At 40.9% G+C, this 144,179-nt stretch overlaps 1 protein-coding gene across 7 annotated transcripts; it reads left to right on the top strand.

Moving 5' to 3' along the window:
- Window positions 1–24,761: 24,761 nt before the first annotated feature.
- ELAVL4 (ELAV like RNA binding protein 4) lies at window positions 24,762–101,654 on the top strand. Of its 7 annotated transcripts, XM_065408948.1 has the most exons (8): window positions 49,268–49,502; window positions 82,488–82,591; window positions 94,397–94,550; window positions 95,090–95,315; window positions 96,774–96,812; window positions 99,084–99,092; window positions 100,068–100,094; window positions 101,306–101,654. In XM_065408948.1, the coding sequence occupies exons 1-8, from the start codon at window positions 49,274–49,276 to the stop codon at window positions 101,652–101,654; spliced, it is 1,137 nt and encodes a 378-aa protein (XP_065265020.1). In that variant the 5' UTR covers window positions 49,268–49,273. The 7 variants fall into 7 exon arrangements, with proteins under 7 accessions (XP_065265019.1, XP_065265024.1, XP_065265021.1 ...); XM_065408947.1 differs by lacking the exons at window positions 99,084–99,092; window positions 100,068–100,094 and adding an exon at window positions 24,762–24,878 and having other exon boundaries at window positions 49,262–49,502; window positions 101,327–101,654; XM_065408951.1 differs by lacking the exons at window positions 99,084–99,092; window positions 100,068–100,094 and adding an exon at window positions 98,623–98,625 and having other exon boundaries at window positions 101,327–101,654.
- The last annotated feature ends 42,525 nt before the right edge of the window (window positions 101,655–144,179 follow it).

A 144,179-nucleotide genomic window follows, 5' to 3' on the forward strand; every position in this document is an offset into this window, starting at 1 on the left:
AAATAATTTGTGACACTTAAAAAAAAAATCCGTTATATTGTGAAGCTTATTTGCTGTGCAGAGGAAAAGCCCTTTGCACAGAAACAAGCATTTACTCCATGTGCTGTGCAGAAAAAGATTGCCTAAATGCAAAATGAATATCTGGCTTTGGTAGTGGGGAGATCTTTCCATTCATGAGGGGGGTATGAATGCTCCTCTTGATGGTGGTGGTGTGGGTGTTTTACATTAGTCACCAGCCCCAGATTTGGTGTTGGTAGCAAGGGACTGAGCTTACGTACATACATTTTTATTTACATTTCAAGGGTTCTTTGGGGTTCAGTTAACATTTTTTTTAACCAAATGCTAAAAAGTAATAAACATACAACATTTCCTAAGTGCTGGAAGAGCAATATCTCAGATTTAGAAGCTAGAACCCAAGTAAGTAGAATTTCAAGTAAAACCTATGGCTACACGGCTGGTTTAAACAGTGTGAGCTTCATGGGAGCCTGGGTGGGGAGGAAGAAGGTAAGGTATGTCTGTTCCAAACAATCTGCCTAACTGGTTTGTAAACCTGGTGGGCGGAGGGGTGTCACCAATTTGATGTCTTTGCAAAGGAACCAAAAATGATGCTACTGGCCCTGGGACCTTTTTTTCTTTGGGGCGGGGGGGAAGTATACAGAGAACAACCATTGTTTGGGGCTGATAAGGAATTCAAGCTTGGAGATGGAAAAGCTATGGCTGATTGTCTCCCGGCTGTTCTGGGAGACCTGAGCAGACGGAGTTGATAGCACTCTTGATCTGTGTGTGTCATTTTTGTTTTGGGGGAGATAACTCACTTGTGTATCCCTCATGAGAAATAAATGCAAAAGGACTGTGGAGGTGAAATAATTCCAAAACAACAAAATGGCAGCTCCACTCCTATTTTGTATGACCTTTGTGAAGGGTAACCGGCTTCAAAGCCTGATTCTCCCACTCTTCGCAGGAAGAGCCTGAGCGTGAACTCTGCAGCCTCGTGAAACCTGTGACATAGTCACTGTTGCTCTTGCTAGCTCAGGGGTCAGGTTGTGCTGGTATGTGGCAGCATACTGAACCAAAACTTTTCTGGGGAATCCATCAGCGTCTACTAATTTACTATTGTAGTTTTTAAAGTTAAGTGTCTGGCCCTTGTGGTTGCAGAGATGACTTTCCAAATGAAGACTAGTACTAAATCTTCATCTAGATAGAAACAATAGATGTGAGAGACATATCAGCTTTCCTCATTTTGCTCAATGGGGTGCTGATGCTGAAATCTGAAGATAAAATGTTGACATTTAAGTTAACTATTTCATTGCTGATCATTTTGGCAGTAGCATCCAGATATTGTGTGTGGAGCTTTCCCTTCTCTCCCACTCTGACTTCTGGGGCTATTACATCTGGCAGTCAAAGGAGGAGAAAATAGCTCTTCATGTCCCCCACATAGAATAAAGTCCATAGTGTATTTTTCTAAATAATTTTAGATTGTTTCTGCTGTTTATTTTTTTCTGTTTGTGTTTCCATCAGTATTAATTGTTATACTGTACAAACAATTGGCATGACCACAGTTTTGAAGAGCAGCAAAGATATTTCGAATGTGAATGTATCCATGTGGAAATGTGGGTGGAGAAGTAAAAGAAGTAAAACTCTAATGTTCACAGTTGAAGTCCTGTTAGTTGTGCCTGCCTTTCAATCTTAGGGGAAGTACATTCCCAACAGTAAACCCATGTGAAACTTTGTCTGTTTTCTAAGCTGTCCTAGCTACCTGGATAATGGTAAAACACATTGCAGAATTCAGTATCACTGATGAGATGTAAAGATATCAGCATCTATCAGTAGTAAATATGGACCCATTCAGTATGTGTTAAGGGTATAATTATATACATCATAATAGAGTAATCCTGTTCAGCACAGAAGGATGGCTGTATAAAAGGAGAACTAGTCACAAGAAGGCATAATTTGTCATGTTATCACATAAAGTTAAACTTACATGCAATTCTCTTTGGTTCTGCCATATCTTTAAATGATTTTGCAATGGAAGAAACCGTGTTTAACACAAAACAAACAAACCTGAGGATTTAACCAGCAAGCTAGAAAATGATGATTAAAAACTAATAGTGACCAAAGAACTTCCTGATTGTTTACAATTAGCCGGTGTGCTTTATAGAACTGATCAAGAATTATTTTTCTTAGAAAGTACTGTATGTACGCTAATGGGTTTTTAAAAATAGCTCTAGCTGATTTCTCTTACATCTCAACTTTTAATTAGAGAATGTATTTGATAATTATGGTCTACCTGTTTAGGCTTTGCTCTGTTTATAAATGCTGCCTTAATACAACACTGATCTTTCTCCGAGGTCTTGCATGGTAGTTTTCCTTTGGGTTTAAAGGAAATGATCAGCCTTATGCTTGTTCTGTTTCCAGGTGCCAGTAAAAGAGACTCTTTGGAAATGATAGCTCAACAAACAGACGTTTAATGTTCTACAGTGACCTACTACAGTTAGTCATAGATTGACTTTAAAATGTTGAGTGCTTAAAACCAGACCAAAATGCTAGTGAGTTTCTCGGGTTTCCTCAGTGGTTTGGTTTTGGGTGTTATTTTTCTTTGATGGGGAAAGAGGGCTACAGTGGAGGATCTAAACAGATATATTTGTTGTTTGTAACCTATTTTTTGTCTGTTTATATTTTCCCCAATACCTGTTTGTTGCTGATGTAACATGAAATCAAATAGAACATTTTTTAATCTCTTGAAAGAAGGAATATCGTGCTGAAAGTCAGTGTATATTATGTAGTATAAAGAGCATGACTTTGAGTCAGGTTTGCTGCCCCATTATCAAAAAGTGACAGTTACAAAGTATTACAATTGCTTATTCACATAATTGATGCAGATTTGTGAAATTCCAAAACTGTGCAAAAGCATCTGTAGTTTTGTTGAAAGAATAAATTTATTTTTAAAAGAACACATAAGTACTTCTTTAGAATTAGAAAAAATAATGATGTGAGCAATTCAGTACCCTGATGTGATTTTAAATTTGGTATAAGCTGGTGATTTGGGGGTTGTGAAAGTTCATTTTCAGATGTGTTTTGTTTTAGTACACTACTTTGACACGGGGGGGAAAAAGGCAAAATAAACAAAAACTATATTTTGCACTCTTGTTTTCTCTCTGCTGATTATGCGCAACAGTAGTTAATTAACAGTATTATTCTCAGAGCTGTGCTGACATTATTGCCAGTATACTAGAAAGGAGCAAAAAAGCCATATAAATTGTGGGTTCAGTTAAAAGGGTGAAAAAAATTGATATTTGCCAAGTTAAAAGGGAGAAAATAGAGATTAGACCATAGGACTAACGGGATTCTTGGGTTCTATTCCTGGCTTTTTCCCAGACTCCCTTTGGGAGCTTGAACAAGACACTTAAGCCTGTTCTACACTTAAGTTTTACCGGCATCACTATGTAAATTAGGGGAATGATATTTTTTTTTCTTTTTTTAACCAACATAGCTATGCTGATGGAAGCCCATGTGTAGACTTAGGGTATGCCTACACTGGAAACGTCAAAGCGCTGCCGCAGGAACGCTCCCGCAGCAGCACTTTGAAGTGCGAGTGTGGTCATGCGCGAGCACTGGGAGAGAGCTCTCCCAGCGCTCCTGGTAATCCACCTCCACGAGGGGATTAGCTCCGAGTGCTGGGAGCACAGCTGTCAGTGCTCGGAGCCTGTCCACACTAGCGCTTTAAAGCGCTCAGACTTGCTGCGCTCAGGGGGGTGATTTTTCACCCCCCGAGCCAGCAAATTAGAGCGCTATAAAATAGAAGTGTAGACAAGCTTGCAGTTATACTGGCATAAACTCTATTGGCATGAGTGCTTTTAACTGCATCCACACAAGGGGTTTGTTGTTATAGCTAAACTGATGACTAAACCAGGAAAACTCTCGTGCTGATAAAGCCTTAAAGGGGCCTGATGTTTGTAAAGCCTGATTCAATTGATGGGATTTTAGGGTGGGATTTTCAAAGGAGCCTAAGGGGATTAGACCACCAATTCCCATTAACCCTCTTATGCCCCACTGAACATCTCTTAGTACTTATGTATCTGATTTGATGGTTCCATCAGGTACTTAGGGCTTGTCTACACTGGCGATTTACAGCGCGGCAACTTTCCCACTCAGGGGTGTGAAAACACACACACACACACACCGAGTGCAGCAAGTTGCCGCGCTGTGAAGCGCCAGTGTAAACAGTGCCCCAGCTCTGGGAGCTACGCCTCTCATGGAGGTGGGGTTTTTTTAGAGCGCTCTCCCAGCGCTGCGCTGCGACCACACAAGCCACGTTAAAGCGCTGCCATGGCAGTGTTTTAGCGTTGCCAGAGTAGACTAGCCCTTAGGCTTGTGTGATTTTCTGACCTTCTGCGTCCCAGTTGAGTTGTTTATAAGATGTAGAACTCTTGTTTGTGGAATGTTTGAGAACATTGGATGAAAGGCCCTAGGTAACAGAAAAGTGATATTATTATGACATGCTCCAAGACCCCTCTTCATTTCTTCCATAATACAGTTATCCTAATGGTAGCAAAAAGCACCCTCTGGATATACATAGACAGAAATAAATTCAAGTTTGTGGCCCTTCACAGGTTCTCAAAGACCTTGTTGAGAGTAAGTGTACTTTGCTGGTTGGTCAGGAGAGGCCTAAATCTTGGTACAAGGAGAGTCAATGCCATACTTTTCCAATTTGCTCTGGAGTGAGGAAGCTCAAGGCTAGTGAATTTGGAAGAGAGAGTGCCAAAACCTTTGGAGTAATTTGATTGGTGGTGCCTCTTTATTCATATGAGATCAGCTTCAGAGATTTAAAAAAAAAAAAAAGTATTTTTCAAGTTAGTAATGTTCTGAATGCTCCTCTTACACAGGTCATCTGGGTTTGGAGCATTATTCTAAAGCTGCTGGATTTTGCAATATTATATGCAGGTAACCTTTAAAACATGGGTTTATGTAGAGGTAAAATAGTATTTCTGTCAGTGTCTTGTATAACACTGCCAAAGGGTGAGTGAGAAGTTCAGCAGCAATAAATCCTGCCAATGTAGAGTGAGACTTCATGCCGTGCTAGGGAGCTCCAGTCCATCAGATAATTTCCATTGCCTGTGAAGTCTGCTTTTAGTCTTTTAAATGACTCGACATCTCTTCTCTCTCCGATCTGTCCTATTTTCCCACCATCGTATGCTGACTCAACAGTAAGGCTATGTGTCGTTACACGCCACAGTGAAACGCCCACTGTGTCTACATTGTGGTGTGTAGCTGTGTGTGTCAGTGAAAGGCTCTGGCAGAGGGGAGACAGCAGGGAAAGGCTTCAGCCTCTCACCAGTTGGAGCCTTTCCATTCTGCCAGAGTTTCTCTGCAGCAGAGAGAGAGCTCCAGCAGCAGGGAGCTGGCAGAGCCTTTCCCCACTGCCTCCCACCTGCCAGCGCCTTTCTCTGCTGCTGGAGTCTTCCTGCGATGGAGAAAGGCTCCTGTAGCAGGACACTACGCTGCTAAAATAGCAGTGTTGATTGAGAGGCACAGCTTGGGCAAAAAGAGAGCTGTGTAGCCCACAACCTTTACACTCCTAAGCTGTGCCTCACTGTCTGCATTGCTGGTGGGCTACACAAGTATGTACGCTACATACTGCCGAAAGACGCATACGGTGTAGATGCATCTTAACTTTCAGGCCAGCCAGGTTTCCCACTTCATCAGCAGGACCTTAAAGGGCGAGAACTTGCTATCTGTCCACATTTCCCACAGCTGGCAGGGTGACTGTAGGAGTGAGAAACTCACTGCCTGGCCCAGATATCTTTCTCTGGTAGCAGAAGGGGAGGAAGCTAATAGCCAGGCTTCTCCCCTCTAGCCTCCCCCGCCCCCCCCCCCCCCCCATGCTCTGACCCTGTATGCTGTGACAGCATAGAACACACTCCTCCACTCCCCTTATACAGATGGTCTAGTTAATGAGTAAATTTCTGAAGGAAGTAGAGATGTGAATCAGGGTGATTAACATAACATCCACAGCTATATTTTAAAAATCAGATCAAAAAGTAAATGCAGGAGCTGGATGTAGGATGATTTACGGGTCTTTAAAAAAAAAAAAAAAATGTTTTCTATCGAGACTTTTATATGGTCCCCCCCCAAGTGTTGGGGCTGGGGCTTGTTTCAAGATAGGATAGATTAAAAAAATAAATTTTAATCATCCACTAAGTGCTTTCAGAGATTAAGGGTGTACAGATTATTGTCGTCCTACCATCCATGTTCTCTAAAATCAAGTTTCTTCACCTCCTGTCCACGGTGAAAGGCTCTTTTTCCTGTCTGCACAGTTATGCCTTTCACTTATTAAGCTTCTCTTGATGGTTTTATTTGATTCCCTCTTCCCTATCCATTCTGTTGATATATTCTTATTTACAATCCCATCATCCAGCAAGATGAAGGGAAGTTTGAAACCCTTTCCTGTAAAGCTTTTCACAGGGACAGAGTAATCCTGCCTGCATACTCTGGTTTCTTTCCTGTTGAAATTTCAGATGCTCATTTAAGAGAGGAAATGGTTTTTCCTCAATGTGTGTTAGAACCTGTTCTTCTGATGAGGATAAATTGAGGTACAAGCTAGATGTTAGGAAGGAACTTGAAATATTGGGCCCAATCCTCAGTCAGAATTTCACAGTGAAAGTCCAGGTGATGTGCAAAGGTGGCTTTCACACTAATTTACACTCCCCTGATTCTCATGCTGCTCTGTGCAGGCTGTTTCTTCTGCAGCCTCTTCCCACTGAAGCCTGCTCTCTCTTATGCTGGGTTGAAATGGACAGAGAGCCAAAAATGCAGTTTAGGATGAGTGTGCCATTTGGGATGTCATAGAAGATTAGGGTTAGAAGAGACCTCAGGAGATCATCTAGTCAAACCCCCTGCTCAAACCAGGACCAACACCAACTAAATCATCCCAGCCAGGGCTTTGTCAAGCTGGGCCTTAAAAACCTCTAAGGATGGAGATTCCACCACCTCCCTAGGTAACCCATATTCCAGTGCTTCACCACCCTCCTAGTGAAATAGTGTTTCCTAATATCCAACCTAGACCTCCCCCACTGCAACTTGAGACCATTGCTTCTTGTTCTGTCATCTGCTACTACTGAGAACAGCCGAGCTCCATCCTCTTTGGAACCCCCCTTCAGGTAGTTGAAGGCTACTATCAAATCCCCCCTCACTCTTCTCTTCTGCATACTAAACAAGTCCAGTTCTTTCAGCCTCTCCTCGTAAGTCATGTGCCCCAACCCCCGATCATTTTCGTTGACCTTCGCTGGACTCTCTCCAATTTGTCTACATCCTTTCTGTAGTGGGGGGCCCAAAACTGGACCCAATACTCCAGATGTGGCCTCTCCAGTGCCTAATAGAGGGGAATAATCACATCCGCCAAGCAGAGGAGACATCCTCTTACTCATTCAGGAGTAAGGGGCCTTTTCTCCAGAGAGAAAAAGGCCTCTCTTTCTGAAGCTGTCCTAGATCTGGTGGAGCACTTACAGTATTTGATGGAATGTAAACATATCTTGAGGTAACAAAATCTGAAGAGTTTAGGATGGAATTTGCCTGGTGACCTACCAAGGAAAGCATGCACTAGGAGCTCTTGCTCAAGAATATTCTAGGCTTCTCTGGTTCTCAAATGGGACTGAGGCCCTGGTATTTACCACGTGAAGTGTGTGATCTAGGTCACATTGAGGGGCATCTCCTTGAAGAAAGCAAAACTTTAAATGAAGTTCGGAGCCAAAAATCTCCAGACCAGGGAGGCGAGCAGCAGGAAATGGCAAGCCTTGCCTGTCTTAATGATTTTCTATACATCAAACAGCCTCCATAACAGCAACAAAAAGGAAGTGGATTACCAAGAGAACAAGGTCTAATATTTTCCTCATCTCTCTCAGCTGTTAGTTTACTTTCCTTTCAAGATCTTGGATCCATAGAAGTGACACCTAGTAGAAGGAAGAAATAATTGAAGGCAAAGCTAAGGCCCTTCAGTGCGGCCTTGTATTGCATCCTCAAAGTAAAATCTAAGTAGTTTAGGTTGATCTCGATGGAGCAGCTCTAGTAATAGCTTGGTTAGTCCTGAAGGATGCAAGCTGCTTTCCCACCTTTTCAAAGACTAGGCTGTGTGGCTTGTTAGCAAAGCTTCCTTCACAATCATGATGGTTAGAAACATAATTTTGTTTTAAAATGAGCAGCTTGGATTCTGGGACACAATTCTCAGCAAATTCTACCGCTGCAAAACAGCAGGAGCCCCAAATATAAATGAGTTCCACTGTAACTTATGACTGTCCAAAGCAACAATCATATCAAAATAGCTACGCTGAAAAACTGGAAGGCAGTGGCTTGTGGCTGGATAGGTTAAACATATCTCGTTCCATTCCTGGAATGCATTTATATTCTTTCTGGCAGTTTTCCTGAAGTTTTATAGGGATTCCCCAATGCAACAACAAGCATGCTTTCTTTTAATAGTATCACTGGATGCGTTGTAACTTGTGCCTAGACATACTCTGATCTGTTCAGATAAAACTTAATTGTACTTCTGACATTGCTCAATAAGGGATCTTTAAAACTCACCTAACAAACTAGAAGGGGTCTATTTTTAACATTGTTCCAAAGATGTGCAATGGAACCTAAAAATATTACAGTGCATCAGTGAAAATACACTTTTTAAAATGTGTTTCATGGGAGAGCCAATAACAGCTGTTGGCCTACCAAGTAAAGAAAATTTATATTTTAAAAAACCTTAATATTAAGAGGAGATGTTAGTCTGTTTTTAAAATTTCCATAAGCATAGGGCTGGCTTAACGAGAGAAATCTGTAATTATCCTACAGCACTTTTCACAGAGAAAAACTTTCAATGTTGGTGCCCCAGCAAAATTCCAATGAACATACTTATTCTCTTGCCCCTCGGTTCTTCCCTGAAATTGAAACTGCATAGGTTATCTTTTACCTTCTGTCCTATAGTGTCAAGCAGTATGATTGTGCACTATTCAACAGTGTGCTTTAGTAGCTAACATGGAAATTTCAGTTTGTGAAGTGGTTTGGGACCTTTTGGATTAAAGGCATCATATAAATGTAAAATGCAATGAAAATATTAACCAATAATTTCCACTGACATTGCTGGTGACTTCTGACGATTCAACACTTTGAAAATCAGGCCACTTATTTAGGATCCTAAATTCAAGCTTTTTTTTTAAATATGGACCTATGTACTGAAAGTGCAAGTGTGAAAGTTTCCAAAGTGGGTGCCTCTTCCTTCTGCCCGAGAAGCTCACATTACCCTGACAGAATAATCTTTAAAAACACCATCAGCCCTTAATATATTTAGCTATTAAAGCCCTTGACAAAACCTCAGAACCCCTTTGCATCCTCAAATACAACGAAAGAAGAGATTGCTTTTATGGAAAGGTTGGGACTGTTCAAGATAAGAAGCCTCCTTCCCGAGCATATCTACTTTGCCCACTAATCTGCCCACAAAAACCAGCCCAGCATAAGGGTCATCCTCCAGTGCTGCAGAGCTCATGTGGGGGCTCATGCCTCACATGATCCCTGTTGCAGATTTAATAGATGAAGAGGGGTGCCAGTAAGGAGAATGGGAAGTTGATGTGATTGCAGAGCCATTGGCCGTTATCTTTGAAAACTTGTGGCGATCGGGGGAATCCCGGACGATTGGAAAAAGGCAAATATAGTGCCCATCTTTAAAAAAGGGAAGAAGGAGAACCTGGGGAACTACAGACCGGTCAGCCTCACCCCTGGAAAAATCATGGAGCAGGTCCTCAAGGAAACCATTTTGATGCACTTGGAGGAGAGGAAGGTGATCAGGAACAGTCAACTTGGATTCACCAAGGGCAAGTCATGCCTGATCAACCTGATTGCCTTCTATGATGAGATAACTGGCTCTGGATATGGGGAAAGCAGTGGACGTGATATATCTTGACTTTAGCAAAGCTTTTGATATGGTATCCCACAGTATTCTTGCCAGCAAGTTAAAAAAGTATAGATTAGATGAATGGACTATAAGGTGGATAGAAAGCTGGCTAGATTGTCGGTCTCAATGGGTAGTGATCAATGGCTCGATGTCTAGTTGGCAGCTGGTATCAAGCGGAGTGCCCCAGGGGGTCGGTCCTGGGGCCAGTTTTGTTCAACATCTTTACTAATGATCTGGATGATGGGATGGACTGCACCCTCAGCAAGTTCACAGATGACACTAAGATGTGGGGAGAGATATATACGCTGGAGGGCAGGGATAGGATCTAGACAAATTGGAGGATTGGGCCAAAAGAAACCTGATGAGGTTCAACAAGGACAAGTGCAGAGTCCTGCACTTAGGACGGAAGAATCCCATGCACCGCTACAGGCTAGGGACTGACTGGCTAAGCACCAGTTCTGCAGAAAAAGACCTAGGGATTACAGTGAATGAGAAGCTGGATATGAGTCAGCAATGTGCCTTTGTTGACAAGAAGGCTAACGGCATATTGGGCTGCATTAGTAGGAGTATTGCCAGCAGGTCGAGTGAAGTGATTATTCCCCTCTATTCGGCACTGATGAGGCCACATCTGGAGTATTGGGTCCAGTTTTGGGGCCCCCACTACAGAAAGGATGTGGACAAATTGGAAAGAGTCCAGCGGAGGTCAACGAAAATGATCAGGGGGCTGGGGCACATGATTTATGCGGAGAGGCTGAGGGAACTGGACTTGTTTAGTCTGCAGAAGAGGGGTGAGGGGGGGTTGATAGCAGCCTTCAACTACCTGAAGGGGTGGTTCCAAAGAGGATGGAGCTCAGCTGTTCTCAGTGGTGGCAGATGACAGAACAAGGAGCAATGGTCTCAAGTTGCAGTGGGGAAGGTCTAGGTTGGATATTAGGCAACACTATTTTACTAGAGGGTGGTGAAGCACTGGAATGGATTACCTAGGGAGGTGGTGGAATCTCCATCCTTAGAGGTTTTTAAGGCCCGGCTTGACAAAACTCTGGCTGGGATGATTTAGTTGGTGTTGGTCCTGGTTTGAGCAGGGGGTTGCACTAGATGACCTCCTGAGGTCTCTTCCAACAATAATCTTCTATGATGCTGTCTATCATAAACCAAGACTACTGTACATAATCTGGTCCTTCCTGTCCTCTGAAAAGGCAATACCTTCTCTCAATTTGGAGCACTTGCTTACCCACTTAAGGCGGAAAGAGGAATTTACCATCTCTGTTTCAAGGTTTCCAAAAAGATCACAAAAGTGGGGGGAAAGCACAATAATCAGGGCTTAACTTCAAGTGCTTAAATCAGCTCATCCAATTCAAGAAATTCAAGATGGAGGCCCTCCAATCAACCTGAGTAGTCATAGAACTGGTGGAATATCTTACGTTGGTAGACCTGGAAGACTCATACCCTTCACGTATGGATCGTGAAAGTTCAGAAGTACCTGGGATTTGCCATAGTTTTCCATCTCTGTTTTGTTTCCTGTGAAAATCTCAATCATGTTGCCTCATTTCTCATAATCTGATCTGTGAAAAACTGAGGGGTGGGGGGGGGGGCATGGTTAGTTCACAAGAGTGGGAGTATTGGACTCCTGAGTTCTAATCTAGCCCGTGACACTGATCTTCTGCACCCTGGGACAACTCTCTTAATCTCTACCATTATTTGCCCATCTGTAAATTGTACATAATAAAGGGTGTTGGGCGGATTATTTAATTGATGCTTGAAGAGTGCTTTGCCAATAAGATTGGTGCACATTGAGACATAGTGTAAAGCTTGCTTGTTCAATTAGCCAATTAAAAACTTTATTTTTTCACTACTGTAAAATGACTTGCATTAGTTTTTAGGGTACACAGTGATTTTTATTGGGTCGATGAGGTTGACCCAGATGTGATTCTGAGCTGTTTTTTAATATACAATTGTAGGATTTCATGACAGTAGATACAATATATATGAATATAAATAAAACATGCTATATAAGTACTAAGTATTATTAATTTTCCAGGATACTCATAGGTACATAGTTCCCGAGGCATATTATCATCCTTATTATTCTGTTCTGTATCTTTTCTAGTATCCTTCCTGTACTGAAGATGTGGCCTTGCTAGCCATTTGCACACTGCATGACAATCTCTTCTGATTTCTGTTGTGTCCCTCTTTTCTGATGTATTCTGGTATCCTGCTGCTGGACATCCTGTTTCTTTCCCTCCAGTATTTTCCATTGGAATCTTTTCTTTATCACTGTGTTACATCTTGTAAACAACAGGACATTAGTCCCCATTTTCAGTCTTCAGCTCTGTCCTCATTACTAAGATTTCTTGGTTTAGGTATTATATAGTTCTAATTTATCACTTTAGGTCAGCTGACATTTCCATTCTTGTTCTGAGCCCAAAGATGAATTTTTGGGGAAAGTGTAGGCCAAATCTCTTAAGCTGTTCTTGAGTTTGGTAAGTTTGGGGCGGAGGGACTTTTCACACTTCAAGAAAATGATTTTTGCTCAGACATGAACAGATTAAAAATGACTGAACTTTGCATGTGAATCTTTCTGGTAGTCTAGATTTCTTTGATAACTAGTTCATTTAGTTATTTACAAGCAGATACATTAAAACAATTCAGTGATAAACCTGTGAACACTTTTTCATTTTGTGCACTGTAGGTACTTTGCCAACAGTAGAAGCAGCAGTGCTTGCTACAGTATATTAACATCTATATAGAAAGTTTTTGGCTTTCTCTACTGGCAGAGTTCATTCTGCTTATAAATCCTGGAAGGGCAAACTGTGGCATTTACAATGTCTGCTGGTGAATCCAAGCTTCAATAGCTCTAGATCTAATAAAACAAAAAAAACAAAAACAAAAAACACCATGCAAATGAAAGTATAAAAATGTATATTACTTGTAATACTAAGGTTAAAAGGTTAGGAAGTGGAAGAATTTATAGGTCTCATTGCAATATTAAACTTGGCTAGTTATATCAGTTACATCTTGTTTTCCTGTGTTTCCTTTTGAATGCATGCTTTAATAAAACGTATTAAATGCATATCAGACATATAGGAAAAGCAATATGACTGAGGCCTGGTCTACACGACACAGGTTGACGCAAGGTGGGTCAGGTAGGCAGAAAGCTGCCGCTCTGCTTTAAAGCCCTGCCAATTTTTGAAATTCCTTTTCCTGGTTGCCTGGCTTGACGAGCGCATATGATAGTTCTCCATTGTTAAGTGTAGCTTCCCAGCTGACCATGCCAGCTATGCACTCCAGACACGCTCCTGCCTGGAGTAGACAGGAGATATTGGCTCTCCTGGGTTTGTGGGGAAAAGAGGCTGTGAGGTACATCTCTGATCCCACATTTCTATGGCCGGACATCTATGAGCAGATTGCTCAGGGGATACAGGAGAAGGGCTACAGCAGGGACTAGCCGCAGTGCCGCGTGAAAGCCAAGGAACTGCGTCAGGCATACTAGAAGGCCAGGGAGGCCAACAATTGATATGATGCAGAGCCGCAGGCCTGCCACTTTTACAAAGAGCTACGTGCCATCTTGGGCGGAGACCTCACCCTCTCTTCTGAGAGAGCACTGTGGATACTTCTGAGGAGCCTGAGTCACAGGCCTCTGCCATGAACAATGGGGAGGAAGAGGTAGATGAGGAGGAGGAGTATGGGGGACAGGCAACTGGGGGATCCAGCTGTGCAGCAAGCCAGGACCTGTTTTTGACTCCGCTGCAGTTCAGCCAGTCCCGACAATTGATCACGGGTGAGCCATATGCATGGAAAAGGAACTTCTGGTAAGTGTGTTGTTTACTTTGAAATTACAGGGAATGCACACCCAAAGTAGCAGGACACATCTTTTGATTTGCTCATTTTTAATTGTGCTAGAAGAGATAGTGAAACAAATGAGAGGTAGAGTTGCTATCTGCTTTTCATTCCCCCCCTAGTGTTAGGTAGTGGGGTCTACATGGAGCAGTTTATATGCACCAAGATGTCCCATGAATCTTCCATAGAGATCTTGATGAAACTTCCATGGAGGTAGCCTGCAATCCTCTGCCGAAGGTTTCTGGGAAGGGCTGCCTTATTTCTTCTGCCACAGTAGGACCCTTTCCCATGCCACTTAGCGATTACTTCAGCAGGCACCACTGCAGCACACTGGCTAGCAGCATACGGCTCCGGGCGACATCGGGATGCCAGCAGCAGCTGTGTGTTCTCTGCCACTGTTACCCTCAGGAGTGAGATCAGCTAAAATCACTACTGCCTGTGTGGAAAATGGTGTCCTAATCTGTTCCATTGGCATATACACCTACAATCAAGCCAGTGAGCTGTTCTCTCATTTCCCCAACCCGCCCTACCACCCTGCCCCCGAGGGCTATACTCACCATGGCTGGTGCTATGACCAGCACTGTGCATTATCAGTCCCAAGCAGAAGAGAGACTGTAGTGCTTACAACTTCTGGAGAGCACGGGGAGTGAGTTCAGTCTCTTCAGTTTTGATTTCCATCGTGAATACACTGGCAGTGGTAGCTCTGTGTGCTGTAGCTGCAGCTGCTGCATTGCAGCCTTCGGAATCTTCCCCCTCCACACCCATGGAATGCCTGAGCCAGATAAGGAGAAGAAAGAAGGCAGCTCGGGATGACATGTTCCAGGAGATCCTGCAAGCCATTGGAGCTTGGAGAATCACTCTAGCAGACAACATGGACAAGGTTAGAGTAGAGAGGAGAAAAGAAAAGGAGAGGGGCGTGCATCAGGAGATGCTTGTGCTTCTCAGACAGCAAACAGATGCTGCAGACTCTGGTGGACCTGTAGGTTCAACACTCCTGTGCTCGCCTCCCTCTGCAGAATATAGAAAGCTCGATATCAGGATCTCCCTATACCTCCCCCCCCCCCCCCCGACCCCCCCGACAACATTCAACATGGCATCAGGGTCAGTGCACTACCCGTATCACTCCTCCGAGGGGACATTACTGAAAATAACAGCTTCACATACTCTGATCTGTGAAAGACACGGTTGGTGTATGTGTACCTGAAATGGAAATGACTGTTCTTTCCCCTTCATAAGTTCTGTTCAGTTAATTTATTAAGTTTTATCAAGTTCTAAATTTTTTTATTTGCCTGGTTCATGTTATGGAATAAAATTCTATTTTTTTGGAACATAATTTATCTTTATTAGTTCACAACGTATGCTGGTTGGTGATGAACTGGTCTGACAGCAATCAATTTCCTGTTACTGCACTGTGTCACAGAACCCATAACACCATTCGCAAACAATATTAATAGGTGCATTGATGATGTTGGATTCCTACATACACAGCAATCACTACAAGATTCATTCCAGGCCACAAAAGAGAGAGGCCATGTAGAGGCTATTACAGCAACACACACTGCTCTGGCTCACTATTAAAATGGTCTTTCAAAGCCTCCCTGAGCCATATAGCTCTATGTTGAGCTCTTCTAATAGCCCTTCTATCTGGATGTTCAAATTCAGCAGACAGTTGCTCTACCTCCGCAGCTGCGGGAAACTTTCCCCCCTTTGCTTCACAGATACCATGCAGGACCGTTGAACCAGGTTGCCTCAGTCAGCCGGATCCAGCCTTCGCATGCAATGGGTAGACAGGCCCTAACTCACCGAGAGTCTCATACTCATCGGCTACCCTCACCTGGTTTAGCCCGCCAGTCGAGATGGTCTCGGGTGTGGCCGCTGTCGCATGCTGACAGCTACGTGGAGCCACAGGTGAGAGCTGGGTGTCAAGTGGGGACCAAAGTGGATGAGCTACTCCTAGGAGTACGACTGCTCCCCCATCAGAGGTACTACCCCTCCCTGACAACCCCATACACCCCAGGCGGTGACAGCAAGCGTGGAACGCTTAAGAGCACGACAAGACACGTAGGCATCCTGGTCATCCACTGCGCCCTGCCCTATCTCCAGCTGTCTCGACTTCTGTCCTGCCACTGGATACAGATAGGAACTGGGAAGAGAGAGTGGGGCTGACGTCGCACAACTCTCCCTCACTTTAATCCAATTCATGCGCAAGTCTCGACATCATATATCATATCACATCATATCAAGTCCTGTGGCGATGGGCGAGCGACGAAGCAGCAGGTGTGGATACACTGGGAGCTGTAGCCGCGGACCTGCACATAGGCGGCTCAGGCATAATGGTCGTTCCTCACTGACCGAAGCAGCAGTGGAGCTCGGCATCTTCTTGAGCGACTGAGCAGCCCTATTCAGGATTGCACTGCTCACCTCCGTAGAACGAGGAGGGGGCTAGAAAAGGTGCCCTAAACATTGCCTGCTTCACCTTACCCTGGCCAGCACACCGCGGCTGGCGGGGATCCCACAAAAGCGGTCGAACAAAAACAAAACTTAGAGTGACACCGATCACTATTGGCCCATGGAATGTGCGCACGTTACTGGACAACATCACGGCAGACAGACCAGAGAGAAGAACAGCACTTGTCGCTCGAGAGCTCGCACGCTACAACATTGACATTGGAGCCCTTAGCGAAACTCGCCTTGCTAATGAAGGACAGCTGTCCGAGTCAGGCGGTGGCTATACATTCTTCTGGAGTGGCCGCAGCAGTGATGAGTGTCGCGAATCTGGAGTTGGCTTCGCCATCAAGAATCATCTTGTTCGGAAACTTGCCAGTTCCCCCAAGGGTATGAATGACCGGCTCATGACAATGCAGCTTCCGCTTCAAAAAGGAAAACAAGCTACTTTGATCAGCGCATATGCTCCTACAATGACCAACCCAGAGGATGTGAAGGATAAATTCTATGAAGAACTAGATACTCTGCTATCATCAGTGCACCGCACAGACAAGCTGATTCTGCTTAGCGATATTAAGGCAAGAGTCGGATGCGATGCCGCAGCCTGGGAAGGAGTCATCGGGGAAAAATGGAGTGGGAAAGTGTAACAGCAATGGCCTGTTACTGCTGAAAACTTGTGCAGCACATGACCTTCTGATCAGCAATACGGTCTTCCGCCTTCCTACCCGTAACAGGACTTTGTGGATGCATCCCCATTCCAAGCACTGGCATTTGATAGATTATGTCATCATCAGGAGAAGGGACAGACAAGATGTCAGGGTTACAAAAGCTACGTGTGGCGCTGACTGTTGGACGGATCATAGGCTCATAGTATCCAAAATGAAGCTCCGTATCATGCCGAAGAGACGACCACAAGGCTGTAAGGCTCTCAAAAGGATCAGCGTGTCGAAGCTGAAGAACAGCCGCATCACTGAACATCTAGCGGAAGACCTAGAGAATGAGCTTGCTGATCTTCGTATTGAGGATGACGCTGAGAAAGACTGGGAGCGATTCTGCAACACTGTCCATACAGCTGCATCGAAGGTATTGGGGCCCTCCACATGCAGGCAGCAAGACTGTTTTGACGAAAATGATGCAGAAATCCAGGCCTTACTTGCTGAGAAGCACCGCCTGCATCGTGCATATCAAAATGATCCATCCTCAGCGGCAAAGAAGACCGCCTTTATCAACGCTCGCAGAACAGTACAGAACCGACTGCGCAAAATGCGGGACTTGTGGCTGAGCGCCAAAGCAGATGAAATACAGGCATATGCGGATAGGAACGACTATAAGCAGTTTTATGAAGCCCTCAACACACTCTATGGTCCACAGTCTTCTGGGAGCTTTCCCCCCCTGAACTCTGATGGTACTGTGCTCCTTACAGAGAAGACGCAGATTCTCCAGAGATAGGCTGAACACTTTGAAGCAATTCTCAATTGCCCCTCAGTCATCAATGATGAGGCCATTGACAAGATGCCCCAGGTTGCAGTCAATGACTCCATGGATGTTTCACCAGAAGAGGACGAAGTGAAGAAAGCTATCAACCAGCTGTCAAGTGGCAAAGCCCCAGGGTCAGATGCCATATCAGCAGAGGTGTACAAAGTCGGTGGACCCGTACTGCTACGGAAACTCACTGAACTGTTTCAGTCCTTCTGGAAGCAGGGAACTATTCCACAAGAATTTAGAGACGCGTCCATCTTGCACCTCTATAAGAGGAAGGGCAATCGCCAGGTATGCGACAATCACCGTGGAATCTCGCTGCTTTCTACAGCGGGGAAAGTTCTTGCACGGGTTCTGTTGAACCGATTGATCACTCACCTGGAGAAGGGCTTACTGCCAGAATCACAGTGTGGCTTCCGCAAGGGACGTGGGACTATTGACATGATCTTCGCTGTGCGTCAGCTACAGGAGAAATGTCAAGAGCAGAATCGTGAACTCTACACAACTTTTGTGGACCTCACGAAAGCATTTGACTCTGTCAGTCGCCACGGCCTTTGGAGGATCATGTCGAAATTTGGCTGTCCAGACAGATTTATATGAATGGTACGTCAATTTCATCACGGTATGATGGCTCGTGTCCTGGATAACGGTGAAACATCTGAGGCCTTCCCAGTCACCAACAGCGTCAAGCAAAGGTGTGTTTTAGCACCCACTTTGTTCAGCATGATATTCTCTGCCACTCTGACTGATGCCTTTCAACACTGCACTGAAGGAGTAGGCCTGAAGTATAGAACTGACGGGAAACTATTCAATCTGAGGCGACTGCGTGCCATCACCAAGGTGAAGGAAACTGTACTTCGAGACTTTCTCTTTGCCGATGATTGTGCTCTGAATGCTAGTACAGAGCCAGAAATGCAAGCCAGTATGGACAAGTTTTCAACTGCATGCAACAACTTCGGTCTCACCATTAACATCAAGAAGACTGAGGTCATGCACCAGCCAGCTCCCCACGCTCCGTACTCAGAACCGTCCATCACTGTAAATGGACAGAGACTTCAGACAGTGGACCACTTCACGTACCTGGGCAGTACCCTTTCCCGAGCAGTGTCAATCGATGATGAAGTAAACTGCAGAATTGCTAAAGCCAGCTCTGCATTTGGCCGATTGCACTCCAACGTTTGGGAACGTCGAGGGATCAGCCTACCAACGAAGCTGAAGGTCTACCGAGCAGTAGTGCTTCCAACTCTGCTGTACGCCTGCGAGATGTGGACTGTCTATCGGAGTCATGCACGAAGGCTCAATCACTTCCACATTTCCTGTCTGCGAAAGCTTCTAAAAATCAGATGGCAGGACAAAGTGCCCGATACTGATGTCCTTACTAGAGCCAATCTGCCGTCAGTTCACACATTGCTGATGAGAGCCCAGACCAGGTGGGCCGGACATGTCGTGAGAATGTCAGACGAACGCATTCCTAAACAGCTCTTCTATGGAGAACTCACTCGGGGAAAGCGCTCCCATGGAGGACAAAAGAAGCGGTTCAAGGACACGCTGAAGAACTCTTTGAAGTCCTTTGAGATCAACACCGCCACATGGGAAACCTTCGCACTGAACCGTCCAGCATGGCGCAGCCTCATTCACACAGGCAGTAATACCTCTGAGGCGAGGCGTATTGCTGAGGCTGAAAAAAAGCGTGAGCTGCGCAAGTCCAGAGCTGCTCGTACATCATCGACAGTGCCATTACATGTCTGCCCGACGTGTGACAGGACGTTCCACGCCCGAATCGGACTGATCAGTCATCTTCGGACGCACAGAGCCCGGTCATCGAAAGAATGAGTTGTTGAGGTCTTCATCGATAACGATGGACGAACATCACCACCACCACCATGCAGGACATAGCAGGCAGCTATAACCATTGAGCTATTTTGCTCACTGAGATCCAATCTTGTAAATAAACAATGCCAGTGTTATTTACTCCTCCTCATAACACAAGATCCAGGGGTCACCAAATGAAATTAATGGCAGATTTAAAACAAACACAAAGTTGTTGTTTTTTTTTTTCACACAACACACACTCAACCTGTGGAATTCTTTGCCAGAGGATGTTGTGAAGGCCAAGACTATTACAGGGTTCAAGAAAGAAATAGATAAGTTCATGGAGGATAGGTCCATCAATGGCTATTACCAAGGATGCGCAAGGATGGTGTCCCTAGCCTCTGTTTGCCAGAAGCTGGGAATGGGCGATGAGATGGATCACTTGATGATTCCCTGTTCTGTTCATTCCCTCTGGGGCACCTGGCATTGGCCACTGTCAGAAGACAGGTTACTGGGCAAGATGGATCTTGGTCTGACCCAGTATGGCCATTCTTATGTTCAGTGACCAAATGACCAAAGGCACATTCTGCACCTGCTGAGTCTATAGTTGAAGTGCTCCTTTGTGCTGTCAAGTTGACTGGTGTACGGCTTCATGAGCCATGGGAGGGGGTAGGCTGAGTTTTCTAGGATCACTGTTGGCAGTTCAATATTCCCAATGGTAATCTGCTGGTCAGGAAAGAAAATCCTTCCTTGCATGTTTTTGAGCAATCTTATGTTCTTAAAGATGCATGTGTCATGCACCTTCCCTGACCAGCCCACACTGATGTTGGTAAAGCATCCCTGGTGATCCACCAGCGCTTGTAAACAGCGTCCCTTGAGGTGGATTTCCTGACTCCATAATGATTCCTGACAGATCAGTAGCAATCTGGCAGTGCAAGTTTCCACCGTGTAATCACCATTCGCTTCTCAGCTGTCAGTGAAGCTCTCAATTTGGTGTCCCTATGTTGACAGGGACTGTGGTGAGCCTTGTGCATCAGTAAGTTCTGCAGTCACTGCTAGTAATCCCAAACCTACATTGCAATGCACTCCTACAAGTCAGTGCTTGTTTCCAGGATCAGGCCCTTGAACACTTTTCTTCAAGTTAAATTCTTGGAGTGGGGTTGGTGGGGAAGTAGTGCTGACACGTGAGATCTTTCCCATAGATACTGCATTTCCACACAGATTCTCCAATGACAGCATAGGGCAAATCTTAGTGCTTGCTTTGTGTATCTCCTTTTCCAAGTCCATTGTTTGGTGTTGAATCACACTGTAGTTCAACCTTCTCTCTCTACTCCACCCCAAGAAACAAATTAATATCCTTAGATCCCAAATAAATCTTTGATTTTATATGGTTATAATAGAAATATCCTAGAAAACAATTCATATACTTCTAAGCTTGCCTACCTAGTCCTCTATAGAAGAGTGGAAAAGGAAGAGTCCATTGAAAATGCCAGGTTGTAGTTCACAGATAGCAGTATTTAAGTGGCTTGCTATAATCATATTAGGATAGAATTCACCGAATTCTTTATTTTTACACTGCACTAGAATAGACTGTTACTGTTTTTTCCCCCCTCCCTCTTGCTTTGATGATTAGCTTCAAAACTCACCCAGCATAAATGCTAGAGTTCTGCAGCAATGTACTCAGAAACTGGTGTGAAAAGAGTCTGGGTTGGACTTTTGTGTCCTTGCACATGAAAGCTCTGGTGCTTTCCTAATAGAGTGAAAATGAGACTACTGCTGCTCTATAAGAGGTCTGTTCTAGCCACATTTCTCTGCAGCTTGGCAGATGGTGGCATGTCAATGGTTTCTTATTGATTGGTTGAAATTGCCTCAGGGTAGTAGGAGGAAAGGTCCTTAAAAATGTGCTTCAGGTCCCTTTTTTTGTTTGTTTGTTTTTTCTTTTCTTTTCTTTTTAAATACATTTATAAAATATTTCTGTTTAAATCAGAGGAATGGCTGGTAATCAAAATACTGAAGTTATCTGCAAGTAAAAAATAACAGTCCTGAAACCCTTAAATATATTTATTATCTCCAAGATCAGCAAGCCAAGAATATTTTATTTACTAAATGATTACGTTTCAGTGTTAGAAAAGAAGTGACATTTTAATTAATATTCAAGACATACGGTGAGTGAGAAAATAAGCTCATTTCATACATCCAGAAATGGATGGAAATAACCTTTCTTCCCCATATAGAAAGTGGGGTGGAAAATTAATATATTCAAGAAGGTTAAATCATAACTGCATCACTTAATATTATTTAACACACAAAATCGTGTGTGTGTGTGTATATATATATATATATATATATATATATATATATATATATATATATATATATATATATATATATATATATATAATATAGAGTTTAACCCAGTGCAAAGTATTCATAGACACATCCGTGTATGAAAGAATATAGTAGTGTAGGTAATACTATGTATTTGACAAGTCAAAATCACATGTTCATATGGTTTGTCACATTTTAATAAAATAGAACGTTTGGAAAATAACATGACCTTTACTTTCAGTAAATAACCTTATTAGGTCCTGCTCCCACTGAAGCCAGTTGCAATGGGATTTCAGTGGGATTCAGTTCTGGCCCATAATAAATAACACTCTTGTGTGATTTCTTTTTGTTTTTCATTCTTCCCCCACACCACCAATTTGTGCTTTAAACTTTAAAATGTGAATTGTAAGCTCTTCAGGACAAGGGCTGTCTTTGCTACGATAAGGTAGGTTCATAACTGGTTGGAAAACCATTCCCAGAGAGTAGTTATTAGTGGTTCACGGTCAAGCTGGAAGGGCATATCGAGTGGGGTCCCTCAGGGATCAGTTCTAGGCCCAGTTCTCTTCAATATCTTCATCAATGATTTAGATAATGGCATACAAAGTACACTTAAAGTTTGCGGACAATACAAAGCTGGGAGGGGTTGCAAGTGCTTTGGAGGATAGGATTAAAATTCAAAATGATCTGGTCAAACTAGAGAAATGGTCTGAAGTAAATAGGATGACATTCAGTAAGGACAACTGTGAAGTACTCCACTTAGGAAGGAACAGTCAGTTGTACACATTCAAAATGGGAAATGACTGCGTAGGAAGGAGTACTGCAGAAAGGGATCTGGGGGTCATAGTGGATCACAAGCTAAATATGAGTTAACAGTGTGACACTGTTTCAAAAAAGCGAACCTCATTCTGGGATGTATTATCAGGAGTATTTTAAGCAAGACACACGAAGTAATTCTTCCACTGTACTAAGCACCAATTAGGCCTCAACTGGAGTATTGTGTCCATTTCTAGGTGCCACGTTTTGGGGAAGATGTGGACAATTTGTAGAAAGTCCAGAGAAGATCAACAAAAATGATTGAAGGTCTAGAAAACATGACCTATGAGGGAAGATCGAAAAATTGGATTTGTTTAGTCTGGAGAAGAGAAGACAAGACGGGGGGAGACGGGACATAACAGTTTTCAAGTACATAACAGTTTGTTACAAGGGGGAGGAAGGTAAATTATTCTTGTTAACCTCTCAGGCTAGGAGAAGCAATGGGCTTTAGTAGCAGCAAGGGCGGTTTAGGTTGGACATTTAGGAAAAACTTCCTAAATGTCAGTGTTGTTAAAGCACTGGAATAAATTACCTAGGGGCGTTGTGGAATCTCCGTCATTGGAGATTTTTAAGAGCAGGTTAGACGAACGCCTGTCAGGGATGGTCTGGATATACTTAGTTCTCCCTTCAATACAGGGGACTGGACTAGAAGACCTCTTTTGAATTCCCTTCCAGTCCAATGATTCTATTACGTGTTTATACAGTATCTAACACAGTGGGCCCCACATCTGATTGAGGTCTTTGGGCACTGCTGTAGAGTATTGAGTGAATTCATAACTTTGTATGATAGTAGAAACATTCCTTGTTGTAACAGATCTAAAGTAAAACAAAAGAAAATTCTTACGTTTATAGAAATATAGCAATGAGGAAAATTTAGTAAGCATATCTAAGTCTTCTTAAATTGCTGTTGAAAACGATGATCAGTCTAGTATTTTTGTCTGGACTTGTGCTCTGATAGTTTATCATGCGCTTTCCGACTTTTGGTTTAGTTTTGTTTACCATCACAATATTATGTTAAGTAATCTGGTATTTTACCTGGGGAAGTTGTAGTCTGTCTATTCTCCAACTTCCCTCATGCCCCATGTTTACTATAAATGAATGTTGTGTTCATGTTTACTTGAACCAGTTTGTCATCCTATGCTCAATGTTTTTGCTGTCTTCTGTCAAGAGACCATTTCCACTGGTGGTGTTCCCCTGTAAAGTACATTTCATCCTGTCTGCTGATTGGGTTTTTTCATTAAGTTCATTTTTGCCAAATGAAAGGTTTGTGTGTAATTGTGTTTAGGTTCCTTTTTAAGATTTTTTTTTAAATGATTTGCTAATGAAAGTTCATTGACTTGTTCTTTGTCTTATGGGGAGCAGATGATTGACAAAAGAATGCAAAATATGGGCACTTTTTGGGTTCTATACCACAGCTAAAGACTGTTCCAACAAAAATCTTTAAGATGGTTATTTGAATCTGTGCACACTGCCCACCTGGTGGTTGTAGAGTGAACTGTTACTTCACAGAATAGTTTAAACAACAGCCATGTTTGGGGCAGGCTAATCTTGCAAAGAGAGCAGTGCATATAACAGGAGTGTACTGTGTGTGAGATAAGGGGAAAATTCAGCTCACTGACTAGATGTTTTAATGTGCGAACTCTAGGGAAATAACATATTGACTATACTGTTGTGCGCAAGAAAATTGAAGAACCCTTTGCAGACAGAGGGCTTGCAAAGGATTCTTTCTGTTTCTCTTAAACCAAAATCTGTGGCAAGATGTTTGAAATCAGCAGGACGCTTAATGCTGCTTTGTTAAATAATGAGGTAATATTTTGTCACTTTTCTGGGCAGCATCTGTTTTTTTCCCCACCTTTTTGAATATGTTTATGAAGGATTCCGTTTATTCTTATGAAAGTAAGAGATAAAAAAATCATTCTTCACTTATTTTTTTTTTTCCTTTCGATGCTTTTGGACAATTGGGTTGTCTTTATTTGCGGTTTCAGTCGGCTGCTGTTGCCTAGGACATTATGCCACGTAAGGCTTCTAAACTGCACAGAGTAGGTAGTTATTAACGCTGAATTGGCTTCTGGTATAGTCCATCTGGGCTCTGTATGAGAGAGCTTGCTGGCGGCTACTGATGCTAAGATACCCGCAACCTTTGGGATGTATGCATGGTGTAGAGGGGCTCAGTGATATGAGATCACTTCTTTTAAGGGAAACTGTCATTAATGAGTCAAGAAACTGCTCATTTATGGTAAGGAGAGAGGGGGGGGGAGACAAACAGCCCTGTGATTTCATTTTGATATTGGATTAGGTGTTTAAGACAAGTTTCTTTTTGTGGGGATGGAGGCTTGCATAAAAATAAGGCTTTTCTCAGAGGTTTACTGGCTGATTCTGAGAGACTATATTGAGAATTTGATGCTTTACAAATGTGTCACAACTCTGATGCAGTGGTCAGCCACTTACCCTGAAAGATGAATGGTACTATTGGAAACACGATAATAAGGTTGACTTTTTCAACAATAGGATTCTGCCTTTGTCTTTAGAGAGAGGCCTCTGAGGACATTTGTGCATTTGTTTTAGTATTCCTCTGAAAGATTTGGTGTGTGGGTTTGTTTTGGTTTTTTGTTTTTGTTTTTTTGAAAAGTGATCAGTGTACAAAGTACATGAAATTTTAGTTTTGCAAAACAGCTGATTGTTTAGGACTGCAATGTGAGATTGTTGTTTCAGAAAAATGGCTGAATCTTTTGATATGCATAACATTAATTTATAGCTAACAAAGTGTGCTGAGGTTGAAAAGGCTGAAAAAAAGATTTCTCCATCCCTTGTTCAATTTTGCTAACCCCTGAAGAGACCTTAAGTAAAAATCTTCATTACAAATGAAACTTTCATATTCAGTGTATTTTGGGACCAGAACATATGATGATGTACTAGTTATACAGTATTTTGATGCTAGTGAATTCACTCTAGTATTTTAGTTTGAGTTGCATAGATTGATTTAGGAAACCTATCCTACAACCCAGTGTAATCTTTGCTAGTTTTTGCTAAGCTACAAATGTTTTTAAAACTATTGTGTGAGAAGAGAAATCCTCTGCAGCCATTTAAACTATCCATAATAGATGTTAATTGAATTCGGTGTTCACTCCGTGGTTGGAAGGGTTCATTTATTTTAAATGTTTTTTCTAATGTGTGTTTTCTGCTTCTATGATCCATTTGTATCTACATTATTTAAAAGTTTAATATATTTCCTACATTATACTATTTGTTTAGGCTGTGACTGGGTTTTTTTGTGCATGTGGATGTTTTAAAGAAATTTTAAAACGTACTGAGTACCCTTTACGAGATTAACAGTTCTGAGTTAATATTTGTACTTTAAAAAAACTTTCCCCAAAATGTTAATTATATATTGGCGTGGGGTAGGTTTGTGGTGTTTCATAAAACCATTTCTTATTTTCTGCAGTGAAGAGCTAAATGAGCATATATCATGGCCCATACTAGCGTTCTCCGCAGCTTTTACCTTTCTATCTGTTCCAAAATAGAAATATTAATTATTATATTGGACATTTTAAAAAAATGTTTTCTTTTTACTGTACACATCAAAGATAAAACTAACTGATTTAAATATCAATATTACATAGGTTAAAAATTGGTAGTTTTAGATTAGATAAACGTTAATCTCAGGTTAGATGTAAAAACAGGATGCCATGCTTTGTTATCTTGGCTACCATGTATAAAATCAACAAACCCCTAAAATATTTCCCTTTTGAAGAAGAGGGGGAATATAAATGTTTCCTAATTAAGAGAATTTTCAAAAAAGTTGCCGTAGTGCAAAGTTTGTGAAATATTGCTGTTTATAATTGGTGGTTTGGTGCTTTGTCTGTGGAAGCAAGCAAAGGATAAGTGAGTGTGTTTCTTACAAAGTTAAAGCATGTTGCTTATTACAGTTGAAAAATAATTTCATTTCAATGCCCAGGTTTATTTAGCACTTCCTTGTAAAGCAAGCAAGTAATGAAGTGAGATACCTGGATAATTATAAAATACTACTTTTATTCTGGTAAAATGTGCTGGTAAGTTGATATTATATTTTAGACATATAATCAAGTGCAAGTAATATCAAACCTGCCTTTAAAACTATATATACATTTGAAAGTCTCTTACTGCAAAAGGAAAAAAAATTGCTTGATTATTAAAATCAATAGTACCTGAGAATAAATGCAGTTAAAATGCACATTAAAGTGCTTTTGTCATATCTTTAAGCCTAGAGGCAGATCATTAAATATGCATTTTTCCGGAAAGCAACTGTCGAGAAAGATAAGGTGGTTAAAATACTCCAGAACTCAAAGCCACGCATGCAAGAGGTAAGAGGTTGCAGTCATTGAAGCATGGCTGAGGTATGGCACCTCCATGATGGAGGTATATAAACTGTAGATATTGCCTGTAACTGTTACTGTACTTCTGGGGTAGGGAAGAGATAAAATACACATATATGTGTTGTTTTTTCAACTGGGCCTTAATTACTAGACACAAGCAGCAGTTCAGAAATCTGGTCTCTGTTGTTGTAGAGGTCACCAAATCATTAACATTGTCAATCTGGCAGTAGCTAATTTCAATAGCACCTGATGTTGCAACGCCTCCTTTAGTTTCCCTAGCCAATCCGATCCTGGCTTCAGCTGACTGATGGTCCCATAAATGGATGTAAAAAGGAGAAGCTGCAAGCCAATTTCAGTAAGGCTCTGTTCAGTTGTTCTTATCTACATCCTAGAATCGGGGGCTTCAACACACTGTGCTTTTTTTTATTATTATTCTTTTGCTGCACAAAACGTCTGCACTGTGCTTTGTGGATTTTTTTTTTTTTTTTTAAACAAAAAAAAATTAAATCCCTGAAACCATAGCAAATCTTTAGAAGAGTTGAAGCTTTTCAAGACCCAATATTTGCCATTAAGAATGGTTATGGTAGGTATTAGTAGATTTAAAATCTGTTTATAGTAGTTATATATAAATAGATAGATATATAACATAGATTTCCCCAAATCTGCATCTTTATCAGTCTGTTTTCACATGAGTTTAGTTGCTGTGACTGGTTTGTTTCTACATTATGTATCTCCGTCTCTCTCTCCCCTTTTCTTTCTCTCTCTCCTATTTAATGCCTGCATATCCTTTAATAAAGGATGTACTTTGTCATTTTTAAGGTCATTGTGATTTCTCTCAGAATAAAGAAAGAGCTGATTTCTAACGTGAGGCTGTGTGGGGCTAACTGAAATGCTGAAAAAGAGGGGGTTGTTTTGGGTGGGGAGGTAATTAATCTCCACATTCACATGTTGGAAATACAAATGCAGAGCAGAATCCTTGGAAAAAAGCCTCAAGACTGGTAATTTTGTTTTGGTGGACTGCGCAGCAGGTATGGTAATTTTTGAGAGTGATTTATATGAGCTTCTGTAAATGCTGCATATTGTATTTCAAAGAGTTTCCTGTCATGACCTCATAAAAAGAGGAGGAGGCTTGTATGTGTTGCAGCGCCTAGTATATGTCGATTTTGTTGCATCGTTGGGCAGCAGTACTGTAAGAAGGAATGTCAGCTTTTACATAACGTTCTTTTTGCTTTTGACACTGTGAGGGGCTGCAAGGGTCCATCTTTGTGATCACAGATGGAGTGGAATGGCTTGAAAATGGTAAGTGAATGCTGAGAGACTGTTTATAGGTTTCATACTGCTTATATGTGCCTCATGAATTTCTTTTGTTCAGGATAGCAGATTGTGAGTCATAAATAAAATTACAGGTCGTTGTTTATTTTTTAGGATCTATCTATCTATCTTTAATGTATCGAAATGTGATGGCACTGCACGCTGATTCCATTGAACATTACATTTCAGTCAAGCAAGGATGGTCTCGGCTGACAGTCACGGTGTCATTGTACTGTATGACCATCAGATCAGGCTCATGCCTTTTCATCGTCATTTGTGTTACATGAGTGTTAAATTAAATCCAGATCTAATAACTGCATGTAAAAATTAGGTATTTTGTTTGTTACGAGCTAATACTATCGTGAAACAGAATGGTGTTTTGGAGGGTTTTTTTTTTTTAAATATTGAAGGAAGTCAAAGCAATCCATTTATGTAAAAATAGTATTTCTATTTTTAGAGTATTCTTTTGGCAGGAATCAGAAATAGTCGACTCAGTCCTCCTTTATGTTTTCCTTACAGATTGTGCAAAATGGCATGATCAAATACAACTATTACAGACTTTGAATTTTACAGAGCACTGCTGCTATTCAGTGGGAGAAAAATCTTCAAAATTCAAATCATTCTTGCTAGTTTTGTTTCAATTAAACATTCTGCAGACTTTCACTTTGGATATTTATTATAACTGGGATACAAAGCTACGGTCTTTTCACATTCTTATAGGATTGTCTTTTGTCTAGCTGCTTGTTTTGATGGGTGTAAAACAAATAAGATTAGACTGAGCAGCCGAACTGAAAGCGATAGCTGGGAGGAAAAGCCAATGAAAGGTTGCCGGGGAAACGAGCATAGGGGAAGCTGAGTGGGGGAGCAGGTGGCAATCATGTGGGAATACTGCAAACAGTGTTTTTTAAAAAAAAAAAGGCAGGGGCTACCTCGATTATCTTTGCTGTTCTTTGTGGCAGTCACAACTTTAATTATTCTTTATAAATAGGCGTTAATTACATTTCTGGCTCCGGCTTACAGTGATTTCTATAAATCTATTTTTAAGCATCTGTTCTTTCTTCTTTCTAAAAGAGGGTTATCTTTTTTTTTTCTTCCTGCTGTGAAATTGTACGTGCAAAAAATAGTGAGGAATCCTGTGAGGCAGTATTTTAGAAAAATGTAAATTATATTGAATGAAGTTGACAGAGGTATAATAGTGAACTCCCACAGCTGATTGCTTCTGCAAATCATTTCTTAGAATTTTCCAGCAAATGTCCCTATGAGAACAGTAGGTAGAATGAATTTACCTTAAGCAGTGATTTTGTGTTAAGTGATATTGGTATTTTTGCGTAGTCAGATGGTACTATGGCAGAATAATCAGTTCAAGGGAGTTCATCATATCCTGCAGTTTATGCGCTAAGCAGAAATTTCCTGAAATAATGAAGCTGTACTCCTCTTCTTGACTAGCCTCACCTCTACCTGCTATAACAATATCCACTTTCAATTTCAAGCTGTGTGTGTTGGCTTTAGGTTTTAAAGAAAACCTATATATTTTGCTAGTTATGATCTCTCGTGATATAGGGCACACAGTAATGTGGAATAGCAGAAGTACATCTTTAAACAAGGTTGTGGGTGCCGGAAGTGTTTAAAAAGCATAGTAGACTTCTAGGTGATAGAAGGTAGCGTAAAAGGTATAAAAAAATGTGGTTGCCCAGAAAGCGTTCGTCTGTCACACATCAGGAGGCACAAGAGATGCGTACCACGGGCAAAGAACACACCCTTCTGTCTTTAAAAATTTCAGATTTTTAGTTTAGTCCTTTCTTCCATGCGTGATTACTTAGAACATTTGATTCAAATGAGAATATTCATATTAGGAAGTTTAAAAAGAATATATGAGAAATTAAATCACCCTTTTAATTTGCTCTCTTCAGTAATGCTTCTGCTGCAGTCTGTTCTGTAGAGAAGTAATTGAATGACCCTCTGAAAACTGCACAGCTTTTCACTGTAGGGGAAGAAAAATCATAAGTGTGTGTAACATATATAAAGTGTGTGTGTGTGTGTGTGTGTGTGTGTGTGTGTGTGTGTGAGTGCATGCATATAAATATAGTATATACAAGAATATATGTATGAGAGAGATTAAAATTTTAATTCTGTACCCAAAACATTGATGATACATTCTAAAGCTGCTGAATTTGGTTATGAGAATAAATTAGAATGGCTTTGATCATACATAGCTGCATTTTTTTGAGTGTCGGCAATAGTTAATACAGTTACATTTTTGTTCAATTTGGTATTTTTATGTACGTTTCCTGGCACGTGTTTCTGCCACCGTTCTTTCTCTTTTCTTTGTCTTAAGATTATATTGATGAACGCAGCCTGCATGTAGATAGTGTCAGTCTTCTCTTCTTTCACATGAAAGATCACATAGTAGACCCTGAATTAGGAAAATAGCTATTAAATAGTGAAATTTCATGTAAGATTGCCAGATATATAATAGTAAAACCATAGAACATAAAACCTTTTATTTTTAAACAAAAATTGGAGAATATGTAGCTATCTTTTAAACATGGTCATTTTTGTGAAATTGTAGTCTTGCTAAAAAAAGGGGATTTTACATTCAGATGTTGATGGAAGAGAAACACCAGCTACCAGTTTACAATTCTTTCTATTACTATGCACCTTACTAATCAGGTTTCCATGTTAGATACAGATATGCTCCTCCACAGTTGACTGGCTTGATAACCTCCTTTGCTTTCCTTATCTTTATTAATTTTACCATTCTGAGCTTTCTCAGATGAAGAAAACCCCAGTTGTTATTGACAAAGGAAGGTTAAAAATGAACTGCAAAGTGTTCGTTTAAAAATCCCATTTGAATGGGTGTGAAATAGTCTTGACCATCTAGACTTGGTCCTGTTAAATATTTGATTCCTATTGGAGAAAATCTAGTTGTTGCAGAAATCTTGCATATTTTTAGTCTTTACTTAGGAATTTTTTTAAGGAATGTCCTCTAGGTTACATTACATTCTCAAGTCTTCCCTAGTTAGTACGCTGCTGAGAATGTTAATTAAATGAACGTTATTTTCTGCACATAATAGTCCTACCACTTGAACATTACCTTGTGGTGGACAGTAGTTCCAGATTGTGTATGAAATAAGTTATTAGTACTTCCCATATTCTGATAGGGGGGTTTGTCGTGTTCCTTGTTAAATTGCACTTTCAGAAAATTTCAGCAAACACCCCAGGCAAGAAATGGGCAGTGATAGAGAATATTATATATATGTATGTGGAGGTGCACAGATCTTGACAAATCCACTTGTCTGTTTCAGCAATCTGTGGCCACCAGACAACTAATTTACATGCCTGGACGTGTTAAAATGTACATTTGTTTGTCTGTGGGACAGCTGACTGGATACACTCCGATGCACTAGCAAATACTGCAATGCAGTATTTTTTTCAATGTCATTGGGGTTTTTGGGGAGAAGGGGCGCAAGCAATCTTACTGTAAGCAGGTCAACGTTAAAAAGCCTGGCACCTTTGATGATGATAGGCCATACTTCATGAAATTTGCTAATCCATGTAAGAAAGGAAAGTCACCCCTCCCCTATTACTCACTCTCTTTCCAAAATAGATGGAAAGAGAGATGAGTGTGCATGTATTTATCATGCGTGTTTGTGTGTGTATATTGTCACACCTCGTTTTTACAACATAGTGTAAAAAAATACCAGGGTTTTTATGAGAACAGAAAGGGTATTCTCCAAATGTCGTACATTTCGTTCATATGGTGCAAAGGTCCATAGTTAACATAAACCTCTGACTTCTAAACTACCTGAAAGGCTTTACTGAGGTGCATATTTTATCTTGCTAAAATATTAACCCAAAATCAGAACATTGTTTCTATTCAACAAGTACAGTATGTCTAGTCCTAGTACAATTAGTATTTACTGTGTATGTGTACCCAGCCTTTGTATCTGAGTGTTTTTAACCGTTTAAATGATGCAAAGGGAAGGTGATGGGGAAAGGGGGTATTCAAATACTTCTTGCTTTCTTTTGTTCCCTTCTTTCAAATGATCCATCTTTACTTTCTAAAATTCTGGAGTATTTTAGGTGCACGGGGCTTTTATAGGTCACTAGCTTTACAACTAGAAGAAGGAGGGGAAAAAGGGGGGGGAGGAAGAGTCTGTGTGTCACAGACAGTAATTGTCTAAAATTAGCCATCTAGAAAAGGAAGGAAAGGCTTGAAGGAAAGAGAATGAGGCACAAACATGTGAAACTGCACAGTGCTAGTCTTAGACATAATGTGTGATGAATCTGAACTAGTGCAGTGCGGTGATGCCCATTAATTTCTCAGAACCTTGACTTTGCAGGTTTGTTACTTACTTTGTTGTTCACACCTTTAATTATAACCAGTTTTGGATGATAGCTTAGAGCGCCAGAGATGAGACCTTTTGTTTGTTGTTTACGTAATTAAGTATTCAGACAGTGTTCACAATAGCTTTGGAACATCAGTGTTAGAAATCAAGTAGTTTCAATTGGGATTATAATAAGAATACGCTTTTTAATTTTCATAACCACTTGATACCGTCTCACTGTAACATTTACAATATTTGCATATGTTCATTAAGAATTAGCTCTGTGGTACTGCTGTTAGGTTTATTTTTATTTTTCTGTAATGACAATCTGTGTTTGCCCTAGCCATTTTAGAGCTTTTATGCATATCTTTTCTTTGGGGCCCCATAAAACAAGGAAGAAGCGGAGAGGCATTCTTACCCATTGTTCTGCCCTTGATTGTGTCTTGCACGAAGACTTTCTCCCCAATGAAGAAGGTAATCTATAAGAGCCAGGAAATGCTGAGAACCAGTAAGGGAATCCTTAATTAAATTGGATGAAAAGAGAGTGAGAATGTTGAAGAAATAAGGTCAGCTAAATGGGGGGGGGTGCTTTCTGGAAACTCTCTGCAGCTACACAGTAAAATGCAAGGCTGGCTTTGACAATATTTGGAGTGGTGATGTATCAAATGCTGTAGTACTCTTTTGTTGCTAAGGTGCACACAGTTGTGTCAGACATTCTGCTGTGATTGGGGGGGGAAAATATGTCCTTGGCCTGAGAAGTACTTTTTTTTTTTTTTTTTTTTTTTAGTTTTTTAAATTTTATTTTAAGTGGTTTATATTGCTAGTAAAAATTTCATAGGATGCCGCTGGCACTTTTCACTGTCTGGGGACATGCACTGGTACTGGTACTGTATCATGAAAGACTTGGTAGCAGTGTAGTGGCATTTCAGCACCCATAAATCTTGATAATAAAGGAAGTGCTATGTCATATGTTTGCTTTGGAACAGCTGCAAATGAATGTTGAAGTTCTGTGCAAGAAAGTTCTATGCAAAAAGCTTTCCTGTTCACCTAAGTGATACTGAACGTGGGCAGTGATGCTTCTGGAGGCGTTCCAATAGCAAAAGTCCTATAATTCCAGTCGTTTCACAGCATCATCGTGGGTGAATTTGTAGAATGATGGAAGGAGACTCAAACACCTTCCGCTAGTGTGAGCTCTCTCAGAAACAGCTGATCAGAATGTTGACCTGTCTCACCCATTGTGTAGAGACCTAGAAATTTGCTAGCAGAGCAGGTAATTGAATCATACTGTTTAACAGCCATGGGCTTTGCATGTTGGCCTATAGTATGTTGATACTCATTTAGAACAGTCTGGCTGCTTAGAAAAACAATCAAAGACCCTAAGTGTTTTTCTAGGATGCACATGAAAAACAACAGACTGACTTGAACTTTTTAAGATGTCTTTTTCTGAAGACTTAGCAGTAGGAAATAGAGCTATAATGGTAAATTACAGCAACAAGTGATATTTAAAAGCTTCTGAAGCTGGATGGTGGATGAAGAAAGTTTGTTCTTTTTTTCCTATCAAATCTTTCTTTATTACAGTACTTTTAAGCAGCAAAAGACTACAATTCCCACAATTTATAATTTTAACTATAACTGACTCAGCCTGTAATATCATGTTGTAATGCACTCAACCAGAATATAAAGTTCTGGGAATTGTAGTCTTTAATATTAATTATCTGTGTCGCCGCATTATAATACAGACAGTACAAATCCCAGAAGTCCCCATTTTTCCGGTAATGCCAAAACAAAAGTGAAATTTGTGACTGTCAGAATTATTGTCTTTATAGTAATCTTTCTCAACAGCTGATTTCCCTTGTATTTGTGTGTGTGTGTGTGTGTGTGTGTGTGTGTGTGTGTGTGTGTGTGTGTGTGTGTGTGAAAAGTGACTCCTCTTCTATTTAGTATATGTACATTAGGTTCATGTAAGAATCACTAAACTTTAGCCATTCTTGTTTATGGGCATTTTTGTTCAGTGGGCAGTTTGATTTTTAAACCTTCAATATCTAATTTATGTTTATAAGGCTGGAAATCAACTTGATTACAGTCGTTGAGATTTAAAACAAAAAAATGCACGGTCAAAATACTAATGAATTGCAGTACTTAGTTGTATACTAACTAGCGGCCTACTCCTGTTTCTGTTATGTTAATGTCAAAACTCCCATTGACATCTGCGATTCAGGATCAGGTCCTAAAACGTTCACAATGGTCACAGTTTAAGAAGTCCATGTTTACCAAGTTCCTATATTGTGGTGAAGTGCTAACACAGTATTATGCACTCAGAATAGGAAATAATTTCCAGTTTTCAGATACCCGAATTAATTGTTCGTAAGTGGGAAATTTTTTATTACTGTCTTTGTATTCATCTTTTGCTATTGATAATCCTTGACTTTCTACTGCTAATCAGTAACTTCCTTGCTCTTCTTTGTCCAACATAGACTGCAAGCACCTTTGGGCACCTGTCTTGTAAAGCATCATGCACGCTTATGGCACTGTAGAAATAATAATGTATAGACACAAATACTTCATAAATAAATGCAGTTTTAATACTGTTCTTAGAGATCTTTGTTCCAAATGAAGATCCTGGCAGTACGTGTGTAGGGAAGATACATTTTAGCAGAATTCATGAATGCTAGAAACTCTTCCTAATGTGCGTGTGCCAGCTATGCTGTGGCAATATTGCTGTTAATTTCCTTACTGTAAGAACAGCTGTTCCAGGAAATGATCTCTTTGCTTGATATGGAAAGTCCTGGAAAATTCAATACAGAGTTACTGTAGTGGTTACAGCAGTTCTTAATATGATCAGTGATGGAAACTAACTCTTTAATCTGCAGAGTAACTTATTCTTCTTTAGAATAACTGGGGCAGGACAAACTTAATATTTTCTGCAGTTTCTCATACTCAGTGAGAGATTTCCTGAGTGCACTTCAGAATTTGACATTGTGTTTGATAATTTATAGAGCACAGTTTATATTTAACTGTAAACACACTAATCCACGAAAAAAGTATATTTTTAGAATCTTTTATTGTCAGTACTTGTTATGACCTAACTACTGAAGGAAATATTCATATATATGTTAAGACATTTACTTAAAAAAGAAAAGGGGGAAAAACGGGGGTTAATTGCCATCAACCCATCTTTGCTGTATTCAAATTTATAATGGTTTATTTGTTTGTGATTATCAACATTTGAAACATCATTTGGAGCATTAATGCACAACCATTTTAGTCATGCAGGAACCAAAATTTTTCTACAATGTTTTTGCACCAGCTTAGAGGCTGGCATGATGCTGTTTACCCTCAGCAGACAGAGATGGAAAATATTTTTAAGTGATGCCATGCCACCTACATTGCCCTAACTTGTTTTTCTTTTCCCACATGGGTGAAACACCCTGATTGCCCAAGCTTTGTAAACAACTTCAAATAGTCCATCTGGCTGAGACCAAAGGGTCATTTGAGTCTTGCTGACTGTTACTGACATTGTTAACCAAAGGAAAGGAACCTGGCTTTGTGGTTTTGAGCCTTCTATGACATCAAGTTAAAAATATGTCGCTGTTAAAAAAATATTTTCCATCTCCATCTGCTGGAGATAAATGGCATTGTGATGTTCAGTAGGTTGCTTCCTGATGTGATATCCTAGGCTGTTATGATACCACCTAATGGCAACAACATATTAATTTATTTATAGGCATTTATGGGGCACAAAGGTTTCTTTTGATTGGGAGTGGATAGGCAGGTGGGCAGAACATAGGATGTATTTGATTAGATTCCCCATTGCTTCTAGATGATCAGGTGGCAGCAGTGAAAGTCTGCTCTTTTCCATATGCATCTGGCTGCACCCTTTCTCTTGGATGTGAACTTTGCCACTTTGATTAATGCTTTTGTCACCTCTAGATTGGACTTCTGACTTGTGCTTCACATACAGCTAAACCATAAATCCATTTGGAAGCTGCAGTTAGCTCGGAGACAGCAACATGTTGCAAAAGAGTATCCCACCATGAACACGAGGCTGGTGTCCTGTGAACTGCATTGGTTGCCTGTTGGCTTCCACATAAGATCTTGCATGTTGCCTTTGACCGATGAATCAGTAAATGCCTTGGGACCCCAGTCTCTCTAAGGCTATGCCTCTTTCTCGCAGTTGAAATCAACAGAAGTGTTGGGGGAGGCCTTGTAGTGTAGAAGAAAAGACGCCTCCCCCTGCAGGTTTTGTTTTTTTGTTTCCCTTAGGCTTGCTCAACTTTGAAATTTGACTCTTCCCCATAGTTTGAAATAGTTGGACTTTTTTGACTTCACGGTGTACTGCAAGCCCACCTTTTTGAGGAGATATTTGGAGAGAGCAGAGGGTGATTGGGGGTGGGATTTTCTTTGGAAATTTGAGGGAGAGGAGGTTTTGATATGGCTTGTGTCATGTTTCGCTGTCTGGTGGCTGTATGTAGAATCATAGATTTTTAAGGCCAGAAGGAATCATTATGATTATTTAGCCTGAACTGTAGGGGGTAGGGAGGTATATGCCATTGTGTTGTCTCTTAATGATAGTGTAATATATCTTTAACTGATGCTAAGGTTGCTTACAGCCCAGCATAGGATTTCTTTTGTGTGTATGATTTTTAAATGTAAATAAATAAAATATTCTTCTCCTTGAAGTGTTTCACAGTCCAGTGGCTTGAAATGCTTCTCATTTAGTGTATACTATAAATATTTATTCTATAATATAGATTGTGAGAATGAACTTAGATGTAGGGGATATATGTAATGGTAGGGGATTTCTAGCTTTTTTGCCACCATATAGTCCTCAGATATTCAGCTTTTGATTATCAGTATGTGACCCTTTGCTTTGTAATAGCTTCAATATTTATTTACAGTATTCAAAATTTAAAAATTTGGGCACCCTGTGTGCGCTACAGAAGCAGGAATCATTCTCCATAAAAATATCATCAGTTTCACAAGCAACATCAGCATGACACGAGATCCTTGCAATATGGATGAGTTATAAATGGAAGTTAAAAGCAAGTATATTCCTACTCTAGAACTAATCCAATAGGTTCAGATTCCTTAATATTGAACAAATAAGAGTACTGCCAATTCAGAACATGCTAACTTTCCTGATGGAAGAGATGTGACTTGCATTGTATCAGATCATGTCTTATTTTGCCCCGGTCTGCACCTCTTAGACCTGAAAGCAGTAGTTGTTGTTGCAAGAGGGAAAAAAGTTCACACATCTACTAAGGTTCTCTAGATGTAGTTACTGCTATGTTTTCATTAAGGCTCTGTTGAAAGTAAAGTTTAGACTATGTTGGACAGAACTGGTGCAGTGCATGTGTAGATACGCCATCAATTTCTGCATAACGTAGGCCTTCATGTAAACGAAACACATAAGGGTAACATTTTCAAAAATGCCTATGTGACTTAGAAGCCCGTGTCCCACTGAAATAGAATTAGGCTCCTAAATCACAAAAGAGCCATTGAAAATTTCACCTTTTGTTTGTACACCTTGGTATTAATTCCAGCAGCAGGGGTTCTTAATAAGATGATGTTCATGGACCTAGCAGGTTCCTGGGACCTGTTTCCACAGCTCAGGGATTAGAGCATTGGTTTAGTAAACCGAGGATTGCACATTCAAATCTCACTGGTGCTTAGGTAGCAGTTTCTACCTGGCCTTTTTAATACTTAGTCCTGCTGTGAGTGCAGGGGACTGAACTAGATGACCTCTCGAGGTTCCTTCCAGTCCTACGATTCTCTTCTGAGCCCTGTGTTCTTTATTGGCCTCCGGCTACTATGTATCTCTCCAAACTTTTAAAACCCAAACTATACAGCTATATAATATGGGGTTCTCTGTCTAAACTTGTGGGTTGGGAAAGAGTTTAGAGTAGACGATTCTTAAAAGGAAAAAAGCGATTAAAAACTTGGGGCCACAGTGGTGCTATGTCAGTCTTTGCCAGCTGGGGACCTGGCCCATTATACTTGTGCAACATGCACGCACACACAAAACAAATATGAAAAGTTGGTAACTTAATTAAAAACTAACAGGAAACTGAACTAATGGGTAGAGATTAAGAATCAAATGCATAACAGCTTAGTATCAAAAAACTAAAAGAAAACAAAAAAGGATGAAATAGTCCTGCTTCTTTGCCTGTGCTTTTGTATATATTTAGTTTGTAAGCACTTCAGGGTAGAGACCTGTCTTATGTCTCTGTCTCTAGCACAGGGGTGGGCAAACTTTTTGGCCCGAGGGCCACATCTGGGTATGGAAATTGTATGTCGGGCCATGAATGCTCATGAAATTGGGGGTTGGGGTGGGGGAGTGGGTGAAGGCTCCGTCTAGGGGTGAGGGCTCTGGAGTGGGGCCAGAAATGAGGAGTTCAGGATGCCGGATGGGGCAGGGGGTTGGGGTGCGGGTGGGGGGCGCAGGCTCCGGCTGGGGGGTGGGGGCTCTGGGGTGCAGGAGGGTGCTTCGGATTAGTACCAAGGGATTCGGAGGGCGGGACAGGCATCAGGGATGGGGCAGGGGGTTGGGGTGTGGGAGGGGGTCGAGGTGCAGGCTCCGGGGGCGCTTACCTCAAGGAGCTCCCGGGAGCAGCGGCATGTCCCTCCTCCGGCTCCTACACGGAGACGTGAGCAGGCAGCTCTGCACGCTGCCCTGTCCGCAGGCGCTGTCCCTGCACTCCCCTTGGCTGCTGTCGCCTGCCAATGGGAGCTGCGAGGGCAGCGCTTGGGGCACGGGCAGCATGCGGAGCCCCTGGCTAGCCCTCCACATAGGACCTGGAGTGGGGACATGATGCTGCTTCCAGGAGCTACGTGGCGCCACGGCATGCACAGAGCGGGGCAAGCCCCCGTTCCTCCGCTAGAGCGGGGCAAGCCCCCCGCTCCTCGGCAGGAGCTCAAGGGCCGGATTAAAACATCTGAAGGTCCGGATGCAGCTCCCGGGCCGTAGTTTGCCCATCCCTGCTTTAGCACAATCTTGTATTTATTTATTTGTCTAGCTAGGTAAACTGTTATGTCTGCCTAAGTTCATGTCTAGCGCAGCCATTATTGTGGTGTGTTTTGTACCTGAGGTTACCACCTTGCTAGCAAGCACAGAGTGGAAATACACTGCTGGTTAATGTAGCCTTTTAAGAGTTCATGGATAGATCAAAAGGAATAGTATAGTCAATAGGAGACCTCTTTTCCCTTTGTAGCATTCACTGCCTAACACAGGTATAATCTTTTGGGGAAGAGGGGGGGAAATCCCAGGATACAGTGTGGCTTGGAGCACCTGATCAAGGAAAAATTGGCTTGCTGGTTATGAGACTTTTTTTTTTTTTTTTCCTTCAGAGCTCTCTTGTCCTTCAGATGCAACTTGAAAGAACAAGTAGTATATTAAACACAAAAAAACGGAGGGAAATGAGGTGCAATATGGTATGATCAAAAAGCTGATAAAACTCTTAGGTAGAGCATAACCTGACTTCAGCATGCAAGCTTAGCAAAATGAAAGAAAGGGTAATTGAAGAAGAATGAGGTTTGCTTTAGGGGCAGTGGAGCCCGACCTTGGATTCCTTTGTTCTAATTGATAGAATGTAGGGAACTTTTAGTGTGTGTAGCCCCATGACCTTCTGGGATAACTAAGTGGTTAGATTCTAGGGCAGAGTAGCCAATGTTACAAGTGTCCTGACACAGAACCAGGTCAGCTTTGTTATGGTCTGTGGCATTTTGTTATGATCAGAGTAGAGGATTTAAACCTGAGTTATTGTGTCACCGTTATCGCAGTCTGGGTGGCTCCTTTTTTGCCATGCTGTGTGCTTAGCTGTGGCATCTCTTCTAAACCTCAATTCCAGTAAATTCAGGGCTGTATTCTCCATCTCTGACCTTAGTGGCATAAAAGATGGAAGGCAAATTTCAGTGAAACCAGTCCAAATAGAAAAGGTAATTCAGACTCTGCTTTCCACCAACGAAGTAGATTGCCTTGGTGAAAAGAGTGACTAACTATGGTTAAGATGCAGGTAGGACACCCATTATAACTTCTCAGCCATTCCTTCCTGTATAATGTACAAAACCTCAGAAAGTTGTTTCATGCTCGAGTCCAAACTTGACATTTGCAAAGTACTAAAAATAGAACCACATAGAATTGGGACTTACTCTTTGTGGCCTCATCAAGAAGTGAAGAAGTTGCAAATGGGTATTAATATCCTGCATAATGGAGGCACGTAAGGACAAGAAAAGAGATTCTGCGAGGTTTAAATGGCGCACAACAGCAGAAGTCACATCCTGCTTTGGAAGAAAACAAAGGCTTTATTCTCAGACATAGGCAAGGCTGTAATTTAACAGTAGGTTCCTGCATGTCTTCAGAAATCGCAGCAGACATGACAGAGCACATGTAGCACGTGGTTGGAAAGCTAGGCTAGTGGTTTTACCCCATCTCTGGCAGTTGGGCTGCTGATAGCACTTGGGGTTCTGACTTGTGTGGAATTGTATAGCAGGTGCAGGGTCTTGTACTTCTTGGCCATCCCCAAAATCTCTGTGGAGAGAGGTAGAAGCCATATGGAATGTGTGATGTACCTATTTAGTCTCCTCTACATAGTGGAAGGACATGTATCCTATCCTTTGAGAATGGCTTCTTTAACTAGTTTATCTGTTGTGCAATATGTTGACTAATGACAAGGTAGTTATGAGAGTCTTAGACTTTCCATCCTATTCAAACAGGCAGAGTATTTGTAGAGGCCAGTATCCTTTGGGAACGAGACGCAATGAAATGTATAGTAGGAACAAATGTTGAAGATAAAGAGCCAGATTTGGCCCATTGTTTTTTTGTTTTGGCCCATTGGTTCATTGTTGGAAAAGAGCTTGGAGGAAAGATGCTCTTGTCATTAAGACACTGGACTGGAACTAGGGAGATCTGGATTCAAATCCTACCTCTGACACAGACTCTCTCTATGACCTTGGACAGGTCATTTAATAATTCCTTTCTGCTTTGGTTTCCCCTTCTGCAAAATGGGGGGGGGGAGAGATAATATACTTTTTATTTCACTCCCACACTACTAATAGTATGTTTAGGGCAGGATAGTCTCTCTCTGTTTGTACAGTGCCTGGTATGAGAACACTCTGATCTCAGATCCTCAGGTACTACTGTAATATAAATAGTATTACTAATAATTTTTATTTTCTTTGCACTGGTAGGTGCATCACAGATGATGGGAATGTAAAAATAAACAAAAAACCCCTCAACACCTCTGTGTATCATTTTAATGTTACAAACATTTTTGTCCTAAACAAGTTTAGCCATTTAGAAAGAAGAAAACTATTTTATTAAAATGAAGCTTTTCCTTTTAAAATTAATGAATTTGACTTTTTGTCAGTTAGCATGATTTTCGTGCACAGTAAAATTATGGCACCCAGTAATTGTGAACTCGCTGAAAATATTCGAACACTGTTTTAAAACTACTGCACTGTACTCTGAAAACAAAATTTTATAATGAAACTAAGGTTTTGTCATGTGAAATAAAATGGCGGTAACAAGAACTTCCAATTTAATGCATTTTATTTTCCTGGCTAATCCTTTCCTATACATGAGTGTGTAAATATTAAATATATCTTTTACAGGAAGAGGGGGAAGATAAAGCATGTAAAAATTGTGGGGGGGGGTATGTCAAAATACAGAAGATTAGATAATTATTCATTTCTGGGATACTGGAGATCCCTTGAGGCAGAATTGCTCTATAGCTTAGTTTTCCTCTTTTATTTCATGTTCATGATGTATTTATTAAGTAAATAATAACAAGTCTAGCTGTGTAGTACATAAGCTTTAGTAAAAAGGTAATTGACGGTGAAATTTGACAGTTGTGTTACGGAGAGGAAAATGTGTGTGTTCAAGATCCACAAAGACGTTTTCCTTGCTTCTCTTAAGATTAGCTGTGAGGGAAGTGTGCATGTACATCCAAGGGGGAGCATTTGGCCCTTAATTCTGACTTTTGCCAGTCTGTTCTTTAGAAAAAACAAATAGTTTTAATTACTGTTTATTATCGTGCTTGTGCCCAAAGGATTTTGTGCCATGTGCTGTATAAAGATATAGGCAGACACAGTCCTGGCCCAGAAGAGTTTATAATCTAAGGATTCATTCCTGCAAACACTTAATATACCTGCTTGCTTTTACTACCATGAATAGTCCCATTGAAATCCACGGAGCTACTTACAGCAGTGTAGTTAAGCATGTGTGTAAGTGCCTTTGGCCCCAATCCTGCACATACTTATTATGTATGCTTAACTTTACACTTGTGAGTAGCCCGTTTGGCTTCAGTGGGAATACTCATGTGTAAAGTTAAGCATGTATGTGTTTGTTGGTTTGGGGCATAAGACTCCAGTCCTGAAATCAGCTAAACCCCGTTGGTTCCCTTGCACTTGGGGAAAGCTTCTTGAAGGATCATGGTTTGTACAGTGCAAAAATCCTTGCTGTCAACACTGTTGGTATACTGGGAATTATTAAAAAAAAATTGTTTTTCACTAAGGACTTGTGTACATGGCGCCGCAGTCTGGACTATGGGGTTGTGAATTGCAGAGTGCTGTAGAGTGTTGCACTCTAATTGCCCCATATAGACCCACTGGAGTGAACAAAAAGGTGCTTAGCTCACATTGATGTAATCCCGTGTCAAACAGTTTTCCTTGTAAACGTCTACTAACATTTTATTTAAATATGGCTATGGGACCTCCACCGTAGCACCATTTGTTTTCACATGTAAAGCAAACAACTTGCAATGCTAATTAAAGCGCTCTCTTATTTTATCTAAGAGTTTTGCATTATTTATCTAAATTCTCTTTTATGGGTGAGTGTTCTGAGTTCATTAATGAACACTTAGAAATAATATAAAATTAGACCTCATGAATTCTTCATGAGGTATAATTTACCATGATCATTTTTCCTGGCATTTAGGTGCTGTGAACAATTTATAATATTTTTGACTTCTGAGTGCTAGAAATAATCTGTCCATATGAACTCTATAATTTCCATAGTTCTTAGAATTTTTCTCAGATTTTGCTTTCTTAGGAAAAGTCCATTTGTGGAATCTTTGCAAAACACTGCCCTTTGGCTTTTATAAACCAATATTTAGTTTTGGAAACTCTAATTATTATTGTATCATTTGCTGTGTATAGCAGATTCCAAGGTTATTACCTATAAAAAGTGTGTACACACACATAATTCAGATAAGAGTGACTTTTTAAGGAAATGATTTGTTATTATAAAGAGTTTTCAGTGTTTTCAACACTCTTCTCAGTTCAACACATGGACTCTTTTTGAGACTACAGAGAACAAATTTTGTAAATGTAAAATGTATATTTACATTTATTGAGCCATTGGCTATTGTTTATGCATGCAATAGGAAGATAAGGCTGTCTTAATTGGTTTGTGGGTAGTTTTCTAAATGATTCATTAACTGTTCTTTGTAATGGTAGATGGATGTAACATATTTACTGTACTAACAACTAAAGATTAATGTCAGTTACCAATAGCTTGTTTAAGCATTATAATAGTTTTATTTACATTATACGTGCAGGTATTCTTTGCATTATTGGTGAAACTAATATTTTAGCAGGAAGATTAAATCCACTGTATTCATTAGAAATATGTATATGAAGATTCATAAGAATATTTCTTAAATATTATTTAGAATGTAGGAGCTGCTCTGGTGGATTTTGTTGTTGTTGACGTTCTTTGGGATTTTTATACCGCGCTTTGTGATTAGCTGTGCTTTGCAAAACACTGGCAAAGCTTATGCAGTCTTCCCAAGCAACAAAGTATTTCTTTGTGCAACCTGTCAAATTAAAATACCCTGTAGTTTGCTGATATATCACCATACTGAGAAAAGTAGTACACCAAGAAATAATTTTAGAAACTGGGGGTCTGATGAAACACATCCTGAATTGAGGACAAGACTTGCCTTTATTTGAAATAGATTGATAGACATAAAATAATGATCAAATTTGAAATTCTGTTTTGGTCCCATGGAAGATTAGTATAAATCAAATTAACTTTTGCTTGTGCTTACATAGATAATCAAATTAATGTTGGTTTCTAAATTATAAATGTATACAGTATCTATAATATAACTCCTTTTTTCTAGGATATTATGCACATATAGAATTATTATAATTCTATATCTCTAGTATTGTTTCTATACCAGAAGACTACAACACAAAGTGCCCTTGTTGAATAATTTAGAGACAAAGGATATAGGGTCATTTCACAGTTGAAAAAAACAAAACAAAACAAAAACCCAACCAGGATTCATCTACTTTGAAGGGCACTTCATCTTGGACTATAACCAACAGCTTTTTTAAAAGGCACCTTTGTAGAGACAGGATTTTTTTTTTTTTTTAAGGGAACATATTTGTTAAGCTGTGTATGGAGAATAATATTGTTTGAGATGGCCCAGACTGCCAATTCCTTAAAAAAAAAAAAACCTTTTCATAATACCTGTATTTGTGTGAATGTAGATATGGGGAATTGCTCTTGCAGTGTAACATTTTAAGACCAGCAATATCTGCCTAAATTGCATTAAATAAATTATTCTACAAAAACAACGGAAATGTTGAATTAGACATCAGTGGCTTAAGTTTTAAACATAACTATGTAAAACATTGTTTCAGGGAAAGTGTGTGGGGGGAGGGGGGACTTTGAGACTAAGTGACTCTCTGTTGTATTTTTGCATTGATTTTGTCAATATTTGAATAGACCTTTAGACCTGAGAAGATGAACGTATGGTTCTTCTCTCTGCAAGACATTTGTGGAAATGAGCTACATCTCCATAGTGATTCTGCTCTAATAAGAGATGACTTTGGTAAAAATAATAATAATAATGCAATGCAAGGACCTTTTATAGTAATTCAAACACTGAGAAAGCAAAGAGTGTGTCCAGGAAATAACAGGAGATCCTTCTCTAGAATGTTGATGATGTGGTGAATAATAAGTTAGTGTAGGGAGAGGAAAGAAGTGGGTTGATGACGAGCATTTTTTTAAATAAATAATGTATGTATTAAGTAATACACAATAGGTTCCAACAACATTTTGATATTGAAGAGATAGTAAGCTCTACTACCGCTAGCTTGTGACACACAGAACTAACCTACAGAACGTCTGAGTTTAGACGTGCTAAGTGGGGGTATGTCTGAAAAGGAGTATTAGGACTGTTATTTTTGTTGTCATAAATAAGTTAAATTTTTTTAAGTGGTTTGTCAGAGAATATAGCCTAAGTAAACATTATCCCTTCATGCTGATAAGAACTTGGAGTGCTTTCTCTGATACATAACTGCTTTTATACATAAATCCTCAGAAATCTCTTCTACACGAAGGAAAGTCTTAAATTATTTAATGAAAAATCAGTGCCTCAGATGTTTGTTATGAATGTTTCTGGTAATATATTTTGAGTTCCCATCAGGTTTTTTTTCTTCTTGTTCTCTCCTGTAGAGAATAAGAAGACGAAGTTACTGTTAGAAACTCACACAGTAATTCAGTAGAAAGCAAATCTTGGGCCTGATTTTCCTTTACATTGGTGAAAATGAGGAGACATTTCTTTGAAGGTTAATGGAGTTGAACCAGAGTAAGTGAGAAGGGAATCCGGCCCTAAGATGCCACAGTAATGAATGCTGAGATACTAGCAGTGAGGAAAACATCGTATATTGTAATTTTAAAAATCTTAAAGGTGAGCTATACATTTTGCTTGGTGTTGAAGATAAAATTTTAAAGAATAGAACACTTTGCATTATTTGTAACCACTAGAATAGCTAGCATTGAATTTTATCATCCTTTATGGATTTTAAAATCAAAGATCAAGGGGTACATGTTTAACAAGGGTAACTAGCATGCCTCCTGCTTCTGTTACTAATAATAGAATGTCAGCCTTTATTTCTCAATGCACTGCTCTGAGAGCATGATCCTGTTCTCATTCAGATCAATGGTAGGATTCCCTTTAACTTCAGTAGTGCAGGATCAAGCCTTAAAACAATTTATCTGACATTTCAGCCTATTTTTTTAATTAAATCCATTGCAGTGGTTTATATATCCATAAAGTGCTTTAGTTAACCATACCTACTCAGAATTTCCAGTCTCTAAATTTATCTTATTAATTTTCAATTATTCATTGGGTAAAATATTGGGTTTTGAATTTTGTGGTTGGTATAAACTTTTGTAACAGCACAGATCTATTATAACCCCTATTAGAATGCACAGTGTAGAAATTAACCAGTGAAAATGCAGAAATGATAGACGTTCACTAAAACGGGTATGTAAAATAGACATATTTTATCAGAAGAGGATGACTAATTCACTAATATTTGTGGATGTTTAAAACTGAGTTAAAATGCTAACATTGGACCTGATGCTGCAGAGCTCAGGACCTCAGTAGAAAGTACGAACCAAGATTGTGTTTTTTAAATCAATTTGATGCAGTTATGTTCATACAACATAGATGAAAGAATTATGCTCAATTGAGCTGTAACTCCCAGAATACATTTGTTCACCAGAGCGAGAGATAACCACTTCTACAGTAGACTGCCAGCAAAGCTTACTGGGACTGGAATAAGTATTGGATTTAAGGTTAGAGAGGTACAGAAATGGAACGGAGTACAACATATTCTCTTTACTCTAAATCCTTTAATAGCATGTATAGGTGAATATGCATCTGAAATAGATATCATCTAGATTGAAGTAGGGAACATACTTGATTGTTGGTAAATGTCCAGAACAAGGGATGGGGGAATGGTCAGTGTGGTTAGCTAAAGATTTAGGCAGTTTCCGGTCACTTGATTTGCCAGTGGCGGTTCTGACTGGAATCTGTTGATGTTTTTAAGAAGTTGCCATTGTTATGAAGCCATCACCTACCTACGTGCTCTGATTTTACTTTCCAAATAGTTCTATTTCATATATTTGCCATGCTTTTTTGTTAGCCATGGTGAAAGTTCTTCATTCGTTGAAAACTGTTAAACAAAGTTGCTGTTACTTGTTGTGCCAAATACTTTAAAAATAGCCATTCAAAACTGTTTATGTCCAATTATAAACAAAGGGGATATTTCATAGGTGAGATATCAGAAGCAATACTGAAACACATAAATTCACAATCATTTTGGTTTGGTTATTTCTAGTGCTTCCTTAATTTAAATCAAGTAGAAAACATTAATTTGCCTGGTATCAGTCTAGTTTAGAATACTTTTTTTCCCCCTCCAAAGTTTTGTAGGGAATTATTAAATCTATCTTGTCACAATATGTACTTTCCTGACTTTAAAGAAAGAAACCAAAATTAAGTCTTAGGTAATTATTGTAATTATAGGATCAGATCGACACAGGGTTCAAACTGTATGGTATCTCATTACTCTAAGTCTCTCTTGGATTTTTCCTTTATCTCTACATTTCCTTGCCCTGTGTTAGTGGGAGTCTCTCCTGCTTGATAGTACTTTATATCACTGAATATCTGATGCTGTCTTTCAGAAACAGAGACCTTGCCTACACTGGAGATTTTCCATGATTACAGCCATCTGCTTAGCTGCACCAGTGCAACCCCTTGAGTACACAGAGAAAGGCACAGTTTGCACTGGTAGATTTTATCCCGATTAAGGTAGTGTCCACCAGTGCAAATCCTGGCTTTCCTCATCAATACCCGGGATTGCACTGGTACAATTATACTGAAGTTAATGGAGCTTCCAGATGAAAAGCTCTTGCATTATTAGACCTTGATCCTGCAAATGCATACATACACTTCAGTTGTGTGTTTAGTCCCGCTGGCAGCTCAGATGCATCAGTGTTTGCAAGACTGGACTCTTACTTTGTAACTAAAAAAAGACCATTTGAATCTGTTTTTGTGGCCTTAAATTTCAAGATGGAGAGGTGTTTTGATTTTTATCTGTATTCCTACCCTGTGAGCCATTTGAAAGTAATGGCTCTGGTAGAATCCAAAAGGCCCTTTGCCATTACAGCAAACACTAGAGTACTCACATCCATGAAGTTTGCAGGTTCAGGGCCTGATGCTGTAAAGAGGAGTTAGTCCACTAGTGAAAAATATTACCGGAGAATACAAGTAATCTTTGGAGCCAATAAAAAGTGTGTCTTGTGTGATCGCAGGGTTATTACTCGAAGGTGATCCAAACAACAACTATTTGCAGATTAAATGCTCCCACTTAATTTGGTGTCATTGCACTTTGTGATACAGTTATTAAATAGGCAATATATTTTACTTTTTCAGTATAGACCTCTATATTTACCTCTTCTGCTTTAATTGAACTGTAATTTTAATCATGATTATTACCTTAAATTATAATTAAATTCATGCTTAAATATACATTTATGAAAATGGTTGTGTGATGAAAACAGAAATTAGCTTTGCATTAACCAAAAAAGGGAGGTTTTTTTCCACTGCTTCTTAGTATATGCTCACAGCCAAAGACTAGCATGACCTACTTTACAACAACAACAGAGGAATCAAGCCCATGTCTTTTTTTTGTTTTGTTTTGTTTGTTTTGTTTTGTTAAAGTGTCTGAATTGGCCATGAAAGCTGCCTACTCATTGATGTGTAAGTATCTTTAAAAATAGCAATTGTATGTGAAACTTCAGGCAGTTTTTTTTATTTATTTTTATTTAGATAATTAGCACCATGGAGCCTCAGGTGTCGAATGGCCCTACATCCAATACGACCAATGGACCCTCCAGCAACAGTAGAAACTGTCCTTCCCCCATGCAGACAGGGGCTGCCACAGATGACAGCAAAACGAACCTCATAGTCAACTATTTACCCCAGAATATGACACAGGAGGAATTCAGGAGTCTCTTTGGGAGCATTGGTGAAATAGAATCCTGCAAACTTGTGAGAGACAAAATTACAGGTATGCTCTTAAATATTTTTGATGTTGGCTTAGATACGCACTTCTACTTTACGTAATCCTTTGGGCAACACAACTTTGGTGTCTTTAAAATAGTCATAGATCTGTTGAGTTGTGCCTAAGTGGACGCCACAATAATTACCTTTACTGCATATTCCCAGAATGGGAAATATTGCCAATACCCCAGTAAACTTCCTGCAGGTGGTAAATCTTCAGTGGTCTCTACTGTATATATACAAATTGCAGAAGCCAGTTGTGTTCCAAGCCACATAAAGAGCTAGAAAAAGAATAACTAGGATTTCTGAAAAATTCATAATGTATTTATAAAACATAATTGGGAGGCGCCTTTTGTACAGGTTCACAGCTCATTTGATGCCATTTACTTCCCCAGTCCTCCTTCATCTTTATTTATTTTTCCCTAACTTTAAAAAGGGTAGTCTAAATCTTGTGCTGTGCTTTTTGATTATTGGGTCTTGTTTATAGCTTTGTTCTCCGATACTCTTACCCTGTCATAGCCCTTTTTCTCATGGAGTAAAATCTGTTGATAGGATTATCTGCAGAAGTTTCAGAAATAAACCCCTCATTATAGTCTAGATCTGTATCAAAGAGAAAAGAAATGTGCATGTCCACCCATAGGGGAGGCATGAACAGGTAAGGAAATACCTGCTCTGTTCTCCATCTTTGCTGCAGAATTGCAGCCATAGTCATACACTGGAACACATCCTATATTTAAAAAAGCAGTGGGATGAACCATCAGCTTTTATGGCTGCTTGTGAAGGCTATGTGGCCTTATTACTCCCACTCTAAAGGGGGAGTGGCTGATGTTTCTGCTGCTGTTTGGTGCATCACCAGTATCATAGTTCATGATGTAACATACATATGTGGAGATTGCAGTCACTGCCAGACTCTGTACTATACTGGAACATCATGTTCCCTCATGCCCTGCTCATAGCAGGGTATTGGTTATGCAAGGATCTGTGTGAGTGATATTCAGCCATTTGCAAGTTTCTGAACTCCATTTCTGCTGTGTTGCGTACTGCAGCCAGGCACGAGCTAGCTCCACACCTCTACATGTTCTAAGTAAACCAGCGCAGGATCTGCCCCTAAGAAACTACAGATGCTCTTACCACATTTCCTTAACTATAGCAAAGGGTTTGACAGTCTTGGAAAAGGAAGGGTTCCCAAAAGAGATGGTTTTTTCCCCCCATAGAACATACACATAGAGGGCTGTGGGTAGAAAGTGGGATGTAAAACCAGAGTATTCATTTTGAGAAGAGAGAATTATCTTGAGAATGAGGATATAGACAAATAGTTTTGCTCTAGCACTCACATAGCCTTTGCCCTGACAGTGTTAGTGCGATCCACTTAGTGCTTTTAAATGTGAAATGATTCCTTTTATTTCCTTTTTGCTGTATAACAAAGCTCAAATTTAACACTGAGGCACATAATAAATGGCAGTAGCCCTGGAGCAAATCGCATTCTCAAAAATATAGTTAATCAGAGCTCTCTCTTGCACATTGGTCGTTATGTATCTACCTCAGTACGTCCTGATTGGGAGACAGCTTCATGAGTGCGAGGAAGAGGATTAAAAAAAGGGCAGTGAGTTGCCTTTGCTTGGGCTTTATTTAGATTGTGGAATATTCCAAGTGTTTTTCTTAAGAGCAGAGCTGCGTGCAAGGTACAGCAACCTAACACTACTAGAATATATTTCCCTGGATATTTGCTAGCACAGCTGTCAATTAGTTACAAAACTATTGTGTTTTTTCTTTCTAATCTAAGGAACTAAAATTACAAGTAACTTCAAGTGTGTTGGATGTGAGTAGACAAACAAGTATAACTTTTAAATCAAGTGCCACTAGAGACTCGTGCTTCCAGTCTGGATTTTGATCATGAAAAATCCTATTTTTCAGTAGCTACCAGCATATTTTTAGCTTTTTACACATCTCAAAATTAGTGATGTTTTTCCCTAAATGTAATCCTGAGTTTAGATGGATATAAAAATGCCATCTGTTATTTCTTTGGTGGGATGAGAACCCTGGATGTTGTCTTAGTCTTTACTTTCTTTCCTGTGTGTACTGTTTCCTCTTGGTTTCATGCTGCCTCAAGGATTCTGTCTCAATAGTAGATGCTGTAAGAGCGTGCGTGTACTAGCTTTGGATATGTTTCTGGGTGGTTGTCCCCCTAGAAATTTTCTTTCAGTATAAATGGGATCATTCTTTGTGAAAGGATTTGTGGGCAACCAGTTTTCCAAAAATTAGATTGGTGTAAAATTTTCAAAAGCGCCTAAGTGATTTACTACCTCCGTCCCATTCTCCAGACTGATTTATGCACTTAGGTGCCAAAGCCTCATGGAATTCAGTAGGCTTCTAAGTGTGAAAATGGAACTTAGGATCTCAGATAACTTAGGCACCTTTCAAATCTTTACACCAGATAATTTCTCTCCATTCCAGACTCCCAGTGATTTGAAGTTTGGGGAATGGACTTGGTTCTTTGAGACTCAATTATTTTCAGAATTACCTTGTTCACTTTGATTATGCTGATAGAAAACCATGATGGTTTCTTCTGAGTTTTTATTTTCCCTTCATCTTGAATTCACCATGCAATGGAAACAACTGCCACCACATCAAAACCTGGTTCCCCTACATCAGAAAGTCCTCGGAGCAAATAGAATGGTGGGGGACCAGACATGCAGTTTTAGCTACTGGTCTTCTCTCCCTGTGTCCAGCGAGAAGACTGGAAGACCAGACCACTCTTTCCCTCCACCTACTTCAGTCACATTTTTTCCAGGTCCCTTAACCTTGAAGCCTGGGGAGTACCAGGGATTAGAATGTTAAATAAATGCAAAAATAAGACTCCTCAAACTATGTTTAAACTATGGGTGTTGGCCTCTGGTCATGGTACACAGCGCTAGATAAGAAGTGTGTCCCCCCCCCCAAGAGGCTCACCAACACACACAGTTGTCATTTTCATCAAGATGAGCATAAACAAATGAAAAGACAAGACCAGACTCATGCTACAGACCCAGTTAACAAGTTTGATCAACCCTTGGCCCATGTATTGAGTAGTGAAATGCGAGTGAATAAAAGTCAAGGCTGAAATATCTTTCAAGTTTGTTCTGTGAGTGTTCTTTGTAGGAGTGAGAGCTTGTCAGAATGTCTGCCTTTTCAATGATTATCTGCTTTATTTTATTATTAACATCAGGCAGCATAATTTTTTGAAGATATACTGCAGAATAAAATTAACTACAGTACACAGTAAATTCTCTTGACATGCTTGTGGACTTAAGCAAAGCTCTGAAACAGTTTATGTTCAATCTGCTTGTGGATTTTTGCATATTTTTGTTCAGAAAATCCATCTTTTGTGGTGGATAGTTCTTTGTTTTGTCAGCGAATGAATAACATAAAAATATATACAAGGTGTACTATAGAAAGTAGGGACTGATAAGTGAGTCATTTTAACAAAAACTGGCACAGTTTCTGTGAAGAATATGGACCTCTTTCATATACCGTACAATAAATCGCTTTCTCCTTGCTGATAAAATAAAACGTCGATTATAAAGTAAAAGCAAAATTTGAATTAAAGTTGCGGTTAAGGGATTTTTAAACAAGTGCATTCAGAAGAATAAAAGGGCATATTTCAAATGTGATCTAAAATTGTTAGACTAGCAAAATCATATTAGAAAAATCTCAAATAGGAGGGTGACCATTTAACTGGGCAAAAGATCTAGTGTTCCCCACCTTGTTAAGGAAATGCACAGACTTTAATAAGATAATATTTAGACTCCCAAAATATTTTTACAAGGAGTTCAGAGCTAAACAAAGTCTGTTAAACATACAAGATTCCCTTGAGAGAATTTATATTCAAGACTGTTACACCATTATTTTAATAGGGATTAAAGTTACTGTATATGAACAACAATAATAATCATAATCTGTTCACAGTCTTCATACAGGTCTTCTGGATCAGTCGTAAGATTTTTAAGAAAACTAATTCATGATGTTACCACTTGCTTAGGAAAGACACATGTTTAAACAAGCATACGCCTTTATTACTGAAAAAAATGCTAATTTGGTAGTATGCTGAACTCAATTGAACAGGAATGACAGGTTCCAAGACAGCCTTTAATTTGGTATTCAAAACCAAAATTGTGAACTTCAGTTTTGTTTGGTAGCTTTTCTGAACAGGCAGGATATACAGTAGCTTTTTAAAAAGATGCTAATGATTTGAAAGTGGAGATAAAACTCAGGCATACATTTTAATTATGGGGGAGAAGTTCAACTGAAAAATGTATTTTAGTTGCAGAGAATGTAAGGAAACGAGACAAGGAAAAACAGAAAGACCAAAGATATTTGCCATCATTTGGCAGGGAGTTTTAATAAAAGCAGAACTTGTGGTTATAAAGTGTGCTTATTAAATTCTTCATTTGCACTACCTAATTAATTCTAGCATTTTAAATTAACAGTGAAACTGGTCCCTGCTGAACCATTTCATAGCTACAGCATATTTCGTCCAACAATCCAGTTGTTCAGGTTTAATCAGCTGCTCTCCAAAAATGAAAAAGAAGGGACTTAAGTGAGGAAACTAAATAGCACAAACATTTTGGAACAGCAATATATGAAATAGATTGCCAACTTAGAGGGGAACACAAGCAGATTTTAGACCATTCAGATTGTGTAGCCAATACTGTTGCTGTTATAAATAGAACAGTGTGCAGAGTGGCAAACAACTCTTTTAATAAATTGTATATCTTTCCAGAAGGCTAGTGTACATGAGACAGATTATGGAAAATAACGGTATATTATGGAATACCAACAAAAATAACTAGAATCCTCAAAGACTTCTATGATGCTGAATGTGCGGTCAGAGATAACATCAGCCAATGATTTGCAGTGACAACTGGGGTAAAGCAAGGGTGTATTGTGTCTCCACTGTTGTTTGCACTGGCCATTGACTGCATCATGAGGAAAATAACCACAGAAGGCAACAAAGGAATTTTATGGACATATGATAACGGGAAATTGGATTACCTTGTTTTTGCTGATGACATTATTCTGCTCAGTTCAACACATTGCTTAATGGAAGAAAAGACCCAGCTTTTGACAGACATAGCAAAACAAATTAGTTTGTTCATCAAGAGGGGAAGGACGAACTATATGGCTATCAACGTTCCAAAAGCAACCATCGGGGTAGATGGAGAAACACTGGAAGAAGTAAGTCATTGTACTCATCTAGGGACCAAGATGTGCTATGATAGTGACACCATACTAGATGGTAAGCAACAAATATCAAAAGCAGCAAACAACTTTCATAAACTTGAAAAGATTTGGAAAAATAGCATGATCTGCACTGATACAAAAATATGAACATTTAACGCAGGCATCGTGACTGTCCTGCTTTGTAGAGCAGACTCATGGAAATACACAACAGCAATTGATAAAATCAACTCATTCCACTTTGAATGTCAGCAGAAGATTTTCAGTCTATTGGAAACAGTTTATTGCAATATCAGAAAAACTAAGTGGAGCACACCAGTTTAAACCATCAAACACAGAAAAAAGACAATGATAAACATATTTAGGACACAGTAGAAGGATGCCATCAATGTGACTTCCATGAAAGAGAAAATGAACACCAACTGGAAAGAGAAAATGAGGGTGACCTACAGAAACGTTATGTAGCACAATAGAGAGAGAAGCTAAATCTATCAACATGACAGAAGCCTGTACCAAACGAGCATCAGACCAAAATAAACTATGGAAACTCGTGGATGCCATATGCATGCACCGTAGGGTGCGGGAGGTTAAAGAAAGAAGGGAAAAAAGAGAGACAAGTATATGAAAGGAGATGGCCTTTCAGAGGAAAGGTACTGCTTTAAATGACTTTGGAACTCAGTGCTTACAAATTAGGCTAAATTGCATCAAATTGTAGGTTCATATTTTTATTTGATCTGTCTCCAAATGAAGTCAGTGGCAAAGCTCTCATTGACTTAAATGGAACAGGACCAGGCCCTGAATTTGAAAGGGGATTTTGAAGGGTCAGCATTAACCAGTATAGGTCCAGATACAAACATAGACTGGACCTTTCTTCAAACAATGTAGCATCCCTAAGAAAAATCTGAGGCAACCCAAATTGGTTATTACTGGTGACTCACATAATGCTTGTTATTTAAGGGGGGGAAAACCCAAACACCTGTTTAGAATCTTCTATACATGTACAATAGGCTTCCCCCTGCAATGCCAAATCTGAAGCTAAATTTTGGGCCAAGGCAGTTTTTTTTTCTTTTCTTTTTTTGATAAACTATATTTCTGGTGTTTATAGATTTATTTGTTGTTAATCTGTAGAGAAATATCAAAAGTGATTTTCAAGGTGTAGGTTTTGTTTTGGTAAAATCTCATAATGATCCAGACATATTACGGAGTAAATGTGTGTCACAGGATTGCTGTGTGTAAAACATGCAGCATATGACAGAGTTTTAATAGTCCTGGTTTATATCTTGAAATCAGATGTCCAATCAGGAATATTCCAGTGCGGGGAGTTCATCCCCACCCCACTCCGCTGCCAATTTTTTAAATTTGTACTCAACTCTGTGAATGAAGCATAAAGGTTGCCACATGTCATTTGATGTCAGATTATTAATATGCACCAGAGGTAGAGACTGGGATCTGTCTAGTGTTGCTGTAAGATTTCGGTTCAGGAAGAGTCTCAACCACTAACCTCTTGATGGTTCAAGTGAAAAGAAAGAATGTGCCAGCCATTGAGTGAAAGCACTGAAGTAGGCTCTAATCTGCATATGGTTAGAGTCTGGTTATTGGGTGTATCTTCTACTATCCTAGCTAGAAATTATGGGCCTTAAAATCTCCCCTCTCCTTGTCTCGCCTTCCACGACACGGAGGGGAGGAAAGAAGCAAAAGGCTCTGATCAAATTGCCCCAAAGTTTATCTACATGAGGAAATTGGAAGCAATTTCCAATTGTGCATTGTGTGTACTGTGTCATTGTAGGGTGCAGGAGTAAGCTTTGTTGCAAGCAATGCTGCTGCCTTCCAGGTCTTTTCCCATAGGCACTAAAACAGTAGTTCTCACACTTTTGTACTGGTGACCCCTTTCACATAGCAAGCCTCTGAGTGCGACCCCCCCCCCTTATAAATTAAAAACACTTTTTAATATATTTAATACCATTATAAATGCTGGATGCAAAGCGGGGTTTGGGGTGGAGGCTGACAGCTCACGACCCCCCCATGTAATAACCTCGCAATCCCCTGAAGGGTCCTGGCTCCCAGTTTGAGAACACCTACACTAAAACAGTGAGTAACCTGATAATAAAGCATGCATTAAAAAGCTTTTAAGGCAAGGGGAAGAGGAGGCTGGCGCTATTGAGGTGATCACTCCATAGACAAGCAGGTGTGACTATTTCTTTTTCCTGGCCATCTGTTTTGCTAGTGACTCACCAGCAAACACAAGAGGAACATAGTGTGTGGTTGAAGTGGCGGGTTTAGATTTTATTTATTGACTAGTAGTTTTGGATGCTTCAATTTTTTGGTGTTCAACTGGTGATGTCTTAATAAGGCCTGTTTTTTAATAGATGGGCTGTTTGACACTTTCCGAAATTTGGGCCCCTTCAGAGTTTTTCAGTTTGAGCACCCAGAATCACTAAACACTTCTAAAAGCCCTAGCTGGGGTCTTCATCAGGAGTCCTGATGCCACACGAGCAGAAGCATTTAGCTGGCGTTAAATTGCAACAGAGAGTCTGGGAAGTAGAAAGGAGGAAAACTAGATATAGAAGTGTTACATAATGGTGATTCTTCTGCAGGGGAGAAGTTTCTGAGCTATAACAAGCAGGTGATCATAAGGAGACTCCACTAGGTCATTTCCTAGTAAACATTCTTCTTCCAGTTTCACCCTGCCCACCTGTAGCTGGGGATGTTCAAACTTTAAGTAACTTACTTGGAGGGTTTGGTGAATGGTAGAGTAGGTCGGCAAGTGGTCACAATATGCATCTGGAGAACAGGGAACTTTCTGAAGAAGGTAACAAAACATCACACCCCAAAATGTAAAGCCTATAAAGCAGTACCAAAAATGGTATTTAAAGTTATGACAGGAAAGATCTTTTAGGTAATAGAGTGCATGCAGATAGAAAACGATACCATGGTGAATCCTGTACTTAGAATAATATTGCTAGAAAGAGGTAATGGGAACTTTTTGTTTTATTAATGGAAAATTCAGTATTTTTATACTGAAGCCTTGATTTTGTGGCAAAAGCACTCAGTTAAGTTATTTAGACGTATTTATATAGAATGGTAAAAATATGTTTCTTTATCGTGGAGAAAGATATTTCTCTTTATTCATGGGGAAAGAGATTGTACAATTATTGATATCTGAATCTGGTGTGTTTCCTCCTGCCCCTGTTTATTTGGGGTCTGATTCCAGGAGCTGCAGGTGGAATACTTTACTCCTGGAAGAATTCTGCGCTACTGCACAATACAGAATTTGCGTAGAATTAATGTTCTGCGCAGAATTACATTTTTTTCCTGCAGAATGGATGCTGCAGAGCCTGACTCCCCAGCTCGAAGTGCACCTGCAGTTCCCGGGTTTGCCAGCCCTGCTCGGTTACATGGTGTGGCCAGATCTCCTCTGTGTGCAGCAGCTACTGGAGCTGGTGAGCTATGCCCTGTGGGGAGAGGCAGGAGCAACAGCTGTGAGCTGCAGGGAGGGGCCATTGCTTTCCGGGAGGGAAGACTTGGGGCAGTGGAGGGCATGACATGAACTTTTCTGGGGGCAGATGAACCTTTAAACTGTGACCACTCCCCCCCACACACACACACTATCAGCAGATACTGGTGGTCTCTGCCCGGTGTTACAGTAAAAAAGCTTCGCAAAGCGAAGCCTGCGTCGGGGCTCTGCAGGGCAGGGGTTGCAGGTGTTTGAGCCGTGGGAGCCCCATGCAGCCCCCTCAAGCATCCCCCAAATACCTCCTCCCAGTGCAAACGTACCCCTCTAGTACCCCCCCCCCAAAAAAATACTTATACTTTCCCTTCCCCCAGCAGTGTCCTCTATTTGGGAACTTGAAATATGGTAACCCTATGGGGTGCGGTGTGAAAACACAAGAATTGACTAAAAGACCGGAGAGGCAGACTTTCCCCCCAAGATGTGCCCAGCTGGCATTTGTGACACACCCAGACTGAGGTGCCTGACAAAAGCATAACAGAAAAGGAACTGGGTTGTCATAAGGGTTTCTTTAATTTTACTCCTGGGGGAATCTCTTTTGTTGCCTGTACCGTTCGACATACTTGCTGAGAGGTATTTTGAAAAAAACTTACCAAAATAATTGAAACCAGCATGTTTTGTGTTACTTTGACAAAATATGCAGAATTTTTAATTTTTTGGCACAGAATTCTCCCAGGAGTAACATTGACTAAAAGTTATGCAAGCACAGAGCTTGTAGTCTTGGGCCCTTTATTTAAATTTTCTCTAGAACACTTGGAAAAAAGACTGTCTCAAATGTTTAATCCTGGAAGAAAAAAGATACATGAGCTAAATGCAGATAATTCAGTACTGTGCTTCACAATCAGTTATATTTATCTGATCTGAAACAACTGAAACCCTAATTTGCATATAAACTATTTTTCCAGACTTTGTATCGCTAAAACAGTGGTTACATTTAAAAAAATGTCTTCCCTTTTGAGATTACCAGTTCCAGCAGTATATGACCTATTTTAAGTACATTAGGTAAGCGGGATTATATTACATAGGGATTAAATTAGATGAGATTTTAAAAATTGTTTAGAAAGGATATAAACTCTCGTGCTTCATGGCATAAGCCAGCTACTGACAGGATTTACGAAGGAAACTCCATTAAGGTTATTCCATTTTCATCCATTATGGGTTTGGGTTTGGTTTTTTCCCCACCTTTTTCGGAAGCATCTGATTCTGGCCAGGGGCGGCTCTATGTATTTTGCCGCCCCAAGCACGGCAGTCAGGCGGCTTTCGGCAGCGCACCTGCAGGAGGTCCACCGGTAATGTGGATTCGGCGGCATGCCTGCTGGAGGTCCACTGGTCCCACGCCTTCGGCGTACCCGCCACCAAATTGCCGCTGAAGCCGCGGGACCGGCGGACCTCCCGCAGAAACGCTGCCAAAGGCTGCCTGACTGCCGCCCTTATGGCAACTGGCAGGCCGCCCCCCGCGGCTTGCTGCCCCAGGCACGCGCTTGCTGCGCTGGTGCCTGGAGCCACCCAATTCTGGCCACTATTTAGAGACAGGATACTGGATTGGACAGACCACTAATCTGATTCAATATGGCAATGGCTATGTTCCAATGCGCCTCAGTATAGATTACAATATCGCTAAAACCTAGTGGTCTTTCAAAAGAGAAGAAACTTTGTGCCACCACCAGGGAAGAGATTACATAATTAGCTAACATCCTAGAATGATGGTTTGGTTGGGTTTTTTGTTTTTGTTTTTTAAAGGTCAGATTTAGTTCCTCCCAAATAGGCCAGATTACAATTCTGTTGAAAAATTTAACATTTAATTTTTCTGTATGTGGCTTTGTTGAAAACACAGGACTCTGGGTTGATTAATATTTGTTGAAATAGAAGAGCTTCATTATTGTGGACAGCAGAGTGACTACTCTGCCAGAGTCCGTTTATCCGGAAACAAATCCTGAATTAAGTGAATTAGCTCAATTTTGATGAGGTGACTGGTAGGTTAGTCTTGTCGCTATGGCTATTTCTCTAAATGTTAGTTTAATGTTTTTGTGTCCGGAGTCGAAATGCAGTGAATGAAACAGTGATGAAAAAGAGTGCAGGCACACTTCAGCTAAAACTCAGATGTGCCCAGATGGACAAAAGGCTAGGTTTGAAGTATAAAATATTATCTGTTAAGACTGAACAAGGAAAATTATTACAGTGGATCAAATGGAGTACAGAACATGCTCTGATTTTTGTTCTAAAACATCTTGGTTCTGGGAGTAATGCCTGAGTCAGAAATGCTGTAGTAGTATGTCAAAATATTAAAATGTTACAAAAAATCTTTAACATATTAATAGTGGAGATACAATTTGGATTATCCATTATATCTAAAAACAGCCTTATTTTTTAAACCTCTAAATATGTGATACTGAATGATACTAGCAACCTTATTTTTCAGATATGTTGTTCTTAATTTGGTGCCCTATTTATTTCCTTTTTATATCTGTATTTCCCCAAGTGCATTCTGTCCTTGAGCATAGATAAACCTAGTCTCACTGCTGCATATCCAAGAAAATCTCCAAATATTGATTATCTAAATAAACATTTGTGTTAAGTATCTGAAGTGTATTCATTAGCTTTGATGGGGGAAAATAGCAATCAGCATCATAGTGCTGAATTTCTAAAACGTATTTGGTATGGCTTGATGTCTCTTCTGAATGCAGAGGAAAAACGGTCACATTTGCATCCGTCATTTTCTTTATCGCCTCACTGCAGTAGTCTTATGCATATTCTACACAGGCGAACAAAAGAATTTTGATTTGTTGACTGTAGGAAAAAAGCCATGGCTTTAAATTTGAAAAGAGATGTGGGGAGGGCGGGGGGGGGGGGGGGGGGAAATAAGAAAAGCCTGACACTTGTGCTGTGAAAGACCTTCCTAATTAACTTTGCCAGGTTCAAACTGAGATTGTTTTGAAGTGTTTTAAATACCTATAATGTTTGTGTACCTTATTCTTTATGTAATAACTGTTTGTTTTGAGTAAATAACCCCACCTGCCCATCATCTCTAATTAGTAAAGATTGGCAATAATAGTGTAGGTCAACAACTAAGTACAGACCTGTGCCTCTGAAATCATGCTTCCCAGGTCTAATGTTACTTTTAAGGGGTTTTCCGTTGTATCTACTGAATGAAATAAATCTGTGTCTTATGGCCCGCTTTTTCATCCTACAAATAGGACATGCAGAATTATGTGGCTCCACCTATCAGGAAACAAGAAGGCAAAGACTCTATCATGACCCCAGTCTGCCATCTTCTTTCCTGTGTTTTTTTCCTTTGCATGGCCTTCCATGCCTAATTTTTTCCTCTCCCTAACCCTTCTTCTTTTCTTCCCTTCTAGGCCCAGAGCTGAGGATAGAAAGATAAGGACAGAGAGAGGGAAAGGGACAGAAAAGATTCCCAGAAAAGCAGTGGAGCTCCAGTCTCTCTTTTGAGTCCCCTGCTTCCAAATGAGACTTGGGTTCATGCGGGAGGGGCAGCAATAGACAGCGCACCAAGAAATCTGCCACCTTTGGAGGCTCCAAGGCTATATTGCCCAGCATTCATCCTCCCCTTGCTGCAGTGGGGGCACTGTCTGCCATGCTAGAGACCTCCTATCCTCCATCCATCCCAGCAACTGGCTCAGCTTAACTGCACCCCTGCCTCTGTCCCTGGTGCTTATCTCAAGCAGCTTGCACAACCAGCGGCGCAAAATCAGCATGGCTGATACTGAAATGCTCCCACTTCCCATGCAATTTTCTTCCTGCCAACACCACAGCCGCCTCTCCTCCACACATCTCCCTGAAGTGCTGACACACTTTCTCTACAGTCATGGGAAGCACTACCAGACTTTCTTCTGTCTGGGCCTCTGGGAGTTACCAGCTTGAGAGACCGTCAGGGAGCTGGGATCTGTTGCCTGTGGTAGTATATATATCCCCAGTTCTCCTCTCTGTGCCCCACAGATTTCTTGGCAGCCCCAGTGCCTGCAAATAGCCTGTCTCTTCAGAATGGGCCCCCTGATGCCCCCATCCCTCAAATTTTCTCCTCTTCAAGAATGACAGCATTACTCTGTTTGAGCCTGACCAGATCAAGCCAGTCCAATTTCCATCTTCTCCTACAAAGAGAGACTGGCTTCAGCACTTCAACAAGGTTCCTCTCAGGATGCCTACGCAAGAGACAGTTCCACTGTCACTGCATTGACATCTTCCCAGGTCTAAATGCTTTCTTCCAATCCTTTGGTGCTGGGAAATGTCAGAAGCCTAAGCCCCGTGCTGTGAAACTCTGGACTTTCTGGACAAGGGGAGCATTTGCCCTCTCTCTCTGTCTAGATAAAGAAGGGTTAGATTTTAATCCTGTTATTTCCTTGTGTACGAGCCTGTGAAGAGGAGGAACTTCTGCCCCGTCTCTTACCTCCATCTCCTAAACCTGCACATCTCTAACCACCTGGGTCCATTTTCTTCACTCTCTAGAAGGGTGACTTCCTTTGCTCATTTGAATTTTGTCATGCCTACCTTCTATGATTCCAACCACCCAGTCCACTGGCGCTTTCTCTGCTTCACCCTCTGTGATCACCACCTGAAGATCTTGGTTGCTCTGATGGAAGCACCTGCATCCCTATCTCAGTGACATCCTGATTCAGGTGCTCTGTGCTCCTGTGGTAGAATGATCACGGAACAGGGTACTGCGATACCTGGCATCCCATGGTTTCATAATCATTCAGGACAAGTCCAATCCGCTTCTCTCTCAGACCCTTCTGCACCTTTAAATAAGCTTGGATTCCCGAATGGCCGCGGCCCTCCTCTCAGAACAGGCTTCAGTCTCTATTGGATTCTGTCTCAAGTCCTGGCTCCCTCCTTCGCGCCAGACAGAGATGATTGATCTTTTAGGCTACTTCGCAGCCATTGTGGATCTGGTTCTCTGAACCTCTCTCCACCTTAAGCCCCGATGTGCCTCCCTTTTGCCCAGATACCACCGTATATGTTACCTGTGTGGATCTTTCTCTCTCATTAACAGCCTGTCCCCCCCGATTATCTAGTGCTCCCACTTAGCCCCATCACAGTGGGTGTCTCTTTACTTCCCCACCATTTCCCGGTTTCTCTAGCCACAGATGCCAGTCTCTTGGGATCCATTTCAGCCCAGGAGACTTTATCGTCACAGGATCAGAGAGAGAGCGCATTATCCTACTCACGTTTCAGACCATCTTCTTAGTCAGACATGGGTATCCCTGCTCCTTCACAAGTGCATCCTGGTCTGAACAAGTACTGAAAAAGCCTTCACCTTTACTGGGATCAGTCACTGATTTATTTATTTTTTGTTAATGCTCCTGGGTCTCCCATTTGACCCCCTGGAAGTCCCTTTCAAACTACTGTCTCCTCAGGTGGCTGTTTCAGCCATGAAACATCCACCAGATGGGGGGATAGAATTGAGTGCTCTCATTATTACAGGCATTCAAACGTGTGTGGTCACAAGAGTTTGGAAAAGTTTGCCAGTTTGCCTGTTTTGAGGCTGCCATGAAAACGGATGGCTGAAGGGCTGCATTCTACTCTCCTACAAGTAAACCAAGCGCCAGAACCCCAGCTGGTCAGTTTTCACTCTACTGGAGGGGTCACAGTTTCCTAGGTTGAGAGGGCTGATGCACCTACTTCCCAGGCATAGAAAGTGTCTGTGTTGTCTCCACACATGTATAAAGTGCCATCAGATGGAGCTGACGATATCCTGGGGTTGTAAGCAAGGCAAGCCCTCCTCCTCAGGGTACTATTTGTTACATCTTTTGGCTATCCTCACTGTCCCTATGGGCACAATGGAAGAAGAGGGACATAGGCCAAGGGAAAATTATTCCCTGGTAATTCTTTTATTCATAGCCCTTTCTTCTCCAATTCTACATGCACCTGCCTCCTCACTTCTGTTTATCCTTGTGTCGCTTTTCCCCATATTTCTACCTTTTAAAACTTCTTTCTATTCCTGCATCCTCTCTTTCTAAAAAGAATTGGGCAGACTGGAAGCTTTCTATATAGGGCTTGACTCACAGATCGTTTGCCTTTTTGCTTCCTCGTCGATTGGAATCATAATGCTGTGTAAGTACCTTGCTGAATTGAGGCCCAAAGTAGGAAAATAAAACACAAATTAAACAGGATAACTTTTTTTAAGTTAACCTTGTGAAAGGGAACAGTGCTGGCCATTGGGTATGTCTTCAATTGAATACCCAAATGTGGTACCTGTAGCAAATGAGCACAGTTGAAGGTAACAAATCTGTCATTCCGAGTCTAAGGAGAATGAGATGGGAATTTTGTTGTTGCTGCTGTTCTTAAGTAGAGTTTCTTCTTTGAAGAGGTTTTTAATAAACTTGCTGAAAGTATCACTTTGAATCCTGCATGTTAGACAGAGGTAGAATTAATGAGAAGTGGTTGACTTTCCACTGAAATTATCCATAAATTTCAGTGATAGACCTAGTTAGTTTTAATACATGTGGACAATGAGCTGGCAACGTTTCCCTGCTGTAGCATGTTTCCTTTTTCTTCCATTACACAGTATGTTGCAGTGTTTCTCAGACGCGGCCACCATGGCCACATGCAGCCACCAGGGGCTTTGCTTGCGGCCACGGCCTCCTGGGCTGTTATTGGGGGCGGGGGAGGGCAGGCAAAGTAGCGGCCCCTTCCTGTTACTCCTGGATGCACCGCCTTGGTGTTGGTTGCTGGGGCCACCAGCAGTGGTTTGGGCCTGCTCCCCCTTTGGAGACACCTGGAGCGGGCACAATGTTGGAGGACCAGGCAGCTGGTGAGTTCCCCACCTTCCCGAGGGTGGTGGAGTTCAGGCTTTGGGCTTCAGCAGCCCTGAGGTGACAGGACAGCGGGGCGGCAGGCTCTGGCCACAGGGCTTCGGGCTCCAGCCCCCCTCCTACCCCATTGCCCCTAGCCCCCGCTGCCTCCCCCAACCCTCTCTTTCCCCCACCTCCCCCCATCCACAGCTTAATATGTCCCCATGCTTGACAGGGCTGAGTAAGTCTGCTGTGAAAAGCATATTTGTATGCTTATTAATATCACTTTTCACAACAGACTTACCAGCTACCAATAAATAAATTACAATGATTTAAACAGGCATATGTGCGTATTTATTTGTTTTTCCTAAAGCGAATGAAGTCTTTTAGGAAAAAGTGTGAGAGGAGCCACCAGCAAGAGTTGGTGGCCGCACTCTGAGGCCACCAAAAAATTTGTCCTGAGAACCTGTGTATTAGGGTACATCTACACTTACTTCCTGGTTCGGCGGCAGGCAATCGATCTTCTGGGATCGATCCCGGAAGTGCTCGCCGTCGACGCCGGTACTCCAGCTCGGCGAGAGGAGTACGCGGCATCGACAGGGGAGCCTGCCTGCCGCATCTGGACCCGCGGTAAGTTCGGACTAAGGTACTTCGAATTCAGCTACATTATTAACGTAGCTGAATTTGCGTACCTTAGTCCGAAGTGGAGGGTTAGTGTGGACCAGGCCTATAAGAGTATTATAAATACCTGAAGCACCACAGTAGTCCCTTTTCTTTCACAGTTCATGAAGATTGTAAAAGTACTGCTGTTTTTAAAGCTTAGACAGGACACTGTATTTGTAAATTAAGGCTCATTGTAGTCTACCCTTTTATGGATGGTGAGATTTTATAGATAAACTTATTTTGGAATATGCACATATGATAAAGACGGCATCACCTTTCAGTGTCTTGCCAGATGCTGTGTAAAGTAATCTACGTAAATCTAGCTACTGCAGATGAACCTTCTTAGATGTCAGTTTACAGCTTGTATTTATGTTTAGGTTGATCAGATTAAAATACTGCAGATACAGATCGTGTTGTTAATATTAAATTTTGTATTCCGGTCTATAATAAATTATTTTTCCTCTGTGCATTGGAAAAACTGGTTAATAGAGCTCATAAGAGAGTTTAATTAGTGGGCTGTTTGTGAAACAGAATAGGTATTCTGAGTCATTGCTCAGCATTACTCTGAAATTTCTCAGTGTTGGATTGTTTTTCTTTTTCTCGTTTCCGTTGTTGTTTGACGCAGGATGTTTGGGTACAGGGAGCATTGCATAAATGTAGCTGAATGCAATAATTTAATGACAGAAGCACTAGGTTTTTTAATTAGCAGCCAAGCAGATTTTAGACATGGTTACTAGAATATTTTGTTATATACTGTATGCCAATCCTGTCTTTGTAAAAGAGTATTTTCTTCTTTTTCCAATATTTTTATGTGCTTCTGAATGCAAGTGTCACTGCCACCACGACAACATAAAATACCTCCTGCTCTGAGGTGGCTACCTCTCTTCTGGTGATTCTTCTTCTTACCTGTTCTCCTTGCATGACAGAATGCATTCCTGGCCTTCCAGCAAAAATACCTCTTCTGTAGACCAGGCAGAATGTTTTATCAAGACAGTGTTTCTGCTGAGTCCTGCCAATACAGTTCCTTGATCAGTCATTAGGGACATCTGCAATGATTGAACTTGTATCACTCACCTGGTTTCGTTACCCCTATGCCACCTTTTCTCTTGAATAAAATAGTGCACATATAATTTAATCACTAGAGTAGTTGGGTTTTTGTAAACGTTGACTCTGGATAAAATTGTCAAGAAAGCCTGACGTGACTTAGGAGTCTAAAGTCTTATCAACATGGTGGTAATGCTTACCATTGTGGGGGGAGTGATTTCTGAAGAGCATAAACACGTTGTGCATTGATCGGCGCATGTAGACCCTGCTGATGCACACTAAAGGTTCCCTAGTGCGCTTTAATGTAGTACTGTTTCAACAGCACTGTATTAAAAGCGCAGTAGGGAATATGCAGTGTGCACCTGCAGAGTCCATGCAGACCAATTAATGAGGAACCTGTTAGTGCTCTTTAGAAATCACACCCCCATAGTAAGCATTACCCCACCACGTAGACAAGCCCTAAGTCCCATTAGCAATGGGATTTGGGCTCCCAAGTGCTCTAAGTCCCTTCTTGTTGTAGAAGACTTTGAAAAAATTTACCCTATGAACAGTGCAATCCATGCATCTGTAAATTATATACACTAATCTTATTAATTACTTGAGCAAGATATGGCCGATGAAAGTTCAGAATCAAATCTGCTTCTGTGTGCTGCCTCCAGTTTTCATTCCATCTTGATTGGTACAGTGATGTGTTCACAATTGAGGATTCCGTTGCATTTCACCTTAACAAGCTAAAATTGTTTGATGAATTCCACATTCAGTGTTGAGTTTTAGGAATCCGGAGGAGGCAGTGTCCCCCGTGATGAAGCTTGCACCACTTCCCTTGGGAGACTGTTCCATAGCCTAACAGTTATTGCTGTCTGGACGTTTTTCTCTTGAAATTTAGCCTATTATTTTTTTTGCCTTTCTTAATTTCATCCCGTTTCCTGCAGTTACAGCTACAGATATCTCACTAATGATTCCTCTCCCTCCTTGGTTTTACACACTTCAAATATTTGCAGTCTGTTATGCCTCCTTTTAGTCATTGCCTAGCACATCTACAGCGTATTTTAATACTTAAATATTTAGCTTTTTGTCTTGCCTCATAAGCCATTCTCAAGTCCCCGGTCAGATCCATTGCTGTTTTCTGAAATCTGCCTCCAGTTTGTCAGTATTTTTCTCATGTCCCAAAATTAGTGCACTATTCTAAGTCTAGCTGGGCCAAAGCTGTAGAGAGAGGGAGCTGTCACCTCCTTCCTCTAGGATGTGATGCATTTGTTTATGCAGCCCCCTTTGAGGTGGAGAGTAGGAGGGCAGCTACTTCATGTTGCAAACACGTATAATTTGATTTGTGCTTTGCCCACATTATAGGTCTCTCTTAGCATCATTGCTTCCCATTTTATCTCCTCGTGTGTGTGTGTGTGTGTGTGTGTGTGTGTGTGAGAGAGAGAGAGAGAGAGGAGGAGGAGGAGAGAGAATGAGTATTTTTCCCCAGTGTATTAGTTTTCATCTTTCCATGCTGAATCTTATTTTATTTCTACCTACATTACTAATTTGTGACTCTTTGTCTTTGGCTTTTCTTCTGTGTCGGATTCACTGCTGTGGACAGAAGTAATAACTCATGGGGATTTCTGTCCCAATTGTGCATTACTCCAGGTCATTGGATTTTTGTGGACAGCTGTAGCTCAATTCTGTTCTTGGGAAAACTGTTCTTTCCAGAACACAAAATCCACCAGTCCACAGGACTCCATACTTCTTACAGGGAGATAGGGAGGAAAAGAAAGTGAGGGGAGGTAGAGAGAACTAAATACAAAGTGCACGGGGAGGGGGGGATCCATATATTTGCTCAAGAAATGGACTCCAAATTCTCTCATAAGTATAGTCCTTTTGTAGCCCATATATAACCACCTCATATGAGGGTTTTTTAATGTATCATAGATTTTAATTATTGACTCAGATCATTGGGACACACTGTGTGTGTGTGAGAGAGAGAGTGAGTGAGTGGGGGGGAGAGAGAGAGGGGGGGGGGAAATCACCAAAATAACACTTTTTAAATCACTGTGGGGAGCACAAATCTTAAATTGGGTGTATCCTGTTTTTGTTTATGTTAATTTCTTTCACAGTACAGTAGTTCTGTCTCCAGATTCGGGGGCATTGTTATGAGAAGGAATTTAAAGGTTAAGACTTCCAAAATTCAATCTGTCAGTTGTGTCTTTTAATTTAACTACACTGGGCTAGATGCTCATTTATACTGCTGTGGCAGGGTAAAAGGGAAATTTTACACCCACTTTTAAAGTCCTTTTACCTGCCAGTGAGATGTAAGGAGGCAGTAGTGTAAATCAAACACACTGACCTCAGATTACAACTGGTCAGAAAAAGGTGTTTTTTCCCCTATTGAAAACGTCAACTTGTCAGTGAAAAATTGAAAACCAAAATAGCTTAACTGAATTAACCCAACTTCATTCTCAAGCAGAGGAGCGTTGGCCCAATGGTTTGGGTGTTGGCCTGACACTTGAAAGATGTGAGTTCAGTTCCCAGACTTCGGACAAGTCACAGAATCTCTTTGTCTTTGGGGTATGTCTACACTACCCTCTGGATCAGCGGGCAGTGATTGATCCAGCGGGGCTCGATTTATCGTGTCTAGTCTAGATGTGATAAATCAACCCCTAAGCCCTCTCCCATCGACTCCTGTACTCCAGCGCCGCGAAAGGCGCAAGCAGAGTTGACGGGGGACCGGCAGCAGTCGACCCACCGTGGTGAAGACACCATGGTAAGTCGATCTAAGTACGTCGACTTCAGCTACGTTATTCACGTAGCTGAAGTTGCGTAACTTAGATCGATTCCCCACCACCACCTCCCAGTGTAGACCAGGGCTCAGTTCTCCATCTGTGAAATGGGGATTATAGTACTTCTCTATCTCACAGACGGGTTTCTGAGGATTAATGCACCAAAAATTGTGCGGCCCTAAGATAGTGGGAGCCTATACGTATCCTAGAAATAGATAGATTCAGTCTCCAACCAACATGGCTGCAACTGCTTCCAACCGACATGTCTCTTCTCTGAGCTCTGCATTCAGAATATTCCAAGTCTTAACTGGTGCAGTGATCACACACAGTCACCTCCGTTCTTACAGCGCCATACTTATTTCAGATGAGATGTAAAATAGAAATCCCAAATACTTGAGGTCATTAAAAGACCATGGGACGCTTTCTGCGAAAGTAGGGATGTTGTAATTGGTGTCCTGGTCAAAGTCCAACTGGAGTAATCTTCCCTTGCACTTCCATTTGGACACCCTGGTCTTCATTTCCTCTTTTGAATGGTTGTGCTGTGTCTTGGTCACTGTGCACTTCATTCTCGAAGTTGTTTGTTTTTCAGTTCAGGAGCTGCAGAATGTCCCTAAAAGTGGGGGGGCCACCGGTGCCCGAACTGTGACCCCGCCTCCAGCGCTGCCCCTTCTCCCTGAGGCCCTGCTCCCACACAACGTCTTCCCACCGAGACCCCGCCCCCCCCTGCTACTCTCCACACACCCCCATTCCGGTGCCCCTGTTTCAGTTGTATGCTCCCTATACGTACTGGGTGAGATTTCCAAAACTGGTCAGCAGTGAGTGTTTTTGAATGTCAGGCCAATTTTGTATGTTAGTTTGCTTCATTTCATAGGTGTTCTTTGATACTTCAGGATGAAAAGCCTTGTGCAGTATAAAGCTATGGCCTGAGTTTCAAGGCACGGAGCATAATCAACTTCCATTTGAATTCACTGGGCGCTTCCAGGGCCCAATATCTCTGCCATTCAAGCCGCTAAAAGCGATTACACTGCTCTACAGCCAAAATGCTTCTGAAATAAATGTAGTCAAACTTTACTAATTCTGGGTCACTGAGAACGAAAATGATGCTTAAAATTGTTGATTGGCTCTAGTTTTCTAGATATGCTATTGGGTCAGTATATCTTGACTTGGGAATGGCGGAGGATAAGTGAGTTATAAAGGGAAGGGATCTCAATTTAACCCAGAAATGACTAAAATACATCTTTGACTGGATCTATGAATAAATCTATGACTGGGTTTGGACAGTACTTGCTTTTTAGGCAAAACAATGAATGATGCAATCTGAAGCTGGTATTGCATCATACATGGTATGAATTGCGTCATGTTATTCCTAGAAGTCATGGATGATGCAATCATAACGAAGCTTACATCACTCTGCTGAACAAATTGCCCTATATCACCTCTAGAAATCATACAGTGTCGTGCTCTCTTATTTGTCAGTGTTTGATTTTGCAAAGGGACACATTTCTGTTTAGCCAAAGTGAGCAGAGATGCCTCGTACTTGTGTGAACAGTGCAGATAACTTCTGCTATGTTTGTGGTGAAGTGACTTTTGCATCACAAAAGCGCAGTATAAGCACTATGGTTAAGAAAGCCTATCACCTTTATTTTGGCTGCAAAATTGGAGATCAGGACAAGAGGTGGGCCCCACACAAATGCTGCAACACTTGTGCAACAAATCTTTGCCAGTGGTTGAACAGGAAAAGGAAATCTATGCCTTTTGCAGTGCCAATGATTTGGAGAGAGCCAACAGATCATACAAGCAATTGTTACTTCTGCATGGTGCCTCCAATTGGGAAAGGTGTGTCAAAGAAGAAAAAGTGGACTGTGCATTATCCAAACATTCCATCAGCTATACGCCCAGTACCCCACGGAGAAGGACTGCCGGTTCCTGATGCACCAGAATCAGTCTCACTTGAGTCAGACGAGGAAGAGGAAGAGGATGAAACTTCTGGTCCTGAACCATCAATGTCACAGGACCCACATTTTCTCCCATCCTCCTCCTCTGAACCACACCTCATAACACAAGGTGAACTGAATGACCTTGTCAGGGATTTGGAACTACCCAAGAGTAAGGCAGAGCTGTTGGGCTCCAGACTACAGCAGTGGAATCTCCTGGCAAGTGATGTTAGGGTTTCCATGTTCCGTGACCGTCAAAAGGATCTTGTCCCATTCTTCTTCATGGAAGGTGATCTTGTAGCCTGCAACAACATCCATGGTGTGATGGCAGCCCTCAACATCGTTCACGATCCAGATGAGTGGAGACTGTTCATTGATTCATCGAAGACGAGTCTTAAAACTGTTTTACTGCATAATGGCAATGTTTTTGCCATCAATTCCAATTGGTCATGCAGTCCATATGAAGGAAACCTATGACAACATGAAACAACTTTTGAGGTGCATAAACTATGACCAACATCAGTGGCAGCTTTGTGGCGATTTGAAGGTTGTTGCTCTCTTGCTTGGTCTGCAGACTGGATACACAAAGTACTGCTGTTTTCTCTGCGAATGGGATAGTCGTGCAAGAGATTCCCAATACATCAAGAAAGATTGGCCACTCCGACAGTCATTGGAGCCTGGGAGGAAAAGTGTTCAGCATCCACCACTTGTTGAATCAAGGAAGATTTTGTTACCACCCTTACACATCAAGCTGGGTCTGATGAAGAACTTTGTCAAGGCCATTGTCAAAACACAAGCAGCTTTCAAGTACCACCGTGGAAAATTTCCAAGGTTAAGTGAGGCTAAGATAAAGGAAGGTGTCTTTGTTGGTCCTCAGATTCGTGAACTTCTTCGAGATGATGCATTTGACCATGCACTGCGTGGCAAGGAAAAGAAGGCATGGAAAGCCTTCCAGTTAGTGGCAATACATTTTCTCGGAAACAAGGCAGACAACTACAGGTTGTTGGTGGAAAACCTCCTCAAGACATACAAAAGCCTTGGTTGCAACATGTCACTAAAGATACATTTTTTGCACTCTCATCTAGATTTTTTTCCACCGAACTGTGGAGCAGTGAGCGACGAGCACGGCGAGCGATTTCACCAGGACATTGCAACAATGGAGAAACGCTGTCAGGGCAAATGGAGCCCATCAATGCTTGCAGACTATTGCTGGACAGTGACAAGAGATGCTCCATTTAATGAATACAAGAGACAAACCAAGAAGCTCCGAGTAGACACTGAATAGGACTAAACTATGTACATAATAGTTTTTTGCCTTTTGTTTCATAATAAATTTTATTTATATAACCCTTTTGCTGATTTTTAAAGTGTTACATAAACAGGACAGGTGAAATATTATCATGTAAAGCAACCATAAACACATGAAAAGACCTAGGTTTACAATTTATGATTAAAACTCTACTATCTACACAATATACATAGACATAAAATGTAAAAACTTAAATATCTTAGAAACAGTAGCCAATCAGTTGTTTTAATTGTCATATTTGAATTCAGCACATCAAAATACATAATAAATAGCACATTTTATCTCTGAAGCAGACGACTTCTCAAAAATTGTAGACCAGTGTTATCATACATTAAAGCATTGTGTCAAAAATATGAAGGCGGACAAAGCAAATGTTATTGTAATCTCCCTGCTGTAGTTTGTGAAAGCCGGGTTTTATAGCCTAGTGCAGCTCTGAATGGATGGTCTTTTTCTTTTAGCTCTTCGTCTAGGGCCACCATATTCGAGGCCTAGTTATTCCCTGCAGACTAGAGGCTCTAAAACTCATGAGGTGGTTTTGACCTGGTGAGTCTTAAACATTTGTTTCACGTAGGATTATAGGATATCTTTTGAGTTTTTGAACAAGTCTTTTTACTATCTGGTCTGTCTTTCTTTTTCTATCTATTTTTGTACAGCTTCTTGTACCTCCCTCATGGTCATACTATCTGAGCACTTTTCAGCAGTGCATTAAACAATTGGACTAAAATATGTACTGTGGGGGGACAGTTGGGACGTGTAGTGTCTTTTGTTTGGTAGGGTTTTGTTTTTAAACACACAGCAATTTGTGCATGATATTAGAGAAGGAGCGTACCTTGCACTTGGAAGGCGAGGTCTTGAGGTTTGTGATGGTCCTTAGTTCCTGTGAGAGTTCGTTTCACAATTTTGAACCAGTCTCCCCCACCCAGCTGCTTCTCCTGCACAGATGAGCTTTTATCGGATTCCCTCTGGCATTACTAGAGTTTAGATAGTCTAGAAATTCACTTTCTGTGAGATTTCCTATGGGAGAGTGCAACCTTTGCCATTCTGATTGCAGGACTTCAATGCCTTTAGGGAAGAATTTTCTGAGGGATACCATCCTTTGAGCAGTATTTTATGTCAGTGTGTTTGTGTTTCAAACATTGGTGCCTTACTGAAGCTTCCAGCTAGATGCAGTCTTAAACCATGAAACTTATGAGCTTCCTCTTAAGTTTGGTTTTCCTGATTTTATTATGTTCCCAGACAATTAGTGACTTTTGGGGGAGGGGAGAGTGGGGAACAGCATCCTTGTTTTACTTGGGAATCCCAGGTATCCCTGACCTATAAGACCCCCCCTTTCTAGCTTAAGATTTTTGTTACTGGCATCTCCATTTTAAGCAGCAATAAGCAGCGCTCTCAAATTGTAGCTGTACCACAGCCTGCAGGAGAGAGGGTTCAGCATTTCTTTGGACACTGGGAAGGGTCCTTGCAACTTATTTAGCAACAACTTGCTGTTCCCGTGGTTTAGAGCACTACTGCATCTTGTAAGAACCTGCATATTAAGAGGTGGCTCTGGCATTGTCTCTCTATAAACCATAAGAGTTCTCTATTTCAGAGAAGGTTGGCTGGGATTTACTCTGCTTGGGCCCAGCCTGCCTTCTGTAACATCTGAGATACGTGAACACTTATAAGTCACTTTCAAAGTGGAGCATAGTTATTGCATCAGTAGTACTGGACTATTTCCTATGACCTGTATTCTTTCAGGAGATACCATTCTGCGCCCATCAAAAATACCTTTGTTTCTTTGTCAAGGACCAAACCATTCACAGTTTATCTCTCTCCCCCTTTTGAGAATGACCCTGAAAATGCTTGCTAAATTTCTAGCAGATGTGACAGCTAGACTGTAGTAGAAACAGGCTTTCTCTCCATTCTTGGACAAGCAGCAGGTTCCCTAAACAAAGTTCTGTTTACTCTGAAGCAGTTCACGTCTATTTTAAATAGCCTGTAGGGTAATTAGATACTGTGTTAGAAAGCTACACCTGGTACAAGACAAGTAGTGACCTTCACACTCCGATTATATTGGCTTATGGCAGTGAGGGGCTTACCTTAATTTTCTGATCTTGATAGCATTGTGTATTGTGTTACCATACCCTTCTTTCAGTACAGATTCCTTGGATGACAGCAGCTTCCTCTGCCCTTCTGTGAAAGGGATGTAAAGACAGATGACGTATCAAGTTACTGTGAAAATGGGCACATTTTAGGAGCAAGAATACAGAGGACAAGTGGACTGAACAGGAAGTGTTCTCGCTTCCAAAGATTATTCCTAATAAGAATATGGTCAGCTCTTTGTAGACAGTGTCTGGCAGGAAGGGGACACTTAAGATTATCAGAGAGTCAGTAGGCTTCCTCCTCTTTCTGTAGGTATAACCGCTCATGGAGGCCATCTAATCAATGAACCATAAGTAAATACTTGTACGAAAGTTTGGTGAGGGATGGTTTAATGTAAGATCTTGCACGCGATGAAATGCCTACTGAGGTGTTCTTCCATCAGCTGATACCAAAGTAAAGGCTGATGCTACTTAATTGACCTTCAGGACCAGAACCCTGCAGAACTCACTGCTATCTTCCTCAGGGTAGATTGTCATCCCCCCCCCAGCCTTTTTTGGGGGGCCGGGGGGGATGTATGAGACTTTAGAGTGAAAAAGTTCAGTATGCAGGATTTCCTTGTGAAAAATCTGGGATGAGGCCTAGGCCAGAGCTTGTTAGAAGCCCCACTATTGACTAGTTGAAACTTAAAAGAAGTTCCATTCATAAAACTTACATTTGGAGGGCCTCTACTCTTCATATTTGCTTCTTCTTGGTGGTTGCCTAAATTAAGACCTATGCTTAGTTCTTACTTTCCCTTGGTCTGAATCGCCTCTCCACGGCTTCCCTCCCCTTTTTAGGTGATTGCAGTCAGTTTCTCTTTTGGGGAACTATCATGGCAACTGAAATGAAGAACTTGGCAGCACATCTGTCTCTGTGCATTTTGAATGTGTCCATCTCTGTAGTATCCATGTAACCTTCTGTGAATGCTGCGTCGTCTCCCTCAAAATACGTTTTCTAATGAGATAAGATCATTTTTTGCCATTCCTAATTTTTCCCTGTGCCTCCCTCTTCTTTCCACATCCCCCTAAAGTAAGCTGATCTTTTTAAAAGAATAATTAGAAAAAACAGGAATGTGTTTAAAATCCTCTAGAAATATGTTGGGTTTCTCAAGCACTGGATATCCAGGATGGGAACCCTAAATATAATTAGGTCTCTTGTATTGCTAGTGTTTTAAAGGGGGAGAATCCCCCAGCTACTCTTAATTTTTGTTAAGAAAAAGAAATATGGCATTTTGCAAGCTTCTTTTAAACATGTCAAGAAGCCATTTGATAATTTTTCTTGTTTGCTTGCTGGCTTTCATTAGGATATGGTAAAAAGCAGAACAGTCTGTAGACAATGCCTTTGCTGATTTGTAAGTGAAAACTATTAATCAAAAATGGTATGGAGGAGAGGAATACTTTTTTTTTTTTTTCCTTTTTCCTAAACTTGCCTCTGCATTTCCTGGGTGAGTTTGCTGCTTCCACTGGGAGTTTGAAAGATACTGCTGTGGACTGTATTAATGATTTGCACCTGTGTTTGGAAAGCTTGTAAAATGGAAAGATCCATTGCTTTTGTTCAGATTGTCTAATTGCAATAATATCTAAGGGCCTTAACCATGGACCAGAACCCCATTGTGCTGGGTGCTGTACAAACCCAAAACAAAAAGATGGGTCCCTACCCCAAAGAGCTTGCACTTTAAATATAAGGCAAAAGACAACAAATGGAGACAAATAGGGTAGTAGAATGAAACCATGAGACAACATTGGTCAGCATGACACAGTTTTATCAGAATACCAGAAACCTAACTGTTGTCAAGTTTTTTGTAGGTATCCTGGCATAGGAGAGTTTGAAGGAGGCTAATGAGCTTTGCAGATGTTTATGGGGAGTTCCTCCAAAGCATAAGGGGTAGCTCAGGAGAAAGCACGAAGGTGTTTGTTTGAAAATGTAACAGTGACCAGTGGAGGCTGGTTAATTGGCATCATCTCAGCTGGCCTAATAGGGAAGCAAGTTGAACTTCAATTTGGCAAGAAATCCTTCACTAAATATCACAGGATTAAGTACAGATGCGGGGGCAATGATTGGATTTAAGGAACCGAGCAATGTGTGATGTACAGCATTTCATCTGTAGGGGTCTCTTTAAATCCCCAGGTGACATGTGACTGAATGTGGTTACCATCTGATGACTGATGTAAAATGGGTTAGTAGTTGTGGTCCAGTTACTGAAGGGGAGATACTGCATTGCAAGAAGAGCATCGAAGTAATGGACACCAGCTGGCATTCACATTGACGATTTCGGGAGAGCAGCCAAAGATTTCAGTTAGTGTCTCACCTCTAGATTGGGTGAGGTACAGGGAAGATGTGGTGTAGGGAACCTGGCATTACTGGTATCCATATTATACCTGGTCTTGTGAATAACTAGAGGGTTCCAGCGTCCAGTGCAGACAACCTAGCACTGTTTGTGAATGTGATGAAATTCCCTTTATTTTAAAAAAAAAAAAAAAAAGGTGGGGGGGCCCCTAAATTTTTGGTTTTGGCTTAATGCTGCTCACACATTGATGGGTCTCAAGACCAAAGAAAGTCTGATTTCTTCACATGTGGGTTTCAAAAGAGCATCCAATGTGTGGGACGCCAACCTGAAAAGGCCCAGCTTGGCTCAGAGGATGATGTTGTCTTTTTTGTTTTGCTTTGGGGAATGGCTGCACTAGAAACTGGGAGGGGAGGTAGGGCTGGGGAGAGAGAACAACAAGCTGGAATAGTAGCAGTGCGAAGATCTAGAACTATAACATGTTAGCCCCACCTAATCGTGGTGTCTAATGAACTAGTGGATTCCCACGTACAGAAAACGAGACTCACAATTTAACCTGGTGCTGTGATGTGACGTGTGAATGGACTGCTGTGCCTATGCAGAACCCCATTGAGATGCCCAACTGCATGCTATATGTTGCCGGATCAGGGCCTAAGAAATGGTTTCCTTTTTCAGAACATGCAATAAAAAGATACGATCAAATAAATGAAAGCTCATATTTCTTGGCCATGGTTTAGAACAAATCCTCTTCCCCTCCTCCAGGATCCATTTGCAGTGCACATGAATCTAGAGTCTGTTTTTATTGTCATGAGATTTATTGCTATTGAGAATAGTTTGAAAATAATTTATATTTAGCATGATTTGTTCCATTTTTTTTGTTTCTTGGCTGTGAATGTTTTAGTACACTAAAAATTTACAGTGTCTGCTAGCCATCTCATATGCTAACCAAGCATAGATTTTCACAAAATTATTTTTCTGTGGATTTTTCCTTTTGGCTCTGTTGGCCGGCATTCTGTTGACTGAGGTAGAATTTTTTTTTCCTTCAGCATCATTGATATAAAGTATAGACTGCTAAATCATATGACAGAATGCAGCAACAAAAATTTAGTAATTGAACCAACTGCATCAAGATTGTTGTGGGTTGAGCTTTAATGGTTCATATCATAGTAAAGCCGTATTTTTCCTTTTTTGGACTCCCTGAAATTAAGTGTTTAGAATGTTGAATAGGTCAATTTAGATTTTTCTTTCCACAAGAAATTTTATACAATATAACATCGCTGATGTAGGAATTAGCATACATGTGATAAAAACACAATCAGTAGTTTAGGAATAGAAGTTTATGAATAGCTTTTATACATGCATTATCAATCACTTCTTTTGAGGAATTTTGTTCTTTGAACCAGATTATGCAAACATGCAAAGGAGTAACTTTGCTCATGTGAATTGCCTCCTTCCACTTTAGAGGAAACATCCATGTAGATATCTTCTTGTGTGGAGGATGGCAGATGGCCAGTGCAAAGTAACCTTAATGATGTAACTAAGGAACTCCAGAGAAAGGAATGGGGGGACATGAGAAGCTTTGTCTCCAGGTCAGTGTTGTTCTCCTCTTGTATCAGCTGTCTCATGTCACTCTCTCCCCTCCCCAAAGTTCCTTTTAGGTTACTTTTATCTATATTCTCTTCCTTAAAAAGGTATTTATGCAAATGTCTTTGAGAAATGAGAGAGACAAGGTGGGTGAGCGAATATGTTTTTATTGATCCAACTTCTGTTGGTGAGAGAGACGAGCTTTTGAGCCACACAGAACTCTTCGGGTTGGGAATCATTAGGAAAGGGATAGATAATAAGGCAGAAAATATCATATTGCCTCTATATAAATCCATGGTACACCCACATCTTGAATACTGCATGCAGAGCTGGTCGCCCCAGCTCTAAAAAGATATCTTGGAATTGGAAAAGGTACAGAAAAAGGCAACAAAAATGATTAGGCGTATGGAACAGCTTCCGTATGAGGAGAGATTAATAAGACTGGGATTTTTCATCTTGGAAAAGAGATGACTAAGGGGGGCTATGATCGAGACCTATAAAATCATGACTGGTGTGGAGAAAGTAAATAAGGAAGAGTTATTTACTCTTTCTCATAATACAAGAACTAGGGGTCACCAAATGAAGTTAAAACAAACAAAAGGAAGTATTTTTTCACACCACACACAGTGAACCTGTGGAACTCTTTGCCAGAGGATGTTGTGAAGGCCAAGACAATAATAGGGTTCAAAAAAGAATTAGGTAAGTTAATGGAGGATAGGTCCATCAATGGCTATTAGCCAGGATGGGCAGGGATACAAAACCATTCTCTGAAATGTCCCTAGCCTCTGTTTGCCAGAAGCTGGGAATGGGCAATGAGATGGTCCACTTTATGATGATCTGTTCTCTTTATTCCCTCTGAAGCACCTGGCTTTAGTCACTGTCAGAAGACAAGATTCTGGGCCAGATGGACCTTTGGTCTGATTCGGTCTGGCCGTTCTAATGCCCTGTGTGACTCTGGGCAAGTCATTCAGGGCCAGATTCTTAAAGGTATCTATTGATATCTAGATATGTTATATGAGGTATGTTGCAACACTTAAGTGACTTAGACAGCTAAGTTCCATTTTCAAAAGTGACTTAGGCACCTAGGAGCCTATATCCCATTGACTTCAATTAGACTTAGGTGCCTAAATACCCTTAGAGAATCTGGGTCTAAAAGCTTGTCTCTTTTCAGAATGGGACTTAGCCATCTAAGTCACTTAGGCCTCACAGTGCTGAGCAGAGCAACACCTTAATACCTTTGAAAATCTGGGCCTTATTCTCTCTCTGCATCAGACAGTTCCCCATGTGTGAAATACTAATTATTTTATTGAGCTCTACTAATGAAAAGTGCTGTATAAGAGTGAGTTATTTATTATTATTATTGTATTTATTTGTATTGTGATAGCACTTACGAGCCCCAGTCCTGGAACAGGACCTATGGAGCTAGGCACTATACAAACACACAACGAAAAGACTGTCCCTGCCCCACAGTGCATACCGCACTTGCCAGAGGTATTGAGGGTAAACATATTCAAGATTGGGAGAGGGGCCCACCTACAGCTGCAATGGGGTCCATATAAATACCTTAGGTCAGAGATTCTCAAACTTCATTGCACCACAACCCTCTTCTGACAACAAAGTTACTACATGAGTGGGCCGCAGCCTGAGCTCCGCCGCCCCGGGTGGGGGAAGAGGGAGCTGCGGCCTGGGGGTGGGCAGAGGGAGAGCTTGGGCTTCAGCCCTGGGTCTAATGCTGGCCCTGGCGACCCCATTAAAATGGGGTCATGACCCACTTTGGAGAACCGCTGCCTTAGGTAGACAGAAAAGAGTGGGGAGGGGTGACATCAGAAGTATTTGTTCCGCTATTTATGCTCCTGCTTCTTTGCTCAGTTTAACTTTTTGTTAATGCCAGCGAACTGGGGTTGGAATATATTTGTTGAGATGAATTTAGCCATTCAGGAAGAATGGGTGTGTTTTATGCTTGTACTTCTAGACCTAGTGAATGGAAGTGCTCCCTTGATGTATGTAATTTAAAATAGCAATTTCCTGTCTGTAACGCTGCATGTGGTCGTAGCAGTGAAATAAAGCATTTCTGTGGGTTTTTAAAGGAGTTCTGCAATATCCGTTTAAACCTTAAAAATTGAGCACCTTGATCTGATTTTTAGAAGAGTGAGACACTCCTATTATATATGGATTATGCAACACAACATTTCTAGGTGATGTTGTTTTTTCCCAAATTCAGTAGGCCAAATGCGCGCTCGCTCTCTCTCTCTCTCTCTCTCTCTCTCTCTCTCTCTCTCTCTCTCTCTCTGCACAAAGACAAAGTAACAAGGTTTTATGTAGCAGAGATGGAATCCCTCCACCAGACTAGGGCATAACTCCTCATGTGCAGGATGCTTTGTGAGCTCTGCTTCCCCCATGCAGAAGTGTGAGAAGGAGCTTGGTAGTTACTTCTGCATTATTGCAGTTAGAGCCTCTATGGAGTACAGTTTTCACAGCCTGTTATCTCTCTCCCTGTGTGGGCTTTTCACAACCTTTCTTCCTCTTACCCCTCTTGAGCAGAATCAGGATGATTCCTCTGCACATTGACCCCATGTGCAGGTAGGATTTGGACCTAGCATTTTCAAAATTCATTTAAAAAGTGTGTAACAATGGGTGAGATCCAAGAAAGTGCCTGCCTCCTGAGAATTTTTTTTTTAAGCCTGGTTATCTGTACTCACTTCTGCATGCCCAGTAAGTGTCTGAGGTTTAAAAAAAATACAACAAATGATTGCATTTTCCAAATATCCAAAATAATTTAAATATGGCACATAAGACAGAGGAATTTGAAAGCCTGAGTGCAAAATCTGCCTGTGTGTTGCTATTGTCTTTCGTGTTCTGTTAACATTCATATTGTAAAATCATTGGGAGAAAGGTCTAATATTTTTGGTGTAGCTTTTGGTTATGTTATCCTTATCCTACTCCATTGCAGACACCTAGTTGTCCTTGCTGTGTGTGTATATGTATAGCGTTAATAATAGTACATCACTAGCTCCATGTTACTAAACTGAGTTGTTAAACCAGGTCTCCTCCTTCTACTACAAACATAAACACAGACATTACCAGTAAAACAGAAGCTGTTGAAATGATTTGGCTGCTAAAATGGGCTCCTGCCATCCGGATGCAGCAGCAGTTGTACCGTATTGTCTTTGCCGGCATCACCAACATACTAAAGAAAACATAATGTAAGAGCTTATCCTGGCATGGGATAGTCTGTCCTTTCTTTTCAGTTCTGCATTGCCACTCACAAGTCAATAAGACAATATAGAAAGTTTAAGTTGATTTTACAACCAACTGAGCAATGTGTTTTGGAGGGGTCTGGTAAAATATGAGGCTTCTGAACTTTCACATTATGAAAACCAGACAGACTCTATAAACAATGGCATGAGGAGCATTTATTTTTATTTCATTTTAAATGGGAACCATGTTGCTTGTACAGCTGATCCTCTAGTTTGTTACAAACTCAACACAAAGCTATTAATTGTGTTTATCTAATTCCATTGATATCAACACGTTACATGCTTTTCAGATAACTTGTAGAAAAGCATTTTTTTTTAGCTTTTTTTTTTTTTCTTTTAGGTATGTACATTATAGTGGCTAATTAAAAAATTTCTGTTAGCTTCCACAGAGTTGAATGGTGAAAAACTGACACCCTGCTGTATGTAGAGAGTCTAGGTGGAAGTGTGGTGAAAACAAACAGTAGAAGAGAATTTTGATTCCACATTTGGAAGTCATTCATGTGCTGAAAAGATACTGAGTCCTTTTTTGTTTTGTTTTGTTTCTTATGTTTCAACAGGGCAGAGTTTAGGGTATGGATTTGTTAACTATATTGATCCAAAGGATGCAGAGAAAGCCATTAACACTTTAAATGGACTCAGACTCCAGACCAAAACCATAAAGGTAAGAGAATACAAAGAGCCTTTTGCTAAATTTAGGAAGAGCAGTAAGTAGTTAAGACAGTTTTTGGAAATCTCATCAGTATTTTAATCTGACAATGTAAAGGGCACAGCTAACTAGCTGTTCCTTAAAACAAAGGATGTATGGCAGATGGAATCTTTTTTCTTTCAAACTGCTACTATTTTTATTTATGGGGGGGGGAGAACCCTCGTCGAGTATTCTATAGCGTTGTAATGGGATTTGAAGTTAGGATAAAACAGCCATTGAGAGAACATTACCCATAGAACAAAGGTGAAATATACAGTTGTATCATTCATAAATGACCACAACACACGTGTTAATTACAATTAATTTGGCATGTGATTATCAAACATTCAGTTCATAAAAGGCATCCTCTAATCAAGATACACTTCTTCCCAGTTAGGTGCCATTTTCAAAAACCACAGTACTCTCTTTCAAGGGTTATTCTTCCAGTTTCACTGTTCTTTGTTTGATTCACTTTCCCCCAAAGGGACTAGAGATCAAGTAGAAGCCACCCAGTTTGTTATGCAAACATGCCATTAGTTTCTCCCTGGTTTCCTCAGTGGTCCGAGCAAATTTTTGCACTGTAGAATTTCTTACTGCATCTCTGATTTCAGACAAATAGCCTCTGGATCTGCTCAGTTAATCAATCAGTAGCAAAAGTGTTGAGCTTTAAGAGAACAAGAGACTAATCATTGAGATTATATATAAAATATTCTTTCCAAAATTCATCTTGCAGGAGCAAGACCGTCACACATGCATGTATTTATACCATGTACCAAAATCCTTGCAACAGGTTTTTATGCAGTTAAGGTTTGTATTTATTTAATTTATCCAAATGTGTAAAGTAAAGCAATAAAATAAACTATTCTTATCAACTGCTGCAGATTGAAATTTAATGCTGAGACTCAGCAATTTATTCATTCCACTTATAAAGTTGAGCTGCAGGTTACTCTCTACATTTATCTTAAAGGGACACTGACAAGATAAATATCATAGTTTTAAAAAAACAGGTTCTTACCTGTTTTCTAAATGCCTTAGATTTAAAACTCAAATAAACATCTAGTTTACTTCCTACTTTTAATGCTGTGCATTTACTACTTGCATATTAGACACTTTGTCCAATCTGACTGAACTCTTTTTTTTTTTTTTAATTACATTTCTATTTTTAATCGCTTTCACTTTCTGGTTCTCCTGAGGAAGAACTGTGCTGTTGTATTTGAGTTTCCTGTGCTGCTGGGGAATGTCAACTGCAAAAGAACATTTTAAATCTTTCTACGTTTCATTAAACTACTGAATTTATTATGCGTTTGTAACTTTTCTTAAATAGTTTAAATTCACAATTATTTTATTCATGTGTCCTTTAAAGGAGTACTTCTGCAGTAAAAGTTTTGGTTTAGGGAGGAACTTGGTACACCGCACATTTCTGGAAGTGTTTTTTTAAATTAAGTTTTTTTAAATTGTATGGAAACAGTTTACTGGTTTTTGGTTTATTTCAGGGGTAGGCAACCTATGGCATGCGTGCCGAAGGCGGCACGCGAGCTGATTTTCAGTGGCACTCACACTACCCGGGTCCTGGCCACCAGTCCAGGGGACTCTGCATTTTAATTTAATTTTAAATGAAGCTTCTTAAACATTTTAAAAACCTTATTCACTTTACATACAACAATAGTTTCGTTATATATTATAGACTTATAGAAAGAGACCTTCTAAAAACGTTAAAATGTATTACTGGCACATGAAACCTTAAATTAGAGTGAATAAATGAAGACTCGGCACACCACTTCTGAAAGGTTGCTGACCCCTGGTTTATTTTATGCTTATAAACATGTTATTGAGTACTTTGATTTCACAAGTGAAATTCTGTTGGAATTTTGAAGGCATTTAAAATTTAATAGTAAACAAGGAAACAAGTCTGTTTTATATGCATAGGAGTTGTATACGTTTTACAAGGATTAGTAGAACATACACAGTCTTCAAAATACACATTTTAAATAGGTATTAACAAAGTCACCCAAATTAATCTGAAGGAGCCTTACTTTTGAATCTCCAGGCTTTGTTGACTGTAACAACATCATATAAACAATAACACACAATAAGGTATGCATACTTTTTGGGCAGTTTGAATACAGCTTGGAATTGCATCTATTGCAAATAAAATGCACCCAAAAAGTGTTTGAAGTAGCAAAATGGCCTTTTATTAAACTTCCTGCCCCATCCCCACAAACCCTTTTAAAGCCACGGTAAACCTATCCTATTACTGTATTTATTAATTCTCTTAAAATAGGCCCTTTCTGCCAAGTGTAGCGCAGTTTGGAGGCTTTACAAAGTTGAAGTTGTTGAGGTGTGAAGAATATATTTTTAGTATCCTCTCCAACTCCCATGCCAGTTAAATATATTGGAGGAAACTACCTCTGAATTCCCTCTTAGATTCCAAATACTCTTGCAAAGCAGCAGCAAATCATATTCAATAAAGTTTTAGACCACTTTACTTTGTCCCTCCCATTGCACTCCCCATTTCACATTGCGCCACTGCTTAAGACAGGATCACTTTTGTTTGGTTTTATTATATTCATTCTTTTTATTTATGTATTGGATTAATGCACAAAAATATAAGTGCACCTACCTAATGCTCTCAGTGCCATTTGCAGATCTTTAATAATGCAATCGGTACTTAAAAATTACATTTTTAATACACAGTTGTTTTGCAGACTGGAAAACGAATTTGATTCAATTAAATTGTAGCATAAAATTTAAAACAAAAGTACTGATTACTTTCTCGGATTACGTCATAGATTTGATTGTATTTTTTTAAGGCCAAGAGGGGTTCATTATCATGTAATCTGACCTATTTAGGGCCAGATTGAGCCTTTGGTAAGTGGCAATGTAAGGTGTGGTATGTAGCTGGATACGTCCCCAGGGAAGAGGCTTCCTTTATTATCTCTTCCTCTTTGCCGAACACAGATTTTGTCCTTGTGCAGCCTCCTGTGCGCCTACACCCAGAACCAAGGTCTGGGGAGGCTGTCTAGGAGTATGTGGCTGAATAATGTTTTCACCCATTCTCTTGCCCCTGCATAGCTGTGTAAGGCTGGGAAGCAATCTGACCCTGAACCGGGACACATTTTTAAAAGCAAAGGTAGAAGTCCATGTGCAAAAATATTGTGCACACAAGAAAAGTTACAGATTCAGCCATCTGCACAGAATTCCAGGTGGACCTCAGGCTCTGGGATGGGGAATAGGGGTGTTGTTTTTCTTTTAATTTGTTTTTTAAATTTTTGGCTTTAAATCTTGTGTTTAATAAAGTACTAACAAATTTAAATTTAGTCCTTTAAAAAAAGAATTAAAATTAGTTCAGGTACTACAACTGTCTCTACATCCCAGTCTTCTCATGTTTATGGATTTACAGTAGAATTTTGTTTGTTTTTAATGTTCTTCTCTCACCTGATACTTATGAGAGACCCATGTAAACAAGAGAAGTTTTTGACTGCAGGGGAATCAACAAAACTGACTATGCACAATCTGCTGTCAAATGTACAGAATATATTAATTGAAGAATTCGATTTTTGTCTTTAATCTCTTGGTATTATAATAAGTAATCCCTTTTATCAATAAGAGCTAAAATATTCATATTTAAGTGTTTTGTTCAATGTCCTTTATAATCAGAGCTGAGAGGAGATTGTTTGTTTAGCAGAATATCTGTTCCGGGGGAAGAGTCCAGATAATGGATGTGCGTGTATATTCATGTATTTAGGTGTAGATGATTATATGAGCGGTAATCATATTCCGCTAATCATATTGCATATTTCAACAAAGCTATTGTATATTATTGTCATCTTTTTGTGAGGGAGGGGACACTATTTATAGTTGCAGTGAAAACTTTTATGTAGTTCCACAAAACACTTTTGGGTGAATGAAGATATGTCTCATGTTTGAAACAAATCCATCTGCTGGAGATGGTATCCATTTTAAAAAGATTAATTATGTCCATCCAAGAAAGTGCTATGGCAGCCTACTTGTAAAGGTCACTGCTAATGCTGAAGATTGGCTAGAAGTTGAATGAAATATCAGAAAGGAAGCAAGATGTACTCTGCATAACCTACAGATTGCTTAAACTCTGCTCCTGAGCACTGACTAAAATGGATAACATTTAAGAGGATGTGGAGGAAGTGTTTCATAATGTTCTCAAATGATTCAGAAGATCTGAGCATTATGTTTAAGGGCGTTAGAACAAGGAGGGGATATAGAACTTTGAAGGGAGGTTTGAAATCAAAAGAATAGTATTGTCTGCCGAAAGCACAGTCCTATTCACTTTCCCTTGCCCTACCCTGAGAGAAATAGATTTCCTCCCTCCCTGGCAGAAGTAAGCAGTGTGCTATCTCATGAGAACAAACAGAAGAGGTGCAGGGGGAGGTCCTGACAAATAGCATCTTATCAGGCAAAATTTGGGCTAGCATAAAGAGCCAACCTGGCTTAAATTCCTGATTCCTGCTAGTATAATCCAGTGTTTTAAACTTCCGTGCTTAGAGACAGATTCAACACCCAAGACCATTCAGTGTGATCAAAGGCTTTCTGTGCATCTCAAGTTACTACAATGTCACGCTTTTTGAAAATGAAGTTAATAGTGCAATATATAAGTGCTGATATTTAATACTTTCTAGTGATAGTTAGAAATGTTTGCTGTTGCTAAACTCTGTTTTGTGTAGGTCCCCGGGACTGGGGGTGTTGGTGATGATGATAATTTAAAACACATCGGATAAAATGTTGGCTAAGACCAGAAAGATTGATTAGCTACTTTACTGTTGTGTTTCTCTACAGCAGAATGTGGCAGCATTACTTTAAAATGTTAATGTATTTGTTTTAGTTTTTTTCACCATGCCAGATTTTAAAATCATTTGCACACTCAGACCTGCCTGTACCTTACTGCAAGGCAAGCAAATAATAGCAGTCCCCAGTCCCCCTCACACCCAGTCATGCTGAAAAGAAAAAGTTGGCTGTGAAGCATGCCCAAATGTTAACAAATGACGCCTCAGGCACACCAAGGATTTCCAAAGCCACAAATGCTCTGCCAGCAGCACCCAATCCCCTTCAGATTGAGGGTGGGCTTCTGGTCATAGCTGCAGCAATATGTTACCAGGTCCCAAACCATTTAGAGTTTGGTGGGTTAAAACCAACATAGCGAACTCCAGCCAGAAATGTATTGGCAGCTTGGTGATGCTAATTACAGAGTGCTGACGATGTGTGCCTTCCGCATGATGCTTTGCTAAATAAGTGGGTGCTTCCATTTTGCACTAGCTCCAGTTTCCACATGGTCTCAATATATAATCCCCATGTAGAGCACATGGCAGTAATCTAACCTCCAGGTGACAAAAGCATGGATAATTGCAGCAGGGTGCTCCCTTGGAAAGTGGTGGCTGAACATACCAATTGATGCTCTCTTGGAATAATGGCATTTCATTCTGAAATAGGGTGACCGCACCTAAGGTGCATTTAACCAATCTGTCGAGTACATTTAGCTGCACTCAGGCACCCTACTTCTTCCTCCCCAGCCCCAGGAAAGCTTTATAAGTATTGGGAGGGGGAAGGGAACAAATGGGCATTTGTTGCTTTCTCTTTATGAAAATTCAGATTATGGGTTGCAGACTTGGCAGATAGCTTTTCCCCGCCTGTTCCTTTTAAAATTAAGTGTATTTTTTTCCATTGTGTAGCAGATGAGTATTAGTCATAAAAGAGAGACTTTCTGCTGTGATTGTAAAGCCATGGTGATAAAATCTCAGACAAAAAGCTTTAACAGTACTGCAGATCGCAGAAAACTTACTAACTTGCTTACTGGTTTTTTGGTCTTTAAGAGGAAGCTCTGTCTGTCTAACCTTCTGGACTTCGTGATGCTCATTAACATTCTCTTTCACCCTTCTGCCCATAATAGCACTGTCGCTATAACGAAGGGGACCTTTTCAGTGCTTACGTTCGTGAAGATTCTAATTTGGCTTTGCTGCATTCAGCGTGCACCAGAGAGTCTTTATCTCTGTTTTGTGCATCTGCTCTAATTGAGATCTCTTACTTTCTAACTGCTTCACTTTTGCCAAGGAGTCCTTTCCATTCGACGCATCATGAGCAATTATTTCTCTTAGCACTACTCTTGATGTTTCCCAGAGTGCTGCCTGGTCATTATCTATGGATAGCCTCCCTGAAGAAATGGGACAGACCCTTCTTTCTTATCTATAATCATAATTAATCTCAATAAAGCTGCATTGAAATGCCAAGTGTAAAACAGCTCACGACCCCAAGGAAAAAAGAGTAGTCTTATGGGATGATGATGCTCTGGCTCTTAGACAGGAATGACACAAATATGCAAGGAATTTGGCCAAATCGGTAGGGTTTTTTTCTGCAGGGTATTTTCACAAATCTGGATTTTTGCAAGAGTTAGAGCATGCAATTGGAAATGTGGAGGCAAGGGTTCTGTTTCTTGGAATTTCTAAACATTATATATGACAATTTCCTAACTCAAAAAGTGTTGCGGCCAATATGGGGAAATTCTTTAAAGGTAGATAAAGAGGAACTGATCACAGAACTAAAACTGTTAGCTTAGGTTCAAGTGATCCTGACTTCATCACATTTATAATATTCAACCAGAATAAAGTCCAGAACAATAATATTTATAGTTGGTACTTTAATAGGGCCAATTTCACAAAGTGAAAAACAATTATGAGCCAAATCAGCTGGGATGAAGAAATTATATTGAATGATAATTGGCAATCATTTAAGAACACCTTAGGAGATTCCCAAAATCCCATAATCAACAAGAAGGCCATAATGGTTAAAAAAAAATGTTATTTAGAGGAGAAGTGAAGGCAGCTATAAAAAAATATTGTAACAAATGGAAATACGGGGAAGTGGATAGTAATGAATATAAATCAGCGGGATTTTTTGGGAGAGTGGGCATGGTGTAGTATTGCAGTAGCAGGTTGAGACCTCAATCAGACCCTGTTGTGCTGGACATATGCCTAATAAAGGACAATTACGATCAGAGTGCTTACAATCTAATACATAAGACAGTGGTTGGGCAAGGGGAAGTAAATGCTGGAGAGCGGAGGGACAAAAAAGGTTAAGTGACTTTCCCAGGGCCACACAGAAAATCTGTGGCAGAGCCAAAAATTGAACCCAGATTTTTGGAATCCCAGTCTAATGATTTGAACAGAAGACCATCCTTCCTCCCTAGGTCCATCTAAGGGACAAGCAGAATTTTTCAGAATTGTTAATAAGGTCATTATAGAGTGAACTGTCTTTGTCACTTGACCACATTTCACAGACAGTCTACAAAATCCCAGGGCTGCACTGGGAGTCATAGAAGCTGGCAGCACAGCAAACATTGCTTGTACCTTAACTTACAAAGATTGTAGCTACGTCTCAGCTATTTGAATAATCAGTGCTAGAAGAGCTGTTCCCGTGGTCTTAGGGCATTTGTGCATGCGACATTCACAGGTTAAATGCTCAACACTAGTCTCATGAGCTCCAAGCTGACATTGACTGGGAGCAGTGCAAGAGTCCGTGCACTAATTTCTTGACAAGAAGTGAGCACCTTATGTCACATAAAGCAGCTTTTGCAGCCAGATAGAGATGAGCTGATGTACTCCAAACCACTGTGTTCTGACAAGGAATATCATTGCAGTGCAAGAGGAACAAGTTCCTCTAAAGGACCAAATGGGGAAAAGAAGTCTGAGGCTATTCTGTAATTTTGTTAACTTAAACTGTCTAGTCTTATTTCAGATGAACAAATAAGTCCATCATATTTTGAGTATGTCCAATAACTGGATAAACACATTAGCTGAGCGTATCAGCAGCGAAATGGTTGTCAGCATTTAAATTGTTGCTCTTAAGCGTCAGAGTTCTGGCCTTGTTGAGAGGAATGGGACAAGTTCACACCTCCTTTACTGCTTTTGTTAGGGTCTGTGTAATAGGAAGACTAGACTGTATCAGTTTATGTTCTTAAGGGTCTTAAGGGCTATGAGGAAATAGGAGGAATTAGTCTTCCTGTTGAACTTGAAGATTTTTCTGGGCCAGTGGACTGAAAATATTATGTAATTTCATCCATGGAGGACATGAAATTCTGGAACACACATAACTCTGAGGCATGATGTTTGTACTGCACACTTGCCAAAGGGAGGCTGCAGCAAATTACTCCATTCCTGAGTGGCTTGAGTAGAGAAGTATATTAATCCAGCACCGTGTACAGTGGTGTCATTTGACAAACAGAGTCACAAAGCACTGAGCAGCACAAAGGGGATGGAGCTAGCATCTGTCCCATAATTCTTAGAGAGGGTTTAGGGCAGTCTCTTAAGAACGGAAGGTTGTCTAATGAAGAGACAGTCCTTTGAACAAGTTTCATTTTATTTCTTGTAGGATTGGTAGTAGTCTAGCAAAAATATTTTCTCCATAATTATTTTGTGTATATGTATGCAAATTAACATTGGAGACTGGTGAGCCATAAAACAAACCCAACAATATCACATTGTCTCCCTTGGCAATTTGACCCAAGCAGCTTGAAAATGATCTGATGGAGTGGAACAGCCCTCCACTTCCAAGTTATAAAGTGCCAGGACCAACCTTTCTCTTGCAGTTGTCCTGTTCGCAATCATTAATATGAACTTGCAGTTGTAAGGATTTTTTTTTCTTTTTTAACTAGTCTTTTGTATTTCAGATCCCTCATGCTGGTAAAAGCAAACTAAGGTTCCTAATGGGAGATAAGTGTAAACATAAAGAATTCGTGCGACAGATTTTCAGAGTGTTCTACAATTTTCAGTAACAAAACGGGAGCCTGTTTTGGCACATCTCCATAATAACTGTTCTGACCCCTTCGCAGCATGGTGAAGTGTTGGGATTTTTTCCTGTAACCCCTTATAAAAACATGTGGGTGCACACTACTAATTGAACAATAACTTAAGAGGATGGATCTGTCTAACCAATGGATTTGTACTTGATTGACCTGGGAGGGAAGTCGGGAAAAGACTGAGGAGAAGAAATAGCCTTCACTAGCCTTGTGTCCATCTCACACTCCGAACCCTATGTCTTGGAGATTGAGGATCGCTGACTAACCTTTGGCAGCTCCTTGCCCAGAATCCCCTGCAACCTGACTGTTTTAAGGCAGGTGGAACTAAAATTAGATCTCAGTTAATGATGTGGTTTACATGCAGTGTGGGTGGATGTGTTTGTGTGAGAGAGTGAACTTTGCACAATCTCTCTCTCTCTCTCCACCCACTTTGCCTGTCTGCATGGCTCACAAGAACAGAGCAGAGTATTAAAATATACAAGAATCCCAGTCTTTCAGTGCCCCCAAAAGTGGTATTTTCCTCTATCCATATACCTTTTCTGCTCAGGGTAGAATAAGGCACTGGGTTGCTGAATGTGCTAATGTGAAGAAACCCAGGACCTGGATTTGGCAGTTTGCCCAAGAATTTTGTGTGTCTTGCAGTTCTCAGTTTTTAGGAGCAGATAGATTTTTCCAAAGGGTAGGTTTAAAGTGTTTTTTTTCCCCCTAAAGTAGGTTGAATTCTAGAGGTGTGAACCTTGACTGTGTGCCCTTATTAAGATAGGCTGTTTATAGAAAATTATTTTGAGGTAGTAGATTCTTTCTGAATATTCAGGGTGAAATCCTGGCCCCATTGAAGTCAGTGGCAAAACTCTCATTGACTTCAGTGGAGCCAGGATTTTACGCCAAGACTTAGTTTATTTCTCTTGAAAACAGAGGTTAATCATAGCATCTGGAGCCTGGCGTAGTGTGAACAAGTGCTGTGAAATCTCCCAGATGTTGCCCTGCAAGTGTACTCCAGAGTTAGCATGTGACCCCTCCCCCCCCCCCGCTATTTTAATTCTGGATCCGCCTTAAGCAGTGCCTGCCAGTTATCCCATAACTTGCTCCAAAATACGTGGCGGTTTTGTGATTATACATAAACTGAGAATAAGAAACCACCAAACTCATGTATGATCTAAGACAAGATTTTAACTGTGTTCTCCACAGATGAAAGGCCAGTCTATGAAACCCTCGGACCTCTCCACCAAACCACCAGGCATCATGTAGGAATTACATGAAGGAGCGCTGAGCTACATGGACTGTACTCTCAGCGCCACACTAAACACCCAGGGTGGGGTTTTGCAAGGCCTGTAAGTGACTTAGGAGCACTTGACCCATTGAAAGTCCATGGGACTCAAGCTCTGAAGTCATGGGGGGACTTACTGAAATCCCACCTACAATGTTCTTTACTGCTTTGATACTCATCCATTGATATTGGAAAACTGAGAGACTGGTTACTTGTGCCAGTGCCTTGGTATAGCATTGTCTGTGCCTGCCATCTTGGGTGTAAATGTTTTAGCTACACTCTTTTTCAGCATTTTCCTTACTTTTCATCCATTTCCCTTTAGTCTTATTGTTTAACATGAGTTTTAACAAAAGTTATGTACAAACACGTGAGTTATTTAAAAAAAAAAAAAAAAGGTCACCAAAAACTTTACAATGTAAAATCAGTAGAGAGTTTGTCTCCTGTTACATGCAAAAGGCTGTGGAAGCAAATATTAGTCATTCACGTACTTTTCTGTGTTGAGTCAACATCTATTTTTAGGTGTGGAGCACATAAAGACATCTATCATTGTGTTGGGGAGAGGGAGACAGGCTTGTTTAATGCATCATATTCTTGACTGGACCTTCCCTCCCCTGCCTACCTGCGTATACCGTATGTGTAGACAGTGGGAATTTATAGATGTGTAGATTTAAATACATTGCATTAGATGAAATTCAAATTGTTCAGAAAGTTAGAGCGAACAGTGTTTCAAATGTGCTGTAAAATAAATCTCTTCACAATCTTTATTTCATACTAGCCATGCAAGAAACACCTTTATCAGGGAGTGCTTTTATTAATCTAAGATGTAGATTGTTTTTAAGAGTGTGTTTTTCTTTTAAAATAAAAAAAGAATTCTGAATACAATAAGTGTTAAGTTTTGCTTATGAGTGTGGTACAGATGTAAACCCATTTGAAATTCTATTTGGGTTGTGTTTGCGTTTTGGTAGAAAAACGTTAAGCCCTTAACAGAAATCTGGTGTAATAATTTTTTCACAATACATACGTAATGCATCAACTGGATTTTTGCTTATTTGGGCATAGTATTTTTACAGTCTGGTTTCAGGCTTACATTGCAAGGGACTTTTTGAAATAAAATGGCAGATCGGAAGATGGGGGATACACTGTATTTATGGTTCCTGACGTAGATGTTGATTTAGCCTGATACACTAGTACATTATAATTCAGCAAGGGAAGATGTTGCCAGCTTAGAATGAAAATACAAAGGGATATAGCATAAAAGATCTCTTTGCAACTAACCTGATCTGTTTCATGTGCTTGAAACAAAACACACTGGAACCTCAGAAAGCTTGGTATATTCAAAGATTGTTATGTGTTGAATACAGTAAATTATCTGTACACCCACAGACCATGGGGTAAATTTACAAAGCTGTGCGTGGGAAGTTGTGCGTTAATCTACCGCTGTACAGTAGCTATTTTGTGCTTTCACTTAGAGAGGCCTTATCCTTACATTTGTTCAAGTTATCTCCTGCTTTCCTTTTGTTTTCCCTCACATTTTCCTAGTCCTTGTTGCTTGTAAAAGAACAGCTAAAATCTGAATTGCAGGGTTATTTAAACCAATGCTATGGATTGTAAAGACAATAAATAATCTGTTGATTTAAATGTATGAGGTAAATGCATTCATGGAAAGTGTATTAATTCTTTATTTTTAATCCCCTAGGTGTCATACGCCCGTCCAAGTTCAGCATCAATCAGAGATGCTAACTTGTATGTTAGCGGCCTTCCAAAAACGATGACCCAGAAAGAACTAGAACAGTTATTTTCACAATATGGGCGCATCATCACCTCACGAATTCTGGTTGATCAAGTCACAGGTTAAAAAAACTTTTTTAAAACTTTAAGTATTTTCAGAAAATGGCAAACTTAAATGCTTTTGAAGCAGAATGGTTATAGTGAAGCAGCAAACTGTACAGATGTACAGTAAGAAGCCATGACTTTGGATGTAAAATGTAATCATATATAGATAGATGTTACTGTACATACACAGTTCTTTATATATGTAACTTTAAGGGGAAGTAAATGCACTGGGTGTTTTTTAAATGCAGAATCTTTTAAAAATTACTGGTAATCCATATTTAAGGGGAATGTATCAAGCAATTTACTACTTGTATGTCTGTCATCAGCTACAATTATCACAATATAACGTAGGAGGGAAGGTTCAGTAAATGATCTTGAGAGAGCAGGATTTTTTTCCCTTGATGGGGAAAATAATTTTTATATCACAAAGTAATGTGTTCTGAACTCAGATCAAAATGAACATGTTGTTTTGTTTCCTTAGATATGTGAAAGACTCCTGAAGCTGTTCTTACTTTTTTTTAACCTTTATTTAACAAGGTCTTTTCTTTATTCCCAGGTGTCTCTCGAGGTGTGGGATTTATCCGTTTCGATAAGAGAATAGAAGCAGAAGAAGCCATAAAGGGACTAAATGGCCAGAAACCTAGTGGTGCTACAGAACCAATTACTGTGAAGTTCGCCAATAACCCCAGCCAGAAGACAAGCCAGGCACTCCTTTCGCAGCTGTACCAGTCTCCCAACAGACGCTACCCTGGACCACTACACCACCAGGCTCAGAGATTCAGGTAACTATCGATCTGCAAAAGAACTGGAGCTCTACCAGCTATGATGACTTGGGGTAGGGGTTGTGTTAAAAATGTATTTTGGAATTGTAGATTGACTTCAATTTCTTTGTAAAATAAAACATTATTTCCAAGTGAGTGAACAGGAAAATCTGCTCACAGCCATAGTCATTCCATATTGACTAAAACATCTCAACTATACAATCAGATCTCATGAGGCCTTAGGTAAAGGATGACAGAATAAAAGGTTATATTGATACTGAAATGGAAAGTGACTCTTCTGTTTTTTTGTTTTTGTTTTTTTATCAACTTTTTCTGCAGTATTATTGTGGTTTTCATGCAACTTTCAATTTAACATTGAGTGTAGGGCTGGTGGCTGGCAAAAAGTTGAGTGTTTATTCTATTCAGCAGTAGTTTTATGACATTATTAGCTTCAGATGTCTGCTCAAGGTATAAAGAGACCTTGTGTAGTCTTTGATATGAGTGCTGAGATGCTGTGTGATGTTTTATGATTTACATTTTGAAAGTACTGCTTGTATCTCATATGTAACACAGTATTAGCAGTACTGGGTTCTCTCTGTGTTATTTTGATTATGTATAATATTTAGGCAACCTAGCATTTTTAGCAAAAGGTCTTTCTTTAAAAAATATTAAATAGGAATGCTTGGACTTACTGGCGTGGTTAAGATAAATATTAGCTTTTAAATTTATTTTACTGTGAAATTTGCAAATTTTAAAATCTGAAATGAATTAAAGAAGAGCACAGAAAAGGTCAGTCACCTGCCTGGTTTATATGAAAACAAGTGTATATTTAAAACATCTTTGGTAAGGGTATAAAAGCCACTGAGGCTACCAGTGACTCCTTATGTAGATAAAGGATTTTTCATATTGTGTATTAAACATAAAGTAGATTAAATTTAATTTCCCAAATTCAATGGTAATTTACATTGGCAGCTTTTGGAGATCGTTATTACTAAATATGTTTCTAAACAAAAGAAAAAGTCTAAACAGTTTTGTGAAACTGGGAAGCAAGAGTTGCTTATAACCAGTATGTTTCTAGTCCTCTAATTTTGGATTGTAACATTTTATTCACAAGTTTTATTGCAATGAAAAGTGAACTGTTGAAGTATTGTACTTGTTATGATTTCATACTAATATAATCTACAAATGAAAAATCAAAGGGGAATTTTTAACACCCAGTCAAATCTTGAGATATAGCTATTTAGTGAGAGTTCACCTTTCTGAAATCTCAAAGCATGTTAAAAATGGCATTAAATATTGTGATTGAAATCTGAATGCAGTTTGAAACTCAAGAGAGTTCCTGTTTCCTAAACTCCTTAGATGTGTGAGAAACTTGTTGAACATTTCTTCTTTGAAAATGGAACATTATTAATAATAGTTCCATTGAGCGATCTTGCCATCTGTGAGACATTAACCCAAAGACCCTCCTTCTCTTTTCAGGCTGGACAATTTGCTTAATATGGCCTATGGCGTAAAGAGGTAATTAGAATTCCACAGATTGCCAGATGTCCATGTTGGCACAGATTGGTGCTACAATTTATTTTTTAAATCACTAACTTTATTTTTTTTAATTCCTTCTTTTCTTCCACCAGCATGTCAAATTCTTTTTTTAAGTTTGGACTTCAGTTGGTTTTGTTACTTTAAGGCCACACTCAAAAGTTGTGTGTGGGTTTTTTTCACCTTTTCTTTTATTTACAGGTGGGCTTCTCAGATGGTTTAGGTGCAACAGCTATAAGTATTCTAACACCAATAGTGCTGCTAAATGGCATATTTTCCTGAATCAAAACTATTAAACTGAAGTTTTTGCTAATCTGTGATCTGATACTGTGAAAATTGTCAGAGGAAAATAGAATTAAATAGCCTCATCCTTTCCTCTAGCTGTGTCCTACCACAAAGTTAACTTTAAAAGTGTAACTGTATGCACCTTAATCAGCCCTAAGTTTCTTTTGTTACAGGTTTAACAATTGTTGCCAATATTTCTTAGTGCTTGTGGTTTGTTTCTTTGTGTGTTTGTTTTAATTTACACAGGTTTGTGTGTTCAGATTGGAATTAAAGCTCAGTTGATTTTGAAACATTCATGTTCCATAATGAGTGTGTTCCATGTTCAATCGGAAAAAAGAAGTTGATATATGTTAGTGTTTCCTCTTTGTTAACGACACACATCGACACAGGGGAACCTTTCAGAACTATAGGGGCATAGTCTCATTCCTGACATTATGCAGAGCTGTGCACCTATAGCCCTGCACTATAAGCTGAGGAAGCACCTTAGTCTACAGGAATGGTCAGCCGTGCACATTCATGAAAACTAGGTGCTCTTTTATAAAGCTCATCCCAAACATGGCATGGTAAGTATATCTTTAAACTGTTCAGGAGTGGACAGTAGAGTAAGTCTTAACTACTACAGCAATGGCAATTGAGCAACGTAATGGCATGTACACCATAAGATTACTTGTACACCAAAGTAACTTTCAAATTACATGTTTTACATCTATCCAAAAAACCCAAATCATGTGTCCCATGATCAGCACGTGAATCAAAATTTGCTGCATGGTTTTGCAATTCATTATGCCCCTTTCACTGCCTCACCTGCAGTCTGCCCACTAATCTATCTTTCAGTCCTGCTAGTAACATTCCAAAACTCTTAGCAGCTTCAAACAGCTGCCACTTACAAATAACTGTTTGAGAATTTTTTTTTCTCCCAAATGTTTAATTTCCTACCCAGAATTACACTGACCTGTGGTACAGGACAAACCATGTTCTGTCCTAGACTGCGGAAGGTTTAATTTCTGATTTCATGTGACTCATCAAGGCAAGGAAAAGCAGACTAATACCGTTAGAGAGCCAGGTATCTCCTTTCTGCTGTTCTAAGGCTTTTGTTTCTGGCACTGATAGATCATGAGACATCAGGCATTAAACATCACAACAGCTTTTTTTCAGTGTTTATTGAAGTTTCTTAAAATTGTTAGTTATTTTCTTCTCCCTGCAAGTCCTGAAGAATTGTACTTACCCTCCTAGAAAACTCTGTGTTGTTTGGATGTATAAATAAAAACTTCTGAAACCGTCTCTAAAACATCCCCAGATAAATTTTGCTATAAAATATGTATCCTATACAAAATACAGGATGATTTGGCATGGAATGAAAGATTCATTGGGGTTGACTTCTATAATTCACGTCTTTGCCACTAGTGAATAATACGCCATCCCAAACTCATGTCAGTAAACTTTTATACCACATCAGCCTATATTATAGTGAGAGATGAAGCAGTTGCTGTAGTTAAGGTTTCATGAGCAGGTAAAAGCTGCACAGCTCCTGAGGTTTGGAGGAGAGAGGCTCTCGTGAACCTCTGAAAGTGCTAGAAGGCATTCTGGTGATGTATAGCTAAATAGCTCTATTTTAGTTTAAAAATAAACATAGAAAATTCTATTAAAAATTATATTAAGGGAAGATTAAGTTTGCACAGTTGAATTCTCAAACATCTGGAAAAAATGATAATGTTAAGGTTGAATATGAAACTTTGACTCATGGTGCATGTGCATCGCAAGTCTTTAATTATATAATCGTATTACTTGTGCATTTGGCAACCTTAGATCCAAAAAACTAGCATACTGTTGTACTGCACAACTGTGTGTGCACCATATAATCAGTCTGTTAACATGATTTGTATGGAAGTACACAGTCAAATATTCTTACACAAACACACTCCGTATAAAGTATAACCGCATAAATAGTATTTGCTGGCCTTTATGTAGGCTGTTAAAGTTTGCAAACTTCAAGACCCCATTTTCTGAATTGTACTCAAAGAAGCCTGTTCTGCTGGCTGAAAGGAATTTGTTCAGTAATTAGCTGTACCCTCAATTTGTTTAAATGTATTCCTTGTAGAGAAGAGAACTTACTATCTAATGGGCCAGATTCTCAGCTGGTATAAAAAGACAGCTCCAGCTTTGTCTAGAGCTGGATAACGTTTTTCAGACAAAATGTTTTTTTTCATTGAAAACGGTGGATTTGTTTTGACAGAAACATTTGGCATATTTGTACACCTCTACCCCGATATAACACGAATTCGGATATAACGCGGTAAAGCAGCGCTCCGGGGGGGCGGGGCTGCGCACTTCGGTGGATCAAAGCAAGTTCGATATAACGCGGTTTCACCTATAACGCGGTAAGATTTTTTGGCTCCTGAGGACAGCGTTATATCGGGGTAGAGGTGTATTGATTTTGCTGAATTGCTTCAGTGTTGTGTTTTTGTTTGTTTTTTTAAAGCCCTAAAAGGTTTCCCCAAAAAATCAGAATGATTCATTTAGACATTTTTGAAGCGAAACATTTTGATTTTTTGATTCAAAACAACTTTTCATTTAGAAATTTATTTTAATTTTAGAATACAAAAAAATTAAAAATGTAAAAATCAGAAACTAAATATTTTGTTTTGGTTTGAACTGAAGGTTTAGTTCAATCCAGAATCAACTATTAGCAAACTTAAAAATCAGTTATTCGCACAGCTTTAGCTGTCTGTTTGCACCAGCTGAGGAAATGCACAAAGAAGTCTACACTAGCAAAACAGTGCTGTGCCAGTATGATAATTAGCTTAAGTATACAAAAATGAAAAAAAAAACATTACAGATATTCTGGGTGGGATTTTTCTAAAGTGGAATTCAGTAGGAATTGTTTGCAGTGACTTCAATAAGAGTAGAGTTACTGCAACCCTGAACACTTTTGCAAGCCTGCATATGAGTCAGAGGGCCCAGTCCTCCAAGCTGTTATGTGTGTGAATAAAGTTGCTGATTTGCATAAGTGTTTGCAAGCTGTAGAAAAAATTGAGTGATATTTCTCTATTTAGGTGCAATATCCAGAAGTGTTCTGGATGTACGTCAAAGGGCAGTCAAGACTTTAAGTGTAATTCCACATAGAAGATAAGCAATCAACACACTAAAATTCCTTGTATTGTCTGTTCACTTCCACTTGCAGTAGAGTAATGTTAAGGAGTTCTATTCACTAAATGTAACTAAAAATATTATAAATATTATTACAAGTTTTCTAATAGAGAGCTTGCAGTCTGCACATCTGCATTGCAAAACAAAGGGAAGAATTATTCAGTATAGGAATTAAAATTCATTGAGGATGCCTGCTTTAAAATTCAGTGTGGAAATACGATTTTTAGCAAGACTTTTCTTACATGTAACAGTTACTTTAAATGTAACCCATTGATAATGGCCTCAAAAATGATGGTGTTTTATCAACTGCTAAAGGGGGTGATTTAACCAAGCAAGTTGTCTTCATGCACTGGTTTTCCTACTTTACAATTACTACACATATGCTCATTGATATGTACAGACATTTTTAAGATAACGTTACCAACAGTTAATTTTTAAAAAATATATTTGAATAAAAGTCTGTATACTAGAAACAGACAAAACTTCCTGTTTTCCATCTAAAAATCTCTCAAATGCTTTTAGGATATATAAAAAGGCTCAATACAGAGATATTGCTGAAATTTGACAATGTTAAAACCAAGCCCTAAGAGATCCATTTTTCCATGAGGGTCTGGTAGGGGATGTAACGTGTTAAATCGTCGGTAACTTTGCAGTTGTATCCACAGTCCTTTAGCTGAGTTGTTTTATTGATAGAAATGTCAGGCCAAATGCTGCATTTCTTACTCATTCAGTGAAATTCCTAATTAGCACTGCAAGATTTGGCCCATGCTTATTTAGATGTTCCTTAAGAATTCCCTTTATTAGACCTCAAACACAGCAAACTAGAACTTATTGTGGAAGGGAAACGTCATTGTGCCCAGTTCTCGTCTGTTACGTTGTTCCCAGCTACCATTCATTTCAGTAGGTGTTAGTGGCACCTGTGTAACTGAGAGCAAGGATGGACATATAGTTTACATCCCAAGGACTGGATCATGAAACCGTAATGAGCTTTATTTTAAGTCTCAGTTCCATGTAATTTGTGCTAAGCGCTATGTCTAGAATAGCCCCCTCTTTTTATTTGGTAGGTTTTCCCCGATCACAATTGATGGGATGACGAGCCTTGTTGGAATGAATATTCCTGGCCACACTGGGACTGGATGGTGTATCTTTGTCTACAATTTGTCTCCCGACTCAGATGAAAGTGTGCTGTGGCAGCTCTTTGGCCCCTTCGGAGCAGTTAATAACGTCAAGGTGATCCGCGATTTCAACACCAACAAGTGCAAGGGATTTGGCTTTGTCACTATGACCAACTATGACGAAGCTGCCATGGCAATTGCCAGCCTTAATGGATACCGTTTAGGAGACAGAGTATTGCAAGTTTCCTTTAAAACCAACAAAACCCACAAATCCTGAATTTCATATCCTTACTTACTAAAACATATATATATATATATAAATATATATACGAACAAACAAAAACTCTGCAAGGCTTATATTCAACCATGGACTTTATAAGCCAGTGTTGCCTAAGTATTAAAATATTGGATATCCTGTGATGAACAGGAAAGGATTTTATAATGCTTAGAAAAAAAACAAAAACAAAAAAAACCTTTGATGCATTGAATGTTCTTTCATAGCTGTCGTTGTTGAATATAATATACATAGATAACAATGTGCAGGGATTTTTACCCAGCCAGCTAGTTTTACTACCTTCCTTGAAGGTGGCTCTTTTTAAGATGACCATTCACTCATTTGAAAAAAATAAAAAACAAAAACAATTTTTACAAACTAATGGGATTAAAAGAAAGAAAAAATATTTTTCTTTTTTTTTTTTCAAATGTTGATCCAATCAGATTGGTAAACCCCCCCATATAAATTAAAGAGGAACAATAAAAATTGCAAAAAAACAACAAAAAAACACATACTTTTGCAACCTTTTTTATTTTTCCTTTTTTCTTTTATATCATGTGAACTAAACAGTCTTCTGTTAGAGAATGGGGTAAAAGGGGGATACCTGATGACAGAACAATTTAAATAACATTAACAATGTTGCCAAAGAGGTGGTCTCTTTGCTGAAAATGGGTTTCAAGAAAAATCTATTTTTATAAAATATAAAGAATTTTTACAAGAGAATCTGGATTTGAGAAAAAATATTTTGACTGGCTAATTTAGGGGAAATTGACAACTTTGTCATGTTCATACTGCACTGGTAACTTTTTAGAGATCAAGACGTGTGTTTTAAACTGGATTAGTAGATTGTTTTTTGAAGGATGGGCTACAAACAGATGATCTTCGTATCTTTTCATAGCATGTAATAAAAATATTAAATACAGTACGGGAGAGTGTTCTTCCCAGGCACACAGTTACCCACAGTCAAAACCCAAAAGCAAGGAGATGAGTTGCAAGACAGTTTTTCTTTAAGTCATCAGTATGGGATATCAGCAGAACAAAAGTTTAAAAAAAAAAAATTTGTTTTGATCAAAAACTTCCTTGGTTTGAGCAGTAGGTGCTACAGAATTATTTACATATCTTAGTATCATAGTTAAATGTAATGTGTTTAGAAAAAATAATTTGCTTAAAATTTGTTAAGAATTTTCAAATTCACTTTATAGCCCATGCTGATATAAATTGGGCTGTGTTGGCACATTTGGAACACTGTTTATGTTGCTTGAAACACTTATTTATTTAATTGCCGATGTGATGCATATGGCCAAAATCAAATATAGCTAGTTTGGCTAGTCTACTTATTTGTTTACTTAAACTATGGGAAGAAGCATATTATTGTGTCATTTTGTTGTGTGTGTATGTGTATATATAATATAAATATATATATATAAAGTTATTTTTTCTTTTTGTTAATTTATTATAAGTTGTAACACTTTGCTAGTTTTGTTTGTATATGTCTTAAAATGTTTTCTTATGATACTTAAGTGACAAAGGTATCAAGGTAACTTGTGTAGAAATATTGTTTGATATATTGTCATGTTTGTTGTGAATATTTTTTCTTACTGCACAGTAGAAAAGAAAACAACGGGGTCTTTATTTTAATGTAATTCAGATTGGGGAAAACAGAGCTAAGGGAACAAAATGACTGAGGGGGTGCTCTCCCATGTCCAGTGCACTGATCATTTTAGTATGTTTGTGCTTTGTACGGTTATATATTTAAAACAAAAAAGGGTCATGCTCTTCCCTGAGTACTAGAAACAGTTACTCGCTATGCATAATCTAGTTGATAGTTAAATTTGCTATTGCTTTTCTTGTCTTGTTATATAAAATCTTTTCAATACAAGTTTAGTCTTAATGGTAATAAAACGTTATGGTTATTTATAACTTGTGCTTATTTTGTGCATTTTTTCCATGCTATACCCACTAACTGCACGTAGATTAAGTATTGTTTTTTTTTCCACACTGAAGAGGCAAACTTTTGTAGTAGACAGATAAAACTAAAGCATCATAATTTTATTAGTTTTTTTTATTTTTTAAATATTTTAGTTCTAAAGAACACTCATTCAATGTTCAGGGAAACCTTTATACATCATCTGCTATGAATGAGCGCAGTTTGCTGGGAAAGTTTTGATGCATTTGCTAAGCATTAGTGGGGAAGGCATGTCAGAATCTTTTCTCTACAATGTGTTTTACTAGCTGAATAATAATTTAAAGAAAAAAAACTTTCTTAGGACCAGGCAGTTGTATACTTTAGTTATAATGAATGACTTCATGTTAACCTTGCTAGTTTAGATCATTTCTGAGGGAAAGTATTGTAAATGTTTTTTTAATAACCTTGTTGTGTTTGAATTATTTGTACTTTAATTGTCCGGACAATAAATGAAGGTGTGTAGAATGGCTATGGACTTTCCAGATTTTTAAATGTGTTCAGGTGTTTTAGTAACCACAGCCACACAATAAAGCAGGGAGATATTATAGTCTAATTGCAGTAGAAAGTTCTTTAAGGGAGATCCTAAGGTACTAAACAAAACAGTTGAAGCATATTCATTGTTCATATGTTTTTCTTCCAAAACCTTAGCTTAGCCAAATTGAGTTGGTTTCACTAACATTAACTGCAGCAGAGTAATTGTACTTAAATATTTTTTAAATTGGTTTGTGTGATTTTTTTTAATGTACACAATGTTTTTACACAATGAAAGTATTAAGTCAGTCAATATCAAAATTAAGCAAAAATATTAAATGCTTTAATTATACAAATTTTAAGCCATCAGTTAGACTTTTCTTTTTGACATGGATATGCAATGAATGTCATACAGTATGAAGGATACATATCAGCTGTATGGCTCTAAAATTTATATATTGCCACATTCATTCAAAATTTGATTTTTTTTCACCACATTTTATAGCCAGCGGTGATCTCTCTTTCAGTTGACTTATTGGTTTAAATTCCATTAAATACAAATATTCACTCCATGTTTGTGTTCTGTAACATTCTCTTGCTAATTGAAAATATGTACCTTGTAAAATTGCAACACTGCATTTCATAACCGAGTATAGAAAAAAATGTATCAACCGGTTGGATGGACTATGCAGTTCTTCAGCTGCTTCACTACTAATAAACTCATGTTTTTATGATTGAATTACTATGTTGGTTAGAATAATTAATTTCAGGCCATGGAATGAGTTTGTTTTTAAATATACAGCCTGCATGATTCATCCTTAAATTAACCTGAGCATTATATAGTAGAATGTAAACGTTATTGTTTTGCTCTGTTTAAAGGTTAGTTGCTAAAAAACCTCTAACAGCTTCACAGCATCAAAAAAGTTTAAATACTCTAGGATGTCACGTATCCTAATATATAATCCAGAGTAACACGTTCCTACAGCATTTTGTAATGCTGCCATTTTATTTTGAAACTGAAGTTCTTAAAAAGTTAGGAAGAATTTTTAATACTACAGGGGTACAGACCTTTTCCATTTGAACTAAAATTGAAATTTCAGTTTAAAAAAATGCCCAGGTAATAGTGTTAGTAATAAAGTACTTTTGTAGCATCGTAACTAGTGCTTTTCATGACCTCTCCTCCCCCCCCGCCACCAAACCTTATGTGCTCTCTGCTTTGTGTGTTTATATTATACCGTCAGCTTTAAGATGAAATCCTAGCTCTATCGAAGTCAATGGGAGTTTTGCCATCGACTTCAATGGGGCCAGGATTTCACTCTTAGTCTGTTTCACTCTGTTTTCCCCCTTTAAATATTATAGACTGTGAATTAGCTCTTCCTGCTTGGTAGCAACTAAAAGCTTTCTTTAAAAAAAAAAAAATGAAAAGAAATACTGCTCATATTGGATGCTGGTAGATATTGTCCGGAAAGAAAGAAGGTGGGAATCACTTGCAAAACCAAACTCATCATTCATTCTAAGAACCCCATTCTCATCTCAAAATACTGGCGTGTTATTACACATCTTGACTGATCTACTGCTACTTACCCATGGAGAAATGCAGCGAAAGGTGTTTTGTTTTTGTTTTCCCAAATGTGTACGGCAAGGCACTTTGAGTTTAGAGCTAAGGGGTGTCACTAGCTTAAAATAAATTAATCCGTGCTTAGCACTAGCTCTCCCCAGTAAAATTGGATTCATGTGCCATATTGGACAAAGCTCCACCCTTCTGTTTTAAAAATAATGCTTTGCACCCCTCTGTAGTACCTTTAACCTGAGGCTCTCAAAGCATTTTACAGCTGACTGACTAAACTTCCTAACATTTCTGTGAAGCTAGCTAGGTATTCATCTCACATTGGAGATGAGAACAATGAGGCACAGATAGGTTAGACTTCTCCAAGATCACACAGTGATCAGTGGTAGAAACAGGGATAGAATTTAGGACCCTTGACTCCAGTCCTGCGCTTTAACAACTGGACAATCCTCTCAGCTCTTCACACTGGGCGCAGACTGAGTGCAGCACTCCCTTTGTATTGAGTGCATTATGTGGAAGAGATGGCCCAAACATCCAAAATTTCATTTCTGATTACCCTTTACTCACTGCCTGATCAACCCAGCGTCCCCTCTCTTGAGCAGAAGAGACAGATGCAACATATCCCGTTTGGTCCTCCATGCATTGCCCTGACATCCTGTTCAATACCATACCCAGTGAAGGTCTAGTGCTCATCCTCAAGACCTTTCGTGAATTGGGCCTGACTACCTGAGGGGGCATCTCTGCCTGTGCATCATACCAAAGTCAACAAGGACAATGATAGCTATTATAAATCTCTCCAGAGATGGGAATATGGTGTTCTTGATGTATGGCCATCAACCGAAATTCTCTGCCATTGGATGGGTTTCATATCTTGCCTCCTTCAGAACACAATGCAAGATATACCTCTTTGCAAAAGCTTTCTCCCCAACAAAGGCAGCAGTAAACAAACCAGCCACCTGCCTTCCCCTTTCCTCCCCACCCCCATGAAAACCAGTGAAACACCATCTTCATTGGAGGAGGAGCACAGAAGATAGCTTGTACCTGGATTGACAACACAGATTTTTAATTCTTCTATTTGGCACCTAGATAGCATAGTGAGGAATTCGCTAAAAAGATGCCTGTCGTCATATTTTTGAGGGCCAGGTTAGATAAATCATCATGAGTCTTCCTGAAAATTTAGGATAACCCACTTCACTGTGCGTATCTCTGCCTGTAGAGTTCAAGTGCTCTGTCTCCAGCTGGGTCACGTAGTGTGCTTGACTGACTTAAATTTGGCTTACAGAACATTATGCTCGCACAAGACTAGCTACATAGAATCATTTTGCTTGTTTGGTCATTTTTTCAAAATATTGTGCAATTGATATTTGTCACAGTAAACGCTTTACCACTTCATGTACGTGTTCTGTTGTCATGCCAAGAGACCTTCATGTTAACATTTCTACAGAGAATATGTTTTCCACCACCTTGGGAATTGGAGGGGGTGGCTTAAAGATTTGCAACTTGTTCGAAGTGCACATAATTATTCCAAGTTTGTTCTTCTCCAATGAAACAAGTACAGGGTGTGTGGAAGAAATATCAGTTGTAAGTGGTCATTAGTGTGTAGGGAGAATTTCCAGGAGCATTCACACGGGCACAAGACTGATTGAATTAGTAAGAATCAAAGGTAAAATTCCCCTACCCCAAAACAAAAGTGAATTTAAAAAAAAATGAGTTCTCGATAAAAGAAATCTGCTAAAGAAAAAAGCGACAAGTCTGAATGACACTGATTAACTGCTTTACTATCCTTGTTCATAGCAGCATCTGGGGAAACTAACACTGAAGTCCAAAGTATGACTTTTTTAAATTTTCAAGTGAATTTTAAATGTACAGGATCATTCGCTTTACAGTGTGAAAGGACTGGATTTAGTTACTACTATCTATTTGCATTAAAGTAGTACTCATGTCACCATCTTTATATTTTGTTTAAATTGCATAGGTTCTAACAAAACTATATGCAAGAATTAGCTTTTTACAAACAATACAATTCTGATTTTGAAGGCAGCACAAGAAGCACTTAATTAATTTTGCATGATAAGGAATCTGTTGCAAATATACAGCGGTACTCCCACTCATCACCATCTGCCATGGAGGATTAAATGTGCAACTCACAAATGAAATCCTGCAAACTTGGTGCAAAAAGGTCCTTGCTTGAATTTAAACAAGGCTGTGGAAACCTGCAAACACATTGTAAAAGATCATGAAAACAATAACAACTTTGTCCATCTGTGAGCCAGTTTTAGCAGTTTTTTTATTGTGGTGCATTTGCAATAACACTTGCATCTCACAATGCAGATTGTCTGATATGTTTCATATTTCTTCCATTTGAACAGAACAAAATCATTAATTTTAGTACTTTGAAGGCTCCAGTGCTTTGGACCAGGTGTTCTGAGGTTTTTAGTGCAATCACATGAAACACTTTTTTGTTGTTAACTTTAACAACAATTTTGAGAATTTGTCAAATATGGCAATTGTTTGGGGATTATTTTATTAACAAACACTGTTCTGCACAGAAGTGAAAAATAAACAGCAGCTACTGTTGCCTTGATTAGAAATTCTATCCATGGACAAAACTATCTTTGCCATTTTGACACTAATGCAGCTTAGTTCTCTTTTTATTCTTACTTCTTTTACACTGGAGGCTTCATTGTTCTAGATACTGATTTTTTTTAATCTGAGCTCATAATTGTATGTGTAAAGGAACTAGATGTGGTATTGAAGGGCCTATTCTGATCTCTTGAACTTAGGTGCATATCCTGACTCAATTTTTGTCAATATATCTCATTGTCCTGAGAGCTGTTCTCTTGTCCTTTCGGATATATGCCAGTAAAATGTCTCGGTGCACGTGAGAGGTTTGAATCTCTCAGAAAACAACTACCCTACACACCTGATCCTATAATGTGCTTGGCACTCCTAGTTCCCACGAAATGAACCCCTAATCTGATCCCCATAAACACACACAAGATGCATGCCTCTCCTACAAGTTGCAATTTGCAGCATTCTGAAAATTGTAACTACGTCAGTGAAGTTTCACTGAAATGTAAAAGCCTTTAAAAATCATAGAAATGGAGCCTCAGGAAATTTACCAGCATTCTCAATGGTTACTATTTCATTCTGATGATGTGCACTGATTCAAAACCTATATATACCTAGGTGTAATGTGACTGATCACAAAACCTATGTATGTAATATTATCGTCAAGGCCATTACTAGCTGGAATTGTGTATGTGCATCCATCATCATCATCAGGGTCTACTCCCCACACCCTTTTTTTAAGGAGCCACATTCTCTTTAACCTATCTCTATCCTTTCATGTACCTGAAAAGGTTTCTTCAGAGCATACTCTTTTTGTGTAACTTACATGTTAAAGCCCCTGTTACACACCTTACTCTGGCAAATTATGTTCGCATTTGAGAAATGCAGCATCAGTATTACTGCTTGTCTGTGAATTCATAGAACGAATGGAATCGAATGAATGCCTGCAAGCCTATTAAATTCTGACCATCGAAGACAAAAATAGGAATTAAAAAACAAACAAAAAAAACTACTATAGACCTAAGAAGGCCTCACTCCTGAGCCCAAGCATCAATGCTATTATGATGTGTGTGGGTAACAAGCTATCACCGCTGCACCAGGCAGATTTGCAGGCATTAGCTGATTGGACAAGATCTGATGTTTAAGTTGCTGAGTCACCTGCTTCCAGCCATTACTGAGTAGGCCTGAGCAGTTGGTGGGAAGCCTGCCAAAAGAGGGCGTATGGAATACAGATGAAACTCTAGCAGTTGGGCCACGGGCTCTTTCATACCTCTAGGCTTTTTCTCTTGCCAGCATCATTACAAGGAAAGTGAGAATTGAGTCCTACCATGGTGATGGAATAGTACCGGGGTAAGGGGAAGCCAAGTCTGACAGTACCAGAGGGAATTGGTTGGTTACCTATGAAATCATGCCTCCGAAAGGTTTGGCTGGCCAAGGTGACCTCATCCCCCCAGAAAAGCTATGCAGTCTCTGAGAAAGTAAGTCCCACATCCAATTGGATCCTATTTCAAGCGAAGACAGCTATAGATGCCAAGCAGCTGAAGGCTAGAGCGATCCAGTCTCCTGTGAACACATGCCCAAGTCCAGCAGTATTGCCGGGACAGGAATGGGGAGAAACCAGAGGGCTTGGCTGATCTGAATGAAGGTAGCCGGAAGGCGAGGAGCAGACAGTGGGACCGACTTGCAGAAGCTGGGCAGACCCTTGAGTATCTTACCTGTGCAGTACGAACTTGCATTTCTCAACATTACTCTAGTATGTCATTGCGGCACAAGAGAGAAGTGATGGGCTGTGGGATTAGTAGGCAGCGTGAACCAACAGGCGGCATGTTCTCTGAAGTCAGAGGTGCCAGAAGAAGCCTTTCCCTGAATGTACAAGGAACAATTTGTTTAGAGAACAGAGTTTTCAAGGGAAACGTTTTTTGGTTGAGACGGCACTTAGCTTCAGAAAGCTCATGGCATGGAAGGTCATGGTTAATTAGTTCCGCAGCCTCTTCCTCTTCACACAAGGGGTCTGTCATTCAGTGCAGCTGCACTCACCTCCTGCATCCATTCTGAGTCTGCAAGAAAAATACCTTTGGAGTTCATGAAGTCCTGCAGTAATCCTTCCTAAGGGAGCACACCCGTAGGCTGTGTGTAAAAGAGCTGCAGGTGCTTCGTGCTTAGAGGCTGCTTGCTTAGAGGCTGCTTTTTTGTTGTTGTTTTTCCCTTTTTTTGTATTTTTAAGTGCCTCAAAGTCATTGGGCCCAGACACTCAGCTGGTGTAAATTGCTATAAATCCACTGGAGGCAACACTGCCATGGTGATGTGCAGCTGCAGGGGATTGGGCCCAATATTTTGTTTTCATGCCAAGAAATACAGAGGAGTTCAGTGGGGGGAAAAACCCAACCCAATAGTAGGCACAGTGCCAATAAGGACTAAAAGATCTAGCTCCAGTGGGTGCTGTCACCCCTTCTGCCCTTCAAAGTCCACATCACACTGTCTTGCAGCCTGATAAGAAAAGGAGGGTCATGAGTGTCTGGTTCAATCAGTAATGCTGTCCCTGAAGGAGGCTTGTTCTAACTGGTGCTCCTTTCCCTTTGTGCAAAGAGCTGTGAGGAACAGGATAATTTCTCACCCCCTTCCCTTTCCTGTCAGGTAACTGGCTTGGGGCCTGGTTGACCGATGAGTTCTTCTTCTGTTTCCATAAACTAAACACAGGAAACACTGAACTTCTCCCCTCTCCCTCACGGCTGCTACCCTCCCTGCCACTCAGACTCTCAATGCAGGAGGGGTTCTCTCTGAATGTTCCTGTGATGGGTTCCCCCTGGGGTGCCACCTGGAACTGGGGTACCGCTGAGCCTCCTGAACCACCAGCCTGGGCCCCCTCTCACACTGTACTGCTGTGACAAGCTACAAAGCCCTCCAAGCCTGCACTTTCATCAGCATTCACACAGATAAGGACACACCCAGCTGCAGTTATATGCAGGCTCTCTAACTCCCAGTCTGGGACCCCAGAGCAGTACCGTCCTGCCCTGGTCAAATCTGGCCAGTATATGGGTTTAATATACCCTCTATGTGAAGAGGACCATACACACTTGTAGAAACCAAGCTGAGATTTTCCCAGACACCTTAGTCAAATGCACACTGGTTTGGATTAAAACATAAAATAAGTTTATTAATGACAAAAGGGTAGATTTTAAATGATTATAAGTGATAGCAAACAGATCAAAGCAGATTACCTAGTAAATAAACAAAACCACAAACTGAGCATAACATACGAGATAGGTAGGATATGAATTAGCAAATTCTAACCCTGAGTGATAAACAGGTTGACAGATTCTTAAGGCACAAGCTGCCTTTGTGTTGCAGCTTGGGTTTCCCAGGTTTTCATACACAGGCTAGAAATCCTTTTAACCTGGGATCATCACTTCCCCCAGTTCAGTCTTTCTTCCTCAGATGTTTCCAGGTGTGTTGTAAGGAGAATGAGGTACCATCATGATGTCATTTCCCCCTTTTATATCTTCTTCTCACTGGCTGGTAAGCTCTTTTGCTGTGGCCTGGGTCAAACAGTTCCCATTGTGTTGTGCTCTCTCTGAGAGGTTTCTATTGTACACAGTTTCTGGGGTCATCCTTGTCCTCAATAAGCCATTAACATTGGCCTTTTTACCGTTGTACCTGAAAGGCTGCTTGTGGGTGTTTTCAACCTCACAACATGTTTCAGTAACATATACATATGATGATAGCACATACAATCCAACGAGAGACTTTTAGAATGATACCTCACAAGGCATACTTTGTGCAAAACATATCCTAATTATATGACAGTGGTGAATAAGGGGGTGCCAGGGTGTGTCAGTTCCCTTCCCACCTTTCCCCTCATCCAGCCTCTTGCCAAATCTTGTTGCTTCTCCCATCCAAGCATTTCTCAAATGGCCCCTTCCTCTCTGTCCCCTTTGCCAAACCCCAGGAATTCCCCCTTGCTTGGACTACTGTCCTCTTCTCTCCCAGCTACTCAGCCCTGCCTTCTTCAGTCTCTGTCAACAGTCAGCAGCTCCAGTCATCTTCTCCTTCCCCCAACCTGAGTATGTCTTGGACCATCTTTGCCGGTTCCCTGGACCTTGGCTGGAATGACAACGGGTGCTGCCCTGGCAGAGCTTAGCTGTGTGTGGAGCCTCCGAGCGGGATTGCTGTGAGAGGTGCTGGTCTGGACTGAGATGCGCTGATGGAGTTCTGTCAGGAGGTATAGGTCTGGAATAACAAGGGTGGTTCTTTGAGTAGTGTCCCAATGGGTGCTCCACTTCAGGTGCACGCATGCCCCACATGCCTTCGAGTGGAGATTTTCATTAGCAGTGTCCATTCAGCCCACACAGGCGTCCTAGACAACCTTGTGTCCCACAATGAGGTTGTATCGGGCCCTCAGTTCCTTCTCAAGCACCTCGGCTTGTCCCCGCATTCACAACGTGTGCCTCTTGCGGTCTTCAATCTAGCTTAGGTTAGATTTATGAGTGAATTGGTTAGCTGACTCTTATTTGGAGAATTGTTTGGTACTTCCTTCTTCATGGGAGCCCTTTGTCCCTGAGAGGCACAGGCCTGGTACACTGAGTTTTAACCATTGCCTGATAATCACTAGCAGGTGGAGAGTTGCTCAATACGTGGCTCTGCCTAGTGATATTCCCTCCTTACCATACACATCACATTCACCCTTCTTGCTCTATTCACAACAGACCAGATCCTCCAATACTCCCATGGGACCAGGCTAATTTATCTTTTAGTATTTGACTAATGGACCATAAAGGAGGAATTCATTATGAAAGCCTTGCAAATTGCTTCTTGTACAATCACCTGGGCAGAGCTGGGGTTTTTGTTTTGAATGGGTGAGTAAAATGTCCTTAGTTGTTTTTGTTATCAGCAAGAATCATATTAAAAGGCAGGCAAACAGATTTTGTGCCTGGCCTGGTACGTTTTCACAACAATTTGCAAGGCTGCATTAGAAGCGGTCATATTTATGTATATTAGAAAATACCATGTGCTGGCAGAGTTGGATTTTCAAATCACACTATGGTACCTATTAAATGCCAAAAGTAATGAGATCTTATCCGCTACGAGTTTAAAAAAAACCAAAACACCAAAAACTGGTGGTTCAGTGTCTACAGCTGGGAAATCTTTAACTACTTTTGTATTTATATAGTTTAAAATGACCAAATTCTCTCTGTTTTCAATATCAAAATATGAAATATAGTTCTGTGCTATGTTATAAACTGAGTTTTGGGCAGTGGAACAAATTTTTACAGCTAAATTATAAGCACTTGAGAATAAGGGGTTTATAATGGAAAAGCTGACAGACCCTTAACTATCGCACCGGGATTTCTCTTGCTGTTAGGACCAGATAAACCAACAAGGTAATTCAATGTAGTGTTCCAGTTCTGTGACGCTAATCTACTTCTTCTGGTCCCAGGTGTTTGGAGAAAGTTAAATATAAAACTTAATGAAACGGCAGTGACTACAGAGCTGGATGGTTATCCCTGCACTTGGGAGAGTGAATTTGTCCCCATGGGATGTTTCTAAAAGGAAAGTGGTGACCATCTGTGGACTACTGAAGTGCAAACAGAGAGTGGGAGTATTCTGCAATTTTTCCCAAAGAAAATAAAATGTCGGAATAAATAAATCTGACTGCAATCTGAAAGTGGCTCAAAGCAAATGCAGTTATTGTTGGGTGCATCAGTTATCTGGGACTCAAAAATGAATTTAGATGGAGAGCATTTCTGTAAAAGAAAATGAATGGAGGATTCAGTCTAGTTCCTTCTGGCCCTCTCTAAGATTATCCCATGTCAGCACCTAATACTGCAGGTGGGGAGAGCTTCAGTGATGCTCACAGATAGTCACTAAGGGGCATCTAATGGGAAGTGTCCATTTCAACAGCAGGGAAACTTGATTGGAAGGCAGACTCAGAATAGGAGGGGAGCACATGCCCAGGGGTGCAGGGACTGGCCCCTCCTCCTCCTCCAGAGGTTCTCTGCCTTCTATTGGCCAGCCCAGGAGAGATGGGAGCTGATTGGACCTTTGCTCCCCCATTTACATTTATCCAGGTTTCTGGAGTCTCTTTTACCTCATTTGTGCCTTTGAAAATCTGCTGCTCCTACTCCAGCACATGCTTACGTCCATCCCTGTTGAGTAAAGCTCTCAAGCATGTGCTTTAGTGCTTTGCTCAACAGGGATGGACTGCTGAGTCAGGGCCAATCCTGTTAGCAGTCTCAGCAAGTAAACTAAGGAATGTATATCTTAGAGTAGTCCCTCCAGGTGGGAGGTATTGGCAGGACAGTGTGTGTAAGCCTGCAGTGTTTGTACCTATTCTGTGGGCAAACAGAAGCTGAAGCCAGGGTGACACCAGAGGCAGGAGAAGTGTTGCTCATGCCAGGCTTCTTAGACGGTTTTTAGGTGACAAAACCCGTTATTGTTCCTTTTGTTTATTTTAACCCCTCCCCGCTCACTGCATGAGACTGTCCCTAAGTGGGTGTGGTCATCCTGAACAGTCCTCCCAAACATTGTAAGGGAAGGTTTATTAACAGCCCCACCTCTAACACTATTTATTATTAAGGTTGCCCAACACTTCCCATTATAAGACTCTATTTTCAGTTGCTTCTAACGTTGGCAAATTTTAACCATTTGGGCTGAGATTTTCCAGGGTAGGTGGCTGCCTCAGCTTGATTGTTCCTGGAAAGAGTCTGCCAAAACATTTCAGTCATTTCTGAGAACAAGGGGAAAATACCTTGTTTTGCCTGTATTAAAAAAATTCTGGCTTCCTTTTCTTTGAGAAGCTCCCATGTCCATATGCTTTGGAGCAGGGCCTTGGAATTTGTCCGGGCTGTTCGCTGTGCCTGTGAAAATTTGTCCAATGTAGCCAAGTTATGAGGCTTTGAAAATCTTAGTTTGCACATGCTCGGTAGTGACTTCTTAGATTTTAGCCTCTAAAATATCTTGAGTCCATCCTCAATGGGCATGCTCTACTTTCACAGAACTTCTAATGGTCACTGGACTTCATGTGAGCATCCCCACAGTGACTGAGCATGCTCCTGCCCAGGGATACGTGGACTAAGCTGGACCATCCCTGCACCTCCCACCTACTCTGGGCAGGCACCAAAAATGAAAGAAAAGAGCCTATGTGCTCTCAATGACCCCCTATAGTGGCACTCAGGCAGCACGGAGAAGGAAGCCACCTAACTCCAATACAGAGGGAACAAAGAGCTGGGAAACTGCAACTGGAGAGGAGGGAGGGAAACTGTGCCTGACAGCAGTTGGAGGCTGGGAACGTGGGAGAAGACTAGGACTGGTTGGCCAAGGGCAATGGGACTGAGAGCCAAGCTGGGGTGGAGGGGAGGCTGGGATTCATTGAGCAAGGATACAGACGGGGGGAGAGAATCGGCAGGTGGGGCAGGGGAGCCTGGGACTCAGACAGGGAGCCTGCAGGGAAGGACAATGACTGCTGTGCAAAGAGACAGGCTGGGATGGGAAGCCTGAACAGTGGATTCTGGGACTGGCTAGGGGAGGAAGACACATGATTGGGACAGAGACATATTGGAATGGATGAGGCAGAAAGGGTCAAGCGTGGGGCAGAAGGGTCTGTCACCACTAGAGTACACACCCCTCCAGAGCCTGGAACAGAACCCAAGATTCCTGAGTCTCACTATTCTGCTGTAACAAATCCCTGTGAAACCCATTGGTGCCCAATTAGACATGCCTGGGACCTGACTTTTCAGAGTATTTAGCATTATACAGCACTTTGTATGTTCATCATATGGCTCCCCCTCACTTTAGTTACAGATGTGAGTGCTCAGCATTTCTGGAAATCAGACCCAGGGTATCATTACAGGGCACCTGTAAAATGAGGAACACACAACTAATGGCCCCCTGTAAAAAGTCTGGTTTAATAACTTCCACAGCATCACTCTGTGACACCATTCAACTGTCTTAACCATAACACCATCCTTTCACTTTCTGCAATCCCTTGCCTCTTTCACTACATGCCTTGCAAAGGCCCACCATCCCCCTAGTTCCACAATAGGAACACACTTTCCAACTTCTGCAGCAAATAAGGCAGAGGTTCTACAGACAGCAACCTCCTTTACTACACAACCCTGCTCAGATAAGCTTTTGAAGTCACCTGGCAAGGATCCATTGATGATAGTTCATATCAGCACAAATGACACTGCGTTGTGGGATATCTCTCAGATAGTAGCTGACTTCAGAGAACTCGGAAATATGCTGAAGAAGAAGAATGACCAAGACATCTTCTCTGTGATCTTTTCTGTCCCTCAAGGAAAGGAACATAATGTAACATAAGAATGGCCACTCTAGGTGAAATCAATCCTCCATCTAGCCCAGTATACTGTCTTCTGACAGTGGACAGTGCCAGATGCTTCAGAGGGAATGAACAGAACAGGGCAATTATTGAGTAATCCACCCAGTCTTGTCCAGTCCGTGCTTCTGGCAGTCAGAGGTTCAGGGATACCCAGAGCATGGCGGTAGACTATCTTTGCTAAAAGCCATTGATGGACCTATCCTCCAGGAACTTATCTAATTATTTTTTGGCCTTCACAACATCCTCTGGCAAAGAGTTCCACAGGTTGACTGTGTTTTATGAAGAAGTACTTCTTTAAGTTTGTTTAAACCTGATGCCTATTAGTTTCATTGGGTGATCCCTTGTTCTTGTGTTATGTGAAGAGGTAAATAACACTTTTCCTCCACAACATTCTTGATTTTATACACCTTTATCGTATCTCCCCTTACTCATCTCTTTTCCAAGCCCTCCCCCCGGCCGGGCACTCCGCCCTCCTCCCAGGGCTCCGGCTGCCCTCCCCCCTGGCGCCCTCCCCCCGGCCGCCGGGGAGAGCGGAGCCCCAGTCGGGGCTCGCCGCCCTCCTCCCAGGGCTCCGGCCGCCCTCCCCGCCCTCCCCCCGGGGCTCCGGCCGCCCTCCCTCCCCCCCCCCCGTGCTGGGGGGGGGGCAGCCGGAGGCTTTTTTGCCTGGGGCGGCAAAAAAGCCAGAGCCGGCCCTGACCAGAACTACATGCAGTAGTCAACATGTGGGCATACCAGGGGCTTATATAGTGGCATTATGATATTTTCTGTTTTATTATCTATCCCTTTCCTAATTGGCTCTAACACTGTTAGCTTTTTTGACTGCTGCTGCATGTTGAGTGGGTGTTTTCAGCGAACTAGCCAGAAGGACACCAAAATCTTTTTCTTGAGTGGTAACAGCTAACTTAGACCCCATCATTTTGTATATAGAGTTGGGATTATTTTTTTCAGTGTGCATTACTTTGCATTTTTCATCACTAGAATTTCATCTGCCATTTTGTTGTTCAGCCACCCAATTTAGTGAGATCCCTTACGAGTATAAATTCAATCTAATTAGTATGTCTGAAACCTGGTAGGATGATTCACAGAATTGGACTGCTAAAAATCAATGGTTTTAACCTATTTAGGAAGGATTGAGTGGGCAAAAGGGGAGGGGTTGACACTCCTACCTGTTTCTGAGTCACTGATAACTGGGAGAAAAATGATCTTGAATGCTTATGGATCAATGTCCTAACAGTCAAAGCACAAGGTGGGGTATTAGTTGGTGTCTGCTACAGACTGCCAAATCACACTAGGGAACAGCATGATTACCTCTGTACACACCTATCTGCAATGTGTAGGGGGACTTAGTGACATATACTGGAAGACTCATACTGCCCATACTAAAATATCCTTGGAATTTATCAACATAATAGATGACAATTTCCTAACTCAAAAAGTGTTGCACCACCATGGGAGAATTCTTTATTAGATCTTGTCTTAACAGATAGAGGAACTGATCACATAACTAAAAATTATGGTAGTTCAGGTTCAAGTAATCATGACTTCATCACATTTATAATGGGCAACCAGAATAAAGTCCATCACAGTAATATATATGCTTGGTGATTTAGTAGGGCCAATTCCAAAAAGCTGAAAACAATTATGAGCCAAATCAGATGGGAGGAAGAATTTAATCAGAAAAATATGCATAATAATTGGGAATAATTTAAGAACATATTGTTAGATGTCCCAAAAGCAACAATCCCCCAATCAAGGAAGAAGGCTGTGCTGGTTAAAAAAATTACCTGGTTTAGAGGGGAAGTGAAGGCAACTGTAAAAAATAAAAAGATATTTATAACAAATGGAAGAAACAGAAAGTTGATAGTAATGACTATAAATCGGAAGTTAGTAATTGTAGAAAATTGATAAGGGAAGCCAAAGGACGAAAGGCGAACTCTATGGCCAGCAGAGTTGAGGACAAAAAGGAATTTTTTAAATCTATTTGGAACAAACAGAATCCTGAAAATGATATTAGTCCATTACTAGATGGAAATGGTAACATTATCAATAATAATGCAGAAATGGCAGAAGTGTTCAACAGACGCTTTTAAAGTTAGACATCTTTAAATCAGCAGAGCTAAATAACTTGCATCCAAGAGTTTTAAAAGAGCTGGTTGAGGAGCTTGCTGGACCATTAATGTTGATTTTCAATAGATTTTGGAGCACTGGGGAAGTGCCAGAAGACTGAAAGAAAGCTAATGTTTACCAATTTTTAAAAAGGGTAAATGGGAGGATGCTGGGTAATTATAAGCCTGTCAGCCTGACATCGATCCCAGGCAAGATAATGAAGCAGCTGATATATGACTCAATTAATAAAGAATTAAAGGAGGGTAATGTAATTAATTCCAATCAGCATGGGTTTATGGAAAATAGATCTTGTCAAACTAACGTGATATCTTTTTTTGATGAGATTCCAAATTTGGTTGTTAAAGGTATTTGTGTTGATGTCAGATACTTAGACTTTTGTAATGTGTTTGATTTGGTACTGCACAATATTTCGATTAAAAAACTAGAATGATATAACATTCACATGACAGACATTAAATGGATTAAAAACTGGCTAGCTGATAGGTCTCAAAATGTAACTGTAAACAGGGAATCTTCACTGAGCAGGTATGTTTCCAGTGGGTTCCCGAAGGGATAGATTCTTGACCCCAGGCTGCTTAACATTTTTATCAATGACCTGGAAGAAAACAAAATAATCACTGATAAAGTTTGCAAATGACACAAACATGGGGGGAGTGGGTAAATAATGAAGAAGACTGATTCCAAGTGATCTGGCTCACTTGGCAAACTGGGTGCAAGCAAACAATATGTGTTTTAATATGGCTAAAAGTAAATATGCATCTAGGAACAAAGAATGGAAGTTATACTTACAGGATGGGTGATTCTATCCTGGGAAGCAGTGACTCTAAATAAGATTTGGGGGTTGTGGCACATAATTAACTGACCATGGGCTCCCAGTGTGATGCTGTGGCCAAAAAAGCTAATGTGATCCTGGGATGCATAATCAGGGGAATCTCAAGTAGGAGCAGAGAAGTTATTTTACCTCTGCATTTGGCACTGGTGTGACCGCTGCTGGAATACAGTGTCCAGTTCCGGAGCTGACAATTCAAGAAGGATGTTGATAAGTTGGAGAAGGTTCAGGGAAGAGCCATGAGAAAAAATTAAAGGATTAGAGAAAGCGCCTTAGAAAATAGACTCAAAGGGTATGTGTACCCTGCAATTAAACACCCGCAGCTGGCCTGTGTCAGCTGACTTGGGCTTGCGGGGCTTGGGCCCTGGAGCGTTTTAATTGTGCTGTAGAGGTTTGGGGTCAGCTGGAGCCCATGCTCTGGAACCCCAGACGGGGGAGGGAAATAAACAGTATGTGATCATGTAATTAAAGACTGTATCATAATGGATCTGCACCAGAGGCCCAAATTAAGGTTGCAAGGGCAGCCTTAATAGTGGTATTTCTTAACTTTTTATTATGTGAATTTGCAACCTTAATAATGTTCTTTTAATGTCATTTTTTGTGTGTAATTACCAGAAGACTGCTCAGTGATTTCACTTGGAAGGTTATCTTCGAGTGGTCCAACCTGCCTTTGCAAGAGGCTGATGTTTACTGCTGCAGTGCATGTATTTTGAAGCCGAGTTAGTGTGCTGTAAGAAATTACTCAGACCATTAATTTTGGAAACTGGTGCTGGAGAGATCACGAATGTTAAGAATTCTAATTATATCAGATCTGGGAAATTTAATAAATATAAGACTTTTCATATGTGTCTCAAGGCGTAATATTTGAATACTATGGGCATTAATTAAAATATCTGAAATTTTTAAAGACCCCTTCCTTTTATGTCTAGTATTAGAACAGACACATCATTCTGCTAAGGCTACAAAAAATAATGTTCTTTGGGGCTGATAATCTCATTTATAATCATGGCATGGCAGGAGCAACCTTTAGCAGGAATTTTGTTTATGCTTCAAAAATTTCCCCTCTGATAATTTCTCCTCCCATACAATAGCTGGCCTGTTTTTGTCTCCTCTGCAGTGCTGTAAAGATAAAAGTCCAGATGATTTGGCATTGTACAAGGGGAAAAAACCCTCTCCGGGTCTGATTAATGATGTTATCCATCTCAGAAGATAGTAATTCCCTCCTTTAGAGCCTAAGGGAAAAAATAGACTAACCTTTGAATTCATACTTCATCATCTTCCATTGGCATTTGTGGCTTTTCGCGGGACACTGGGGTCTGCAGCTCTGTTAGATAGTCACAGTGGTTGGGCTCTGAGCCAGCAACTATGGCGGCTTCCTCCCCACTGCTATTCAAAGCAGCAAATCAGCAAGGAAAGAACAAGGCTGCTCTTCGCCGTTCTAGTGTCTGCAGACCTGTCATATACTCTGCAGGGCTCCCTGCCTGCTTCAGAAGCTACCTGGTCTCAGCAAGGCCTCAGTGCGGGAGTCCTGAATGCCTCACATACGCCCTAGCCTTCCTCTGAGACAGTGATGTTGAATAGTGTAGCCACCTCAGGGACCCAGCAGCCATGTTCATGTTATCTGTCTGATTCTGGGGCTGAGGACTGGTCTCATCCATCATTGTTGATTGTACACTAAGGCTAGCACAAAGTATTAGTTAGGGGGACTGCAAAGTCTTTCCAGAACTTGGGAGTTGAAATGAACTAAAGAGCTTAAAAGCTTCCTTTTGTTTTTGACCTTAAATTCAGGGTGCTGGGTTTTTTGGTTTATGTTTGTTTTTAAAAAGAAGCATCTAAATATACAGCTACATGCTCAGTTATTAATGGTTGGATCTCACAGTCATGAATGCCATTCTCACTTTTTGGAGTATCTAATTAAAGGACCGGCGGAGGAATTGCCTTTTGCTGTTAAACCGCTCTGCTTGGTTTACAAAATGGAGTCTCTTTTCCAGCAGATGCAAACATAATGGATTATGTTTATCAGAAATCTCAGATGCAACCAGAATCATTGCCACCATTGGGTCACTGCAGAATTAGATGCAATGAAACATTAGGCACAATGAAGAAGCTGACATGCACTCGGCAGAATTTAAACAGATATTTTCTCTAGCGAAGACACAAAATGTATCTGTCTGAAAAGCGAAGGTAGCATTTTGCAGTGGATCAGAAAATGAATGTTTCTCCTAGAACAGCATATAAAAAAAGGGGAGGTTGCTTTTAATTTCAAAGAACTAGGTACAGTCCTCTCCGTCTCAAAAGTGTTGGGCTCAAAACACCTACACCTACACAGTGGTGCATTGCAGAAAGGACACAGGTCACTGCTCCCTGCTGGTATTTCCTACCCCAGAATGAACATGCAGAATCAGCAGACTTCCTGGTTTGCTTGCGCATGTGTCTGCGCTGGGCACAGCCAGGTGTCATGCAGGTGAAGTTGCACGTATACATACTGAGAGCCCAGAGACTTTTTTTTTTTCTTTTAACGTGGCTGAGTGCACAAAGAAGCCTGCTGATTTTGTATGTTCAGTGCCGCGGAGAAGAAAATCGATGTGGGAACTACAGACGGCTCCAATGGTGTACTGTAAAGTGTAACATTAGGCTTCTTTTTTGATGGAAACGGAGCTGATTTATTCTTAATGGCTTAGCTTTGCTGACCGTTAGATTTTGTTTCATTATTCAAAGGCAAACACTGAACAAGCATTTTCTGAAAGTGCCAGGCACTTTCGGGTGGGAGGAGGCGAGCTCCATTTGTGTGTCCTTCAGACACTTGTTTTATTTATTTCACAAGGTTTCAGGACACACTCTTCCTGTGGAATGCACCTGGAATGGAACTCTTGTCAATAGGCCTTTTACTCCTGATTTGGGCTCCTGTACTTTTTGTCTTGTGTTTCTTGCATTACAGATCTGATCCCCCTTACCTAAGTATTTGTCTCGTTATAACTCTATTGTGAGTTAGATACTGCACCCCCCACCCGAGAAAATAACAAAGAGCCAAGTTCTGGCTCTCTGCAAGTTTTCCCCCAAAAGGGCAATAATCCTGCTTTTGCCTGTATTCCAAGCTGTATTCCTGCACAAACACCCCCAAAGATCCCCTGCACTGTTCACCTTTGCAGACTAATCCTGCCAGTAGCAAACGTAATCCACGCTGGGGAGGTTGTGGAGTGGCAGCAGGGGACACACGTTGCACAGACACTGCCCCCTGAGCGCTGGATCTGAGTGCCTAGGCCTGCTCCAGAGCACACATCCATGCTCAAAGTGCAGAGGAGCTATGGAGTGTCCGCTCAGCCCCTTCTCCTGCACAGCAAAAGCTGGAGACTCCATAACTGCCCAGGCTCCAGCAGAGGGGAGGGTGGGGAGAGAGGAACAGGATTTGTGCAGGGCTATTAGAGGGACAGTTTCTTACTGATATGATTTCTCCCCCACCCAGCAGCTCCTCACCACCTGCCTGCAGATCAAGTGCAGTCCTTTATCACCAGGCCCAGTCGCCCCAGACTCGATTGGTCCTTTGCATGCCCAGTTATCATGGTGGTAGGACGCCCATTTTACCTAGAGGATCCTAAAGCTTCTTCCAAGCTTCTGTACAAACACCAGTATATGCAGGACTCATTTCATCTGTCAGTGGAAATGCAGCCACCTTTAGGTGAAGCATGGCGGCTGCTAACCGTGCACACAGCCGCTCTCGTGTTTTACAACTGGAAGTGATGAATACTGTACCAGTCTGGAACTGCAGGAGGAGTCAGGTAGGCAAAATGTAGTTATCTCAGTTGGACGCTGAGGCTGTCACCCCTTTTGCTTGCGGAGAGTGCCAGTGCATCTTTAATGACCACGAGTGGCTAGACATTTTTTGGCCTTTTTGTCTCCTCTTAGTTTAATTGTGTACTGTATTAAACCTATAGCCTAAATCTGTAAGGCTGAAATATGCAGAATTTAGCAATTTACCTGGCAGATTTTAAGCACACAGAATTCAAATGGGTTATATAAAGCAGCAAAATCTACACCATTTAAATTGCCCTGACTTCTGAAAACTGCAGGTGCCAGTACCTGAAATAAAGCCTGAAGGCTGACAGAGTAGCTGAGGGAGGTCCTTTTGGCTCGCAAAGATCAAGCACTAACTGAAAGTCAAACATACCCTTAGTTCTATTTTTTATCTCATTTCAGTTTCACGCAAAATAATGTTGCCCTAGAAATAAAATTTCCCCATACATCTACCATAGCTGCACAATGCCAGTTTAGCGGAGTAATAAAGCAAAGCGCTAGGTGCTTGACAGTTCTTTTTGTAGCTGTCTCAACATGCATCCTAACTCTATAAAGCTATTACCATGTATGCCAATGTGTTTGGGTCTTTTCCCCTCCTTTCTAAAGCAGTTACATGACAGGAATTTGGTCATCCTTTCTGTTAGTAAGAAATGTATATAGGAAGAGGACACTGGTAGAAAATACTGTACATTAAATTGTTCAGCTGAGGACATTAGTAATGTGATCTACAGAGCTGTGCAAAATGAATTTTTATGATTTTCCCAGCTTAATGTGGTAGCATTAATATTTCATTACTAGATTTCACTCTGATTTTGGTCCTGTTTCTGTCGCACCCAATTTATTGCTTGAGAAAGTTATTTTTAATCTGTAGTCGTAACTGAGAATAAACCCTTAGAAAACCTTCCCCAGCCTGGAATTTGCTTGCTATGTCTCATTATAGCCCATGTGATGCTGTATCCAACATCTCTGTTAATAGGAACAAAAATTACACAGCAATTTGCTGGGGTTTTTTAACTCTTAGTTTCTAACTCTAAATCCTGCATTCTTCAGTTTTCTTGTTTTTATACATGAACTATAGGATAGGGATGGAGAAGATGTATGAAAGAGACTTGATCCCAGGTACACCAGTGATGGAGCATCAGCCACTGCAAGACCAATGGTTCATGGGCCTGGTTGAGCTTTGTCCTGCACGGTATCTGAGGTCAGAGGGCAAAGATGGCTTTTCACTACCTTTGTGTCTCCCCAATGCTGTCATTTAGAATAGCCTCAGGGTTGGCCCTAGCAGCCAGAGAAGAACAAAGGGCTTGTAACAGACTAGAGACCATAGCCCTAACTTGGTAACCTAATTGAACTTTCTAGGCCTAGTCTTGAAAGGTGCTGAGAACCTGTAACATCTATTGAAGTTAAGTGGAGAAACAGATGCTCAGTGCTAGGATTTGGTTCATTGTTACAAGGCATTTCCTGAGGTCTGGCATAAGTCATTATTCCTCCCCCCTTTACCAGATGAAAAATGTCTTCCACTTCCGTGATGTCAGCTCCATTCAAACAGGTTTAGATGGCGATATCCTCTCCTAGGGATATTTTCTCCTCCAATTCATGCATGGAGAATGCAGGAGGGAATATGTCCCTTAGGTTTTTACCTTGCTACATGTAATTTGTTCTTTTGACCTCTCCTTATAGGTCATTCCCTATGATCCCTTTACCAGCTTCACTGTCCTTCTGTAACTCCCCTTTCTCTGTGGAAGGGTGAGATTGTGCCTAACTGCTCTATAGGGACACAAAAATGGGAGAGGAGGCAAGAAATTCCTTATCTGGCACTGCTGCAAAACAGGCAGGCAGGATTGCTCCATCCATGCCCCGAAGAAGTTATAACCTAGCCCACTCTAAGAATGGCCAACAGAGCTGGCCAGGTGCACCTGTGGATTATGTTACATTGCATGAAAGGGTACATATAGACCAGGGGTCGGCAACCTACGGCACGCGTGCCAAACACAGCACGCAAGCCGATTTTGAGTGGCACGCTGCTGCCTGCCGCGGTCCCGGCCCCCAGTCCCACTTAGCCCCCTGGCCCACCGCTCTCCCCTGTGGGGGCAGGAGGCAGAAGCTTGGTCCTGTGGCAGCCAAGCTTCCCCCCTCCCCCGCTTCTTCCCCCAGCGTGGTGCTTTCCTGCCCCTCCTGCTCTCCTTCCCTGCGCCGATCAGCTGATGGCCCTTGCGAGTGGGAGGGGGATAAGTGGCAACGTGCTTGCTGCTCCGTAGAGGAGGCAGAGAAGAGGTCGGGACAGGGCCTTGGGGAAGGGGGTGGAACAAGGCATATCCCTTCCAGCCCCCTGCCATGAGCACCCCACGAGCTGAGCACCCCAGCCCTCTTCCCTGACCCCTGAACCCCCCCCACACCCAGCCTTCTGCCCTGCACCTCCACACACCCCCAGCCCTCTGCCCTGACCCTTGAACTCCCCCCCACACCCAGCCTTCTGCCCTGTACCCCCCACACCTCCAGCCCTCTGCACTGACCTCTGAACCTCCCCACACCCTCCAGCCCTCTGCCCTGAGCCCCCCCACACACCCAGCCTTCTGCCCTACACCCGCCCCCACACCCCAGCCCTCTGCCCTGACCCCTGAACCCCCACACACACCAGCCTTCTGCCCTGCACCCCCACACCCCCATCCCTCTGCCCTGATCCCTGAACCTCCCCACACACCCAGCCTTCTGCCCTGCACCCCCCACACACCTCCAGCCCTCTGCCCTGACCCCTGAACCCCCCCACACACACCCAGCCCTCTGCCCTGACCCCTGAAGCCCCCCCAGGTCTGGGGTCCTGGCTGCCGGCCCCTTGCCAGCCGGCATCCCGGCCATAGGCCCCGCTCAGCCCGCTGCTGGCCTAGGTGAACAGAACCCCAGGCTGGCAGCGGGCTGAGCAGGCTGGAGGCGTAAGATAAGCATTTTAATTTAATTTTAAATGAAGCTTCTTAAACATTTTGAAAACCTTGTTTACTTTACATACAACAATAGTTTAGTTATATAATATAGACTTATAGAGAGAGACCTTCTAAAAACATTAAAATGTATTACCGGCACGCGAAACCTTAAATTAAAGTGAATAAATGAAGACTCGGCACGCCACTTCTGAAAGGTTGCCTACCTCTGATATAGACTCATAGACTTTAAGGTCAGAAGGGACCATTATGATCATCTAGTCTGACCTCCTGCACAACGCAGGCCACAGAATCTCACCCATCCAGTCCTGTAACAAACCCCTAACCTATGCCTGAGTTATTGAAGTCCTCAAATCGTGGTTTAAAGACCTCAAGGTGCAGAGAATTCTCCAGCAAGTGACCCATATGTGTTCCCTGAGCTAAATCAAAATCCTTCCCTCAGTTTTCCCTCAGGTGTTACAGCTCCCCACATACCCTTTTCATGAGCTGTGCCTGTATGACATGCTTGAGCCCATTGTGAGGCTCAAAAACTCCTAGTGTGGTCACACCTACCCTATAGGGAGACTATTGTGTTTGATCTGCTGCCAATATGCGTGTAGCCCAATACAGCACTGGGATTTTTAGATACCACATCACGTTCCATGACTTGTTTCCATGATCACACAGAGGCCTTTCTGTGCATTACTGCTTTCTCCTCTCATTATAGTCCAAGGACGTTAGAATAAGGTCAGTTCCAGAAGGCATCACCAGGTAACCCCAAGGTTACCAGTGCAATTTTCTACAACATTTATTTACTATCTCCCCTAGGCAACTGATTATTTAGTGATACCTCCAGTTGTTGGTTAAACTTTGTCAGATCTCACTTTATGTAATATACCTGCATTCTGGGGATTACTGTTGCTCAAAAACATCTGCTACGATCCTTTCTGTAGCAATTGTAGCAGCCTTTCTATCTGGAAGGGGCACATGCGCCAAGAGCTACAGCCAGCAGAGGAATGGTGGGGCACAGTATTCAAGTATCAGGGGGTAGCCGTGTTAGTCTGTATCTACAAAAACAACAAGGAGTCTGGTGGCACCTTAAAGACTAACAGATTTATTTGGGCATAAGCTTTCTTGGGTAAAAACCGTATTGGCACCCTAAGCCTGCCTCCCACTCCTAACATTGCTGGTGCAGCTGGCAAGAGTTAGCTGCGTGGCTGGGGGTGTAGGCAGTCCCAAGCAGACCAGATTACAGATGCAAACTGATGCAGCAGTATTACTCTGAGCCTCTATGGGAAGCAAACGTGAAGTGGGTCTGAATTTAGCCTCTTTACAATATCTTTAAATGATGCCCTGACTCAGAACCAAATGATCTAACTTGGATATTTATTGCATCAAAAAAGCGCTTCTGGTTCCTAAACTTTAAGTATGTTCTGCGTACAGAAGACAAGTGGCAGGAGAGGATTTTCATGTGAAAGCACTCTCTCCTGTAATTTTTACCGAGCTGAGAAATGTAACATGTACATGGAAATTACAAGCTACTATCAAAATTACCAAGACTAAAACTACCATTTTATCCTGCATTAGAACAATTTTAACATTGTTAGAGGAATACATCTCAACAATTTTAAAATTATTTGAGTCATGACAGAAAGACTCACAACTGCAATATTTATCTTTCAGTTTCATATTAGGATGTTCCTTAAGACTTGAGAGATGACATATTATATAACATTTTATGGGTGCCAGAGAAAGTTTCACTGACAAGTAGATTGGAACCATTGATTATGTATGTAGGATTTAATTTCATCTATTTTGTATTCATAGTACAATAAATAAAAAAGCCGTTAGTGGTCACTGCAGAATTGCAACAATTACTACAAAAATTCAATTTATTGTTGCATTTTTTTTAATGACAGGCTTTGGAATCCATTTGATTAAATTCTGCTTTCCAGTGGACTTAATGAGTATTTTAATTCTCAAGAGATTTCTATAGGCATAACAGGTAAGATTAGTCTATCAAGCCATAGCTGTGGTAGTTAGTACAAGGAGCTGACTCCTTTGAACATAAATAAAATTCATAAGTGTGTATGCATATATTTTAATATTACCGTGATACATATTGGCAGACCACTAAATAGCCTGAAGATTTACCCTCCTGCTGCTGTATCCATTTGCCAATGTACAAAATTCCAAATAGTCCATCAGCATCTTTCAGGAATGTATTTCTGCTGAGTGGTTGAAGTGAGCCACCCTTGGGATGCTCTCAAAGAATCATAGACATTTGAACATTGTGATGGGGTGTACAAATTCCACACTGGGCAACAAGCGGTTAATGAGCCAACGTGGGCTCCAGTGACCCTGCCTCATTACACCTGTGAGAGATGTCAGGTGGGAGGAGCTTAAAAGGGAGAAACCCAGCTCAGTTGAGGGCAGAACAGGGAGGAGAGTAGACTTTTGGCTCTGAGCTCCCAAAGAGAGGGCCAGCTGAAGGCAGGAACTCCTTGAATGACTGCTGCCCAATGGTTTCTCCCGGAAGGGCCTGATGGTGACTCACTCTATTGACTTGGGAACTCGGTTTTACAGAGTGCCCTGTAAAAGGAAGAGAGCTTTGGGATGATTCATTTGTGTTAATTCCCCTTTTGTTCTGTTCATTGACAACTCCAGAAGGGGGCAGACTATCTAGAGCCCAGCCAGAGGGCTAAGCCTCTTGGAACTGGAACTGGAACTGGAGCAGGAAAACCATCTGGACATCACAGAGCAGCAGCCTAGGTGAATCCTGGGCCCTGCCCAGACCCTAGAGGGGACCCCGGGAAAGGAACTCTGGTGACAGACTGAACAAACCTAATAACTCACCTCAGCCTTCGCTGGTGGGTTGTCCTAAGAGCTGGAAGAGTCTCTTTTGGCTGGTACAGTGAGTTGCTAGAAACCAAGTACCCTTCTCCTCCCTTGCACACCCTTGGCAGGAAGCTTTTTTTTTCACCTTCCCACTCGTGCTGAGGTGGAGGTTTTACAAGGAATATCAGGCCACAAGAACATTGTGTTTGCAGCAGCGGGGCACGTAGTGCTCATTGCACTAATGCATTGTGGGGGATTTCCTGCACAGCTGTGAGAATGAGGAATTCTGGCAGCATGACACTAGGAAACCCACTGGTAGAAGCTGCTGTGGGTTGAGCTAATGGCAGCTGTAACTCTTGACAATGGTAGAGTGTTTGCTGACTTAGTAGTGGAAGTCCATTGGTATAACCTGGCTAGGCCAGATAGTGGAGAGAGTCTTAAGACTGCCAGGGAGACCTTGGGGTCTGAGAGGCACTTTATGAGGATCAAAATGGGGCCTCCACTGAGGGGACTCTCTTACTGTAAAAACTCTTTGTATCTGTCCCTAAAACTGTAACCTCAGGTTGATGAATCAAGCTGCTGCCCATGTGCCAATCTTATAACTTAGTATTGTGTTGCATCCTCCTTGTGGCTTGGTCACATGAATGTAATATGCCGGGGTGAATCCTTTGCTTCTGACAGAATCACCTCCATGTATTTCCTTAGTTTGCATTAGCCAATACAGCCTCTGTCATTCCGTTCAGTGGAATTAGCAGACTGTAAGATGCTCCAAATGTTTTGCATAGCCTTACGGGTTTGGGTTTTTTTGATGTCTTTCTCAGCTAACCATACAATACAGTCATCACAAAACAGTGGGTCACGTTCTCCACTTGATGGGTGCCAGCCTCCCTCATTAATATCCATAGGCTCTAGGTATGCATCATGAGAAGAAAGCTTATTCTGTACATTGCATGTTCTGGTTGACTGATTTAGGCTCAAATCTGGCAATTGATTCTGCATAGGTGCTGCCTGACGAGGGGATTAGCACTGAAATCGACCCTGCTGGGTCGAATTTGGGATAGTGTGGACGCAATTCGATGGTATTGTCCTCCAGGAGCTATCCCAGAGTGTTCCATTGTGACCACTCTGGACAACACTCTCAACTCAGAGGCACTGGCCAGGTAGACAGGAAAAGCACCGCGAACTTTTGAATGAATTCCAGCATGGACCGAACGGGAGGTTCTGCATCTGATCGCTGTATGGGGAGACGAATCTGTGCTATCCGAATTCCGTTCCAAAAGATGAAATGCCGGAATATTTGAAAAAATCTCCAAGGGCATGAAGGACAGAGGTTATAACAGGGACCCGCAGCAGTGCTGTGTGAAACTTAAGGAGCTCAGGCAAGCCTACCAAAGAACCAGAGAGGCAAACGGCCACTCCAGGTCAGAGCCCCAGACATGCCGCTTCTATGATGAGCTGCATGCCATTCTAGGGGGTGCCCCTACAACTACCCCACCCCTGTGCTTCCGTCCTCCCCCACCCCTCCCGGGCTACCTTGGCAGTTATCCCCCCATTTGTGTGACGAATTAATAAAGAATGCATGAATTTGAAACAACAATGACTTTATTGCCTCTGCAAGCGGAGATCAAAGGGGGAAGGGGAGGGCGGTTGGCTTACAGGGAAGTAGAATGAACCAAGGGGGTGGGTTTTCATCAAGGAAAAACAAAAAGAACTTTCACACCGTAGCCTGGCCAGTCATGAAACTGGTTTTCAAGCTTCTGTGATGCACAGCGCGCCCTGTTGTGCTCTTCTAACCGCCCTGGTGTCTGGCTGCGCATAGTCAGTGGCCAGGCGATTTGCCTCAACCTCCCACCCCGCCATAAACATCTTCCCCCTTACTCTCACAGATATTGTGGAGCACACAGCAAGCAGTAATAACAATGGGAATATTGGTTTCGCTGAGGTCTAACCGAGTCAGTAAACTGCGCCAGTGAGCTTTTAAACGTCCAAAGGCCCATTCTACCACCATTCTGCACTTGCTCAGCCTATAGTTGAACTGCTTCTTCCTACTGTCCAGGCTTCATGAGCCATGGGAGCAAGGGGTAGGCTGGGGTAGGTGCGACCGCACAGTGCTGGTGACTGGGAGAGCAGCCTGAGGCAGAAGCCTCCAGCTGGCATGATATTCCAGGCAGGACTGAATCTTCATTAGACGAAACTTAAAGAAGAGAATGACCTGGAGTCATTCCCATTTTTGTCCAGGCGCCCCTGACCGACCTCACCAAGGCCGGCCAGGAGCACCCATGTCTGCCCAGGAGCCCCCGACCAACCTAACCGAGGTCAGCCAGGAGCACCCACGGGACGACGACGACGGTTAGCAGTCCACCATCTGCTGTCCACAAGGCAAAGGGATGCTGCTGTGTAGCACTGCAGTACCGCGTCTGCCAGCAGCACCCAGGAGACATACGGTGACAGTGAGCTGAGTGGGCTCCATGCTTGCCGTGGTATGTCGTCTGCATGGGTAACCCAGGAAAAAAGGCGAGAAATGATTTTTTGCCGTTGCTTGCACGGAGGGAGGGAGGCCTGATGACATGTACCCAGAACCTTTTTGCCCCATCAGGCATTGGGAGCTCAACCCAGAATTCCAATGGGCGGCGGAGACTGCGGGAACTGTGGGATAGCTACCACAGTGCAATGCTCTGAAAGTCAACGCTAGCCTCGGTACTGTGGACGCACACCGCCGACTTAATGTACTTAGTGGGGACACACACAATCGACTGTATCAAATCGATTTCTAAAAAATCGACTTCTATTAAATCGACCTAATTTCGTAGTGTAGACATACCCTTAGAGACTCAAAGGCAAAACTCCCATTGACTTGAATGGGGCCAGGATTTCACTCTATATGACTATACATGCATTTGCTAGTACCGTGAAGATTTTTTGATGATGTTCACTTTGCATCTCTAAATTGAACTTGGGCGATAGGGTGCACAGCATGAGTGGCTTTTGAGGGTTTAATTAACCTGTGCTATCCAAGAATGAATAATAATAAATCTTAGCTTTTATATAGCACTTTTCAGGTGTAGATCTCAAAGCCCTTTACAAAGGAAGTCAATATCCTTATCCCCATTTCATAGATGGGAGAAACTAAGGCATAGAAAGGTGAACACACTTGCTCATGATCACCCAGCAGGCCAGTGGTGAGCCAGGAATGTAACCTGCAACTCCTGAGTCCCTATCCAGTGCTGTCTCCACTAAGCCACGCTGCCTCTCATGAAGTAAATATACTTCTGTTGCTGTAAGAAGTGATACACCCGAGGTGTAAAGTTTGGATCAGAAATTGAACGTGGATCAGAGTCTCTCCAACTATTTTGGGGGGGGGAATTTGGTGTTTTATCATTTTTGTTGTCTCTAGTTGGATTATGTTACTTGTTCCCATAATACAAGAACTAGGGGCTACCAAATGAAATTAATGGGCAGCAGATTTAAAACAAATAAAAGGAAGTTCTTCTTCACACAGCGCACAGTCAATTTGTGGAACTCCTTGCCTGAGGAGGTTGTGAAGGCTAGGACTATAACAGCGTTTAAAAGAGAACTGGATAAATTCATGGAGGTTAAGTCCGTTAGTGGCTATTAGCCAGGATGGGTAAAGAAGGGTGTCCTTAGCCTCTGTTTGTCAGAGGGTGGAGATGGATGGCAGGAGAGAGATCACTTGATCATTGCCTGTTGGGTTCATTCCCTCTGGGGCACCTGGCATTGGCCACTGTCAGTAGACAGGATACTGGGCTAGATGGACCTTTGGTCTGACCCAGTACGGCCATTCTTATGTTCTTATGTTACTTCTAATAGTAACCAATGGCCAATTTTTAAACAACCCAGTAGAGTCAAAAACAAAGGCACATTAAAAGAACAGATTAAATATAGCTTGTGCTTATGCTGATTTCCAGAAATAGGTTAATAAACACTGCCTAGATGAAAGGAGACTCAAGCATTAAAAAAGAAATCAAAAGGTCTCACTTAAGTAATTTTTTGGGCAGGAATCAAATTAACGAATATAATATGCATTGCTGACAAGGTGCTCAATCACTCTCCGCCGGGAGAATTTTTTTACATATATATTATGTATCTATATGTTGCTTCCATTACCACTTCATTTGATAATGATAAATGGCATTTTTATCTGAAAGGAAAATAGTAAAAGTTCTGATTTGCAAGAGCAAGTTAGAATAAATTATATTATTCCGTACTGCAGCACTTTCTGCTCCCATAAAAACACTGGCTTTTAACTCAGGGCTCTGCTGTAAAAGGAAGGCAAACATTTTTTTCACTTCACTGACTATTTTCTTCCAATCTAATCTGTAAGCGGCACAAAATTCTGTTTGGCTGAGGTTTTTTTTTTTAACGGGGGGAGGTTAAAAAGAGACAATAAAGAGACAACGAGATCGTGGCAGTCTTTTCTTAAGCAATGTAGCATCTTAATTTCTGGTGAATTCAAACAACCTCCAGCTGGGGGCTGATTCTGTCAGTCTGTCTGTCTGTATCTATGTCTGCTTTTATCTCTCTCTCTAGGCATTCATCACTATGACTTTTGAGCCCCACTGAATAAACAGGAGTTCTGTAGGCAGAGTGGCTACAGAATCCAGCCCCTACTTGACGCTGATCGAGTCTGACACTGACAAGCACTTATACCCAATCCTCTAGCTCTTTGTATTTGGCCTTAGATACACGTGTTGTCTGGGAAAAGTTAAAAATAAACCATTTGGGTCTAAATTGTGGCCATTTCTCATGCGGTTCTGCTTTGCGTGGGAGGGAGAGCACGGCTCACATCAGGGTCAGCCAGAAATGCTGTTAGCATGCTTGAGGGCACACATGGGTTGCTACTAAGATGTTTCCCCTCCTAGGAGCGGCTCACCTGAAAGGCACCAGGGTGGGATAGGGAGTAAGCAAAGCCAGGGCTCTGCCCCCACTTTGTATTAGCCAGGAGAGCTGGCTGGCCACCCAGGCACAGGAATAGATACTGCGCCTTCGGGCTGGTCCAAAATTTTCCATAAACACTTTTTTCAATTGCAAATCAGGTTTCTGAGGAAGTGCGAACATTTGCTGAAAGTATCTGGATACCCTGAAAACGTTCGTTTATTTATTTATTGAAACCCAAAATCTTGAAACCAAAAAGTTTTATCTGAAAACCAGTTTTCCAGGTTTGGGGTTTTCTAAATTAAAAGTTGAAAATTTCCACCTTAATAACTTTGGGGGGGGGTTCCCCAAAATTTATATGGTCTTCCCCCACTTTTCTGACCAACGCTGCTGCAACCTTTTAAGAAGTGTCACAAGTTGCTCTTCCCCCTTGCCTCAGGGGAACTCCCTTAGGCCAAATACTCCCAAAGCTTCCCTAGGGCCTTTCCACCCCCCTGCAGCCCCTTACAGCAGATGGTGGGTAAGTGTTACAACCGAGCCCTTTGTTAATGAGCCTGAGAAATCATTTGTTCTCGTTCACTCTGGTTTAAACAAGGACCAACTCCACCAAAGCCAGTGGAATTGTGCAAGTGGAGGAAATGAGATTGGAATCACACCCTGAGACATCAGAGTTTTGTCTCAGTAAAGATGCCTGTGACAAACCAATATTAGATGAACAATTATTCTAAGATGCTGCCAAATAAAATGATCAGCCATTATACAGTATAATGCAATTTTTTTATATTTATTGATTGCCGAGGAGACTTGAAAAGTAGTGACTCTCAGACTCGGTACAGCAGGAGATTTAGTGATGTGCTAATGTGCACCTTGGCTCTGAAAGCACATTCTTATCATTATTACAGTTCATAGTGACAGGTCAATACATCCCACCAACTATGCCCACTGACTAGGGCTAAGCTGGAAGCCTGTAAGTGTGAGCAACAACAAAATGTGGTAGCAATCAGAAAAGTGACGCAAGGAAAACAATGTTATGGGATCCATATCTGAGGTCTCCTTGATTCTGTATTAAGTCTGCGTAGTTTGGAAGTCAAAGGATGATGTTTCCAAGCGTCTCTGCAACCTCACTCTGGGTTCTGAAAGTCAATCTGTATCCTGACTTCCTCCTACTTCATCACCAATCATAAAGATTGAGCAATTAGCACACACATGATAATTCAGGGCAGAATACAAAGACTTCAGTGGGAGTTCACTTGAGCCCTGTAAAAAGAAGAAGGGAATCCATCTCTCTCCCCCATAGCTACATTGACTTTTCAGGGCTAACATAACAGTGTTGTGGGATTTTGCTGATGGGAGCAGAAGCTGATCTTTTGAGACCAAATATGTCTTAAAGAAACATATAGAACATATCTGCTGAGTCAGAGGGTCCCACTTGTACACAGCCCTTCTCTGACTATAGTCACTCGGTAATGTTTTAGAGGTTTGCAGTTTTTTAGTATTGCAATACAATGCATTCCTAAGGTACATTGATATCATCACATATTCCAAGACGTGGGAATAGCCCTGTGCTCTCAACTGCAATATTCAGTTCATTTAATAGGAAATCTATATTTCTGATATGTAAATATTCATCGGGGAGATAAATCACTTATTGGTTATCCTTCAAGAGTGTGTTTGTTGGGACAAACGAGGTCAGTAGGGGGGTAGAGCGGAAGGGTGTGCGTTAGACAACTGAGGTAACCACCTCTGGCTTTTCATATAGAAATAACAATAACTAAAATATGTTAGGTGGATGATATCACTAGTGTATTCAATAGAGCAATGGTGTACTGACCACCTTTACCAGTGGAAGCAGTACAGGAGGGGTAACACTAGGTAAAAGAATGCTAGATATGGATAATGTATCAGTAGCATATGTTTTATATGTTGGACTTCTATGACTTATATATTGAAGTAATAGGAAAATGCCCCCTCCCGCAATATATATACAATATATAAGCATATTGGTTATAATAAATATTATCACGCACATGTCCATTCCACATGGGCTTATTGTAAGGATCTGTGGGTTTAGAGGCCGCGTTGTGGGGTCCTGGGCAACCACCATCTCTGCAACGCCACTGGGGAGCCAAATGGAGCAGCATCCAACACTTGCTGGATGGTTAGGCACCGAACAAAGTTCTGTCCAAAGAGGCCAGAGTGACAGACCCCTATGGCCTGCCTGATCGGTCCACACCAACAATTTAAACGTGGAAGTTGCCCCAGGGATTCAGCTGAGCAGTAATGCAACTTCTGGCTTGCTACTGCTACAGCTCTTGTCTTTTGCCCTGTCTTGCTCCTGATTCCTGCCTTCAATCCTGATCTGGCTTGACCTTGTTACCCTTCTCCTGGCTTGTCTTGGTAACTAGTCCCAATCCCTGCCTTTGACCCTGGACCAGTGGACACTGTCGGCCAGTCATCTATGCCCTGGCCATTTACCTATTGACTGAACACAAGACATCCTAGGGAAGTTAATGGGATTGCACTTTGAATAAGGAGAGCAGACTTGGTTCTTACACTCCAGTTCATCAAAACAATTAAGCATGTGCTTAAATTCCATCGAAGTCAAGCACATGTTAAAGTTAAGCATATACTTAAGTGCTTTACTGAATCAGGGTCTAAATCTCCAAAGTGTTGTACAAACACTAAGGCCTTGTCCACAGAGGGAAATGAACAGCATAGCTATTGCAGAATAAGCTATTTCACAATAACTATTTGGAATAGCTCCCTGCCTGGACATTCTAGTCCAACAGAAAAGTGACTTTATTCCAGAATAAATATTCTATTCACAAAGCATAATCATTATTCCAGAATAAAATCACTTTTATTTCAGAGCAGAGTTATTCCAGGGGCATTATTCTGGAATAGCTAAATTATGCCAGAATAGTTATGCCAGTCAATTTCCCTTGGGTAGGCAAGACCTAATTAATCCTGAAAATACCCCTATGAAATAAATATTATCCCCAATTTTCAGATTTGGAAATGGTATACACACTAAGATTAAATGGTTTAGCCCAGGCCAAGAGCCAGTTGCAGAGTTAGAATCTGAACTCTGCAGCACTTGGGCCCGGATCCTCAGAGGTAATTGGACATTGTTCCACTCAGCGTTGCAATGTCTAACCCCTTGATGGCCTGCCACCTGGTGGAACCCTCAGCCCAGCACCCACATACAATGCATGGAGAATTAGGTGCCTAAGAAAGGATCCCCAGAAGCCAGCAAGCTGAGGGGGGCCACCTGAGATAGCCACGAGTGAAAGCCCAAAGAAAGGCACAGTGCAAGGAACGGGGCTTAAGTGCCTAGGTGACTGACCTGGTGTGCCTGGCTGAGGAGCCATAGAAAATAAGAACATAAGAACAGCCATATTGGGTCAGACCAAAGGTCCATCTAGCCCAGTATCCTGACTTCTGACAGTGGCCAATGCCAGGTGCCCCAGAGGGAATGAATAGAACAGGGAATCATCAAGTGATCCATCCCCTGTTGCCCATTCCCAGCTTCTGGCAAACCGAAGCTAGGGACACCATCCCTGCCCGTCCTGGCTAATAGCCATTAATGGACCTATCCTCCATGAATTTATCTAGTTCTTTTTTGGACCCTGTTATAGTCTTGGCCTTCACAACGTCCTCTGGTAAGGAGTTCCACAGGTTGACTGTGTGTTGTATGAAAAAATACTTCCTTTTGTTTATTTTAAACTTGCTGCCTATTAATTTCATTTGGTGGCCCCTAGTTCTTGTGTTACGGGAAGGAGTAAATAACACTTCCTTATTTACTTTCTCCACACCAGTCATGATTTATAGACCCCTATCATATCCCTCCTTAGTCGTCTCTTTTCCAAGCTGAAAAGTCCCAGTCTTATTAATCTCGCCTCATATGGCAGCCGTTCCATACCCCTAATCATTTTTGTTGCCCTTTTCTGAACCTTTTCCAATTCCAATATATCTTTTTTGAGATGGGGTGACCACATCTGCACGCAGTATTCAAGATGTGGACGTACCATGGACTTATATAGAGACAATATGATATTGTCTGTCTTATTATCTATCCCTTTCTTAATGATGCCCAATATTCTGTTCGCTTTTTTGACTGCCGCTGCACATTGAGTGGATGTTTTCAGAGAACGATCCACAATGACTCCAAGATCTCTTTCTTGAGTGGTAACAGCTAATTTAGACCCCATCATTTTATATGTATAGTTGGGATTATGTTTTCCATTGTGCATTACTTTGCATTTATCAACATTGAATTTCATCTGCCATTTTGTTGCCCAGTCAACCAGTTTTGAGAGATCCTTTTGTAGCCCTTCACAGTCTGCCTGGGGCTTAACTATCTTGAGTAGTTTTGTATCATCTGAAAATTTTGCCACCTCACTGTTTACCCCTTTTCCCAGATCATTTATGAATATGTTGAATAGGACTGGTCCCAGTACAGACCCTTGGGAGACACCACTATTTACCTCTCTCCATTCTGAAAACTGACCATTTATTCCTACCCTTTGTTTCCTATCTTTTAACCAGTTACCAATCCATGAGAGAACCTTCCCTCTTATCCCATGACTGCTTACTTTGCTTAAGAGCCTTTGGTGAGGGACCTTGTCAAAGGCTTTCTGAAAATTTAAATACACTATATCCACTGGATCCCCCTTGTCCACATGCTTGTTGACTCCCTCCAAGAATTCTAGTAGATTGGTGAGGCATGATTTCCCTTTACAAAAAGCATGTTGACTATTCCACAATAAATTATGTTCATCTATGTGTCTGACAATTTTGTTCTTTACTATAGTTTCAACCAGTTTGCCCGGTACTGAAGTCAGGTTTACCAGCCTGTAATTGCCGGGTCACCTCTGGAGCCCTTTTTAAAAATCGGCGACACATTAGCTATCCTCCAGTCATTTGGTACAGAAGCTGATTTAAATGATAGGTTACAGACAACAGTTAGTAGTTCTGCAATTTCACATTTGAGTTCCTTCAGAACTCTTGGGTGAATACCATCTGGTCCTAGTGACTTATTACTGTTTAGTTTATCAATTTGTTCCAAAACCTCCTCAAATGACACCTCAGTCTGGGACAGTTCCTCAGATTTGTCACCTAAAAAGAATGGCTCAGGTTTGGGAATCTCCCTCACATCCTCAGCCATGAAGACCAATGCAGAGAATTCATTTAGTTTCTCCGCAATGGCCTTATTATCCTTGAGTGCTCCTTTAGAATCTCTATCGTCCAGTGGCCCCACGGGTTCTTTAGCAGGCTTCCTGTTTCTGATGTACTTAAAAAAAAATTGCTATTACTTTTTAAGTCTTTGGCTAGCTGTTCTTCAAATTCTTTTTTGGCCTTCCTAATTATATTTTTACACTTCGTTTGCCAGAGTTTATGCTCCTTTCTATTTTCCTCATTAGGATTTAACTTCTACTTTTTAAAGGATGCCTTTTTGCCTCTCACTGCTTCTTTTACTTTGTTGTTTAGCCACGGTGGCTCTTTTTTGGTTCTCTTACTATGTTTTTTAATTTGGGGGATACATTTAAGTTGAGCCTCTATTGTGGTGTCTATAAATTACTTTGCAGGGATTTTACTTTTGGTGCTATACCTTTTAATTTCTGTTTAACTAACCTCCTCATTTTTGTGTAGTTCCCCTTTCTGAAATTAAATGCTACAGTGTTGGGCCACTGTGGTGTTTTTCCCGCCACAGGAATTAAATTTAATTATATTATGGTCACACTTACCAAGCGGTTCAGCTATATTCACCTCTTGGACCTGATCCTGTGATCCACTTAGGACTAAATCAAGAATTGCCTCTCCTCTTGTGGGTTCCAGTACCAGCTGCTCCAAGAAGCAGTCATTTAAGGTGTCAAGAAACTTTATCTCTGCATCCCTTCCTGAGGTGATATGTACCCAGTCAATATGGGGATAGTTGAAATCCCCCATTATTATTGAGTTTTTTATTTTAATAGCCTCTCTAATCTCCCTGAGCATTTCACAGTCACTATCACCATCCTGGTCAGGTGGTCTGTAATAGATCCCTACTGCTATATTCTTATTATTCAAGCATGGAATTACTATCCATGGAGAGTCTATGGTACAGTTTGGTTCATTTAAGATTTTTACTTTGTTTGATTCTACGCTTTCTTTCACATATAGTGCCACTCCCCCACCAACACGACCTGTTCTGTCCTTCTGATATATTTTGTATCCTGGTATTACTGTGTCCCGTTGATTATCCTCATTCCACCAAGTTTCTGTGACACCTATTATATCAATATCCTCATTTAATACGAGGCACTTTAGTTCACCCATCTTATTATTTAGACTTCTAGCATTGGTATATAAGCACTTTAAAAACTTGTCACTTTTTTGCTGTCTGCCATTACATGATGTAATTGAATGGGACTTTTTTTCTTTTGACTGTTTCTCATCAGATTCTACCTGTATTTGATCATCTTCCATCCTCTCCTCCTTATTAGGACATAGGGAATCTCCATTTATAGATCCTCCCCTAAGGGATGTCCGAACCACGTGCGCCTCCGCACCTGTCGGCTTTCCCCCAGCCCTTAGTTTAAATACTGCTCTACGACCTTTTTAATTTTAAGTGCCAGCAGTCTGGTTCCATTTTGGTTTAGGTGGAGCCAATCCTTCCTGTATAGGCTCCCTCTTTCCCAAAAGTTTCCCCAGTTCCTAATACATTTAAACCCCTCCTCCCTACACCATCGTCTCATCTACAGATTGAGACCCTGCATTCTGCCTGTCTAACTGGCCCTACATGTGGAACTGGAAGCATTTCAGAGAATGCTACCATAGAATCATAGAATATTAGGGTTGGAAGAGACCTCAGGAGGTATCTAGTCCAATCCCCTGCTCAAAGCAGGACCAACACCAACTAAATCATGGAGGTCCTGGACTTCAATCTCTTACCTAGCAGCCTAAATTTGGCCTTCAGGACCTCTCCCCTATCCCTCCCTATGTCATTGGTACCTACATGTACCATGACCACCGGCTCCTCCCCAGCACTACACATAAGCCTATCTAGATGTCTCGAGAGATCCGCAACCTTCGCACTTTTTGATAGATCCCTCTGCTTGGGATCCTCGACCATGAACGCTGCCCTGGAGGTAAGCAGCTGACCTGTTTGAGGTGCCTAGGTAGCATGTGCCGCAGCAACTGAGCCCATCTCCCTCTCCACATATTGAATAGGAGCCAGACCTCTCTCATGCTTGCCCTGCCTTTCCATGGGTCCCAGACTGTCTTTTGTGCAGTTTATCTGCTGCCCCCTACCTATTGGTGGGCTGCATCTGGCCCTCCTACTGCAGAGTCTGACAGGTAACAGGTCTTAGGCATGTTCAGAGCACAGCGATAGGACTGGGCCCTGCCAGCATTCCCCTCCCTAGCCTGAAAATCCTGCTTCAGAGCCTCCAGGACTTTGGCTTGAGCCATGGCTCCAAGCTACTCCTTAGCTGTGGGGGCAGCATTGGGGCTTAGATGGCTTTGTAACTGATGGAAATTTAGGTACTTAGTGAATGTAGGCGCCTAAATGTCAGTGGCACCTAAATGGTGGACTAAGACCAATAGGCACCTAGATACCTTGGAGGATCTGGGCCTTGGTCCCAAAACCCATGGTCAGTTCACTGGGCTATGCAGCTCGTCGGGAATTCATTTAAGCACTTTTACCCAAACTACTCTTCTCCCTGACAATTCACACTATAGTGTATTTTCCCTTCACACTAAGAATTAACTAACACATTTAAAATTAAGATTAGAACTATTTTAAGACTAGAACACAATTATTTCCCTGCTTTGCATAAAGCTTTGGTACCACTGAGAAGGCTATCACTTGTCCTAATGTCTAGAGAAGATTATTAATGTCCCACATCTCCGGTCCCGTGGTATTAATTTAAAACCAGATCACTGAATTTGCCACTCCAGGTAACAGTAATATGTTACTGAGATAAGTGAGTTATTTTTATCCCTTTCTTTAGTAAAGAATTCTGTATGTGAAGAAATGTGGCCATCCTAACCTGAGGAATACTTCGCTTTCAGTACAAGAGGACACAAAACAATACAGCCAAATCTATTCCTCACTCTCATTGGACTATGCGATGGGTTTTTACCCAGATGACCACTTTGAAGCATATAACAAATTGCACAGTATGTGGTAAGATATATAATATGTCTAGATTATGTAAGTTTGAGCAATAATTATTTTTATCATGGTGTTTCCTTGAGCTCTTGTCTTCTGAATCATTTGGAATATTTACCTCTTTATTATTAATTGAATGGCTACTTTCTCTAGCAAGCAGAATTATAACTGCTTAAAGTGACTGATGTTTATTAAAATAAAGGGAGGAAAGTGTTAATTTAATACAAACGCTATTCACCCTCCACCACTGTACATCTACCCAGCAATGGGCCCAGTTACTTGGGCTAGGTGCTGGGATCTGAGTGTACCACTTATTGTGAAATCCAGATTCTCACACACTCATGACTGTATATGTAGTGTGTGAAATTATAAGCATGCAGGGGGGGAAAGCACCGTGCCCTAAATAGCTAAGACACATGAAGGTACGATATTATATTAAGCTTCCATTTATAAATAGTTGTTATAAATAATAGCAAATGATTAATGGATGTTTAATGAAGGGTTACTCAATTGTTACAAATTATCCTACAGTCCAATGGGTCAATAGGTTGCTTATAGCCATGGCTTATAACTATCTATAACACACACAACTTGTGTCATAACATGCTTATAACAGCAATTAATCATTTATTAACATGTTAAAATGGAACCTTTATTTCAAAGTGTCACCCAGATGACTATTCCTGGCAGTGTAATAAAGCACTCTAGATCTTCAAAAACATTATTTATGCTTTGTGGCAGATATGTCAATTTCCTTCAATATCTTTGAAAAGCCTTTTTTAATTTAGTTTAAGTATCTTTGGAGTCAATTGTCTTAAATGCAAAGGTTCTGTATTATTGTGGGCCTGGATGCTCAAAGGATTAAATTGCATAATGTGGCAGACAAGAATGGTCTTTTGAGACAATACATGTAAAGTGGATTTTTTGGGAAATAACTAGGAGAGGTGAATGCAAATTCCTCTCTCTCCACCTCCAACCCCGGGTTCTGAAAAAAACTCAGTCTTTTCAATCTACTTGCCTATAAGCCAGGATGGGCAGGGATGATGTCCCTAGCCTCTGTTTGCCAGAAGCTGGGAATGAGCGACAGAAGCTGGATCACTTGATGATTACCTGTTCTGTTCATTCCCTCTGGGGCACCTTGCATTGGCCTCTATTGGAAGACAGGATACTGGGCTAGTTGGACCTTTTGTCTGACCCAGTATGGCTGTTCTTATGTTCTTATGTTAAAGACTGAGGCAGAAGTACAGGTTGCATCAGAGTCCCTAACTGATGGAAATAAGTTTTAATAGAAGTTCAGGATAGTTATTTGTTCAAAATATTCCACTGAAATGAAGCCCTGGCCAGCTATAGGGAAATGTAAGAGTTATTGGGCTGGCTGAATTTGCCAAATACCTGGTAATTGAAACACTTCCTTGTTCTTATGCCAAGGAAGGGAGCTTTGCCTGCTGATTACTATATAAAGTGAAGGCTGACATATTAATGGGTTGCTAGTTCTGAGCTAAAGTTGTTATGAACTTGTAAACACAGAAAAACCCCTTGGTGGGGTTTAAAGGACTGACTTCTACCAGAGCTACTGCTGGTATTTGTGTGGGGAGGAGTTCTCTAGTAAGTTATTAGCATGTGTGTAGATCAGGGATTGGCAACCTTTGGCACGTGGCCCATCAGGGAAATTCGCTGGCGGGCCGGGACACTTTGTTTACCTGCAGCCAATGGGGGCTGTGGGAAGTGGCGGCCAGCACATCCCTCGGCCCATGCCGCTTCCCACAGTCCCAAAGGTTGCTGATCCCTGACCTACACACATGCTAATAACTTACTAGAGATCTCTTCCTCACATTTATTTGATCGTACACCCCCTTCTTTGTGTCTGTAGTAGTTTATGCCTCCCCTGCCTCACAAGCCTATTGTAGGGGGGTCAAGGTATTGCCACCCTTACTTTTGTACTTCCTTCAGAGATGGGTGGCCGGAGAGTGGTGGCTGCTGGCAAGGTGCCCAGCTCTGAAGGCAGTGTCGATGCTAGCAGCAGCGCGGAATTAAGGGTGACATGGGCTATTCATTGCTGTGATTAAAAT

The sequence above is a fragment of the Emys orbicularis genome, chromosome 8 (assembly GCF_028017835.1).
Source record: "Emys orbicularis isolate rEmyOrb1 chromosome 8, rEmyOrb1.hap1, whole genome shotgun sequence".
NCBI classification, from domain to species: domain Eukaryota; kingdom Metazoa; phylum Chordata; order Testudines; family Emydidae; genus Emys; species Emys orbicularis.

Bases quoted from the DNA above. Each gene is read 5' to 3' on its own strand.
- ELAVL4 (XM_065408947.1), top strand. From the start codon at position 24,762: ATGCTAAGATACCCGCAACCTTTGGGATGTATGCATGGTGTAGAGGGG. The intron at 24,879-49,261 runs GTAAGGAGAGAG...ATTTTTATTTAG, and splicing joins CAAGAAACTGCTCATTTATG to ATAATTAGCACCATGGAGCC. The intron at 96,813-101,326 runs GTAATTAGAATT...TTTATTTGGTAG, and splicing joins ATGGCCTATGGCGTAAAGAG to GTTTTCCCCGATCACAATTG.